Below are 134,862 nucleotides of genomic sequence, written 5' to 3' on the forward strand. Positions count from 1 at the left end.
TTTGGGTATGGGAGAATCAAATCTGCCAGGTGATAAGACGGTAGTCTTATCCAGGCTTTTTATTTTCTTATTCCTGCTCTTGAGGACCTTACAGGTACAAATCAATACTTCAAAAAAGAAATCTTACACTTCAGAGAATAGAATGAGAGGATGCAGGCTTGATGCTTTACAGAAAAATTTACCAGTATCTAGGTCTATTTCCATATATTGGGTCCAGCTATGACCTTTAGTCTGATCTGAGCTTAGAAATTTCTTCCAAAAGAAAAATGGCTGTTATCTGCCATCCTTAGCCTGAGCAGGGCCCTGGAAGATTGCTCTAACATAGCTCAATGCCCATCTCATCCCCAACTAGCATCTTAACTTCTGGGAAAGAGTTGGAGGTTTTCCATTGATCACTGCAATCCTTGGCTTTTGCCCGACTTAAGACAATGTCTCAAAGACAGAGAAATACTATGTGGCTGAGGATTCATTGATTACATCTCCCTCTTTTTTCTCCTATGGTGGGAAAGCTGAAAGGAATGCCATACTCATAGTCCAGAAGACTGCTGAACCAGAACTGGGAGACTAGTGAGGAGAGAAGGCTTCCCAACTTCTTGAATGGTGCTATTTCTACTATACTTTTATTCCATTATTTGGAGCTTCATTCATCCATTTAAACATCCTTGAGAATCCTCTAATTGCAAGGCAATGGGCTAGATATTGAGCCAGATGCCCCGGAGCTCTATGCAAAGCTGACTCTCTTCTGATGCTCATCCCTATATTTGCATTCACCATGGTATGATCTTTCTTAGTCTAGTCCAAAAAGTAGCGTCCTTTCTGGTAACATCTAGTTCAGAAGTCCAGGCGGTAATTTCCTTACAACCTCAATGAGCAAATAACTTTCAGAATATTCCCTTTCCCTTGGAGACTGGATGATAAAGTAGTATCTTATCATTCATTCATTTGAAACTATAGTGAGAAGGAGAGCATAGACTGGATTTCGCCTCCCCAGGGATCAATTCTTGTCTTTTTCTAAGGAGCACTTCAGATCATCCCTTCCCTTTCCCCCACATTTCATCCCTAATTGCACTGAAATAACTAACCATAAATTTCCTGCTGTGCATTGTATGCTGAAGGCCAAGGATCATGGCCCAGACTCAAAGCTTTCTAGTAGATATGATGGCTCCCATCCCCAGCTTGCAGCAGAGTTGAAGAAAGCTGGTTAGTTAAGCTTTGCATTTAGTTCTGCTGTCATATCCTCGTTCTGTCCCTCTCTGCTCTTACCAGAGTGATATCTGGTACACAACAGGCGCTGAGTAAACATCATTTGGCTGAGCTACTCTCCCTTTTTCAGACTGGATTTTAAACAGAAGTGCAGATAACTTGGGGGTAGATCTGAGCAACTTTCCCCAAGGGATCAGGGTCCATTCCTGTATCTCCAGGATAGAGGAGCTATTCAGCCTTTTCAGTCACATCCAATTCTCTGTTTTCTTGGGTTTTCTTGACAAAGATACTGGAATAATTTGCCATTCCCTTCTTCAGCTCATTTTACAGATAAGGAAACTGAGGCAGAAAGGGTTAAATGACTTGCTTAAAGTCACACAGATAGAAAGTATCTGGGATTAGATTTGAACCCAGGAAGAGGAATCATCCTGATTCCAAGCTTAGCACTCTATCTATCTTACCTTTAGTTGCCGTCCCCCCTCCCCTCCCTCCCACCCCAATATATATAAGGTAGAACATTTGGTGTTTCCACCATCTGAATCCTTAAGTTCCAACAGTCTCAATCTTCCAGGCTGATGGGTTGTTATGTCCTTGTTTTCAGAATGGGATGGAAACAAGGACAGGACTTGACCTTCTGTCTCTCCTAACGAAAACTGTAGGGATAGGGAATCGCTTCCCTCTTAATCTCCTAGGCTATTCCCAAGAGGGCAGGACAGTGGGGCAAGTATCCAGGGGCTGAGGTGAGGCTCTGGACCTGATCTCACACCCAGGAAAAGTTTGAAGGGAAGGATACCCTGCATGTTCCCCTCCTTCTCCCTAATAACTATTATCCTCCTAGACTATAGTATCTACCTTGATGCTATCTCAAATGACTGTGAGCAACCAGGACTGATTGATTTAAGTCCTGGGTCCCTGTATGTAAATTTCTTAGGGCTGTTGGGTCCAATAAACTTTGTAAAGCCTTTCCTGTGAGTCCAGTTCTGTGCTTAATTCTGAGAGACAGGAGGAGCAGGCAAAAGCAGGAGGAGGAGGAGGAAGAGGAGGAAGAAGAGGGGGAAGGGGAAAGGGAGATAAGAAGTGTGGGAGAAGAGAGGAGGAGAAGGAGGAAGGGTGGTAGAGGTGAAAGAAGAAGAGGAGGGAGAGGAGGAGAAAAAAAGAGGAGGGGAGGAAGGGAAAGAAGAAGAGAGGAAAGGGGAAATGGAGTGGAAGCAGAGGAGGAAGAAAAGAAGAGGGAGGAAGAAAGGGAGGGGCAGGAGGGGGGGAAACAGAAGAAAGGGGTAAAGGAAGAGGAAGGGAAAAAGAAAGGTATGGGGAAGAGGAGGAGAAGAAGGGGCAGGGGAGGAGAAGGGGAAGAAAAAAACACAATTTCTGGATCTGGGGAACTCTGGGTCTGGTAGAAGGAGTCAGGGCACATCCATGGGAAAATTGGGAGAGATAGAAGACAGTTCCAGTTCATTGGTTCCTTGCTTCAGAAGCACTGGGTTCCAACTTTCTATTCTTAATTTGCTATGAAACCTCCTCCAGATTTAGCCATCTTCCCAACGTTGCTGAGATCACAGGACCTCAGGATCCCTCCTGAGCACCCCTCCAGTTCCCCATTCCCAAGGTTACAGGTTTTTCTTCCTGCTTTTCTCTCAACAGCCAGTTTTCGCTCTCTGCCGAAGATGATAACAAGTGCACTTTCCACATTGGCATCCCTCAGCACCTTCTCAGTCACAGAGCTTCTTCTGGCCTCTGTTGTCTTCGCCCTGGCCTTCTGGATCATTAAATCTTACTCTGAAAAGATTCCAAAAGGCCTTAAGAGCCCACCCGGACCCTGGGCTTGGCCCCTGATTGGCAACATCCTGACGCTAGGGAAGAATCCCCACTTGGCCCTGGCCCAGTTGAGAGAGAAGTACGGTGATGTGATGCAGATTCAGATCGGTTCCACCCCAGTGCTGGTTCTAAGTGGCCTGGAAACTGTTCGCCAGGCCCTGATAAGACAAGGAGATGACTTCAAGGGCAGACCTAATCTCTACAGCTTTTCCTTAATTGAAGATGGTGACTCCATGTCTTTTGGCCCTGACGCGGGGGAGGCATGGGCGACTCGGAGGAAGCTGGCTCAGAATGCTCTGAAGACCTTCTCCATGTCCTCTTCCCCATCCTCTTCCTCCTGCTACCTGGAGGAACATGTGAAGAAAGAGGCTGAATGCTTGATCCAGAAGTTCCAGGAGGAGAAGGGTCAATTCGACCCTTTCAGATACGTGGTGTTGTCTGTGGCCAATGTCATCTATGCCATCTGCTTTGGAAAGCGCTACAATCATGAAGATCAAGAACTACTCAGTATTGTCACTATGAGTACTAAGTTTGGAGAAGTCACTGCCTCTGGAAATCCAGCTGATTTCATCCCTCTGCTCCAATACTTGCCCAGCAGCAATATGGCAGCTTTCCGGGGACCCTGAATGAGAAAATCACTAATTATATTCAAAAGTTGGTGAATGAACATTACAAGAGGTTTGAAAAGGTAACAACAAAAGGGACTCAGATGTAGGAATAAGGCATTTTGCAGAGAGAGAGAGAGAGAGAGAGAGAGAGAGAGAGAGAGAGAGAGAGAGAGAGAGAGAGAGAGAGAGATTGAAAAGCAAACAAACAAAACCCAGATGTTCTACAAAGGAAGAGTCATATGAGTGAAGAATTTAGAAAAGGACAAGCTCATTGAAAGCTCAGAGAGATCAGAGAAAGTTTCCTAGAAGAAGCAGGAGTTTCCTTGGACCTGGCAGGATGGGGAGGATTTAGCTTGGAAAGGAGCACCTATTCCAGGGAGAGGAGACAACTTAAGAAAAGGTGCAAAGTGGGGAAGGTATGGGGTTTGGAGCAGGTGGAGGAGAGCAGGCGGCTAACCAGAGCCGCACTTTGGTGCTTACCCTAACCCTCTAGCCTTGCCTCACCAGGGTTGCATTCGGGATATCACCGACAGCTTAATTGAACACTGCCAGGAAAGGAAGTTGGATGAGAATTCGAATGTTGTGCTGTCAGAAAAGAAAATAGTGAACACCGTCATAGACCTCTTTGGAGCTGGTAAAAGCCCCCTTCCCTGCTGCCCTCCAAATGCCCAGTCCCATACCTGCTTTGGGCCCAGCCATAAGGCTCCCCAGATTCCTCACTACCTCCAATGTGTTCCTCCCCTCACTCCAGGGCCAAACAACCTATCTCCTTTCAAGCCTGCTCCATCTGAATTCAGGGGAAAACCAGCCATCTTAATTTCAGATCCAGCTAGAACAGCTCTGTAGATGCCTATAGCTATCAAGACTCCATTGACTGGGGACAAGTTCTTCCTCAGGAAAGTTCTGGGGGAGTTTTGTTTTACATCTTTGGCCCACAGGAGCAAAATTTTCCCCACGAAGGCTTCTCGAGATTTCACCGGGGACATGTTAAGAGATCTAGGACACCAGACTCAAGAAATGGCTGGCTTCTCTTGGCTCGTGTCTGGGAGGCCCTTTCACACAACAAAAAAGTCACAGACTACGCAGGCTCGTCTCAGCTCTACCAGTGACATTCTGGAGGGAACCAAGGGAAATCCCTTAGGTTGTGTGGGCCTTGATTTTCTCATTGATAAAATGGGAATAATAATCACTACTCTTCTTATGTCACAGGAAGGTAATAATAATCTTTCACTTTGGTGAAAGCATTTGTCACCCAAATGCACGGAGCACTGTACTTAGGGTCAGGAGACATCTGAGTTCAGACCTTGTGTTAGACTAAATTTAATCATTTAATCTCTTGTTTCCTTGTCTGTAAAATGGAGATGATAATAGCGCCTCCCTCATGAGGTTGAAAGCCTACAAATGGTGGCTATAATTATTGTTTTTATTCTCCTTCTCTCTCCAGGCTTTGACACCATCACCACGGGCATTTCCTGGAGTCTCCTGTACCTTGTGGCAAAGCCTGAGGTCCAGAAGAAGGTCCAGGAAGAGCTGGGTAGGTGGATGGAGTGGCAAGACCCTCCCTGACTCTTTCTGGGGTGGCGGGGATGGGAAGGGACAAGGTGTGGAGGGAGAGGTGGCTTTCTTCTGCATGCTTTGACCCTCCTTTGTCCTGCAGACACAGTGATTGGCAGAGCGCGCTGGCCCAAGCTCTCAGACAAACCTCAGCTCCCCTACCTGGAGGCCTTCATCCTGGAAACCTTTAGGCACTCTTCCTTCCTCCCTTTTACCATCCCCCATAGGTGAGACCTTGTAAACAAGAGGATCAGCTGTCCACACCTGAGTTTCACCGTTCCCCTTAGTACCCAGAAGTCACCAGGAACAAGACAAGATGGGAAGAGGGAAATCAGGGAGGAGAATCATTCCCCATCCACAAGTCCAAATGTCTCTGGGACAGAATGAGGAAGGTCAGAGGAAGTAGATTCAGTCCCTCATGACTTCTTTCCCCCAGTCTCTACTGAGGGAAGAGAGCAGTGGTAGTAGAAGCCAGAGGTGTCTGCAAAGAGAGGGAGCAGGGAGCCATGGGGGACATACCCACCCCCTGTCCCCACTTCTTCCCGAGCCTGACAGAGGTTTTTTACCCTACTCAGCACAATCAGAGCCACCACCTTGAACAACTTCTACATTCCCAAGGGACGCTGTGTCTTTGTGAACCAATGGCAGATTAACCATGACCAGTAAGTCAAATCTGGGACCTGACAGGGGTCTTGGTGGGGAGAGCCTTGGATGTGTCTTATGATGATTGTCAGCCCAGCGGAAGGCTGGGGACCTCCTCCATGCAGAGCCTTCTGGGCCATACTTCAGAGGCTAGGCCTTGGCCTGCGGTCTGTGCCAATCTTACAGGGCAGGGTACCCACTCACATGCTACATTGCCCTTGTCCCTAATCCTCAGTTCTCAGTCTGGTTCTAGGGCTCTGACTCCTGTTGGGAGATCCTGACCGATCTCCCAAACTCCCATCTCATCTGTTGTTCCTCCTGTAACAGGAAAATATGGGGGGACCCATCAGAGTTCCGGCCAGAGCGATTTCTCAGTGCAGATGGCACTATCAACAAAGCCCTGAGTGAGAAGGTGATTATGTTTGGCCTGGGGAAAAGGAAGTGCATTGGGGAGATGATTGCCCGATGGGAAGTCTTCCTCTTCCTGGCCATCCTCCTGCATCAGATGGAGTTCAGTGTCCCCTCTGGAGTGAAAGTGGACTTGACCCCAATTTATGGACTGACCATGAAACATGCCAGCTGTGAGCACTTCCAGGCTAAGCTGCGCTCTTAGGAGAACTAAAGGCTCCAGGATAGGATGTTGTTATTTTCCCTGGCCTGCTCCAACAGTGTGGAGGGAGGCTTCAGACTGAAGCTGATGAACACTTGCCCACCTCTGGTGCTCTGACTTCTGACATCCTGTTGTTATCCCCTAAGAGGGACTTCTTTGTCCTCCAACCCCTGACCTTTCCTCTTGGCTCCCAGGAGCCTACCCCTTCTTAGCACAAGGGTTAAAGGGACAAGACTCCCCACTAAAAGAATGTTTGTATTCTGTTCTTGGGTTTAAGAGGCTTGGCTGGGGATGAGAGCTGAGAGCCCTGAGCCTCGGAAAACTTCAAGCAAAGTGTTTGAGAACTCTAAGAGAGAGGACATGGGACCAGCCGTTTATACTGGCCCTTTCCATTAGGGTATGAGGAGATTTGTTCTTCTTTGCAGAAAGGAAGGAAACTTTGAGCCCCTTTCCAGGCAAATCAAGGTGGGTTCAGGGAAGAGAGTTGTCAGGTGGGAAATCAGTAAATAAAGCTTGCCTACATGATTGACATTGGGCCAATCTCAGTTTCACAAAAATGCTCCAGATTCCAAGGGTGAGCAAGTCATGGACCAGCACCTTTAGTATAGTAACATGAGTCCAATAAGATCAATATAGGTCTAATTGGTCCTGTGAGCGCCATAGCAAGGACCAACTTTCTTCCACCTTCCCATGAGCCTTTGCATTCTGATGCCTCTTTTCAGTCATTTTTCTGACGAGCCAGTGACTGAGTGGTACCTAATAAGAGTTTGGAGGAGTAGGAATATAGAGTCCAGAGCCCCATGACCATAGAATAGAGAATGGAATAAATTATACGAGATGCTGCCCTACTTTCTTTGATCCATCCCTTAACCTTGTCTGCTTGGACCAAGCCTTTGTATTTAAGTCTTCAGCATATTAGTATTTTGCAATTGAAGGATTTGGCTTTTTTTTCTTGGCCCCAGAAGGAAAGTGAATTTCAGTTTAATATAAGGAAGAGCTTCCTAATGATCAGGAATATCCCCAAGGAGAATGTTCTGCCTCAGGAAATAAGGCTCACCCCATCTTCAATGGTCTTGCTTGATGGTCTTCAAGCAGAGGTTAGGTGACCAATTGTTAGAAATGTTGAGCTGGGGATTCTTGTTCGAGCATGAACGACTAGATGACCTCAATGTCTCTTCTAGCCCTGAGTGTCTATGGTGGAGAAAAAAAAGTAACTCAAGCATTGGAAACATTTATGTTTATGTTTCATTTATTCGTGAAATAATAAACATGTATCCCCCAAACTCTGTGGCTGATGTTTGTGAACTTCAACGTGTAGTCATTGTGTTTCAGTTGCTACACTACAGTATAGGGTTTGAAATAAGGAAGGAATTACCAGACCCTGTCCTCAGGGAACTTGCAGTCTTTACAATGAACAAAAGACACATGCATGTGAAACAGTAACGAGAACAGTCTGCTATTTGAATGCATGGTACACCAATCTGATAGACAGAACAATGCAAGACTATATATATATATATATATAAATATATATATACACAAGAAAGGCTCTGTTGGGGGAGAGGAGTTACTGAAAGTGATACTAACATTACCAAAAAAGAAAAAGTATTAGTAACATATATTTTTGAAAAAGGAAATGTGCAGAATTCCAACATGGGCTCCAGGGACCTCTCCACTCTGTTTCTGATGGTAATCCTGAGGGTCAGGAAAGCAAAGGAGGGGAAAAAGAGAGAAAGAAGAAGGAAATTGTGGAGGGAAGGACTGAACCACAAGGGAGAAGGGACTTGGGAAAGCAGAGAGAAAGTAATCTTCAACATTTCAAGCCCTTCTTCATTCTCTTCACCCCCGCTACTTTCCCAGTCTCGGAGCTGGTCTCATTGGCACCATTGGCACCAATCCCATCCTATCCCATCTCCTCATTGTCTTACCCTTCTCCCACAACTGTAGCTCCTAGAATGGAAAGCTCACATTAAACTGAATGTATTTTCCCTCTTGAATGCTGGTAAATAATATTTCCGTTCTTTGTCTACTTCTAGAGTCAGCATTAAATCCTATTTATAACTTCCCCTTTCCCTTTCCCTTGAGGGTTTGAGTGAAAAGGAAGAGGGCATAGGAGAAAACCCTTTAACATTGCTACTAGCATTGAAAACACTCAGGGAACCTCCAATGAACCACATAAGTTCTTCAAGGAGGAAAATGGATTTGGGGTTTGAAGGGAAGGACACTTCATTTCAACAAAGAGGAAATAAAGCAAAAATCATCAAAACTATTTAGAACTGGCTAAAAAAAAATCATACAAGTGAACCACTTAGTTCCCTTTTTGCTGCTACCACCAGGGACTTTTAAGCCCAATTTCCATCCTCCCTGTTTTACCACATAAATAGAATAAAACCACATATTTACAAATACCAAAAATCAAATTCTTCTATATTTAAGAATGTTTTAAATATAATATGTTATATTTCAGACGTTTTTCAGGATATCTTCAGCATTTCATCTTGGAAGTGGATAATGGGAATCTGGGGTTAATAATAAACAACAGGATGAGATTGGGGATGCTGTTGATGAAACCAGTATTGGGCTAGAGAACCAGCATCACTGGAAGTAGGGGTGAGAGTGGAAGAGTGGCAAATTCATGAGATTTAAAGATAGTAGGAATCTTGGGAATCATTTATTTCCAGCGGATTTGAACCAAGTTTGGGTCATAGACCTCTTTGGAAGTCTGATGAAGCAATTGGACACCTCAAAATAATGCTTGTTCGTGTGTAACCTAAAATACATAGAATTACAAAGAAAATTAGCTATATTGAAACAGTTATCAGTATATTTTAAAAATAAGCATAAGTTCCCACATTCACTGAAATCTACCCACAGATCCCATAGTGTCCATGGACTCCAGGTTAAGAATCTCCGAGTCATTCCCTTCACTTCATAGATTCAAGTATCACAGATTTAGAGATAGAAGGGACATCTAGTCCAATCGCTCCATTTTATAGGTGAAGAAACTAATGTTTAAATAAAGTAAGTGACTTGCCTGGTGTTACCCTAGCTAATAACTAACAGGATTGGAATTAAGGCTTTCTGAAAGCAGATCTAGTACTCTTTCTACTACAGATGGAATTTTCTTTCCTTCCTTCCTTTTCTTAATACTACTAGATCCCACCCTGGGGTAATGGGAGACACTGATTGGGTTAGAAGTGGAGGATCTTATTTTGGGCAAGAACTAAATGAAGCTTGAGAAGAGGATGTCCCCCTCTCCTAAGCCCCTTCTCCCTTCCAGTTCAGTCCTTCCCTCCAGAGTTCCCATTCCTCCTTCTCTCTCTTTGTCCCCTTTCTCTTTCCTCCTTCACTTTCCTGAACCACAGGGCTACCACCAGAGAGATAGTGAAGATGGCTTCAGTTCTACTGCAGTAAAAATAGGAAGAGTTCTGGGAGCCCTTGTTGGAGTTCTGGGAGCCCTTGTTGGAATTCTGCACAAATTTCCTTTTATACAATCACTTGGTCAACTGGATTGATTGCCCATTCTAGGAAGAAATTCATTGTAAGAAATGTTCTTAAATTAAAGACTATCTGATTATCATTTTTGACTGGGCTTCTGCAGCTAAGGGCTACCTTCTGTATATATATATATATATATATATATATATATATATATATATATATATATATATATATATATATATATATATATATATATATATATATATATAAACTATTCTTAGGATCCCAGGTTTCAGAGATTAAAATCAGAAGTGTTTTTTGAGGTCGTTGAATCCAATCCCTTCTTTATAAATGAAACCAGAGAGATCAAAACTTTTCTTTAAGATAGCCCAGTAGTAAACTGCTCTTCCTGAATTTAGTTCTAGGGGATTGACTGTATCCCACCTTTACATCTCACTTTATCCTACTGACTTTCCCCAAGGGATTCTACTAACTAGGATCCAACCTCTGAATGACAATATATGGCTTACCATTTTTAGAGCTGAAAGAGACCATGCATATTATCCAGTACTACTTCTCACCAGCACCACTGTAGAGATGAGGAGACCAGAAGGGCCTGAGAGCTTAAGGGATTGGCTTAGAGTGACACAATTAAGGGTGAAATAGAAAAGATTCCAACTGAACTCAAATCCAGGTCTTCTTACCCTACAACTTCTACCATGACAATGGTAGAGGTAAATAACAAGTTCCCCAGCATTTATAGAGAGTATATATGCTCTCCCCCCACCCAAACAATTGACTGAATTGGAAGGGGAAATAATTTGGCCCTATCCCCTGCCTTGGCAAGTAGGTGGCAAAATGGCTAGAGCCCCAGGCCTAAAGTCAGACTCAGACACCTGTGTGACCATGGAAGTCACTTAAATCTTATTTGCCTTGGTGTCAGTTGCCTCAGTCAAATGAGGACACACTGAAGAAGAAAATAGTAAGTCATTCCATTGTCTTTGCCAAGAAAGCATCATGGAAAAAAGTTCATGGGACACAAAGATTCAAACATGGAGCAATGACTGAACAGCTACAACTGAACATATCTATAGTGATATAAGAAAGATAATAGGAGCAAGTAGAGCTACTTAACAGCTATTTGGAGGCAATTAGGTAGCTTGGAGAGATCCCCAGGCCTGGAGTGAAGAGGATCTGATTCAAATCAAGCTTCAGATACTTATGAGCTGTGTGGTCCTAAGCAATTCACTTCACTTTGCCTCATCTGTAAAATGGGCTGAAAAAAGAAATGGAAAACCATACGAGTATCTCTGCCAAGAAAACTCCAAATGGGGTCAAGAAGAGTTGTACATGATAAACAAAAGGTCAAATGAGGTTGAATTTGATGACTTCCAATTCTAGCTCTATGATCCTTTTATGGAACCCTATAATTATTAGATTAAAACTTGTATCTCTGTGATGGTCTACAATGGTCCTGCATGAAGGCAGGAAGTTGGGCAAGATGACTCCTCCAGATACCTTCCAGCCCCTTTAACTGAGGTGAATTCTACTCTCAACTCATTGGAAAGATCAAAGTGACCTATTGTAATGGGTCACTTCTATCTGAACTTGAAAAAGTGCTGGAACTCTCTCTTCCCAGAAATCAGATGGAGTCAGGATCACTAAACTTCTTTATTCTTGATCTTTTAACGGTCAAGGTCAGGGGCTTAGGCCTAGCAACCTCACACACACCTTCCTCCCTCATAAGCCAGGAGACTCCGAGTCTGTATCTCAATTCCTCTTCCTCCTCCTACTCCTCCCATACATGTCACTTCCCCCTCTTTGTCCCACCAATCAAGTCAGCACAGAACAGCTGGGGAGGGTCAACCTTCAAACAAGTTAATGGGGAACTGTCTAATTGGCAATTAGTCTCACGTGCTTCATTATCGAGTGCATTGCTCAGTTCTAGCCCTTTACAAAAAAGTCCAGGGATCCATTCAATTCAGTCTTCCCCATGTCTAGGAAGCCTCAGGTTGGTGAACAGTTGCTGTCATTGCAGAGCAGGAACTACAAAACATGACTTTGATGTTGGCCCTACTCCAGGAACCAATCTGGAACAAGCTGCCCTTCCTATCAACACCTGGATTGTCTCTTGCAATCCAGGAACAATAAGCTGCCTATACAGCCACAGGCTCACTCAGCTGTGGACACTGGAGCATCATGCACAGGAGCCAGATTGGCCGGAGATAATTTTACATCAGGCATTGATCTACCCAGTTAAATATTAACCATGACTATAGAGGTGCAAATCCCCTCGGCCCCCCACTGCCTGTTTCCCATTATTTTACTTTGGACATCTCAATAATATTCCTTATCATATGGGTAAGAAACTAAGAAAGGATAATCTGAGAGTTCAAATTTTTATAGGACTTTTTACAAAATGGTTTCCATCTAACAAGCCCATGAAATAGGTAGTACAAGTATTGTCTTTGTTTCACAGGAAGGAAACAAACTTAAAGAGATTCATTCACAACCTGAGATAGCTAGTGGAGGCAGAACTCAAAATGAAGTGTTTTGACTCTGAGCCTAGTGTTTTAAACTGCCATCTCCAGCACTAACCACTGACCAACTACCACTAGTGATCACATAAGCCCCAAACCCCTGGAATGCCAATGCATTCCAGCCCACTGCTCTTAACCTCCAGCCCAGTGCTCAAAGCCTGACAGCGGCTTCATTGGAGCCACAATGTGCAACTTCAGCATCCATTTCTGCAGCAATGACAACTACTGAAGAACCTCCCAAACAAAGCTTTCACCATGAGAAGTCCTTGCCATGATCAGGAAAAGATGTGATTTTTATCACTGGAAGATAAAAAAGATAAACTTTTATCTGCTTTGTTATAGTACTCTAAGGACTCTGGGACTTTTCCACTAGACTTGCTGCTGAGACCTATTGATGTTTTCTCCCCATCAGAGGAAAGTCTTTGAGAATAGAGACCATCATGTATTCTGATGGAAGTGGATATCTTCAACATAGAGAAGAGCTAATCCAATTCCAATTGATCAATGATGGACAGAATCAGCTACAGCCAGAAAAGGAACTCTGGGAAATGAGTATAAACTGTGAGCATTGTTTTTTTTTTTTTTTTGGTTTTTTTTGTTTTGTTTTGTTTTTCTTCCCAGATTATTTTTACCTTTCGAATACAATCCTTGCTTTGCAACAACAACAACAACAACAACAACAACAACAACAAAATTTGGTTCTGCCCATATATATTGTACCTAGGATATACTATAAGATATTTAATATGTATGGGAATGCCTGCCATCTAGGGGAGGGGGTGGAGGGAAGGAGAGGAAAAATTCAGAACAGAAGGGAATACAAGGGATAATATTGTAAAAAAAAAATTACCTATGCATATGTACTGTCAAAGAAAATGTTATAATTATAAAAATTAATAAAAAAAATTAAAAAAGAATAGAGACCTTCTTTCATTTTTTAATACCCCCCTCATATAACCAGTGTTTAATTGAGTGCTTAATAAAAACTTTTCTCTCATTTATTCATTCACTGCCCCCAAAGAGCAGTTGTCCCATTTCATGCAACCTAGGGGAAAGCTCCCTCCTACAGACAACATGAAATGGACATATCCAATCTGAAAGATTCTGATAGGAGAGGGAAGGTTGCATGTCAGAACACTGGAATGAATAATCTGAAATTTAGTCTTCAGGAATCATGTTCTTATATGTCCTAGAACCCAGGTGGAAGTGTTGGGTATGAACTTCTGTCTCACTCTCTGCCCCTAGGCCAGGATAATATCTTATGGTTATATGGATATGAAGGGCTTTATCCATATTATGCCATACAATTCCTACAATAACATCATTACAACACTATAAAATATGGATTAAGACAAGATTGTTATCTCCATTTTACTAATTAAAAAACTGAAACTCAGAGAAGAAAGATTTGGCCACAATCACTTGGCTTATTAGCATCTCCTCTCAAGACCTCAATTTTCCTACCTCTAAAATGAGGGGGGAATGATTAAATGACCTTTAAAGTCCTTTTGAATGACAATACCGTTATCCCTTTCACACTGAGGGGGTTAGGGGCATCATCCCATAAATCTGGAAAATTCACATAAAATTGTTTGATCCTTTCATACCAGAGAAGAGATTTGAATTATTATAGTATTAAAACATAAAATATATTGATATTATACAAATACTATACATATATTTTATGCATTTTAGAGTTTCTAAACTTTTTCTGTCATCTGTTGCCCTTTGTGTGTCATTTTCAGCTTCCACAAAACTCCCCCCCATCCAATTTCCCATTTAATTTCTTATACTGACCTGGTATATTGAAATCATAGTGAAAAACTGCAATGTGAAAGGGATAACTTTTCTGATACCATATTTAGTGCCCTCTGTATTATATTATCTTAGAAAAACTATTGGACATGACATCAGAAACCTTGGTTCAAGCATGATGATACAAAGAGAAAAGAGAAGAAGGCTTAGGACAGAGTGTTGAGAACAATTCCATGTGTAGTGGGCATGATCTGGATGCAAAACCAGTAAAGGAAATCAGGGAGGAGCAGTTGGAAAGAAATAAGGAAAATCAGGAGAGAGAGAGAGAGAGAGAGAGTTGGGGTATAGAAGGAGGGAGGGAAAGAGAGAGAAAGACAGAGAACAATGATATGAAAACCTAGGGAAAAGAGAATATCTGAAGATTATAGTATTCAATAGTGTCAAAGATTGCAAACACGTCAAGAAGGATGGTTATTGAGAAAAGGCCATTAGATTTGGTTAGTCAATAGTAGTTTTGAGAGTACAGTTGAAATATTGAAATCAGAAGCCAGATTGCAATTCCAGAATTGTGTAAGAGAGCAAGTGGAGTCACTGAGTATAAATGGTTTTCTCAAGTACTTCAGCTGAGAAGAGAGCTGTAGGACAATATCACGATAGTAGATTAAGTGAGGGTTGTTTTTTTTTAAATGTTGGGGGGGGTACATGGGGATGCTTGTAAGCCACAGAGAAAGAGTCAATAGATAAGCAGAAATTAAAGATTAGAAGAGATAAGAGAGGTGATTTGTTGGAGAATTGTGGATGGGATAGGATCAAAGCTGCATTGTTGCAGGGGCTAACTTAGTCAAAGAGAATGGTCATCTCTTCATGGGAGTCACAGGAAAAGAAAACAATGTGGGAAGATGTCTGAGTGATGTGAGAAGATGAGGGGAACTTTTGGCAAGTGACCCCAAGTTTTTCAATGAAATATGAACTGAGACCCTAAGTGAGAGGATGGGGGAAAGGATATTATGGGAGGGTAGAGGAAGAATGAAAAGGCTTGGAATAATCCCTATAGTTCAGGTCCTAGCTTATTTTTCTCCTATATTTTTTATAAAAAACCAAACAGAATCAGGATTGAAGGAAGAGACAGACTAGTTTTGACTACTGGAAACCAAAGATTTCTTTTTAAAACTTAACCCAGGAGAAGGAGGAGAAAAGGAATGAGGAAGAAGCATGAAGAAAGCAAAAGAGGGAAGGAAGATTCAGGTCATTTTTTTCCCTATTCATTCTGCAATTTCTCAGTGGGGCCTGCCTGCCAAACTTATTGACTTCCCTGGACTTCATGCTCTTCATCCTATTGCATTCTCTACATATGGAAGGAATGCCAATCATATAAGCATTTAGGAGTACCAAAAGGTCAAATTGCTCTCCAGAATGGTTGGATCCATTCACAATTTTATCAACAACGCATCAGTGTCCCATTTTTCCCACATGTCCTCCAACACTCATCATCTTTTACTGTCATCTTAGCCTTATACATCTGACAGATGTGTAGTGGTATCTCAGAGTTGTCTTAATTTGCATTTCTCTGATCAATAGTAATTTGGAACACTCTTTCATATGAGAGGAAATAGTTTCAATTTCATCATCTGAAATTTGTCTGTTCATATCCTTTGACCATTATCAATTGGAGAATGGCTTGATTTCTTATAAATTAGAATCAATTCTCTGTATATTTTGGAAAGGAGGCCTTTATCAGAACCTTTGACTGTAAAAATGTTTTCCTAGTTTGTTGCTTCCCTTCTAATCTTTTTTGCATTAGTTTTGTTTGTACAAAGGCTTTTTAATTTGACATAATCAAAATTTTCTATTTTGTGATCAGTAATAACCTCTAGTTCTTCTTTGGCCACAAATTCCTTCCTTCTCCACAGCTCTGAGAGGTAAACTGTCCTTTGGTCTTCTAATAGCAATGAAAATCTCATGTCTTCCTGCCCTTGTCTTTGATGTATTCCCCTTAACAAACAGTTGCAAATATGCCAGGTAGGGAAGCAGGCTAACCTGTCTGCTGGTTTCTGTCAACCCTATAAAAACCCTACGTCCTTTCACAGAGGGCTTTGGATACTAATCCTGTGTGGTCAAGTCAACATAATAAATTCTCCGATTAAAAATTTTTCAACTCATCTCTATATCTCGGCACAACAGTCACTGTTCATGCCATATGATTTCAGTAAATCCCTGTTTGTTGAGTTTATTCTGTCAACTGAAGACATTTTTAAATATCCATTTTATTGATAACTTTAACTTTTACATCACTTTGATGTTCCAATGTATCATTTCCCCTGTTTTTTCCTACAGAAAAATTCTTTAGAAGTAGTTAGTATCATAGCGGCAGAGTACAGGGCCCACACTCAGGAAGACCAGTATACTTAGTAGCCACATGACCCCAAGCAAGTTAGTTAACCTTTATTTGCTACCTTCTTAACTGTGAAATGGGAATAATTACAGTATCAACCTCAAAGGATTGTGAAGATCATGTGAGAAATTTTTAAAGCATTTAATAGAAGACCTGGCTTATAGTAGGCACTAACATCAAAAGAGCAAAGAGCAGAGGGAGATAGTTTTTCTTATTTGCTTATGATAACATGTAAACTTGGTTTGTTGTCCTTGCATAGATTGTACACCCATTTTATTGTGTTTATGTGTACACACACATACATATATATTGTTTTATTGTTCTGTTTATTTTGTATCTGTTCAGATAAGGCTTCCTACACTCCTCAGGAGCAGCTGGGTGATACAAAGGATAGACTACTGGGCCTGGAGTTAAAAAGACTCAAGTTCAAATTTGACTCCAATACTTAACTAGTTTTCTGATCCTGGGCAACTTACTTAACCTCTGTTTGCCTCAGTTCCCTTATTTGTAAAATGGTGGTAACTACAATACCTATCTCCAAGGGTTGTTGTGAGGAACAAAGGAGATAATATTTGTAAAAAGTGTTCAGCACAGTCCTACACATAGTAGGCACTATATAAATGCTTATTCCTTTCTTTCACCTTCTCCATATTTATTATATTACTTCTTACAGCAGAATAAGAGTCCATGAGTTCATGTTTTTACAAGTTGTTGAGCCATTCCCTAATCATGGGTACCAACTTTGTTTTCCAATTGCTCAACTATTAAAAATGACCATACTGTTGAAGGCTCATGAACTATAGAAAAATGGACCTCCAAAAGGAATCAAACATGGTGGGTTATACTACTGTGGTTATTGAGAATATAAAGAATACACGTTTGTTGTCCTGCTATTTCAGTTCAATTTAATGAACGTTTATTAAGTAACTCCTATGAAAGACAGTGCTGTGCAGTGGGTAGAGAGCTGGCCAATTATAGCTAAGTTCAAATCAAATTTTTGACTCTGAGGTGTATGGGATATTCAGGGAAAATTCAGGGAATTCAGGGAAGACTAGCACCACTGATGAAAGGGCTGCTCATCCACCTTTATGGTCTTCCTAATTCACTGAACTCTCATCTGTGGCTTCAAGAAGCAAGCAATGGCCACAGCCTTATAAAATGTTTTGGTAGAAGGGCTGAACCAGATTGAGGGTAACCAACAGGTTACCTGAGGGTAATCAACAACGTTAATTGTCTAGTTGTTTTCCAGTGGCTCTGACTCTATGTCACTCCATTTGAGATTTTCTTGGCAAAAATACTTGAGTGGTTTGTCATTTCTTTCTCTAGTTCTTTTTACAGATCAGAGAACTGAGGCAAACAGGATTAAGTGACTTGCCAAGGGTCACCTAACTATGAAGTGCTTAAAGCCAGATTCGATCTCAGACGACAAGTCTTCCTAATTTCAGGCTTGGCACTCTACCCTATAGACATATAAGGGATAAAAATTCTCTGTCCTTAGAATTTCCATCTGTCCTGGTCTGATTCAAGTTCTTTTGCTACCCCTTAATGACCACATGATTATGCACAATATTTAAACTTTCTAAGTTTCCATTTAGGATTCTAGTATGACTAGAAGAGGCTTGGGACACTCTAGTCCAACCCCTTCATTATATAGATGCAGTCCATAAAGGTCAAACCACTTGCTCAAGGTTAAAGGCGATAAAGATTAGACGGGGTATTTGAACCCAGAGCCACTGACTCTAGAACCAGAGCTATTTCAACTATACCATACTACCTCCCCTACTACATGAAATGAGCATAAAACTAGCATATCTCATGGGCTTATTGTGAAGAAAACATTTTATAAACTTCAAAGTACTTTATCATTGACCTGATATTAATATCTATTTTAAGGACTTGTATGTTCTGTAGCCTGTGAAATGTTACAGTATTTTGAACTATTACAATTTTTTAAAATGTAGAAAAGTGACATGTAAAAGTATGGCTTTTAAAACCATAATTTTAACTTAGATATCAAGATAGCACAAAATTATGCCCAGGGAGTGTGGTAGAATAGCAAAGAGTTCTCCATTTGGAATCATGGGATATGGGTCCAAGCCTAGCCCTGTCCCTTACTTGCCTGAGTACACTTGGGCCAATCACATCTCACTTCTGGGCTTCACTTTTGTTATCTATAAAATGAAAGGTTGGAACAAATGACTTTGGAGTTATCCTCTAGCTTTATGTTCCCTAAATTAGTAGCTTTTAATTCTACCAACCCATCAGTGTGTTCAGAAGATGTCTGCCCCATGCATGTAAAGACATCCTCTGGAAGAATGGACAGATGAGAACTATTTGTTCAAAGGTCACGAAGGCACCTGAAGCCGGCTCTAAGGAGCACCTGAAGCTTCAGACGCTGAAGATGCTAAGGTCATCCACTGCATCCTTGGCCATCATCAGTTATCTTCACTTTTGTCCTGTCACTGGACTTCAGTGACTTAGGAAGAGAGAGGGAGACTTTTTGGAAGATTTGTGCAACTCTGTCTCATTTAAATCCAATTCACATGCAAGTTAAGACATCACTATGATGTCACTGGTTGTCTTCTAAATGAAGGACAAACAACAATACACAACAACCACAATCTCCGACACATACTGTCTGGCTGATCCTAGGCAAGATATTTTGGGCTCTTCTCAAACATTGTAATTTGTTGACCACTTGCACTGTTAGAGGGAATTTCCTCCCTAGGAATTTCCTACATTAATAAAACTAATAAAATTAAACACAGGTAAACATGTGCAGGGAGAGGCAAGTAGGACTTGTACAAAGGGATCTTATAATGTCAGGTGTGAACAACAGAAGGCAGGCTGGTGAGGCTTGATCACAGAGCTGTGGGAGTAATTCAAATAATTTAAGGTAGCTCTTGAAGGAAGTTATAGATTCTAAGAGGTAGAGATGAGGAGAAGGAAGATTTCAGGCACACAGGGCAGTCTTTGTAAAGGCAAGAGATACTGGGGGTGGAATGTTGAGTTCAAGGACCTGAATGAGCCAGTTTGGCAAGATAGAGAACATGAAGGGAAGTAATATGAAACAAATCTAGAAAGGTACATGGCCTTTCAAAGTCTATCATATTCAAAGACTTTGTATTTAATCCTAGGGATAATAGAGAGCTGCTGACAGTCTAAAGCAGGGGAGTGACATGGTTACTTCTGGAGAACAAGATTCATGGATCATGAGGCACATGGTCACTTGCACTGTTTCTCTTTTCAAGTGGATATGAGGAAAAGAGGAAGTATCTTAGAGAAGAGAATCCCACAATGACACCTCATTCCCATTCCCTTTCTTTTAACCTGGCCCCTATTTGGTTTTTTAATAGTATTTTATTTTTCCTAATTTCACAATTCTTTTTTTTTTTTAAATAAAATTTTGAATTCTAAATTTTCTCTTTACCTTTCTACTCTCCCCCCCCTCCCTAAGCAATCTGATATAGGTTATATATGCACAATCATGTAAAATCTATTTCCAAATTAGTTATACTGTGAAAGAAGAAACAATTTGCAAAACAAATACAGTTTATAATAGGGAAAAAAAAAACACAAAAAAAGGAAAAAGGTGAAAATAGCATGCTTCATTCAATCTGTATCCAACCTCCAGAGTCCTTTATCTGGAAGTGGATAGCATTCTTTTTGTCATGAGTCTTTTAGAATTGTCTTAGGTCATCGTATTGCCTAAAAAAGCTAAGTCACTCATAGCTAACCATAGCACAATGTTGCTATTACTATGTACAGTGTTCTCTTGGCTTTATCTCATTTCATTTTACATCAGTTCATGTTAAGTTTTTCCAGGTTTTTCTGGATTCCACTTTGTAATGTTCTGTTCTCTAAATTGTAATCGTTCTCTGGGAGCAGGATTCTTGGGGAGCTTCTGGAGGCAGTCTTCCTTTCAGTTCAGTTCAATAATCCCAAAATGCAGCCAGGAGTTAAAGTCCTTTACTGTCTCTTTCCAAATCTTATCTCCAGATCCTTTATTTTCTCCTACAAGTCTTATCTCCTTCACTTGGGGCTCGGCTAGCTTTCTGGAGGCCTTCCTCTCTCTTTGGTTCCCTAAAGCTCTGGTCCCAATGTCTCCAGCCAGTACCATCTTGGAATCTTGAATGACTCTTAACTCTAAATCTCCTAGAGTGTGGGAATCAGACTCCGCCTCCAAGAGTGGGCTTGTGGGTACTCCCTGGGCTTGAGGGAGCTCCTTAAAAGTATGCTCTCTTAAAGGTGTGAATCTCATGGAATTCTAGTAAATACATTACTAGAAAATTGTTAAGTATCATGCTAAATTAAATAATTATATCCATTCCAGTGACTTAGCACCTTGTAAGAATCCTAACACTACTTGCTCATCATTTCCAAAACCACAATGATATTCCTTTCACATATCAGTTTGTTCAGCCATTCCCCAATTGATGGGCATCCCTTTCATTTTCAACTTTTAGTCACCATAAAAAAAAGGCTGCTATAAACATTTATATATATATATATATATATATATATATATATATATATATATATATATATACACATATATATGATTATATCCTTTTTATGATCTCTTTAAGATGAGACTTAGTAGTGCTATTGCTGGATCAAAGAGTATGACTGATTGTTATTGGGCATAGTTCCAAATTACTCTCCAGAAAGGTTGAATTAGTTCATAACTCTACCAATGGTGCATTAGTGTCCTAATTTTCCTATGCCCCCTCTAACAGTTATAATTTTCCTTTTCTGTCATATTAGCCAATCTGATAGGTATGAATTAGCACCTCGAGAGATGTTTTAATTTTTATTTCTCTAATAGAGCATTTTTTCACATGACTATAGATAGCTTTGATTTTTTCATCTGAAAATTGTCTGTTCATATCCTTTGACCATTTATCAATTGAGGAATTACTTACATTTCTAAAAATTTGACTTGCTTCTCCATATATTTCAGAAATGTCTTTAGCAGGGATATTTGCTGTAAAAATTGTTTCCCAGCTTTTTCTTTTAAATTTGCTTGCATTGGCTTATGTAAAACTCTTTTAACAATCAATATTATCCATTTTATATCATGTAATGTCATTTCTTGTTTATTCATAAATGTTTCCCTTCTCCATAAATCTGACAGGTAAACTATTCCTTGCTCTTCTAATTTGCTTATGGTATCACCCTTTATGTTTGATTCATGTACCCATTTTGTTTTTCCTTGTTTTTAAAAAGTAAACCATAACTTCACAAGGAACCCATGTAAAGTTGCTCAGAGGTCAAGTCATCTGGAATGCTTAGATTATAGACAATCAGGCTATATTGCTTCATTTAGCTGAAGTGCTCAGTTAGGGTGAGATCACTGCTGGTACAGGTTTTAGTTTCTAGTTTACAGGTCAGAAGTATATAAATCAGCAGCAGCAGCATGGGAGATACTGGGTCTGCAGCTCTCTAGATCTGCCTGAGAACTAGGGACTCAGAATTCTTCAGGATTTATGGAAATGTTTAAGCCCCAGGACAGGGGCTTTCTGGGAATATTATCTGAAAAGGCCTGTTGTTGCCTAGTGGTTTAATCTGTGAGGGGAATGGAAATCCCAGATGGGAAAGGGAGTGGCAAACTGACCAAAACAGGAATATATTATCACTTGCAGGGCAGGCATCTAGAATCCCTGGAGATGGGAATCCCAGTCCTGGAAATTAGCCATCTCAGCTCCTTCCAACTCTCTTGGGAGGTGAATATGGATTGTAGTAACACATAGATGTTGTTTGAACTCTTCTTGTATGTCTTCAGGGATGGAAACTCCACACCTTTCTGATATTTGCTCAGTCGAGTGCTCTTTCTCCTGATGAAAACAATCTAACTTCCCCCAGTTTTAAGACACTTTTCTCTTGTTTAGGCTTTTCTGTATACAAAAAAAAAAAAATGTTCACAAAACTCCTGAAAGTATTAACCAACCAAGTCTTTATTAGGCTCCTACTGTGTGCCAAGAGAGGCAGTTTGGTTTAGTAGAACTATCCTCAAAGCTAGAAATAACTGGGTTCAAATTCTGCCTCTGATAAATATTGATGGTGTGAACCTGATCAAAGTAACTCTTAAGTAAGTCAGTGCTCTAAATGGATCAAACAGGAATATACTAACTATATCTAACAGTCCCTGTGGACTCCATAATTGACTTAATTTTAAATATCATCTACATTTTTATTTTTGTTAAATATTTCTAATTATTTTTTAATTTGCTTTGGACCTATTTAAGAGTGTGGTGGGCCCGAGTATCAAATAGCTCTAATCTAGGCAATTTTAAGGTCCAGAGAAGGTGCCTTTCTGTTTCACTAGAGGGAGTTTCTTCAAAGGATAAAATAGTGGACTTGGATTTAGGATAAACTGAGTTCAAATCCAACCTAAAACACTTATTAGCTTTTCAACTTTAGGCAAGTCATCTAACCTCTTTGCCTTATTTTTATCATCTGAAAAATGGGAACAACAGCACTGACCATCCAGGGCCATTGTGAGAATCAAAGGCAGTATTTGTAAAGAATGTTAAACATAGTGTCTGGCACAGCTATTATATAAATGTTTCTTCCTCACACTTCCCCTTACTTCCCCCCCATTCCCATTCCTATGTAGTAGGTGCTGTTAAGTGATGGAGATAAAAAGATAAAGGTCATACAGTCCTTGCCTTTAAGAAAATTACTTTCTCTTGTGAGGAAACACAACATATTACATAGATACGCATATATTTATACATGTAATATATGTTGGTACATGCAATATGTGTAGTAACATACTACACAGATATATGTGTAATATATGTATAAATATATATACACACACATACATGACACGTTTATCTGTGTAGTATGTTTGTTGTTCAGTCATTTTCAGTTGTGTCCAACTCCTGTGACCCCATTTTGGGATTATCTTGGTAAAGATAATTGAATGGTTTGCAATCTGAGGCAAACAGAATTAAATTACTCGTTCAGAGTCACACACCTAGTAAGCATCTGAGGTCAGATTTGAATCAGATAAATGAGTCTGCTTGACCCCAATCCATTGTGCCTCTTTCTTTCTCTCTATTCCCCTTCTCTCTCTCTTCCCCTTCCCTTTCTTCCTCTCCTTCTCCCTCTCTCTTATGTGTATATATATATTTGTATCCTGCTTTCTAGAGCTCCCAAGTTGGGGTGACAAAATGTACCATTACTTTCTAGAGCCCCCACACTGGGGTGATTAAAATATATCTTCCTAATGGAGAAGTGATGAGGTGGAACTCCTGAGGATAGTGGAAAAATGGAGTCTGTTTATTTCAGGGACCTTCCCCTTTATATAATGTAACAAAAATAACACTGTGCACATGGGACCACATAAACAACTTGTGGGACTACATAAACAACTTGCTATTACATAGTTTGACACCTGGGATCACTCTGCTTTAATCTCAACACAGGGTGTCACTGCACCTGACTTCTCAGGAAGGCCAAGAGCCCTCAGGGGAGATGAAGAACCAAACCAGACATTGTCATCAGATTCCCTCTGGGCTGAAGGGTCTTATACCCCACTCAGAATTTCTCCACTGTCTGTGACCTCTACATACATATACATATATTCAGATACTACAACACCTACACATATACAATTAACCTAAGAGTTTGTGGGGAAAGGGAGCACACAATGCTACCTGTAGAATGAGGTGATTAGTCTGAGTTTTGATAGAACTTAGAAATTATGGAAGGGCTAGATGTAAGTATATTTATGAAAATAGCTAGGAGATAGGAGATAGAATGTCCTGTGGGAGGAGCAGCAAGAAAGTAGTTTTTGTTGGACTATAGAGATTTTAAGGAGGAATAATGGGTGACAAGATTGGAAAAGTAGGTTGGAGCCACATTGTGGCTAGGAAGAGCTGTGGCTAAGGGGGAGTCATGGGAAAGACAAGAATCATGCACATGAATATATCACTTTAAGGTCTGTAAAGTGATTTACATGTTATCTCATCTGCTATAGATGAAAGGTGAAGGAGCCTTAAGTTGTAGGTGAAAGAGTGAATTGAGGCCTAAGGGAATACTTTGTTTTGTAATTCTTCGATGAACTTATGTAATGCAATGCATTTTGTATCTTCACTGTACTAAACTAAGTTGTATAAAAGTAGGTACTAAAAGTTATCTAAACTTTGTATCCCAATAAACTGGGAAATCATTTTTACATTTAAGAGTTCTGATAAAGGCCTCACTTCTAAAATATATATAGAATTGACCAAATTTATAAGAATTCAAGCCATTCTCAATTGATGAATGGTCAAAAGATATGAACAATTTTCAGATGAAATTAAAATCAGTTCTAATCATATGAGAAGGTGTTCTAAATCACTATTTGATCAGAAAAATGCAAATGAAGACAACTCTGAGATACCACTACATACCTCTCAGATTGGCTAAAATGACAGGAAAATGATGAGTGTTGGGAGGGGATGTGGGAAAACTGGGACACTGATACATTGTTGGTGGAACTGTGAATGGATCCAGCCTTTCTGGAGAGCAATTTGGAACTATGCTCAAAAAGTTATCAAACTGTGCATACTCTTTGATCCAGCAGTCTCTCTACTGGGCTTATATCCCAAAGAGATCTTAAAGAAGGGAAAGGAACCCACATGTGCAAAAATATTTGTGGCAGCCCTCTTTGTAGTGACTAAAAACTGGAAATGGAATGGATGCCCATCAGCTGGAGAATGGCTGAATGAGTTATGGCTTATGAATGTTATGGAATATTATTGTTCTATAAGAAATGATCAGGAGGATGATTTCAGAGAGGCCTGGAGAGACTTACAGAACTGATGCTGAGTGAAATGAGAAGAACCAGGAGATCATTATATACAGCAACAATATTATATGACAATCAATTCTGATAAATGTAACTCTCCAACAATGAGATGACTGATGCCAGTTCCAATGATCATGTGAAAAAGAGAACTATCTACATCCAGAAAGGGGACTGTGGGAACTGAATATAGATTACAACATAACATTTTCACTCTTTTTCTCATTGTTTGTTTGCATTTTGTTTTCTTACTCATTCTTTCTTTTTTTAATCTGATTTTTTCTTATGCATCAAGAGAATTATATAAATATGTTTATACATGCTGATTTAACATATATTGGATTGCTTGCCATCTAGGAGACGGGGTAGGGGAAGGAGGAGAAAATCTTTTTTTTTTTCTTCCTTTTTCTATTTTTTTAATTAATTTTATAATTATAACATTTTTTTTGACAGTACATATGCATAGGGAATTTTCCACAACATCACCCCTTGTACTCCCCTCCATTCCGAATTTTTCCCCTCCTTCCCTCCACCCCCTCCCCCAGATGGCAGGCACTCCCACACATATCAAATATGTTATAGTATATCTCAGGTACAATACATATGTGCAGAACCTAATTTTTTTGTTGTTGTTGTTGCAAAGGAAGAACTGGACTCAGAAGGCAAAAACAATCTGGGGAGAAAAAAAATGCCAACAGTCCACACTCATTTCCTGTAACATGCCCTCCTGGCAGTTACAATTACTAGTCTGTCCTAGGCCCAACAAGAGTACCTTTGACCACTGACCTTTGCAGTGTCAACTCTACCCAGCTCGCCTCCTCTGAGGCCTTCAAAAGTCTCTGACCACGATCTCTTGAATCTATAGCTTAATAACCGGTAGCGCACTCAAGAACAGCCACGTGTAATCTTAAAAGCCTTTATTATACCTACTCCCATAATGCCCTGACTTACTGCCCTGACTTGTTAACTCCTTAGTGAACACCTGGTCTGAAGACCCACATGTTCACTACCAAACTCCTTACCTCTCGGTTATCCATCAGCTTGGCTTGGCTTGGCTACCCCAGGCTAGGGAGCCAGGTTAAAGAAAGTGACTGCTGTCTGCAGTGGTCTTATAAAGGGCCTGTAAGGTCACACACACAGCCAACCAGCGAGAGAGTCGTCACCCATTATGAAGCTATCTCAATATGGCCAGGATCCCACCCACAGGGCAGTCCTATATCCGCAGAGATTACTTCTGGGCCACTCAATCTCCTGTTGCGCTGTGGCGTCACCCATTTAAAGGACCCTTACAATTCCCTTCTCTTGTTTTGCGGAACCGCATCCTTACAATTTCCCAGTATTCCTTTTCTGGGTGTAGCTGATTCTGTCCATCATTGATGAATTGGAATTAGATTAGCTCTTCTCTATGTTGAAGATATCCACTTCCATCAGAATACATCCTCATACAGTATCATTGTTGAAGTGTATACTGATCTCCTAGTTCTGCTCGTTTCACTCAGCATCAGTTGATGTAAATCTCTCCAAGCCTCTCTGTATTCATCCAGGTGGTCAATTCTTACAGAACAATAATATTCCATAACATTCATATACAATAATTTACCCAACCATTCTCCAGTTGATGGGCATCCATTCATTTTCCAGTTTCTAGCCACTATGTAAAGGGCTGCCACAAACATTTGGGCACATACAGGTCCTTTTCCCTTCTTTAGTATTTCCTTGGGATATAAGCCCAGTAGTAGCACTGCTGGATCAAAGGGTATGCACAGTTTGATAACGTTTTGGGCATAATTCCAGATTTCTCTACAGAATAGTTGGATTCTTTCATAACTCCACCAACAATGCATCAGTGTCCCAGTTTTTACACATCCCAGGAGAAGAAAATCTGAAACACAAGGCTATGCAAAGGTCAATGTTGTCAAATTATCCATGCATATGTTTTGAAAGTAAAAAGTTTTTAAAATTAAGAAAAAATAAACTTTGCATTCTTTCTGACTAGTTTTACTGACTAGCTTTGCCACTTCATAGAGATAGAATAAATGTATTCAAGATGTGATGGAAGAAAGGAGATTGCAGAATGATGAGGCTTCATGTCAAAGCACAAGAGATCAAATAATTTTCATCTCCCTTTCCCTCTTCTTTTCTTTTAAAAAGTTTTATTCTCTTTTTCCTTCTTAAAAATGTCATTGCCTCTTCCCAACAATTCCCCATCCATCTAGCCAATAACAAGTAAGTACAACCAAGCAAGGGCAGCTAGATGGCTCAATGGATAGTACACTGGGCCATTTGAGAAGACCTGAGTCCAAATTTGGCCTCACACACTTACTGTGTGGTTCTGGACAAGTCACTTAACCTGTTTATTTCAACTTTCCTTATCTGTAAAACAAGCTGAAGAAGGAATGGCAAATTACTCCATTATTTTTGCCAAGAAAACCCCATGGACAGTGGTGAGCTGCTATGATCTTCAGTGACAGACAATACTGAACAATAACCAACACACTGACCACCACTGAAAATGTAGGCCCTCTTCTGTACCTGTTGTTCACTAGCTCCTTCTGAAGAGTGGGAACATAGGTTTCACCCCTCAAGATCTGTCCCTGTATCTTTATCAGATCCCTTTTTTCTTTTTTTTTTTTTTGCTGAAGCAATTGGGATTAAGTAACTTGCCCAGGGTCACACAGCCAAGAAGTGTTGTGTTTGAAAGTGGATTTGAACTCAGGTCCTCCTAACTAAAGGGCTGGTACTCTATCCACTGTGCCACCTAGCTGCCCCATATCCATTATCTTTTAACATATTTTCCTTTACATTATTTTGATCCCAAAAGTAGTAGTTCTGGTTTGTTGTATGCACTGTTTCTGTTCACATCTCCTCTCTTTTACAACCTCTTGAATTTGCTGGCTTCTTTCCATGTTAGGATTACTAGGTGAGAACTCAGGTTGTCTGGACAGTGACAAGGTGAGAATTCAGGTTGTCTTGATAAAAGGAGCAAGCTCATTGGCTGAAGTGGTTCTTCCCAGAAGCCCTTGCATTATCCCACACCCATTCTCTGGGAGGATAAAAGAGGACACCACTCCAGAGATGAGAGGGGTCTCTGCATTACATCAGGCCTGACGGGGCTCTCTGCAGGAAAGGAAGTCACTTCTCTGGACAAGAGTTAACAGCAACTGCCTGGAGATAACGGTTCACTACAGGAAGAAGAATCTGTCTGAGAGATTTGAGTTGACACAGCAGATCTCTTCCCAGAGAGCGATCCGGCAGCTTCTGGAGACGACAGCTCGCTACATTTGGCGTCCACATGTGGGGCAAGGACTTTTGCTTATTCTGACAAGAGGAGCTAGACCAGACCTTCGCAATTTGGTGCCCGAACAGGGACAGACACGGTCCTGATTCCAGTGGAAAAGCCTCCCATCCAGATCTCAGTCTCTCTAACCCAGAACCGTGAGTAACGAGGAAACTTTGTTAAAGATTAAGTGAGCATGCTAATAGATAAATAAGGAACTTAACTTGTTAAGGACTAAACCAGGAATCTCTTATAGCTGAAATGGGGCAGATGTTAGCTATATTCAATCCCTGGACCTCAGCCGACTCAACCCCAGCCCCAGAAGCAACCTCAGCTCCACCCCCATTCAGGAGTGGTACTATAGAGAGTATAATCAAGATAATTGAGGAGCAGAGTTTACTTGTAACCTGGGTACAGATTGCTAAACTCTTGGCTGCATTAAGACGCACATCCCCTTGGTTCTTAGAGGAAGAAAAGATAGATGTAGATAAATGGAAGCTAGTGGGATTTGAAATGAAAAAATTTCATGCAAAAAATGGGCCTCATTCAATTTCTGCAGAGGTATTTTATATCTACAACATAGTTCAATTAGCCTTAAACTATCAAGCAAGTTGTAGGAGAAGGAAAAGTTTTAAAAATGAACAGAGGAGGAAGTGTGAGGCAAAAAGGAAAGATCAAGATCTTGCCCTAGAGCAAGAGGATTCAAATGAGGAATTATGGTATGATTCTCTTGAAGAAGCTTCAACCCTGCCTAGAGAACAGATTATTGGCAGGCCCACATCAACCCCACCTTCAGAGGTGGAGGAAGAAGGAGGGGAAGAGGCAGAAACACAAACAGAATTGCCTGTGAAGCAGCCTAAGCCTATGACAAGATTAGAAAAAGCATTGGTTAAAGCTAAGAGAGAAGGACAGGATATAAGTGATTTTATACATGCATATCCTATGATTGAAAATATTGACTCTGTAGGTAAAAAAAGGAGAAGATATGCACCTTTAGATTTGAATAAAATTAAGGATTTGAAAAAAGGTTGTACCCTTTATGGGGCTACATCAGCTTATGTCAAAATGTTACTAGATGGTTTGTCTTATGAAGTCCTAACCCCAAATGATTGGAAATCCATAGCAAGGACATGCCTGGAACCTGGAGAAAATTTATTATGGCTTGCGGAATTTCATGAATTATGTAAAATTCAAGTCAGATGCAATTTGGAAATAGGAGTTAACACACAATTCACTTTTGAGCACTTAGCTGGTGAAGGTCAGTATGGAGAGAATTCGGAACAGATTAATTATACCATGACAATATATGAACAAATTGCTAAGGCTGCAATAAAAGCTTGGGGTGTCCTTCCTGGACAGAAAGATCGTGGAGAGGCTTTCACTAAAATACAGCAAAGTCCCAATGAACCTTTTGCAGATTTTGTGGGACGTTTGCAAACTGCTGTCAAAAGAACTATTGGAGAAAATTCAGCTACAGAAATAATGACCAGACATCTGGCTAAGGAAAAATTGGACTTCCTCACACAAGATGAGACTAATGGACAATGGACTTATGGACATTTATAAATTTTCAATTTATGATTATTTGATTATGTTATTTGTTATATACTTCTAGCATGTGTTATGTTATTATGTTACTATGTGCTTATGTAATTTATGTAATTATGTGTAATACTTCCCATATTGATGGATTTATGTTTCAAGGTCATGACTGTCCTATGTTCTAAATCAAAAGAAAGGGGGAGATGTTAGGATTACTAGGTGAGAACTCAGGTTGTCTGGACAGTGACAAGGTGAGAATTCAGGTTGTCTTGATAAAAGGAGCAAGCTCATTGGCTGAAGTGGTTCTTCCCAGAAGCCCTTGCATTATCCCACACCCATTCTCTGGGAGGATAAAAGAGGACACCACTCCAGAGATGAGAGGGGTCTCTGCATTACATCAGGCCTGACGGGGCTCTCTGCAGGAAAGGAAGTCACTTCTCTGGACAAGAGTTAACAGCAACTGCCTGGAGACAACGGTTCACTACAGGAAGAAGAATCTGTCTGAGAGATTTGAGTTGACACAGCAGATCTCTTCCCAGAGAGTGATCCGGCAGCTTCTGGAGACGACAGCTCGCTACATTTCCAGGAGTTCAGTCCAACAACCAGGCACTACTACTGATAGCTGCCCAATTTCAGGCTTAATGGTGAGCTGATTTCTACCCCCTTATACTCATCCCATCCCAAGAATTCTGCATCTCTTCCTGGCCAAATACTGGAATGACAAACCCAGTTCCCCATCCTCTACTTGCTGTTCCTTTATGGTTATTCACTTCAACCTTGCTTCCCATGTTCTACTCAAGATTTGCTACCCTTCTTTAGAGTTTTCCTGAAATCTTGGCTTCAAAATCAATAAACTTCATTCTAAGCCCTTTTACCTTCTGCTTACCTTGCTGAAATAAAGTGCTCTTTTGATGACACCATTTTCTTCACCACCCTTACAATACTGGCTACACTTTCTCTCACACACCTTTCACTCATTGGCTTTGGGTGGGGGGAGTTTGTTGGACTACTTCTTGTTCCTCTTTATCATTTCCATATCTTCCCTTGAAAACTTTCACTAAGCAACCTCTTTTCCTTTCTACTTTATAATATCCAATTGTTACCCAAACCAATTTCTGGTGACTGTTAACTATAGGCCCTCAGGAACATTTTCCTTTCTTTGTGAATTCAAAACCTGATATCTTTCTCTGCTCTAATCTAGAGGATCTCAACATGTATTTTGACTCTCTAATTCCCTAACTTTCCAGTTCCTTAGTCTTTTCTATCACCATAATCTGCTCCTCTACTCCACCTCAGCTATTCATATAATCAACCCCTTGATGCTGCCATTCTCCACAAGTGTTCTACACAAACATGCTCACGAACATGCAAATTCCTTATCTGATTATATTATCATTCCATCTTTCCTCATACTTTACAGCTCTTAACATGTTCTCCATTCTTTCTGCCTTCCAGTTATTTCCAGATAATCAGCTTGAACTCCTCTTTCATATCTCATTTCCTTAAAGAATCACTGCAATATTACAAATCATCTCTATTTTCTTTCCTTGACTCCTTGTCCTAATGCTGACCATGCCTTGCCAGGCCTCAACCCAGGATTATTTTGATTATCTGCTTCCCCAGCTCCTATTTATTTTCTGCTGAATGGGCTGAAGGAAATCATTGAATCACATTGATTGGGTCTAATACCAATTTGGGTTATATAATTTTAAATGGACCTTCATTGCAATAAGATAAATATTCTGTTCCTTTGTGATTGATTGGATATTCCACTCTCCACAATGGTTGCTCCATACCTTCTGGTCTCATCCCCAGCCTCCTACAATCTCCCCTTCTTCTACATCTTCAGCTAAATATCTTGCTTCATAATTCAATGAAAAATCCAACACTGTTGCTGAAAGCTCCCTCTTTTCTCCCTCTCTTTATCTGATATCATTCAAACATTTTCCTCCAATATTTCACCCTTGTTTCAGATGAAATGGTGATCCTTTTTGCCAAGAAAAATCTTACAAATATACCTTTGATCCCATCCCTCCAGAATTTTCTAAAATGTCATCTATTGACTCCTTCCCTAGTACCTACAAATATCCTTCAAGTCTCCCACATCCTTTAAAAAATACTCTCATTTGATCCAATCATCCCTGTTAGCTGTTTTATATTATTTCTTCCTTTTTATCCAACCATAGCCGCTTTCCCTTTGAAATCTCTATTTCCACTTCAGCATTCACCGAAACTATTACCCATCTGCCTCTTCCCCTCCTCCTCCTTCCTCCACCTCTGAAGGTGGAGTTGATGTGGGCCTGTCAATAATCTGCTCTCTAGGCGGGGTTGAAGCTTCTTCAAGAGAATCAGAGTCATCACACCCTAATTCCTCATTTAAATTCCTTTGCTCTTGGGCAAGATCTTGATCTTTCCTTTTTTCCTCACACTTTCTCCTTTGTTCATTTTTAAAACTTTTTCTTCTCCTACAACTTGCTAGAGAGTTTAAGGCTAATTGAACTATGTTGTAGATATAAAATACTTCTGCAGAAATTGAACGAGGCCCAATTTTTTGTGTGAAATTCTTTCATTTCAAATCCTACTAGCTTCCAGTTATCTACATCTATTTTTTTCTTCCTCTAAGAACCAAGGGGACGTGCGTCTTAATGCAGCCAAGAGTTTAGCAATCTGTACCCAGGTTACAAGTAAACTCTGCTCCTGAATTATCTTAATTATACTCTCTATAGCACCACTCCTGAATGGGGCTGGAGCTGAGGCTGCCGCTGGGGCTGGGGTTGAGTTGGCTGAGGTCGAGAGATTGTCTTTAGCTAACATCTGCCCCATTTCAGCTATAAGAGATTGCTGGTTTAGCCCTTAACAAGTTAAGTTCCTTATTTATCTATTAGAACACAATAGTTTCCTTGTTACTCATGGTTATTTCTGCATCAGAAAGTCTTTTCCACTGGAATCTGAATCAGAGGTTTTTCCACTGGAATCAGGATCATGTCAGTTCCTATTCAGGCACCAAATTGAGATGGTCCAGTCTAGCTCCTCTGAAGAGCTCAGAATAAGTCCTTGTCAGGATAAGCAAAAGTCCTTGCCCCACCTTGGGCGCCAATTATGTAATGTGCTGTTGTCTCCAGAAACTGTCAAGAGCCGCTCCAACTCTGACCTAGAACAGAGACTCTTCTCCATCTCTCGAGTGCCGCCCTCTTTTATCCTCCCAGAGAAAGGGCACGGGATAACGCAAGGGCTTCTGGGAAAAATTACTTCAACCAATGAATTTGCTCCTCCTAAGCATGTAAGCTCCTCCCCAGGAGTTCACAGAAGTAAAACTCCCAGTAAAGGCCAGAACTAGAGAATTATTAAGTACTGACTTAGAACTTAATAAAAACCTAATATCTCATTATCTCATTAGCACTTAGTAAGAACCTAACATTTAGGCAACTCAAATTCAACATGTCCAAAACAAAACTCATTCTCTTAACTCTAGAAAAGTTCACACCTTTTCTCTACTGACACACCCATACATGTCATCACTTCTAGCTTGGACTACTTTGATAGCTTGCTAACTGGTCTCACTGATTCAAATCTCTCCCACTCCTAAGTAGCTTCCACCTGGCTGCGAGGATCACATCATCTTGTTCAATGAGCTCCATTTGCTTCCTGTTCCCTTCAGAATAAAAAAAAAAAAAAAAAAAAAAAAAAGCCCCTTGTTTGCCATTTAAAACTTTTTTATAAGCTGGCTGTTTCCTGCCTTCAGATTTCACATTTTCTATGATCCAGCTAAATTGGCCTATTTGCAGGTCTTCAAATTATCTGCTGCCCCTGTGAGTTTGCATTTGTAGCAGGTGAAAGATGAAATGAGGAAACAAAGGTTCAAGCTTTTGAACACAATTATGCAAGTGCATAACAAATCAGAACCAGTTGCATTAGATCCTGTGACAGGTGAAGACAGATTTTTATGCATTAAAAACAACCCATCAAATAAGACCAGCTAATCAAAACAATCAGAATTACAAAACTCAGTAATCTGATTTCTAACTGGAGGAAAGATTAGTGACTTTTCAAGTTGGGAGGGAAGAGTGAACAGGTGCATTTTCTGGATATCAGAAAAAGAAGAGTTCCATTCCCACCTTATCTCTGTGAACAATCCAGGGAACATGGAAACAATAACTTATTGAACATTACTGACCCAGTTTTCAGATAAGATATATGAGTTTCTTGAGATGTATCCCAGGATCTAATAGTGCCTAACATACTGCTTGCTGAATTGAATTGCAGGTTTCAAATCGCCATGTGAAATTTCAGCAACAGAGACATGTGCATGCAAACTACAAGAGAATCCCTGTAGCACAAAGGAGGATGGATGGTGTGCATCCAGTCTCTGAAGGGTTTGGGGAGCAGCTCTGCACAGGAACATGAGTAGTAAGGACCACAGAGGCTGTTACAGAAGCTGTAGACCAGGGGTTCTCAAACTATGGCCCTGGGCCAGATGCGGCCCTCTGAGGACGTTTATGCGCCCCACTGGGTTATGGCAAACGGGCTGAGGGTGGAGACAGAGAGAGAGCTTTTGTTGTTACTACAGTGGGGCCTCCCGCAGTCTGAGGGGCAGGGAACTGGCCCCTATTTAAAACGTTTGAGGACCCCTGCATGTTCCTTCCTATAGATCAAGATCATGCCCTAATGGCAGGCTTGAAAACTCACGAGAGTAAAGTCACTGCCCCATTACTGGGGAGCAATTGTTCATATTCCTCCCCAGCTCATTTAACAGATGAGAAAACTGGAGGAGACAAGGCTGCTTAACTTGCCGGGTCACTCTGAGGCCGAGGGCGTCCCCCGACTCCACCCCGTGCTCCACGCCCCTAAGGGCGCGATCTTGCTCATCCGAACTCTGTCAGGAGCAGGCCCGAGAGCGGGCCTAATATTAACAGCCGCCTTCCAGGATCTTCCTGAAGGACTGACATGGTTCCTGCGAACACAGCCGGGGCGATGTCTGTATATTCTAAGACAAGCGTGCACCCTCCATATTAACATATTTGCATAAATATACATAATACAGTAACTATGTTTCTGTCTAGGACCTAGAACAGATACAAGGAAGCGCCTGCGAGCGGACATTAGTGGCCCGGGCCGCCTTCCCCAGAGCAGCATCCAGCCCCTCCTCCCTCCCCGCCACATCTCGAAGCTGGGTTTGGGGCCTTTGTCACTGTGGGTTCCTCGCCGCTGTACGTTTCAGGTCCCGTGACCGTCTCGGGACCGGCGGCTCCGGCCCATCCCTTCTTCCTTCCCCGGAGACGCCCCCTCATCACCGGTTCCAAGGCTTCCCACAAGTCCCGCTTGTACGGGGGACACGGGAATTCCCTCACAAATCGTCTCCCACTTGATTCCCACGGTTATGCAGGGAAGTTATGGCGCCCTTTGAATGGATTAGGAAACTGAGGCAATGGAAGAGTGACTCGGAATAGAGTTTGAATCCACTGCGCCGGGCCCGCCCCCGGCCTCCCACGTGGCTGCCCACCTCGCCCACTCCCAGGCAGCCGTTGATCCCGGTTGCTCTGGCGACGCGGAGGATGTGACGACATGACGCCGGCGTGTGGACGCCGGGACACTTCCGGCCGGCGGCGGGCGGCGGCGGCGCTGGGGTCTGTAAGTGTGTGGGGCGGCGCGGAGGCAGCGGCCCCCTCCGCTCGCTCTCCCTCCAGCCCTCCCTCCCTCCCTGCCCTGCGGGCTCCCCCCGCCCGGGCCCCAGGCCCGGCCCAGCCCGGCGCCGCGGCCGGACCTTAGGCGCGGGCGGGCCGCGCGGGAACCACCGACTGTACCGACCCAAACCTGCCTCCCGCCGAGGCCTCGGGGGCGCGGGCCGGGCTGCGGGGGGAGGGGCGCGGGCCGGAGTTTTGGGCTCCGACTTGGGTCTAGCTGCGAGATGTGGGGGGCGGCCGCCCTTCCTGGACCGTCAGTGTTCACTTCTCCTTGTGAGGGAGGGGCTAGGGCTGCTAAGTTTCTTTCTCCCTACTTAGCAGGCCAAGCAGCCCGCGCCCCCGTGGCTGAGCAGGGATGCCTGGGGTAAGGGGCCTGGAGGCTGGGAAGGGAGCCAGAGACCCTCCAGGGCCCAGGGCCTCCTATCTTGAGCCACGCGGACTTCTCCGAACCCCCTTCCCTCCTACCCTGGAGGCCTCCCCATTGTGAGGATGGGCTGGTCACCGACCTGGGAGGAAAAGTTGTGAAATTAACACCTGTGGAGGGGGGAGGAGCCCCCTTCTCCCTTTCTCCCAGAGCTCTTAGAGTGAAACCTCTCCAAAGCGGGGCTCACATCTGGGGGGGGGGGTCTTGTGTTTTCTTTCGTGCCCTCTCCTCGCTAGTGAAATAAATCCCGAAAGACACGTTTCCGTTTTCTTAGAAAGCCCCTTCTGGGATTAAAGGCGGGACTAAGCTGGGCGCTGAATCTGGCCGGGGTCTGACACTCCTCAGACCTGGGTTTGGATTTGACAGGGGCCCGTTAAGATTCAGATTGGGTCCTTCCCCCAGCCCCGGACACCGCCCGCTGCATTGTATGCACTTACTCCTAAAGAGAATCAGTGGCGGACTATTCTGTTGTCATTCTCGTGATCTGGAAGGGCTGTAAGCCCTGTTAAAAGTTCCGTATTATAGGTTTTCTCAGTGAGAATGAGATTTCCTTTTTGGAGGAAAAAGTTAACTGGCCCTCAGAGGGGAGAACTGTGGGACTTACAATGATTTCTAAAGCATCTCAGTCAGATATCAGCCCATTGTAAGATATGGTTTTTACAGTTTGTGAATCTATGAAACCAGAACCAACGAAGTTCACCATATCATCCTTTTCTGAGCCAGAAAAACACATTCCCAGATGAGTGGAAAATTCATAACTTTTTCCAAAGAAGACCACTGTTATATATTATAAATACAGGAGCAAGTCTCTGGGTTCTAATCCTTGGTAATTCAAGATGATGCAGCTAATTATGTTCTGCTTGTTCGGTTCAATAAACCTGAAGAGCTAGTGTGTTCAAGAAAATGAAACAAGCCCTGTCCTCAGCAAATTACTTACTGGATGTGTACACAAATAAATACAGTGGCAAATTGAGGGAGCAAGGGAATTCTGGGAGTAGAAACAATGTGGAAGGCTTTGGGAGAAATGGCACATAAAGTCTTGGAGAAAGCCAGATACTGAGGCAGTAAATGCAGTGGAGAAGAAAGGGAGAGTCAAGTGAAGGAAACAACAATGGTCTCGCTAGAATGTAGATTTCTTTTTTTTTTTTTTTTTTTTTTTTTTTTTTGCTGAGGCAGTTGGGGTTAAGTGACTTGCCCAGAGTCTGTACACAGCCAAGAATTGTTAAGTGTATGTGATCAGATTTGAATTTAGGTCCTCCTGACGTCAGGATTGGTGCTGTATTCACTGGGCCACCCAGCTGCCCCAAGGATGTAGATTTCTTGTAGAAATAAAGCTGAGAAGGCAGGTAGAAGCAAGATTGGAAGGTGTAAATGCCTGGTGAGGAGATTATGCTTTTCCATTTGGATAGTGGGAGCCCCTGAAATTTTTTGAAAACAGAGGTCACATGGTCAAATATTTGTCCTAGTTTTGATGAAGAAATGAATTGTGACTTCCATGATCTTTGAATAGACTACACAAGTACTAGGGGCTTCCACCCTGAGGTTCGGTCTTTTTGGGTTTACAGTTTCTGTTACTGTTTGTAACATGTATCTTTTCTAAAATTACTCCTGCTAAAAAGTAGGGTTTGGACTTGAGTACTTTGTAGCCTTTGAAGTAGTGTCTTAGATTAGAAAAGAATGGGACTACTTTAAAATAAACAACAAAGTATTCCATATGCTTTGTTTCATTTCATCAGTGGATACAATAATGGAAGATTCGGGATGTGATTTCTTATATCTAATTTATACTCGGATCCCCTCTTATCAGTAGTGAGCTTGTCTAGAATTCATCTGTATCAGGACTAAGACCTTATTCTTTCCCATTCAAGGTTTATGTTAGATTATTGACCTCTGTCTCTCTACTTGTGTGTACAACAGGTGAATGCAACCAGCCTGTAGATCAAGTCCATGTAAGTGTAATAACACTTTTATCAAGTAACATGGGCCTACTTTTTCTAATTTCCACCTCCAGCTTTGCACATGTTTTCTCCCTACCTTGGAATTTGACCCTCCTTCCAAGTCAACTTAGTCTTCAAACTGAAATTCACCTACTTTCTCTGTTCAGCCTTTTATGACTCCTGAAGTTTACAGGAATCTTTCTTTTTGATTCCTGTAGTATTTACAAGTAATGCTATTCCTGTGATGCGTGTTCTTTAGCAAGTGTGTTAGTGATTTGGGTGTGTTCTTTCTACCCAATGAGAGTGTTTATATTAGGGTATCACCATCAGCTGAAACTGTACCTGGCAATAGGTGGTCACAGAAGAAGGCAGGTCTATCATTTGCTGAAACAATAAAGGTAGTTGCATGTTCTTTGTCCTCCCTGAGTTTCCTCCAGGTACTCCTCCAAAACTGCCTGTAGTGACGTGTAGATTCCTGTGGAGTCCTTGTGTTTAAGCATGGCAGGGGAAAGTTCAAAGCCCAACTGACACACTGGAATGGAGTTAGTGCTGATGACCTTGATAAGTGGTAGATTGCTGTCTGACTGACCACAGAGTCTGGTGGAAGCAATGCTAGCTGACTGTCAGGATCCAGGTTCAAATCCCAACCCTTCCACTTAGTAAGTGACTAGAGAAAGTCTCCATGGATCTCAGTTCTCATCTGTAGAGTGAGGGAGTTGGACTAATTGTGGTTCATCATATCTTTCCAAGTTCTGGGATCGAAACAGCTCCTCTTCTCCAAGAGCTCACAGTCTTTGTATCTTTAGTAGTTAGCATGGTGAGTGGTATATGAAAGGTGCTTCATAAATGCTTAGTGATGTGACTGAAGCACTGGAAACAGGCATTTGCAGAAAAGAGAATGCTTTAGTAGCGATCATAAAGTGGATATTTGAAAGTATAATTTTAAACAATTGGACTAAAATCTGCTTAGACTGATCATATTTTGAGGTGGTTTGCTTTTTCTTCGTTTTTTTTTTTTAAAGTAACTTTTTTACTTATTTCATTAAATACTTGCCAATTATAGCTTTAACATTCATTTGTTTAAAATTTGAGCTCCAAATGCTCTCCCATCTATTCCTTTTCCCCAGAAGGCAAATGATGATATCAGTTATTAAAAATGTGAAGTCATGTAAAATATATTTCACTATTGTAACAGAAAACACAAACAAGGCAAGAAAAAAAAAGTGAAAAAAAGTGTACTTCAATCTACTGTTAGGGTTCATCATAAATAGAGGTGGCTTTTTCTTAAAAGAAATTAGAGACAAGAAAAAAAAAACTGAATACCAGGATAAAATAAGGTATTGGTCTTCATATTTAGAGGAAAATAGGAAGGGAAGAAAAGCTTTTTCCTTCCCATAATAAAAATTTCTCAATGTTAGTGTTATTATCACTCACATAAAATAAGTTTTCATTGTGCAAATGATAAGAACATTTAATACTATAAAAGGCTATAAAAACAGATTTTCTTTTAAAAAAGAAATGATGGGTCTCAAACACTTAACACTTTCTAGCTGTGTGACCCTGGGCAAGTCACTTAACCCCAATTGCCTTAACAAAAAATAAAATAAATAAAAAAGAAATAAATACCTTATGTTTTTTAATTTCCCAATTATTATTCTTTATATTTTACTATGTTATGTCATAGTTTTGCCTGTGGAAGTGTCAAAATAAGCTTGTCAAGAAAGTGTTGTGGGGTAAGGGGGAAGAAGTATGATAGACCACAAATATCAACAGGAAATCTTAGTTTACCAAAATCTCTATTTTGGTAACTCCTTTTGTAGCATTTGCTGGCCTGTCCAAGAACTGCCATATGCTCAAGGTATATAATCAGGAGTGTTGAGAGTTTGGACTCCAGTGGAGAGATTGGCCACTTTCTCCTTTCTTCTAGAGCTATTTCCTCACCTTATTTTTTTTTTTTCTCCCTGAGGCTGGGGTTAAGTGACTTGCCCAGGGTCACACAGCTAGGAAGTGTTAAGTGTCTGAGACTAGGTTTGAACTCAGGTCCTCCTGAATTCAAGGCTGGTGCTCTATCCACTGCGCCACCTAGCTGCCCCCTATTTCCTCACCTTCAAACAAGGGGCTTGAATTAGATTATTTTTAAGATCCCTTTATTTTTCTTCCTTCCCTCCTAGTTCTTGGCACTTGCTTAGTCTGAATAACATTGTTCTCTTCATCTTTAGCGTTCTCTTCTATCTATGTGAAAAATTTTTATGCCCTTAAGCAAAGATTGAGAAGCTCTCTAGTGTTTTTGTTAACATTAAAATTTTCAAAAAGTTTTAATTATGTCTTTTGTTTTGCTATCATAGTCATTTCCTGATATGCTTTCATTTATAATAAAAATTGATAAACAAAATCAGTTGACAAAATGACCAACTTAGTCAACATCTTCCACTCCTGGTTTCCCACCCCAACTGAAAGAAAGAAGGTGCCTTCTTTTTCTCTTCTCCAAGGCCAAGAATGGAGGTTATAATTACTTAGTTTGTGACTAGTACAAGTTAGTGGATTGCTTGCTGGCTTTGGCTAGAGGCCTTTTCACTTGCTTTATGGTAGTTGTATCACAGGAGGTTTTTAGAGTTCTTGGATTCATTTTCTTACCACTTTTTCTATATTTTCTTTATATAGATGCCTCCAAAATAATGATTTAAACAGTGAGATTATCTTTCATCCCATTTGTGGTTCCATGTATTGCCCATTGTGTGGGAAATGCCAAACCAATCTTTAAGTTCCTGACATTTTTCTTGTTACCATTTAACAAACTTTGAATCTAAGATCTAAAAATATTTTTGGACTTGTGAAAATTTTATTATGTCCTGACAAAGGATGTGTTTCTTTATTGAAAAACCTTTTTGGGGAGATTTTAACTTTTTCTTTAAGAAAAACTTGATCCCAAGTTGATCATTCTCTTGGGAGTTGTAAAAGATAGATTTTTCTTTATGAATTGTCTTTGAGATAGACTTGTGACAGCTGTATTAGCTATATTAGAATTGCTTGGTTGTAAACTGGTACACAAATAAACTTTATCTAATGAACTTGTCCTGAATAATGTTATAATTTGTTTCCTATCCTGTTGATTTGATTTAAGATTATAGAGGAAGATTCTATTGCTTTCTGTAAGGTACATGAGCGATGATCTAGCCTAGTGGTTTAAAACTAAGTAGAAGTGGGGACTGCTAAGAATCTATGCAGCTAATATGAATTTATTTTTTAAATTGAATATTATCTCTGTTTTGTTATATTTTTGATAGATATTTTCCAGTTACAATGTAATATGGTTTGAACCTTACTTCTGAGTATAATAGACTACATGCGGCCCATAGGCCATGTGTTTTGACACCTCTGATCTAGTCCACTTCCTTTATTTTATAAATTAGAAAGTAAAGCCCCAAAAGATAAAATAACTTGCCTGGAGTTATTTATGAGGTTAGTTACAGAGAACCAAGCTCTCTTCCTGATTTTTAAGTTCAAGTTTCTTTCAACTATTTATAGGTGTCATTTGAAAAAAAAAAACAACCCAAATGTTTTTAGTGATGAGTTATCCATTAGCTCCCTTAAAAGGATGGAGGACCCATTTATTAAAAGTTAATATTTGCCCAGTGTCCAGCCTTCTGGAATACTTCTTGAATTTCTTTTAAAATTCTTTGTCTCTTCTTTGTTATAGTGATCCCATATCAGAAACATGGCTTCTGATTGGCTGGGCAGTATTGTATCTATCAACTGTGGGGACAGCTTGGGAGTCTATCAGGGAAGAGTATCAGCTGTGGACCAGGTCAGCCAGACCATTTCCTTGACCCGACCTTTCCACAATGGAGTGAAATGTTTAGTGCCAGAAGTCACCTTCAGGTAAGTATCTTTACAAGGCCACTCTTCTCCCTCCCTTTCTTGGTCACAACAGTGTACCACAGAACTTGAACCTAGATCTTATTTATATTTGGTGTTCTATAATATGATTAGTGCCTTTGGATTGCTTCTGTGCCAAAGGCCATTCAGTTCAACAAATACTTAAGGTCCTTCTAGGGACAAGAGCTTTCGGTGTGTTTTCTTCTTATACTGTATATAGGATTTGCCTCTTATTTGTTTTCCATACATGTGCTATAAAATTGAAATGTTTACTGGCAGTGTATTATTTGACTTTCGGCAATACAAGTAGAATAAGAAGTTATTCTAATATATTTGTTTCAAAATAATCTTTATTGTCTAGAATTTTTCTTTCCATCTCTTGTACATATTATATATATCTACCTTTCCTTTTCTTTCCCAGATGTGGTTCTTGTTGATTTTGGGGTGAAGTTTCTTCTTCTTTATGCACAGTTTAGTGTATTGTAAATATGTGGGCTATTGCTGCAGTTTATCCCCAAAGACCAGTGTGTTAAAACCGTGTATTGTCATTCTACCTGAAAATTATGTATCTTATACAAGGAACTACACTACTGCCTATTAACAAAAGACAAATGGCATAGTTAAAATATATTTACCCAGTAGACTGTTTTGATTAATATAGTTAAAATGAGTATATTTCAGAAGTTTTCTTTCCCATTTTCAATTTATCATTTTATTCTTATTTTTCAACTTTTTCAAGTTGAGTGAAATGTGGACAAAAGATTATTTAACTTGGATTTGTTCCTTAACTTCACCACTTGTTAGCTTTGTGACTGTGAGCAAATCTTTTAAGCTCTCTGAGCCTGTCCTCATCTATAAATTGTGGTATCTTACTCTCTGAGTATTGCAACTTAGCAAGTATTTATAAAATATCTGCTACATACCAGATACTATACTGTTTGAGGGATACCAAAATAGAAAGCTGTAAATAAAAGAAAATCTCAGAGACAATGCACTAGGGTAAGGAGTTCGCCTGGTAAGAAAAGTTGCTTGCAGAAGCTGAGATTTGAACTGAGTCTTTTTTTTTTTTTTTTTAAATAATAGGTTTTTATTTTTTTTCAAAATACACACAAATATGTGTAATATTCTCTCTAAAATGTAATGTTCTCTGTTGAAATTTTCTTGGGGTCTCTGGAGTTTCAGTTCAGTAATCACCACACAAGTAGCTAGGGGTTAAAGTCCAAATCCTTTATTGTTTCCTTCAAAGTCTTATCTCCTTCACTTGGGGCTTGGCTAGTTTTCTGGAGGCCTATCTCTCCTTGGTTCCGACAGCTTGAGCTCCTGCCTGCCTTCTCTGGCTTCTGAATCTCCCCAACTTCCAAGGGTTTGTGTTTCAGCCTCTAGCCACCACAAAAGTGGACGACAGAATGAATCTGTCTCAGCCTCTGAGAGCTTCTAGTGCGCTTGTCTCTTTTTTGGCCCTGAGAGCTTCTCCCTTATATGTTCCACACTGAGTGTACACCAATCATTATATCACTAGGAAACCGTTATTTGTTGTAGGATTAAATCAGTGCTAAACTACATTTAACAATTGTCTCCTCAATTCCACTTAGTACCTTGTTTCAAATTCTGGCCAATAACAAATATGGTTTTCAGCATTCATCTTTGCAAAACTTTGTGTTCTATATTTTTCTTCCTCCTTCCCCTTCTTCCTTCCCCACTTCCTCCTCCCCTGGATAGAAAGCAATCCAATATAGATTAAACATGTGCAATTCTTCTAAACATATTTCCACATTTATCACTGAGTTGAGTCTTAAAACAATCCAGGAAAGCCAGGAAGCAGAAGTGAGATGGAAGAGTCCTGTAGTAAAGACCTGGAGTTTGGAGAAAAGTGCTGTGTGTGAGGAACAAGCCAGAAAGCCATTGTGGCTGAATCACAGAATACTTACAAGGGAATAAATTGTAAAAAAGAGTGGAAAGGTAGAAAGGGGCCACATTGTGAAAGGCAGGCAGAATTTTATATTTGACAAGAGGTAATAAGAAGCTCTAGAGTTTGTTGAATTGGAGGCAGGAAGATATGATTGGCTTAGCACTTTAGGAAAATCACTTTGGTAGGTAAGCAGAGATTGGATTGGATTGGAATAGGGAAAGGCTTGAGTCAAAGAGACCAACCAGAAGGCTATTGAACAGTAGGCCAAATATGAAGTAGTAAAGGCTGTGCTATGATGGTGGCTGTTCTTGTAGAGAAGGGAAGTACATATGAGGATGTCATAAAGTTTGACAGGCCAAGATTTGACAATAAATTGGATATATGGGGTAATATGATTATTAAGACGATGCTAAGGTTGTGAGCCTCGGTTACTGAGGGAGTGTGATGCCCTCTGTAGAAAGAGGAAAATTGGAAAGAGTAGAATCTGAAAGGAAAAACACTGAGGCAGAGCTCTCAGATAATGGAACTTTATTTAAAGTTCCAATGAAATGAACCTCAGATCTTCCTCACAATTTGAGATATCCACTTCCTCCAGGGCCATGGTTTTATAGTGCTTGATGCCTGGACAATACATGTGGAACAAGCCAAAAATACAGAGTTCATCAGAGAAATGGAACTCTTGTGTATAGCAGAAGAGAGAGCAGCATTTTCATAGATGCTTTTAGTAAAAGGGCAGAAATTGGGAAGGAAAGGAAAATGGTATACCAGATGAAGAATTTCCTGAGGAAAGAGAGAAAACCACTTGGGATCTGGAATATAATTGCCACCATCATCTTAATTGAGTTCACAGTTTTGATAAAGGGCTATACCCCCTTATATACAATTTATTGTAATTTTTTATTTTTGAATCTTCTAAATTGGTCAGAAATTCTTATTCAGTTAATTGGCATTTGTTTTTCAGTATGTTGCTGAACTAGATGTTGCCACCCCATGTAACTCTTTGCCCAACCACAGCTGGCAACATGAACTGTGGTTGTGACCATTATCCCCTTTGAACTTCTCTTTGCTCTGATGAGTCATCTCAAGATGTTTGTTTTATTCAATTTGGATTGGTTGGAACTAACCTCCAGGCAAAGGGATAGAACTGTTTATTACATAAACATTTCAATTCCATATATTTTATTTTAAGAAGAAAAGGAATTTGAACCAGAATACAGAAGATATATCAGAACTCTGACATTCAGTCAAGTTACTGAGAACCTTTTTACAAATAAGGCAGCATCCTTGTACACTAGTTTTTTTTTTTTTTGTTGTTGTAACTGTTTTTAATAATTTGCATACATTTTTATGGTAGGGACCTCCCAAACTCACAATATACAGTTTTTATATTTATTTCAATCCATGGATATAGTTTTACTTTAAAAAAAAAAAAAGATACAGTAAACTCTTTGTCTTTATTAATATGTATTAAGATATGACCAATACACTAATAAGTTTTCTTTTTTATGTTGTCATCCTTAAAATGGTATATGGCATTGATGCCTAAACCAGGAAGAGCCAAAACAGAGAAAGAAAATTACAGAACAATCTCCCTAATGAATATTAATGCAAAAATTTAAAATAATATATTAGCAAAGAGACTACAGCAACTTCTCAATAGGGTAATACACTATGTCAAAGTGGGATTTTTACCAGGAATGCAGGACTGGTTCAATATCAGGAAAATCATTACCAAATCAACCATATCAATAATAAAATTAATAGAAATGATATGATAATTTTAATATATACAGAAAAAAACGTGACAAAATACAGCATCCATTCCTATTAAAAGCACTAGAGAGCATAGGGATAAAGGGACTTTTTCTCAAAATAATAAGCAGTATCTATCTAAAACCATTCTTTTTAATGGAGAGAAACTGGATGCATTTCCAGTAAAATCAGGAGTGAAACAAGGATGCCCATTATCATCACTGTTATTCAACACTATAAAGCCAGAAGTGCTGGCTTTCATGATAAGAAAAAAGAAATTAAAGGACTTAGACTAGGCAATGAGGAAATAAAACTATCACTTTATGGATGATGTAGTTAAGAGAATTCTAGAAAATCATTCAAAAACCTACTGGAAACAATTCACAGCTTTAGTAAAATTGCAGGACATAAAATAAATTCACACAAATCATCAACGTTTCTATATATTATTGACAAAGACCATCAACAGGAAATAGAGAAATTCCATTTAGAATTACGGTAGACAAAATAAATACTTGGGGGTCTACCTGCCAAGACAAACCCAAGGACTATATGAACACAATTACAAAACATTTCTCACACAAAGTCAGATCTAAACAGTTGGGAAAATATCAATTGTTCATGGCTAAGCTGAACTAATATAATAAAAATGACAATTTCACCTAAAAGATGATGGCTTAGCAATACCATACCTAAAACTGGTACTATAAAGCAACCATTTGGTACTGGTTAAGAAATAGAGTGATGGGTGAGTGGAGTGAATTAAATACAAACGACACAATAAGACCTGTAACAATCTAGTATTTGATAAACCCCCAAACTTAGCTTCTGAAATAAGAACTCAGTATCTGACAAAAATTGCTAAGAAAACTAGAAAATAATATGTCAGAAACTTGGCATAGACCTACGTCTCAAATACCAAATACCAAATAAGGTCAAAATGGATACGTGACTTGTGCATAAAGGATGATACCATAAACAAATTATGAGAACAAGGGATAATTTACCTATCAGATCTCTGGAGAAATTTATGAACAAAAATTGGTGAACATTATGAAAGATAAAATGAACTCAAAATTGTTTTGTACAAACAAAACAACAGAAACTGGATTAAAAGGGAAGTACAAAACTGGGAAAAATCTTTACAGCCAGTATTTCTGATAAAGGTCTCATTTCTGAAATTTAAAAGAATACAGGTCAAACCCCAATTGATAAATGGTCAAAAGGTAGGAACAATTTTCAGATGCTAAAATTGTTGTTCTTTATTATTATTGGTTTTTTTTTGGCTGAGGCAATTGAGGTTAAGTGACTTGCGTAGGGTCACACAGCTAGGAAGTGTAAAGTGTCCAAGACAAGATTTGAACTCAGATCCTCCTGACTTCAGGGCTGGTACTCTATCCACTCAGATGATGAATTGAAAGCCATCTGTTGTATGAAAAAATACTCTACGTCACTATTGATTAGAGAAAGGCAAATTAAAACAACTCAGAGACTCCACTTCATACCTCTCAGACTGGCTAAGATGACAGGAAAAGTTAATGATAAATTTTGGAGGGAATGTGGGAAAACTGAGACACTAATACTTTGTTGGTGGAATTGTGAAATGATCCAACCATTCTAGAGAGCAATATGGAGCTATACTCAAAAGGCTATCCAACTATGCATATTCTTTGACCCAGAAGTGCTATTTTACTGGGTCTGTAGCTCAAGGAAATCATAAAGGAGGGAAAAGGACCCACATGGGAAAAATATTTGTAGCAGCTCTTATTGTGGTAGCAAAGAATTGGAAAATGAGTAGATGCCCTTCAATTAGGGGATTGGTTGAACAAGTTGTGGTATATGAAAGTAATGGAATATTATTGTTCTACAAAAAAATGATGAACAAGCTGATTTTAGAAAGGCCTGGAAAGATTTACACGAACTGATGCTGAGTGAAATAAGCAGAACCAAGAATACATTGTACACAATTACAGCAAGAATGTATGATGATCTACTATGAAAGAATTGGTTCTTTTCTTTTTTTTTTTCTCTGAGGCTGGGGTTAAGTGACTTGCCCAGGGTCACACAGCTAGGAAGTGTTAAGTGTCTGAGACTAGATTTGAACTCCGGTCCTCCTGAATTCAAGGCTTGTGCTCTATCCACTGTGCCACCTAGCTGCCCCAAATTGGTTCTTTTCAATGATTCAGTGACCCAAAGCAATCCCAATAGAGTTTTGGGTGGAAAATGCTATCTGCAACCAGAAAAAGAATTAACAAGAATGAACATAAATCAATATGTTCTGTGTTCACTTATTTTTTTCTATTTTTTACTCTCTCCCATGGTTTTTCCTTTTTGCTTTAATTTTTCTCTCCCAACATGATTCATAAAGCAATGAGTGCCCCAAAATTAATCATTGTTTAAAAATGTTTATATTAACTTTTGAAAAGTCAGAATTGTTTTCATCTCCATTAACATAACCAGCCTTACCCTTCATCAGCCAGACTCTCCTAGGGTTTCAATATGTATCTTTTTCTCTGTGTGTATCCTTGGCCACTTAAAATTAGATTTTGTGTGATAGTAAAAATCCCTGTATATAATTAGAAGTATGCTAGAACCTCTACCAATTATGCCATTACAGAGTTATATCACAACAGCTATGCTCCTCTTGCTTCCAAGATTTATGTGTACAGGAAAAAATAGAACTCTGAAGGAAAAGTGGATGCAGTCTGTAGTTTCCAAATGAACTTGATATTTTTTTTCCTTTGGTCATTATGCCTGCCTTTCTTGTTGGCCCAAAGTTTCCAGATACCTTTTCAGTGTTCTGAAAGGAAAGACTTCACACCTTCTTCCCACCTACTCTGAGATGCTCACTACCCATTTTGTTCCCATGTTGTTAGCTTGTCCCCTTGAGCTCAAGACATGATTCTTTTGCTCTTCTCCTAGTAGAGACTGCCATGTGAAGAAAATGGAGAGCCAGAGAAGCTCTGAGCTAGCTCATGAGGTCCCTCTATATGCACTCCACTGGTCCTAGCACAAGGCTGTGCACATAGCAAATTTTCAGTAATTTTTTGTTTACTGAATCTGAGAATTTTAAAATGTGGCCTGTAGCATTTTACTTGTTTTTTTTTCCCCCCTACTCTGCTTTTAAAATAGCTGCAAATCAGCAAATGAGCTTTCTCCTTCCAACAGGGTACAGTATTCAGCTGAATATTATATTGTAGGGTGAGTCCTATTTCTTAAGGACACTAGTTCTTTTACTCCTGAGCTTCAGTGAGATCAGTGGATGCTTTTGTCTGATCCTAGCTTTTCATTGCTATTTGTCAGTTTTTTGTTTTGAGATTGGGATTCCTTTTTTCTGTTTCAGGGCAGGTGACATTACAGAGTTGAAAATTCTGGAGATACCAGGCTCTGGGGACAATCAGCAATGTGGAGACACACAACAGACAGAATTAGGCCTACCTGGTGTTGGCTGTCAGGTGGGAATCAGTCAAAATGGCACAGGAAAACTGCTCAAGAAGTCCACATCCTCCAGTGCCCCCCAGAATATCCCCAAGAGAGCAGAGATGAAGACTCAGGATGTTGCCATTTCACCACAGCAGCCATGCTCAAAGAGCTATGTGGACAGGCATATGGAGTCTTTGAGTCAGTCCAGAAGTTTTCGTCGGCGACACAATTCTTGTAAGTGTTATCCTGTTGGCATTTTCTTTTTAACCTGATGACCCTGGGCTGTGAAGTCTTAGCACCCCTTCCCTAAAAGAAGACTTTTATCACAGCTGACAGAAAGAACTTCACACAACTTAGAAGGATTCTTTTGTCTCGGCTCTCCTTCCTATTTCCTCACTTTCTTTCAAGATCTTAAGGGAAAAGGAATCAACTATTATATATACATCCTCATCCCTACATCATTTCATTTGTTCCCTCCAGTTCTCCCTGGAGTTTACCCAGTGTTAAAAGTTGGAAGACACCTTAGTGATAGTCTAGTTTTATTCACTTGTTTTTTAGATGAAGATGAGGACTCTTGGGCCCAAAGTAGCATGGCAGTGAGCTGGTCTGCAGCCCAAGACTTCAGATGTGTTCTATTACACACCTCCTCTGATCTTCCCATTTACCTATAGTCACACTTACCTTCTGCCCAAGAGGTCTGACTTTTCTGGAAATTTAAGTATTTTGTGTCTTGTATATTGAAGACCAGTTGGAAATAAATGGTCACAGATTTGCCATGACTTTTTGGATGTTGATTAATGGAGCTTCAGGGATTACTTTTGTTCCAGCAGCTATACTGATATATTCTTCAGCTAGTTTAGGGACAGGATGGGGATTGTGTGTAAAATATGATTTTATTACTGATTAAATCTCCTGGATGAGGAAAATTACTCCACCAACCAAGGCAGAGCATCACCTTGTGTGCAGTGGATAGTCTTTACAATATTGCCTGCAACCTTAGGAGATTGTGACTCACCCTGTGTCATCCAGCCAGTTGGGATCAGAGTCCATCCTGTGTCGACCTAGAATAACACAGCAGAGAAGAGACAGCACAATGAAATGGGAATGGGGATAATATTAACTACTACATGAAAAGTAAGACAAAGGTGGTATGGGTCAGTGGGTAGGGTGCTCGACTTGAAGCCAGAAAGACTCCTCTGATACTTTCTGTGTGATCTGTGGCAAATCAGTCACTTAAACCTCTCTGAGACTTAATTTCCTCATCTGAAAAATTATGATATTAGTTTATATTATATATGATAATAATAATAAGGTCACAGGGTTGTGAGGATCAAATGAAGTAATGTATGTAAAGTGTTTTGTAAACTTCAAAAATCTCTGTAAATGTCATCTGTGAAGTCCTGTTTAAATGTGAGTTATTAATAGATACAAGTAAATGCTTATTTGCTATGTTGTTAAACTTCCAATTTACTATAGCCCTGAAAGAATAGCAATAAATGTATTGGGAGGGTATATTTTAGGTATTCAGCTTGTTTGTTTGTCATGACTTACCCAATGTGATACATTTTGGGTTTTCTTGGAAAAGATACTGCAGTTTCCTTCTCCAGCTCATTTTACAGATGAAGAAATTGAGACAGACAATAAAGTGACTGACCCATGATTAGACAGCTAGTGTCTGAAGCCATATGCAACATTTATTGAAACTTTTTACCTGCTAGACACTGCTATGCACTGAAGCACCTCTTCATTCCAACATTTTCACAAGATGTCCTTGTTTCTAGTCCGTGCTTTCATTTTATCATTTCTCAAGCCTTTCCTTTACATCATCTCTTCAGTTAATGGTCATAACTCTTACCTCTTATATTATCTCTTAGTTAAGCACAATTTTTGACTTGTCCCACTAAGGAATTTAATCTATTTACTTTTTCTTCCTTTAAACTTATTTAGGCTTTTAAGCTTTAATCTTTCCTTTCTTTTTCCACATTTGACTTTATTCATTCATTTCCATACATGTTTATTGAATGTCTATAATATTCAAGGTACTACGAGGAACTCTAAAAGTATATGGTTTTTACTCAGTTTACATTGCAGTAGTAAAGATAAAGCATATATATGGAAAAACTACAGTATGAAGCAGTATATTAGTACCAGGTGAATGGTCTAAATGATGGGATCCTTCTCTACTTTCCTCTTCAGATTAACTGAAAACCTTCATTTCCAATTCTGTGTAGGATCAGCAGTATCATTCACAGGGTTGCTATGAGCATCACAACATATTTGTAAAGCACTTATCTCAGTGCCTGGTATATTGTAGGCAATTAATAAATAACTCATTTCCTTCTGCTAATCAGAGGCAGGATCTGAGAGCACATGATTTCAGGAGAAACTATTTGATTTCACAAACATTTATTAAGTATTTTCTATGTGCTGGGGGGGTATGTAGACTTTAGATGAGTCAAGGTTTCTAGAGAACTCAGCTCAATTTTGGGAACTGTGGGAATTTTTATTAGATTAGTTTTTTATCCATTACATTTTTTATCCATTGACTCTTAGTGAAGTCCAGTAATTATTGGTTTGTTGTTGTTTTTTTCTGTCATTGTGATCAGGCTTATTCTTTCCAGGAGCATAAACCTGATCTCTGCCTTTCTTTCCTGTACCATTTTTCCTTAAGAGCAAAACATCTTTGTATGTTGTTAATTTGTTCACTTTTTTCATATTTTGTGATTTATAAATCCCTTTCACTTGCATTATTCGATTTGCTTTCCTACAACCCTAAGGTTGACAGGCAGGCATGATTATCTCCTTTTACAAATACTGATGGAATATTACATTTGGTTTCTTGAAGAAAAGGGGGGAATAACTCTTTGTGGTTTTCTGGCCCTCTCATTCTTCCAGAAATTCCCAATGTCCTCTATTGTTGCTTATTACAGAAAAGCAAATTCTGAGCTTTCTGAAAGTTGGCTGAAGGTTAGTAACTTCCCCAGGATTGTTTTGTGCTGCAGTAATGGTGGGAAGTTCTCTCAGCTCTCAGTGTAAGGAGAGGTGTAGTCAATTCAGAAATGTATCAACAGGTTATGAAGTGAATAAGCTTGGGAAGCATTGGTATGTAAGACTTTGAAATACCTCAGGTTATTCTAAAACCTGTTTATTCTGCCTGGATCACAATGAGGAATTTCAGAATGGGAGGATAAGGAGATTGCTTTGAGTGACTTTCTCCTTTCTTGTCATTATGAGCTAAGTCAAATAGACTGATTTCAGGTGGTTAGATTTGTCAGGTGGCAGGTTTCATGTAGTAATGGGAACCCACCCACTCAAGTATGTCTTTGTAATAGAATGCTTTGGGAGGTGTGGGTTTTGCTTCCCAGAAATAAACTTTTAATACAATTGTTGTTGACTTGTTTTGGTCTTGTCCAACTCTTTATGACCCCATTTAGGATTTTCTTGGCAAAGATACTGGTTTGCCATTTCCTTCTCCAACTCATTTTACAGATGAGGAGACTGAGGAAAACAGGGTTAAGTGAGTTACTTAAGGTGATGGCACAAGTTTCTGAGGCCTATTTTGAATTTATGACTCCATGCTGGTGCATGCTGTGCCTAACTGCCCCATTTTTAACAGTATTATGTGTGTTATTTCTAAATTAACAATGACTTAATAAGATATTGCACCTTCTATGACAAATACATTGGGTAATTTAGGATAATGTACAGTACAGTTTGGTGATTACATAAGCATAAGTCAAGACTGACTGGTAAAAAAGGTCCAGAAAAGATGTAGCACTTGAATCAGAGATAGATCTCAAACTAAATATCCATGGGCTTTTTTGTTTTTTTTGTCCAAAAATGGATTCTACATATTTATTTTTATGAAGCTTTTTATTTTCAAAACACATGCAATAGATAGTTTTCAATATTCACTCTTGCAAGACCTTGTGTTCCAAAAAATTTTTCTCTCTCCTCTAGATGACAAGTAATCTGATGTGTTAAATATGTGTAATTCTGCTATACATATTTCCACATTTATCATGCTGCACAAAAAAAATCAGATCAAAAAGAAAAAGAAAACAAAAAGCAAGCAAACAACAACAACAAAAGTGAAAATACTTCGTTGTGGTCCACGCTCAGTCCCCACAATTCTCTCTCTGGGCACAGATGGCTCTCTCCATCAAAAGATCGTTGGAACTTGTCCCATTATCTTAAAGTTAGCACATTCTAAACTAAGCTTTTATCTTCTCTTCTAAGCTCTTTTCCCTCTTCCTATTCTTTTTATTATTGAGGACATTGCCATTTCCAAGTCACTTATGTGTTATCTGCAAATCCCCACTCCATTGTCAAATTCTGTCATTCTGCATAGATTTATAACAATTCTGTGTGCCCTACTTCTCTGCTCTGACAGGGACATCCCCTGGTGCAGGCCCACTTCTCTTCACACTTGGATTGTTATAGTAGCTGTTGGGAGACAGTGTATGTGTGGCAAGTATCTGCCTGCCTCAGGTGCTTTCTTTGTTCCAGTCAGTCTCTACCTCTATCCAGTTGTCATATCGATCTTCCTAAAGGGAAGGTCTGACTTTATGACACCCCACATTCAGTCAGCTCCAGTGGCTCTATTGTTTGTTAACATTCTTTATAACCGGACTCTCTCCCTCCCCCTGTACCCATGCACTACAACCCAGTGACACTGACCACCTTGCTATTTCATACACGGGACACTCAGTGTCCTAGCTCCCAGGCATTTGTACTGGCTTATATTCCAAATCTAGAATTCTCTTATTTCCTCATCTTTACTTTGTGGGCTAGCCAAAATTCTGCCTTCTATAGGAAGCCTTTCCTGTTTCCCCTAATGCACTTAATGCACTATTTTTTGTTGATTATCTTCAGTTTCTTCTGTTTATATTTTGTTTTCATGTTGTTTCCATAGACTGTTAACTCTGAGAGAGCAGGCACTGTTTTAGTGTAGTGACTGACACATAATGTGCTTAATCAATGCTTATGGACTTGACTTGCTATAAGACAAAAAAAGATGAGGATTTTGCTATTTTAGCTTGTGATTCCATTGAACTTTCTATACAATGAACCTGTGATCTGATAGGATTGTCCTGGAGAGTTCATTAAATCCCCAAGAGGTTAAATGGCAGAAGTGGGAGGGAACCTTGCATATTTCCCAAGTCCATGGTCTTCCCTCCTCTCTCTTCCCTTCTCCCATCTCTTTCCCTCTCTCTCTCTCTCTCTCTCCTTTCTCTGTCTCTCTCTCTCTCCCTTCCATCCTCTCTCTCCCTTTTCATTTCCCTCCTATTTTAAAGTAGGAAGGGATTCTCAAAGTATCTAACCTGACATCCCACCTGATCTAGGTTTCACATTTATGATACCCCGGCAAGTCACCATTTCTGTTATGGAACCTTTTTATTTCATAAGATTTACATTTCCATTGTCTATTAGTCCTAATAGAAAGTACCTCCTTATAGTAAGCTAAAATCAAACTCTTATTTCTAGTCATTGTTCCTATTTGGACTTTGGTAGGGGCAGAGTAGAGAGTAAGGAAGAGTTGGTTACTACATAGGATAAATCTATTCTTTCTTCCACATAGCAGCTCTTCAGATGATGGTTCACTTAGGTCTTCTTTTTTGGTCAGACATTCCCAGTTTCTCCAATTATTCCAAATAAACATAGGTTAATCCTCCATCAGCAGCCTCAGTCACTGTTCTCTGGACATATTTTGATAAAATTTTCTTTAAATGTGGCACACGTGACTAAAGGCCATATTCTGAACATGCGATGTAACAAGCATAATACAGCGAAATTACCTTGCTATTTCTATATGCTATAATTTCTTTGAATTCAACCCCAAATTGTTACCATATCTCCTTAAGAACATACTGACCAGACCAGTTATCCCTTAGGTTAGGAAGTGCCTTAATGAAATTATTTTTCTGGCCCTGTTGGCTTATCACCAGTTTTGTACTGTTATTTATGATAGGGTTCTAAATGTAGGCAGTCTTTACCTTACTACCAATGTGTTTTAAAACAGTCTTTATAAATTGACGGATATAGTTTCCCATAAAAACTGCATTACAAATAGTATTTAGGACTCAGATCAGTACAAAAACCCATTTAACACATTGTGTATAAGTAGAACAGTACTTACAGTTTTGTTTAGTAAAACATTATAGTCCATTTATACTACATTTGCTGAATAAAATATTTTCTCAGTTATATCAAAGCACTGGTCTTTCTCCTCTACCTTTTCCAGTGGTAAGTAAGATAGGAGAAGTGGGTCTTCTGAGTCATAGAGAGGAGTTTTGGCAGAAAGAAGTAGATACTTAGATTCTTCTATTCAGATCTGGGATATCTCTCAGAGATCACCTAGTCCAGTATTCTCATTTTACAGAGAAAAAATTGAGACCTAGGAAGAAGAGACTTGTGCACAATCATCAGGATGGCAAATAAGCTGGGCAAGTCTTAGAACCCAGCACTACTGACTCCAATGAAGCACATTTACTTACCGTACTGAGAGAATATACTACTGTCAATCATTTGTCAAGTATATTGGATTCAGGAACAGATGACCTTTGGTTTCATTTATACGTAGAGGAATATTGGATGTTAGTAAGTTGGGAATGTTGTGCATGATCGTATTTTATAATTTCTGATGTATCTCAAACATTTACATAGATAATGATTAGAAAAAAATAAGCTAAGTAGGCTTAAATTAAGCTAAGGAGAGGGATAAGAGGGGCACGTGTCCATCAGTTGGAGAAACAGAGGATGTTTTTATCCTGAAAGGAGAACACTTAGGGGGAAGAATAGAATGGGATAGTTGCCTTTAAGTTTTTGAAGGACAATCATCAGGTAGCTGAACTGCTTGGCTCCCAAGGGCAGACCCCAGAGCAGTAACAATGAAAAAAGGTTCCTCTTGTTTTACATTTTGTTACTCAGTTACTGTTGTCCTAGCCTCTTCTTCTGCTCCATGCTCCATACAGGTTCTCTGATAAATAGAAACCCTCATTGGAAAGTTAACATAGTACTTGGCTATCCAGATAATTCTTATTTTTAAGTAAGTGCACCATTCTGCAGACTCCTACTTAAAAGGAATTTTTATGTAATGTGAATTATCCCACATTCATGAGGAAGAGAATCCCCTGTGCCCCATGGAGGGGATTCCAAGGACTCAGAGAGAGAATTGAGAGCAGGCGGAGGAATACAAGGGGACAGGGCTGGGGCTAGCCATATGGGGTTTTGTCCAGACCTAAGAGGAAGAACATATCAGAACAGACATGTTGGGGTGTAACAGATAAGAGAGGATAGGTGACGTGGGAGAGAGGGACAGACTTCCAATACCCAATCTCTGAAACATGTTGGGGGAGCAAAGCAAAGGTCTTTTAGCACAAGGTCTCAAGCCAAGTTGGGAGGTGGGGAGTCCATCAGCCATGCTAGTCTCTCCCATGTTCATTCTTTTGCTTTTACTGGAAGGTTGTGGTTTGTTTTTTTGGTGGTGTTGATGGTGGTGGCAGTACTGAGAGGCCACGAACTGCTGAACTGAGAAACAGGACTTGGGAAAGAAAGTGCAATGCTATATAGTAAAGATAACATAAGTAGTTTTGTTTTGTTTGGGGTTTTTTTTATGTAGATTTCCTTCCGAATTCCTTAAGTAAGATCAAGTTTGCATAATATGAATTTTATGTAAAGTAAGAATTGTTTGTTCTGATTAGTTGTTTCTTGGATTCTATTTATGCAAAGTGTGTCAAAGTTTAAGGGCTAGGCCAGAAGACTATTTGGCCAGTTAACCAACTACATGGATTTGATGGTTTTTTGTTTTTTTTTTTTTTACTCTAGGGTCATCTAGCAGTCGACATCCAAATCAAGCAACTCCAAAGAAAAGTGGCATAAAGAATGGCCAGATGAAGAATAAAGATGATGAATGTTTTGGGGATGATATTGAAGAGATCCCAGACACAGATTTTGACTTTGAAGGGAACCTGGCCCTTTTTGACAAAGCAGCTGTATTTGAAGAGATTGATACTTATGAGAGAAGGAGTGGTACCCGTTCCCGAGGCACCCCAAATGAAAGACCTGCTCGATACCGTCATGATGAAAACATATTAGAATCTGAACCAATCGTCTACCGACGGATTATGGTGCCCCAGAATACAAGCAAAGAATTCTGTACTGGTGAGTCAATCACTTCCTCTACTATTCAGTTCTGGTTCTCTAATTTCCTGGGTTTTGTTGAGTAACTTTCCTTCCTTGCTATATATGAAATAGTAAACTATTTATTTGAAATTCTTTACGTGAAAGCTATAGGATTGACCAGATCCTTCAAAAGTAGCTTGTTCCTGCAAGGTAGTTTATTTAGGAAGAGATTTTGTGGTATATTTATTCTTTCCAAATAATCAGAGTATTGTTGCATTATATAAAAATTAAAATGACTGATGTTTTTATTTTACACATACTTTACTTTTATATAGGATCTTAGCATTTAGAATTAGAAAAAGAACCATAGAGGCCTTTTAATGTCTGTATTTTACAGGTGAGGAAATTAATCTTTTATAATTTCATCTGGTCATCAGAACAACCCTATGTAATATTTTATGCAAACGTTATTATTTTTCTGTTGTGTATGGGGAGATGGAACTTCTTCATAATAGCTCCCTGAGGTGTTTATTACAAATTGATTTCCTCAGGATCACTCAGGTAATCAGTAGTAGAGCTAAGACTCTAATCTAGACCCTCTAATTGAATCCATTGCTCTTTCCACTATTCCATGTCTGCCATGTGCTGATTTCAAGGAGTTAATTCCTTTTAGACACCTGGAATAGGTTGCCTAACAGCCCTTGGCTCCTTCTTTATTGTAGTCATTATAAATTCCCTTCACTAAAGTCAGACTCCACTGCCATGTCACAGAATGCAGGCTTCTCTGGGTTCTTGAAAGGGAAGTCATGTGAGTGACAGCTCGGGGCTGCTCTAAGAGTGGCCAGTGCTGGAAAGATTTGTGCTAAGGCTCCAGGGCTGCATTAGTTGTCTGGCTCTAGGCTTTCCTTGCTCAGTGAGGAGGTGCTTACCCTCGGACTACTTGCACACAGATAAATTTTTAGGCCATTTGCAACTCTGGACCATTGTGTAATGGAAAGTTCATCTATTTTATTTGAGGGAGAACTTATATGATGAGATCACATCCTTTAAGTATTGGGAGTAACCTGAATTTAGAATCAGCACTGGAAGGAATTAAACAAGCTTTTATTAAGCATCTGTTATCTGCCAGGCTTTGTGTTAAAAACTTTACAAACATTGCAGTAACTTGGGGGGGGGGGGGGATAGGTGCTATAAATATCTGCGTTTTACAATTGAGGAATCTGACGCAAACAGATTAAGTCATTTGCCCACGGTCACCTAGCTAATAAATGTCTGAGTGGCTAGATTTGAATTCAGGACTTCCTAACTCTAGGTCCAGTGCTGTGTCTTCTGTGCTGCCTCACTATTTCTGAATTTAAGCAAGTCATGCAGAGACATTTATCCAGACCTGTTTTTCTCATTTCTCCTTCTTCTAATATCAGATCACCATTGTGTATTCACAGAGCATGTTGATATTCTGATTTGCTTTGTATTCTGTATTCTACCTACATATGATTATACACTGGAGCCTTAAAGGAATACAAGGGTTTTATGAGGCAAAGATGAGGAAGGCGGTGCATTCCATCCATAGGGATCAGTCTGGGCAAAGGAGTGGAGATGGGAGATGGAACATAGTGAATGGAACAATAAGTGGGCCAGTTTGGCTGAGATGTAGAATAAGAGAGAGTAATAACTAATTAAGCCTGGAAAGATAGACTGTGACCAAATTGTGAAGGGTTTTAAATGTCAAGCCAGAGGCAGCTACCGAAGCTTCTTGAGCTTATTATTATGATTATGCCTGTGCTTTCAGAGTATCAATATGGCAGCTTTGTGGAAGGTGGCCCGGGGAGGGAGAGACTGGATGCTGGGAGACCAGGTTCTTATGGTCATCTGGAGAAGAGGTGGGGAGGGTGGTGGTCCTGTGAGGAAGGAGATGGAAGCAAGTGTGAAAAAGATGATGTAATAGCTCATTGGAAATGGGCTGCATAAAAATGATAAGAGTGAGATTTTGAGCTTGCAGAGCTGAATGCCTGAAAGGATGGTGAGCCCTCAACTGAAAATGGGAAACTGAGCAGAAGAGTTGGGTTTGGGGGAAGGATTATGAGTTCTTTTGAATTTGAGATGCCTGTGGGATTATCAGCATGAAAAGTGCAGCATCTGGCAGTCCTCAGTTATAAATACTTGTTGCAATGAATGAGTAATTGCCTGACCTTTGTTTTATCAAAAGAGGGACCTAGGATGTCAGACTCATCATTCTGTTTTGTTAGTTATTCAGTAGCTCAGGCAAAAACATTTTGCCTAGGATTACAGTTTGGGATTGTTAATACATTGTTTATTTTTGTTCATGTGCATTTTACTAGTGTTAATAAATATAATACAAATTAACACAATAGAGATATTTATGATAAATTATGCTTCAAGAGCTACTTAATTGTTGTCATCTGTGGAGTTAGCCTGGGTTATTTTTGTGCTAGAAGAAGAAAGAATGCAATTATTTCTTTAAGGGGCTCAACATATGGCTTGCTATGTGTCCCCCTGAAGTCTTTGATCCTGAATAAAATCCTATACCACAGCTTAAAGTTATAGATGAGAAACAGGAAAAGGAACAAGCATTTATATGGCATTAGCTATGTGTGAGGCCCTGGTGCTGGGCACTTCACAAATATCTCATTTGATGCCACAACAATTCCGCAAGGGAAATGCTCCTGTTGTCCCCGTTTTATAGTCTGGGGCAGACAGAGATTAAGTGACTTGGCCAGAGTCACTCAGCTTGTCAGGGTCTGCACTGGATTTGAGCTCCTGACTCTGGGCCCGGTTTTCTGTGCCATGAGCCACCAACTGTACCTTTGTTTTTCTCAGACTTTAGTTTTAACATCTCAGAAGTCCTCTCTCCTCTAGTCATAGACTCCCAGAACTTCCAAGTATTTGAGAATTTATTTGACTGGGCCTCCTTTGGTAATTCCAGTCGCCTTTGCTGAGAACCTCTGGAGCCCATGGCAGAGCCCCTGGTTCTCGACTTTGTGCTTCCCTTATGTTGGTGGGGCAGCTTTGTTGCCCTTTTTCACTCATTGAAATTGTGGCCCATTAAAAACATCTATATCTTTCCTTGCATAAACTATTTTCTGTTTTTCTCTACTCTGTACTTTTGAAGTTGATTCTCCCTCTCTATTTCAAGATAAAGTGCTTTGAGCAGTAACTAAAAATTCATGTTTGTGGGATGGTACAGGATATAGTTTTTCAAGAAAGTGTCAGGAATATTTTCTGTATGTGAAGAAGACAGCCTTGACATGGAATGAGTGGTTTAGTGATGAGAACTGTTGTGAGGAGGTAGGGGAGGCATTTTGCCATCCAATAGCATGTGCTTTCTTCCTGAAAAGAGGAGAGGTGGGCTAGTTGTCTCTCTATTTTCCTACCCTTTTCATTTGCCTAATTAAAAAAAAAAAACAAAAAAAAAACTGTTGACAGGGTTTTCAGTCCTCTCCTCTCCCATGAAGCTCATTAGCCAGAGTTGCTATCAACAAACATATTAAAATACAGATATATTGGACACCCTCCAGGATCTATCTGAAGAGCTGGGGGAAAGGGGGAGGAGAGTGTTGGTGTTTGCATTGAGCCAACTATGAGTATGCATCATGAGAATAATATCCATAGTCTTGAGTTAGCTTCCCATGAATACTTGTGTCTAGTAGGCATAAGACAATGCAAATAATATATTTACTTACTTGGCTACTATGGTTTTCTGTTTGATTATCAACAGAGCTGGAAGGAAATACTGTTTGATAGTCGGAACCTCTGGTAGCAGTGTTTGATGTCAGGAAGCAAATATCTTGCTTGAATGCTGCTTCTAAGAAAAATGTCTTCTCTGCTCAAAGCCCAAAGATATATTTGGTTTTTATTATTGAGTCATCTGATGGCACAATGAAGTCCTGCCCATTCTGAGGGGAAAATGAGCAAAGGTCAGAGCCTGGGGAGAAAAACTTCCTGATAGGATTTCATATCCAACCTGATTCAAAGCTGTTGGAATGGTTGAAAATCAGCCTGTCAAATGGAATGTTTAAAGAACCAATTTAGACTCAGAAAATGTCTAAACTGGAGAGGGCCTCTTTTAAGAATCCCAGAAAGAAAGAGCATGTCTAAATCAATACTGTTCCTTTGTACCTTTGCTCTAAATGAGTTATTTGGAATTAGCTTCTTTGTAAAAAGACAAGTTAGACTGAATGAATTCTAAACTCCATAGTTCAGAATGAATTCAGTCTAAATCCAGCAAACTTTAAACATTAATGACATTAAAATAATAATAAACATTAAACATGGAAAGCTGTTTGCATTTAAAAGTAATTAAACTTTTACTTTAAAAAAAAAAAACAAACAACTCCATCTGTATGAATGAATGAATGAGAAATGAGTGGAAAAGCACATCCTCTGATTATTATCCAGACTGGGGGGATGAGACACAAAAACAATAATCTGTAGTGATGGTCTGTCTTTATTTAGGACTTACCCGAGTTAGGTGATACAAATACTATTATTTCCATTTTATAGATGAGTTAACTGAAAGTTAAATAGCTTGCCTAAAGCCACATAATGGTAAACACTAGAGCCAGGATTTGAACCCAGATCCTTTGACCAAATCTAGCACTTTTCCCACTGCTTCAGCAATAAAATAGAAGATAGTCAAGGATGAGTGCTATGTGAGAGGTAAAGAGAGGACAATCAGAGAAAGGAATTGTTTCTAGTTGGGATGGTCAGCTAATGAAAGATGTGGGATTTGAGTTGGGCCTTGAAGGGTTTCAGTAGTCAAAGAGTTATAATTTCTAAGGCTAGGGAAGAAGTAGGAGAAAGAAGTCAGGTTTCATGAACAAAAGCAAGAAAGTGAGAATATACAAAATTGTCTTCAATAGACACTGAATAGATTAGTTTGAATGGAGCAAAATGGCCTTGTCAGAGAATAGCAAGATAACTGAAAAATTAAAACCAGATTGTAGAAAACCTTAGGAATTCAGACTTTCTTCATTAGGCAGTGAGGAACAATTGGAGATTTTCTAATTTTTTTTTTAACCTAAATGATATGTGCAGAGTATTTTAGGACCTGGAATTAATCTGGCAGAGTTATAAAGAATGAATTGGAGGTAGAGAGAAACTGGAAACCAAGTTGCAGGAGTTATAGAAACCTATAGAAATGGATCTCAGATAGCATCTAATCTACTTTCCTCATTTTATCTATGAAAGAAACTGAGACTCAAGAAGGAATTCAATACATAGGAGTGAGCTTCAGAGATGAGATTTGAACCAGATCCTCTGTCTCTGGAGCCTGGTTAAAGAATCAGGAAATAGAAGCAATTGATATAAATTAATTGTTAGGATGGTTTGGCAGTGGAAGAAAGGAAAGGGAAAAACAAGAGAGTCATTAGAGGGGACAATAGTCTCCATAAAGATTTTGGAGGGGGAATGTAGGGGGGGAATTGGAGTTAATTGACTTGCCCAGGGTCACATATCTGGAAAGTGTTAAATGTCTGAGGCTGGATTTGAACTCAGGTCTTTCCAACTCCAGGACTGGTGCTCTATTCACTGCACCATCAAGCTAGCCCAAGATTTTTTCAAAAGAGGGGATACTGACTTCCTACCAAGATGGCTAATCTTCACTGACTGTAGTAAAACCCAGAAGTTTGCTTTGGATCAAACAATAAATAAAAAGCCCAGTGAGAAACTACAGTGACAGCTTCTTCCCAGAACTGTAGGGGAAGAAGGGGGCAGGGAACTCAAGCAAAGTGAGTCAACATAATCAGAGACAAGGCCTGTTATTGCACAATAAACCAAGTGGGAAGATTTTTGTGAACTGATGACAGTGAAGGGAGCAGAACCAGAACAATTTATGTACTAACAACATTATAAAGAAAAAACAGGCAGGCAGTCTTATACATGTTAAATATATTACAATATATTCTAGATACAATATATGTGTGTAGAACCGAATTTCTTGTTGCACAGGAAGAATTGGATTCAGAAGATAAAAATAACAGTTTACACTCATTTCCCAGTGTTCCTTTTCTGGATATAGCTGATTCTGTCCATCATTGATCAATTGGAATTGGATTAGCTCTTCTCTATGTTGAAGAAATCCACTTCCATCAGCATACATCCTCGTACAGTATCATTGTTGAAGTGTATAATGATCTTCTGATTCTGCTTGTTTCACTTAGCATCAGTTGATGTAAGTCTCTCCATGCCTCTCTGTATTTCTCCTGTTGGTCATTTCTTACAGAACAATAATATTCCATAACATTCATATACCATAATTTACTCAACCATTCTCCAATTGATGGACATCCATTCATCTTCCAGCTTCTAGCCACTATGAAAAGGGCTGCCACAAACATTTTGGCACATACAGGTCCCTTTCCCTTCTTTAGGATTTACTTGGGGTATAAGCCCAGTAGTAGTATGGCTGGGTCAAAGGGTATGCACGTTTTGATAACTTTTTGGGCATAATTCCAGATTGCTCTCCAGAATGGTTGGATTTTTTCACAACTCCACCAACAATGCATCAGTGTCCCAGTTTTCCCACAGCTCCTCCAACATTCATCATTATTTGTTCCTGTCATCTTAGCCAATCTGACAGGTGTGTAATGATATCTCAGAGTTGTCTTAATTTGCATTTCTCTGATCAATAGTGATTTGGAACACTCTTTCATATGAGTGGAAATAGTTTCAATTTCATCATCTGATAATTGTCTGTTCATATCCTTTGACCATTTATCAATTGGAGAATGGCTTGATTTCTTATAAATTAAAGTCAATTCTCTGTATATTTTGGAGATGAGGCCTTTATCAGAACCTTTAACTGTAAAAATGTTTTCCCAATTTGTTACTTCCCTTCTAATCTTGTTTGCATTAGTTTTGTTTGTGCAGAATTTTTAATTTGGTGTAATCAAAATTTTCTATTTTGTGATCAATAATGGTCTCTAGTTCTCCCTTGGACACAAACTCCTTCCTCCTCCACAAGTCTGAGAGGTAAACCATCCCATGTTCCTCCAATTTATTTATGATTTCGTTCTTTATGCCTAAATCTTGGACCCATTTTGATCTAATCTTAGTATGTGGTGTTAAATGTGGGTCCATGTCTAGTTTCTGCCATACTAATTTCCAGTTTTCCCAGCAGTTTTTGTCAAATAATGAATTCTTATCCCAAAATTTGGGATCTTTGGGTTTGTCAAACACTAGATTGCTATTTTTATTCACTATCTTGCCCTGTGAACCTAACCTATGCCACTGATCAACTAGTCTATTCTTAGCCAATACCAAATGGTTTTGGTGACTGTTGCTTTATAATACAGTTCTAGATCAGGTACAGCTAGACCACCTTCACTTAATTTTTTAGAAAATTGACTTTTAAAGGAGCAGAAATTTTCATGTATTTTGAAAGAAACAACGAAAAGTGAGTAGAAATTTTTTTAAGATTTTGATACTTTTTTATCTTCAAAATACATGTAAAGATAGTTTTCAACATTCACCTTTGCAAAACTTTGTAGTCCAAATTTTTCTCCCTGCCTTTCCCCATCTCCTTCCCCAAATAGCAAGTAATCCAATATGGGTTAAACATATGCAATTCTTGACTCTATAATTTATAAGAAATCAAGGCTTTCTCCAATTGATAAATGGTCAAAGGATATGAACAGACAATTTTCAGACTAAGAAATTGAAACTATTTCTAGCCATATGAAAAGATGCTCCAAGTCATTAATCAGAGAAATGCAAATTAAGAAAACTCTGAGATATCACTACACACCTGTCAAATTGGCTAAGATGATAGGAAAAGATAATGATGAATGTTGGAGAGGATGTGGGAAAACTGGGACACTGACACATTGTTGGTGGAATTGTGATACATCCAGCCATTCTGGAGAGCAGTTTGGAACTATGCTCAAAAAGTTATCAAACTGTGCATACCCTTTGATCCATCCATCTCTGTTACTACTGGGCTTATATCCCAAAGAGATTTTAAAGAAGGGAAAGGGACCCATATGTGCAAGAATGTTTGTGGCAAAAACTGGAAACTATGTGGATGCCCATCAATTGGAGAATGGCTGAATAAATTGTGGTATATGAATATTATGGAGTATTATTGTTCTGTAAGAAATGACCAACAGGAGAATTTCAGAAAGGCCTGGAGAGACTTACATGAACTAATGCTGAGTGAAATGAGCAGGACCAAGAGATCATTATGCACTTAAACAACAACACTATATGATGATCAATTCTGATGGACATGGCCCTCTTCAACAATGAGATGAACCAAATCAGTTCCAATGAAGCAATAATGACTTGAACCAATTACACCCAGTGAAAAAACTCTGGGAGACAACTATGAACCACCACATAGAATTTCCAATCCCTCTATTTTGTCCACCTGCATTGGATTTCCTTCACAGGCTAATTGTACACTATTTCAAGTCTGATTCTTTTTGTACAGCAAAATAACTGTTTGGACATGTATACATATATTGTATTTAATTTATACTTTAACATATTTAACATGTATTGGTCAACCTGCCATCTGAGGAAAAGGGTGGGGGGAAAGAGGGGAAAAATTGAAATAAAAGGTTTGGCATTTGTCAATGCTGTAAAATTATCCATGCATATATCTGGTAAATTAAAAAGCCATAATAAAAAAATATGCAATTCTTCTAAGCATATTTTCACATTTGTCATGCTGCACAAGAAAAATCAGATCAAAAAGGGGAGGTGTGGGGGAGAGCAAGCAAACAATAACAAAAAAGGTGAAAATACTATGTTGTGATCCACATTCAGTTCCCATAGTCCTTCTGGATGCAGATGGCTCTCTCCATTACAAGTCTATTGAAATTGGCCTGAGTCATCCCATTTTTTGAAAAGAGTCAAGTCCATCATAGTTGATTACCACATAATTTGGTTGTTGCTATGTATAATCTTCTGTTGGTTCTGTTCACTTTATTTAGCATCACTTCATGTAAGTCTCTCCAGGTCTTTCTGAAATCATCCTGATGATCGTTTCTTATAGAACAGTAATATTCTATAACATTTATATACCATAACTTGTTCAGTGATTCCCCAATTGGTGGGCATCTGGTGAGTGAAATTTTGAAATAAACACGGGAGTCCAGAGAAACTTAGAAAGATAAATTTATTTGTATTTGGTAATTAGAGGAGCTGGATAATGGTGTAGTGATGTCATTTTTTTTGAGCTATTAGCATCTTCATTTTATTTATAATACAGAAGAAAAGAAAGGGGGGTATGATACTGTCTCATTTCAGACAGATCAGACTCCAGTTTAGTCATGTAAACTGAATTTTTTAAAAGGAAAGAAAACAAACTGTACAATAGGAACATCACGATAGACTTAATAAATGTGGATAAATATTTGTGCTAGGCTGCAATTGGTATACTACATCAAAATCCAAAACCATTGGCCCTCAGTTAACAAAAGGACTATCATGGAAAAGAAGCATTTGTTTTGTTCTTCTTGGACCCAGGAGGAATTTTTAAGGAGAAATGGAGAAAAGTTATTGGAGGGCAAATTTGAATTTAAAATAAGACTTTCTAGCATTCAGAATTGACTAACGGTGAAATGGGTTACTTTGGGTGATGGTAAGTTTCCTTTCAGCAGAGGTGCTCATATGGAAAGGGGATGACCACTTATAGAAGATGCTAAGAAAGAGTTTATTCTTCAGGTAAAAAACTAGATTAAATCGTTTCTTTGGTTCCTTCCTTCCTTGAGATTCTAGGATTCAGTCTGCCTTCTATGGTTCTCAAGGCTATAGTTCTGTAAGGTCAACTGCCATCATCGTAGTAATGTTATAATAGGGTATTTCTTAAAACAAGTGTCTTTTTAGAACTCTAATCTTCAAAGAGTATTCAGGGAGTCAAATAAAAACAGAGGGTAGAGTATCTGAAATGGTTCTATTCTGAAGATTTGAAGAGAGGAAAGAGAAGAGAAAATAAAAGCTGGAATATGCTAAGGTGGAAAGGAAGAAGAAGCAGGATGGAACTTGATACTTCTCATTGTTGAAATGCTACAATCTTAAGAGGAAAAGATGGAAGGAATGGGCTTCTGATAAACCCCAACTCTTATCTGAAAGATGCAAAGGAAGGTTGAGTACATACACATAAATACACATAGTTTGGTATATAAATGCATTAAATTCAAAAGAGAAATCTGTAGGGATGGGGAAGAGGTGGGAGGTAATGGTGTAAGAGAGAGGATAACTAGGAAGGGAATAGTTCCCAGCAAAATAAGCTTCCTAATCCTAAAGTGGATGTAAGAAAAGAACTAGAATCTAAGCTAATGCAAAATTTTTTGTGTGCTTTTTTTAAAAGCTATTTTTTTTTTGTTGTTGTTCTGTGGTTTTGGAAATGTTCTTTTTTCAGTGTTTAAATTAAAATAAAAACAAAAGAGGGGAAATTAGTGCTTTAACATTTTTTTTCCAAATACATTTTAATATGGCTTTTTTTTTTTTTTTTTAACATCCTCCATATTCCCTAATATATCCCTCCCTTCCAGGGAGTCATATCCTATAACAAAGAATTTAAAAAGAAGGGGAAAAGTGTTTAGCAAAGGAAGGGGAAAGGTGCTTTCCCATATCTCTTTAGAATCTTGATGTAATGTTACATCATTCAGTTTTGATTGTTTTATTATTGTTCCTTCCATTTGAAATTTATTTAGATATTTTCTTGGTTTTGCTTATTTCAATTTTGCATTAATTTATATAAGACTTCATGTGCTTCTTTATATCAATCATATTTTTCTTTACAGAACAATTGTATCCCACTAATAATAGTGATAATAATGTTCATATTTAGTTTGAAGATTTGCAAAGTGCTTGACTTCTTTTATATTATTTGATTACATTCATGTGACACACCTTGATTAACCATTCCCTAGATGATGAGCATCTACTTTGTTCTTTGCTACTATAAGAAGTGATGCTGTAGATCTTTTAATGAATATAAAGGAACTTTTCTATCACTGACCTCCTTGGAGTGGGTTTAACCAAATATTCCAATGGAATATTTGAGTGAAAGGGCATGGGTACTTTAAGTGCTTTGTATAATCCAAATGGTTAGCATAATTCACAGCTCTTCTACAAGTGTATTAATGTGCTCTTCTTTCTGTAGTACCTCCAACATTTTTTTTGTTATCTTTGCCAGTTTAATGAATGTTAGATGAAACCTCTGCATTATCTGTGATTTGTAATGATTACTAATAATTTACAATTCCGAGTTTTATTTGTTTATATCCTTTGAATTATTCATTCTTGATCTGTTGTGTACTGTGCATTTTTGCTGTAAGGGAAATTGAAGATATTGGGAACAGAAGGGGGATGTGGCTTGCTATAGAATAGGGCAGGGCTTCTTAAACTTTTTCCACTCAAAAACCCTTTTTCACCTGAGTATATAAAATAAGCATGCAAATCAAATATTTACTGATAAATCATATTTTCACAACCTCCACATTCAGTTTGTGACCCCATATGGAGGTCATGATCCATAGATTAAGAAGCTGGAGAGTAGCTACTTTTTCCTTCTAGTGGCTGATCTTTCCACCTTTACCTATGATTCTTCCCCTCTCACCTAACTCCATGTCCTTATAACTTAATAGTATATCAGTTCATCTAGTTGAGCTTCCTCAGTTTATAGCTGAGAAAAACAAGTTGTGATTTATTTCAAAACCAGTGGATACTTCATGGTAGAATGGAGTTTGACCTCAGGTTCTGGATTTCACCATTGAATTAGCTGCTGTAGTTTAGGGTAAAATTCTTTTTTTTTTTTTTTTTTTTTTCTGAGACAATTGGGGTTAAGTGACTTGTCCAGTGTCACACCATTGGAAGTATCAAGTGTGAGGCCACATTTGAATTCAGGTCCTCCTGGGGCAGCTAGGTGGCACAGTGGATAGAGCACCAGCCAGGAGGACCCGAGTTCAAATCTGGTCTCAGACACTTAACACTTCCTAGCTGTGTGACCCTGGGCAAGTCACTTAACCCAGCCCTGGGGGGGGGGGAAGGAGGGGGGGGAGAATTCAGGTCCTCCTGATTTCAGGGCTGGTACTCTATCCACTGTGCCACCTAGCTGCCCTCTGATCCTTTTTTTTTTTTTAATAGCTTTTTATTTACAAAACATATGCATGGGTGATTTTTTCAACATTGACCCTTGCCAAACCTTCTGTTCCAATTTTGCCCCTCCTTCCTCTCCACCCCCTCCCCTAGATGGCAAGGTAGTCCAATACATGTTAAATATGTTAAAGTATATGTTAAATACAATCTATATACATATTTATACAGTTATCTTGCTGCTCAAGAAAAACCTGAGAAGGAAGACAAAAATGCAAGCAAACAATAACAGAAAGAGTGGAAATGCTATGTTGTGGTCCGTACTCATTTCCCATAGTTCTCTCTCTGGGTGTAGCCAATTCTCTTCATCACTGAACAGTTGGAACTGGCCTGAATCATGTCATTGTTGAGGTAAGCCACGTCCATCAGAATTGATCATCGTATAATCTTCTTGTTGCTGTGTACAATGATCTCCTGGTTCTGCTCATTTCACTCAGCATCAGCTCCTGTAAGTTCTCCAGACCTTTCTGAAATCATCCTGCTGGTCATTTCCTACAGAACAATAACAGAATAATAATTATTATTATACAGAATAATAATTCCCTAACATTCATATACCACAATTTATTCAGCCATTCTCCATTTGATGGGCATCCATTTAGTTTCCACTTTCTAGCCACTACAAAAAGGGCTGCCACAAACATTTTTGCACATGTGAGTCCCTTTCCCTCTGTTAACATCTCTTTGGTATATAATCTCACTAGAAACACTGCTGTATCAAAGGATATGCAAGTTTGATAACTTTTTGAGCATAATTCCAAATTGCTCTCCAGAATGGTATCTCAGAGTTGTTTTAATTTGCATTTCTCTGATAAGTAATGATTTGGAGCACCTTTTCATATGATTAGCAATAGTTTCAATTTCTTCACCCGAAAATCATTTGTTTAATCCTTTGACCATTTCCATTGATCCGTTTTCTAACTAAATTGCCAAGTATTCTAACTTTACTACAGAGAGCACAATTCCATTGTTCAAATGCCAAATGTATGCTAGCCAAAAAGATTATTTCATGGAGCATACAGACAGGTAAAGATCTCACAAGGTGGTCAAAAAAAAGCAACACAAGGATACCCTCAAGGTCTCTCTTAAGAATTTTAGAATTAGGAGCAGCTAGGTGGTACAGTGGATAGAGCACCAGCCCTGAATTCAGGAAGACCTGAGTTTAAATGTGATCTCAGACACTTAACACCTCCTAGCTGTGTGACCCTGGGCAAGTCACTTAACCCCCCAGCCTCAGGGGGAAAAAAAAAAGAATTTTAGAATTGATGAGAGACACCGATACAGGACCCGCCCCCCCCCCCCCCCCAGCATGGCATGTCCTCATTACGAAGATGCTGTGCTGTACTGAGCAATACTGAATTGATTTAGCCCAAAAGAAACTTGAGATGTGAAAAGTTAGAGAAGCCTCCCTGCCAAATGTTCATATCATAGAGTCTCTTTCTGTCTGACCTATGATAGCGCATCCCCAGCTCATATTGATCTGATCAGCCATAGCTGAACTCACTGTAACTTGATTCTAACATAGTGATATTATTCCCTGAATAGACTAGGGAAGAGACACTTCTTTCTGAGCTTCAGTTTTCTTACCCAAATGGAAGTTGGGAAGAAGTGGGGATTCTGTAATTTCTCTGAAGTCCTGGTTCTAAATTCTTTTATTTCATTAAGAAGTGAAACATCAGATGTCTGAGGAGCTTTTTTGGTAATTGGTGGTAATTTATACTTGGCCCTGGACGTCTTTATAAAGAAATGAGGAATTTGTTTCAAGGGAATAACAGTGTTGTAGTTGCAAAATAGCCATGAGGGTACCCTTAGAAGATTGGAGCAAAGGTTAGTACTTCCAGTGGGGGTAAAGCTGGAAAAGCTGTGAGTTTGGAGCTGTTCCAAAGTGAAAAGAAGGCTAAAGCTGTTGATCTTGAGGTACTTGAAAGTTATTTGAATTTCCTAACCAGATTTTTCATGTGAATTGTTTCATGACTATGTAATTATTCTTCTCCTTTTGGCAGGCTTCTGTTTAACTTCCTCCTTTTGTTCTCTACTGTATAATATAGGATACTTGTCTTTTAATAGTGTAGGTGGCCAAGTTTACAAAATCATTGTGTCCCTATACTCTGACTTTTGACAGCTCTTTCCTCTTTGTGCCAAGATGGGAGGGAATCAGCAATTTTTCCTTCCCTATTCTTACCTTCCTGCTCTAGTCTCCTGGCAGGATCTAGAGTGAACTCTCCCAAGCAGCCCTTTAGTTATGTTTAAGACCAGTAGGTACTTTATTTCTAGAACAGGTATTCAGAGAATTAGTAGTGCCTTTAAATCCTTTTTTTTTCTTATATTTATATTCATTTGCACAGGGTCATTTTTGGAAGAAATAAAGCTTGAAAATGACTATTGAAGAATTTTACTTTTTTGTCAGCAAGGTTTTATTCAGTAAGAACTTATTAGATGCTTCTCAATTAGATTCTTGCCATTCAGAAAAACCATCTGCTAATACAATGGGATTTTTTAGGATCAAGATTATTTTTTAAAGCTTAGGACAATCACTTTTTATTCTCATATCTTGAATAATTTCAGGAAGTATGTCACTTTTTCTTTTGAATTGTTTCTCCTCCCACAAGCATGACTAAAGTATTGCTTCTGAAAGGAATAGATTGTCTGTTATTCTCTATCAGTTACATTATTTGGGAGAAGATGAGAAAACTCAATTATTTGAGACTTGGAAGTCAGGGGGAATTGAACAAAATGTATGTGACAGAAGTTGGGGTTTGGCCAGAACATCTGTGTTAATCTACACCCTTCTCTTGCATGAAGTGTCATGCAAATTTTAATGCTGCCAATTTTGAAAGTTTGCCTTTATGGACAACTTCATTGGGAGATCATATTGTGCATCTGACCAGCAGAAGAGTAGTTTTCTGGATACAGAGTCTTGTGAGGAAGAGAAGTTGAGAAGGGGTACAGCAAAAAAATAAATAACTTAAAGTTGTAAAGAAAACCAACTTTGGAATACTTGAGAAACTATCAATTCAGTGACCAACCAAAGAGGCCTGAAGACAGTACAAGCTGACCACCATCTCTTAACAGAGAAGTGATGCAGAGTGAGACACACATTTTTGGACACAGCTGATGTTAAGGTTTGCTTTGCTTTCTTTAAAATAGTGGGGACGTGGGCAGAATAGGATAGCAAAATAAAACGGGAAGAGGGCTCATTGAAGAGTATTTTAAATACAAAAAACAGAATGAAGGTAAGAAAGAAAGACAATCAAATTGGTATATATGGATTTTGAAGGTGAGACAGCTACAACAGCTCTCAGAGTGTTTAGAAAAAACGCTCAGTTACTTGCTCATGTTGGAGGAATTCTTGCTCCTGACTAACAAATACCATCTGAAGATTCTTCTTCAACTTCATTAACAAAATCTCCTTCAGATTCTGTTACTTCTAGAGCCTCATCAGATGAAAATAAGGAAACAGAGGTGTTCTTCTAAAGCATGGATTATCTTGACTGAATTCTAGAAGATAAAGCACTGCTTATTGCTGAATGCTTATCCTATTTAGAGAATATAAAATTAACAAATCAGGAAAAGTAGATGACAGATTGAACTAAGTCCTTTAATGTTGTACTTATGAATTCTATCAGTGCTTCATTCTTTTTTTTTTTTTTTTTTTTCTTGCTCCCTATTGCTTACTTTAACTACTTGAATAATCATTCCCAGGCTAGGGGACAGAAAGATAAAGCATTATAAAGGAAGGGACCAAGGAAGCTTCTGAAATGTTTAGTAGGTGGAGGTTGGGGGAAGAGGACTGATTTGTCTTCTTGCTGTTTCCTGTCTTCATTCAAGTTTGGCTTCCTGGCCTTCTTTTCCTCATAGGCGAAATTGGGCAAGATGGCCACCATGATGGAGAGGGTACTTTAGAATAAAAAGAAAAAGAAACAGGGTTTCCCCATGCTTTAGTACAGTCTCTGGCTTTGAAGTTTGGAGTTTGACCCTTCTTCCTATAAAATTGAGCTCTGGATTCTTTTTCTTCACATAGTGCCTGTCCTTGCTTCCTAGTACTTATAACTTCCTGTATCAACTTGATTGCTACTGTCACTAAAATTGTTTTTTAATATCTCTATTCCATGTTTGAAAAAAGCAGGTGAGTGAGCTGTATGTACAGAATAAAATAATGGTGAATTCCTGGAGCTTTTAAATACCTTGATTATATAATAAAATGTGCATTTGAAATTCAGGTCAGTACTTTTTACACATTCAGCAATTTTCCCCCCACCAATTTTATTCACCTATTAAATGGAAAGCAAAGTAACTTTATTTTTAATCATATTTTATGATGGATTTTTTGTATACTTATATTTCAAAGAGTTTATTTCTAAGGACATATAGTTAATTATATTTAGTGGAATGAATACATCATTTCCGTAACCAAAAAAAGGGACAGCTAGGTGGTACAGTGGATGGCGTACCACTCCTGGAGTCAGGAGGACCTGATTTCAAATTAATTGTTGTCTATCACTAAACTCAATTGAGCCTCATTCTCATCTTAGTTTTCCATATAACAGCCCTAAATTCTTTTCCTTCTCAACTATTCTTTTTTCTCAATGGTTCCAATAAGTAGTAACTATGCTTAAGACACACTTCTTAGTCATGATACTGCTACTGTGCCTCTGGCTTACAGTCTTAAAACTTTTAATACTTTTCGTTTATCTTATGTAATTGGCTTACCAAATCCTTTTCTGTTTCTTCCTTCAAAAGTCATCATGGGTTCTTTATTCTTTTTTCCTCTCTATACCTATTACCTGTCTGACCCTGATTACTTCTGGGTAATTTCAGTATTGTATTAGATGCTTTTTCTTCCTTGATAATTTTCTTTCCAATCCATCCTTTTTACCATTTTGAAACTTTTCTGTCTCACATTCAAGCCTCCTAATGTACCCCAATCCTATCTGTAGCACACTACCTGTTTAAATAGATCTCTCATCTCTGAATTTGGTAGAGGTTTAGTTTAGTCAGTATAATTAGGGAAAGGAGAATGTCATAGCTATACTTTTGATACTTCAATTTTGTTAATTCCATTGTTGAATGAGTGAATGAAAAAAACATTTATAAATTGGTTACTATGTGCCAAGCACTGGGGGATACAAATAGCAAAATAAGACCATTCCTGCTCCTATTCTAATGGAGAAGACAGCACATCTGGAAGCTTTTCAGCTACATGTCAGATGAGGGCCAGTGACCCTTATGGTGTAGTAGCAAAGCAAATGTTAATTCTATGATAAGATCACAAAAATTTCCTAATGTTGAACCTATTTGACAGTGCAGAGGGATTTGGTGGCAAGAACTTTCCTTTCTGGCTCTTCAGGAACTGTGGCTATTGCCAGGCTACATGTTCATAAGGTTGTCTCCCAGCATGATGGCTAAGGGAGCTGGCCAGAAGAACTGCTGTTCCCAGTCTTGGGCTCAGGTTCCTAGGCTGTTCCCCTTCGGATCTGAGGGGAGATAGTAATCAAAGTGGTGGTTAGACTGGTCTGGCACATGCTGCCTCCTATCTGCCTGTCAGGGAGCTACAGCTTCAGCTAGGTTGATTGTTGGTACACTGACTCTTAATCTCATTGAAGAATAGAAAACTAGGGCCTTGATATGTTGTCTACAGGACTCGGCATTTTAGCCATGCCCTTTTGTGGTTTTTTTGGAGTTAAATATCCTCAAATGCAACTTAGGATTGACCCGCCTTCTATTACTGTACTATGGGGATAGTGGGCTGAGCTGACTTGGTGATTGTGGAATCTGATCAGGCACTTTGTGATGGGCAGCTTGATGAATGATACTAGGTGGGATGGAGAGGACATTGTAGTAACTCGTGTTCCAAAGGAGCAGGAGAAGAAGCTGAAGGGTGTGAGAAGGTGCAGGCTCCTTCTGGGATGGAGGAAAAGGAGTGGGAAAAATTTCATGAAGAATTGTATGTGGCAGGAAATGATGTTTGGACACATGGTGGCAGAGGTGGTGGTTTGTCATGAATCAGTAAGGTCCTTGATTCACACTATGGGAATGATCTGCAAGATAGAACTATTTATAAATTCTATTCGTGTTGAAGTGCTTTTAGGAAATTTTTGTGATATCTATGGGTTAATCAGATCTCCAAAAATGCTGTGCGAGTCTGAAATGATTGTAATTGTTGCCTTTGTTTCTCAGGCAGCTGCAAAATATGTTAATATTAACAAAAGCCATGGAACCTACTCTGATTTCCAGACAATAAAATGAAGATCCACCAGAATTCCAGCCCAAACATAATTAGGCTTGGTTAGTCTTAAGCTCTTTGTTGTTTTGGTGGCATTATTGTTAGCCCTTGATTGCTGGCAGTGTTGGGAGTAAATCTCACTCCCTTGGCCTGTTTGGGATAAGCCCGTCTGACTGGTTGGGCCTTGCGAGTGGGATCGGAAGAGAAGCATTTTGGGTGCTTGTACATTCCTGGCATAGAACACTTAGAGTTAGGTCAGTATGGGCCTGGAGTTTGCATGCTATGAGACTGGGGGAGGGGGGGTGTTTGCCTTATCTTTCTCTAGGCTATAAAAACAAGCCCTGTGTGTTAGCACCCTCTCCCTGAGTTCATTGATATTAGGAGCCTTTTAAGCAAACACAGAAGAATAAGTTGGTGACAAGTGTGCAACTTGTATCTGTAGGATCCCACAATGGGCAGTGCCATCTTCTTCCCTGGGTCAGAGGAAGGAGCTGTGACACACCAACTACACCTAATAGCAAGTCTTAGGTCAGCCTTGAATTCTTCCTCTTTGAGATCTTGGGGAGTGAAAAGAGTACTTGAGTTTTGGTCACCAGAAGGGGCAGGGAGTCTTATGGGAATGGTGCAAATTCCAGAGCTGTGGAACTCTAGACTGCCTCATCAGAGAGCTTGGACCCCCACCCACTTCCCACTAAAAGAGGGAAAAAAAATAAATGGAACAGAGTGAAAGCTGAACCTTGTATGACTTCCCAGGAAGAGACCAGCAGGTGCGTGACTTGTCTGGCAGGTTTAGAGGTCGCCTTGTGACTGGAAGCATTCATTGAGCTTTTTTACACAGTATTCAACAGTTACTAATTAGTCCTGATAATGTGTTACATGTGTGCACATATAGGGCCTGCTATAAAAAGGTGATTTTAATCAGCTATTAACATGCAAGATTGGGCTACACCTGCTGCACCATTAGCAGAGAGGCTAGAATATTTGGCCTATCCTGGAAATTTAAGGTGAAAATTATAATCTAGGTCTTCTCAGAATCATCTTTTTTTGTGTGTTTTGTGTGTAGGGTTTTGTGTCAATCTTCCATGGAGGAGCTACCTAATAGATTTTTTTTTTAAATTCATTTTTCCAAATTATCCCCTCCCTCCCTCCACTCCCTCCTCCCGATGGCAGGCAATCCCATACATTTTACATGTGTTACAATATAACCTAGATACAATATATGTGTTGCACATTTTCTTGTTGCACATTAATTATTAGCTTCCGAAGGTATAAGTAACCTGGGTAGATAGACAGTAGTGCTAACAATTTACATCCGCTTCCCAGTGTTCCTTCTCTGGGTATAGTTATTTCTGTCTATCATTGATCAACTGGAAGTGAGTTGGATCTTCTTTATGTTGAAGATTTCCACTTCCATCAGAATACATCCTCATACAGTATTGTTGTTGAAGTGTATAGTGATCTTCTGGTTCTGCTCATTTCACTCAGCAACAGTTGATTTAAGTCTATCCAAGCCTCTCTGTATTCCTCCTGCTGGTCATTTCTTACAGAGCAATAATATTCCATAACCTTCATATACCATAATTTACCCAACCATTCTCCAATTGATGGACATCCATTCAACTTCCAGTTTCTAGCTACAACAAAAAGAGCTGCCACAAACATTTTGGCACATACAGGTCCCTTTCCACTCTTTAGTATTTCTTTGGGATATAATCCCAATAACAGCAATGCTGGGTCAAAGGGTATGCACAGTTTGACAACTTTTTGGGCATAGTTCCAAATTGCTCTCCAGAATGGCTGGATTCTTTCACAACTCCACCAACAATGTATCAGTGTCCCAGTTTTCCCACATCCCCTCCAACATTCATCATTATTTGTTCCTGTCATTTTAGCCAATCTGACAGGTGTATAGTGGAGCTACCTAATAGATTGAAGACATTCTTTGTTTCATCTAATAGTCAGTCTATAACAGTACTCTATTCCAAATCTTTTTACACTGTCGCCACCCCCATGGGTAACTGAATCTGGTAGTCACAAAATATTTGATTTGTATACCTGTTTTACATACCAATATACCTGAGGTCACATAAAAATTTCTTGGGCAAAAAAGGGTTCTGAGTGGAAAAAAATTTAAGAACTCTGTTCTATTCAAACTGTCCATGTGTTCTTTCTCATTTGCACTATCATTTGACTAGATCACCTCCTTTTTTTTAATTAAAGTTTTTTATTTACAAAACATTTACATGGGTAATTTTTCAACATTGACTCTTGCAAAACTTTCTGTTCCAAATTATCCCCTCCATCTCCTCACCCCCTCTCCTAGATGGCAGGAAGTCCAATACACATAAAATATGTTAAAATATATGTTAAATCCAAGATATGTATGCATATTATTTCTAGTTATCTTGCTACACAAGAAAAATCAGATTGAAAAAGAAAACAAAATGCAAGCAAACAACAGAAAGAATGCTATGTTGGGTTCCCCCCTTTTCCAGTCATATACATTTGATGATGTCTTATATTACAACAGGTTTTTAGCTGTATTTTATTTTGAACTTAACTCCACACCAAATCCAAACATTTCCATTTACAAAATAAAACAGAAAAGAAGATATATGTGAAGCTCTAGATCTCCTACTGCATACAGCTTTTTTTTTTTTTTTAAATAAAAGTATCCTAAATTAAACATGTTATTCTCAAAGCAAAAGCTGTCTTGTCTGATTCCTTCTGAACTTCTCTTCAGCATTTTTTTTTCCCTCAGGCAGTGGGGCTTCAGTAACTTGACCAAGATCACACAGCAAGGAAGTGTTAAGTATCTGAGATCAAATTTGAACTCGGGTCCTCCTGACTTCAGGGTGCTCCATCTCCTGTGCCACCTAGCTGCCCCCTTCAGTAATTTTTTTTAAAAAGATGTTTCATGTTACTTAACCCCAATTGCCTCAAAAACAACAAAAAAGATATTTTATGACTTTTTAAAAAATTCTCATCCCTTCCCTTTTTTGGGTAACATTATGACTAGGTTTCCTTTTCTCCTCAAATATTCTCATCCACTGACTAAAAGAAAAATAGTCCTTGTAAACAAATAAACATTCATGCCTTAGTTATGCCTAAAAATGTATGTCTTGTTCTGCCTCTCAAATCCATCACTTTTCTGTCACGAGGTGGCTTCATTATTAGCCCTCTGAAGTGAGGAATTCTGTAGCTCTCCTTGAAGATTGAGGGCTGCAACTGACTGCAGTCAATAGAGTGCTGAACTTGGAGTCAAGGAGGAACTGAGTTTGAATTCTGCTTCAGGGTTTTACTAGTTGAGTGACTTGGATAAGTCACTTAACCTCTTTTTGCCTCAATTTCCTCATTTGTAAAATGGGAATAATAATGGTACCTACTTCCCAGTGTTGTTCTGAATTGCTTTGCTAACTTCAAATTGCTGTATCAATTTTGTTATTTCAAAGTTGTTTTTTCTTAAATTTTTGTTTTTACCATATAAATTGTTCTCCTGGTTCTGCTGATTTCATTCTACAGGAGTTAATACAATTTTTTAAAAACTTTCTTTGAAATCCACTTCCTTTGTCATTTCTCACATAGTCTGTTACATACCATAATTTGTTCAGCTATTTTCTAATTGATGGGTATCCCCCTTTGTTTCCAGTTCTTCAACACTACCAAAAAAAAAAAAAAAAAAAAAAAAAAAAGAATGGCTATATGTATGTAGACATGTATTCCCTTTCCTTTGATCTCTTTGGAGTATTATCTAATAATGATATCACTAGGTCAAAGTGATATGATAGTTTACTAACTTTTTTGGGATGTAGTTGTAGATTGCTTTCCAGAATGGCTGGACCAATCATAGCTCCACCAACAATGTACCAATTTGCCTTTCTTCCCACAACTCTTTTAACAATTGTCATTTTCCTTTTTATATTATCTTTGCTAGTCTGAGAAATATTAAATAAAACCTCAGAGTTATCTTAATTTGTGTTTCTCTAATTATTATTTGGAGCACTTTTATATGCCTATTGATAGCGAATTGCTTTTGAGGACAACCTATTTCCTGTGCTTATTTATCTTTTAGGGAATGGCTGTCATTTTTTATAAATGTATGTATGAGAGGTGTGTGTGTGTGTGTGTGTGTGTGTGTGTGTGTGTGTGTGTGTGTGTGTGTGAGAGAGAGAGAGAGAGAGAGAGAGAGAGAGAGAGAGAGAGAGAGAGAGAGAATCAGATCTTTATCAGACAAACTTGCTGCAAAGAATTCTGCTAGTTAATTGTTTCACTTCCAATTTTAGCTATTTTAATTTTATTGGTACAGAAACTTTTCAGTCTTGCATAATCACAGTTGTCCTTGGCAATGTCTTCCTTTGTGCTCTTTTGCACACACACATTGCTCCTGGTGAGAAGATGCATTTGGTTCTCTGATGCCTCAGAGAAGATGGTAACCATGCTTCCATTGCTTTTTGCATCACCTGCATTGTAACACTTCTGCAGTCATGGTGTTCTATTGTTGCAGTCATATTAAATCACAGGGATAATATTGGTGTTAAAAATTCAGCTACTTAAAATACAGAAAATTATGTATAATTTTCTTAATACAATACAACTTCCTATTCAGTTGTGGGCCCAAAAATATATCTTTATTGATGGATTCCCAATAGGTTGTCTGTTCAACTCATTTACATAATTGTCATGTGTTCTCATTCACTTGTTTCTTTTGTGGATTTCTTTTGAATTTCCAGTGTCATTGGAATGTTTCCCACACCCAATATAGTCAGCAAAATGCCTGCTACAAATAAGAACACCTGTACCACTTTTTTTCTAAATAGAGATTCTTCTATATGAACTTGGGGCAGGGCATCTTTGTTATATTGTTGAAGATTTCTGATGATCATTGCTGGATGTCAAGATTGAGCCATTGAACAAGGTTTTTCTCTATAGGTTTGTCATGAAATAGTGTATGATAATGTATGCTAGGAGGTGGCTTATTCTAGCAGAGCCTTGCATTTTGTTTTGTAGCCTCAATTGCTTCTTTGTAATCAGCAAAGGAGCTATAGAGATGGTGGACTGTGTGGTGGAAGATGTGATACACTGTAAAAAATTGTATTTTCATCAAGAATGTGCCATATATTCATAGACTATCCTTAAGAGAATTTTATCCAGATGAGCAAAGACAGATGATTTGTTTGATTGTTGTTTGATATCTTCTCAGTCTGCTTTTTGGGGGTAATAGTACCATCTGTGATTTTTTTTGAATCTGCTTCTCTTTAAGATTGCTTGAAAATTGATTCCTGAGAAGTCTTACATTTTACATTAATACACTTTTGGTTAGTCCACTACTTTGTAAACAATTTGTAAATATGCAAGAAAAGAAACCAGTGCTTCTTCTGTTGAACATGTATTTTTCTCTTAAGGAGATTAAAGACAGAAACAAAGTAGCAAAGAATTGGAAACAAAATGAACGTTGATTGCCTGGAACATGATGTAGATAAGTATTAGGGAATATATGGAATTCAGAGAAGCATGGGAAGATTTCTAGAAAAAAATGTGAGATAAATTGAATAAGAAAAACAATTAGGGAATCATACACAACAACCAAAACAATTTTAATGGAAAAAAAAGTCCCTAAAAAGTAAGTTGAACTTAGAATAATTTAACAAAGAGAGAATGAAATGCCTCTCTCTAGGAAATCAGGGACTGTAAGGACAGAATATTGCATACATTGTTAAACATATTCACTGTAGTGATTATTTTCCTTTGTTATAAAGGAAGGTTCAGTGTAGACGTTGGGGGCTAAAATATATCTAAAAATGACAGTTATATAAATAATAAAATTTAATTTTGTAAATCATGTTGCTTTGAGCTTAGATTTCTCTGTATCTGTTTATGTCCAGCTCCTTTTGCCAACTTCATCCTAAGGGCTAATGCAACTGATAAGTAAGTGATGTCTAAATATGGAGGTTCCCTTGTCACCGTTGATGAGAATAGATCCTCATAAAAATTCCCATTGATCTGGTCTGTTTCATGTTTGTTGTCCTTCTAGTTCCATTTGCAAATGAGTGTCCTACCAATGTGATCCTTGCTTTTTATTAGTCTATATTATATTGATTTTTTTTGACTCTGCTGACCACCAGGCGTGCTCTAACATTTTTAAAGTGGTATTGGCCTCTAGTGGGGTGTAGCAATTAAAGTTACTTACAGAACCTGACATACATCTGCTAGTTTCTTTCTTCTCTTGATCGCTCAGGATCTAGTTCTAATAATTGGAAACTAGTGTATGACACATCTAGAATTCAGACCACATACTTTTAATATTATCATTCTTACCTTTAGTATCTAGGAAAGTCTGAGTCTTCAATTTTTTTGATGGCTATTTTTTGATGTTTCAAAATAAAAGGAAATAAAGGGATGTTAAATTTCCTACCATCTTTCTCATTATTCTTCCCTTTTATTCTGTATTCCAGCCATATAGAAAGTGATGATTTATTTTCCCTTCAGTGTTCCCCCACATTGTTTCAGTTCCATGGCTTTGTTTAAGGTATTCATTTGCTCACCTCTCAATCCCAATATTACTTTCCAATTCTACCCCTAAAATCAGGAAGACAAGTTCAAATTCTGCCTCAGACACATCCTACTTGTGTAATTGTGGGCAAGTCATTTAACTTCTTTGCGTCTCAGTTTCCTCATCTGTAAAACAGAAATAATAATAGTACCTGCCTCTCAGAGTTTATTGTGAGGATCATATAAAATAATATTTAAGTGCTTATTATGTATCAAATTCTGGGAATAAATAGAAAGGCAAAGATGTCATTCTTGCTCTCAAGAAACTCATTCAAGTAAGGAATACAAAATGCAGGTATCTAAGTACATACAAGATAATAGTGTAAATGAGACAATCTGAGATGGAAGATACTGAGTGGAGGTGGGACAGACTAGCAAAGACTTAGAGAAGGTAAGACTTGAGAGAACTTTTTTAAAGTAATTTTTCTAAATTAATTTTTTCCCCTCTTCACATTGCCTCCTTCTGTCTCTGAAAGAAAGAAAATCTTTGTAGCAAATATGTATAATAAAATTAAATAATTACCATCTTGACCATGTCCAGACGTTTATATATTCATCCTTTAAAAGCCAATTCTCCTTTAGAAATCTTTCCTAATTTTCATGGCTAGAAATTTTTTTCATCCTCATCATTCACCATTTTAAAGTCTTACAGATTTATTATATTTTACTCTTATGTATTTGTGTGTATGGAGTAAGGACTGTCCCCCACCCAAAGGAATGGAAGATATTTAAGTATAGCAATTGGGGGTTAAGTGACTTGCTCAGGGTCACATAGCTAGGACATGTTAAGAGTCTGAGGTCAGATTTGAACTCAGGTCCTTCTGACTTCAGGTATGGTTCTTAAGATAAGGTTTCTAGAAAAGGAGGCCTCTGAGAAGGACCAATGTTTAGAAAAATAACACTGATAAGGTAGATTTACCTTAATTTCTCAGTGGAAAAGTCTCTCTACTTCTGACTGTCAGACTTATAACCCTGGAAGTTGTTAGTTGTGAGGAGTTGACAACCTCAACAGTGAATTTGAGTATGAAGTGGACCTCCACATTCATTGACATCTTGACTTCCTCAAGGCTTATTATGTCTTTTAATCTTTGGTTTGTGCATTATGGAAAAGTATTTGGCTTGGAGTCCTTGTGTCTCCACTTATCTATAAAATGAGATTGAAACAGAAGTGAGTACAAGGGATAATGTAAAAAATTACCCATGCATATGTACTATCAAAAAAAAATTATAATTATAAAATTAATTTTAAAATAAAATAAAATGAGGTTGATTGTACTTGTACCAACACAAAGTTACTGAGAAAAAAACCTTGTAAACCATCAGTCACCGTGCCAATATGTATTGTTATTCCTCATCATCCTCTTTGGGTAAAAGTAGACTAGGCTTGTTTAAAACTTATATGTTTACACTTGTTATTGAAGTGCTATAGCAATGAGCAAAATGAGCACAAATGATGAAAGTGAAAAAATATCCATGGTAAGTTGGAGTAAATGTTAAAAAGAGAGTCTTTCACACATGTATATTTATATAGCACTTTGGTATAATTTTTCAGAAGATATCTCTGTGTATAATTATAACTATCTCAACTTTCTATGAGATCTTAATTGGGGGAGGGGAGTATGTATTTTGGACCTCTAAATTTATCATTCCCAATTATATTCACTTTAGCAGCCAAAGATGAAAGTCAATTCTACTTTAGTTTCTTGAGCTTTCAGAAAATATGAAAACATAACTTATTCTAAGGTTCAGAAGAGGAGAAGATTGTACCTGAATATTCAAGGCCTATTTTGGACCCTTTGCCCTTATTCATTTCTTTCTCCTTCCTCTCCACTTCTTTTCTGAGTCACAGACTCTGGGCTGGTTGTCCCGAGTGTCTCCTATGAGCTGCACAAGAAACTATTATCAGTAGCCGAGAAGCATGGTCTCACACTGGAACGGAGGCTGGAGATGACTGGAGTTTGTGCCAGCCAAATGGCCCTGACCCTGCTGGGAGGCCCTAACAGGTGAGTCACTAGGTGTTGAACCTGGGGGGCTAGGGTAAGGCTGGGACTTGAGGTTTGGAAGCAAATCAGCCTCTTTAATGTTAGTGCCTTACACAGGAGACACACTCCTGCTTAATAACAGCCTGTTGAATGACTAGAATAAATAGCTTATCCACTTTGCAGCTGATGAATTAGTTTTTTTCCTCCTTGTGTCCCATGTTCAGAGTCATGTTTCCTTTACAGCATTGCCTAAGCCCTTCCTCTCGTCTGCTCTCATCTTGCCTCTCCATGACCCAGTTGTCATTCCTTCAACTTGTCCTTTCATGACTGAAATCTGCAGCCCCAAGGTCGCTCTTTAAAACATATCGAAGTTCTGTTTGTGATCTTGTCCCAAGTTAGTCACTCAGGATGCCCTAAAATCATGCCCACCAGACTTGGGTACCTCCGCCCTCCCTGTTCTAAGCAAAAGATGATATCAGGTGGCTGTAAACTGCTTTCTTTTCCTTGTCCTGTCATAAACAACACACCATTTCTGAGGATTCATGAAGGATATCACTGATTTTAAGGGAGAAGGATGCCCACTTCCTCAGAGAAAGCCCATAAGCTCAGAGACTTAACATAAAAATGGTTCCATTCCCTCAGAGTCCAAGAGGCACCTGCTGAGCCACTTGGAAAGGCCTCACCCAGGGTACCCTCTTTCACTGAGAAACAGAAGGCAGGCTCTAGATGGGCCTGGAAGCCTGCCTTCCTTGATCCCAGGAGGTCTCCTTTACTGGTGTCTCCTAGTGTTTCCAGGTCTTCCTACCGTTATCAAGGACCTAATGAGACTTGATTTAATCAAAAGAAGCATCAGCATCCTGAAGAAGTAAAGAATGAGGGCTGGGTGACTCAAGGTCTCTTTTGAGTATGATTGTATAGGACATGAGAGTTAGAAGAGCACTTAAAGGGATCTCAGAGATTAAGACTCAGAGAACTGAGGTCTGGCAACTCTTTCTCATAGAATGTGTATGGCCATGCCCAGTAATTCCTCTGTTTAAATGTGGCAACCCTGATATGGTACAATCACCACTTCAGGTCTGTCAGGCCACCAGGGAGCAGAGTTCACCCTTGAACCTGTGGTGATGTTCTGGGGTCAGTAAGCTCCCAAAAAAGGGGGTAGGGCCATCCAAGAAACCTCTGTCCTCCTGCTAACCACGAATTCCTCTCCCAGTCCCACTAGGAGAGCATCCCTGGAGAGGTTTTGAGGTTTAAGTATCTTCTTAGAACCCACGTAGAATTCTTTACCTAGAGTGGCCTCCTGGGGAGAGTCTAACTCATTATTCCTGAGGGGCACTCATCTACCTCTATCTCTGGTGCCCCCTTCTTGTTTGTCCCTCCCTAAGCTCCCTCACTTCCTATCTTTTCTTCATCCTCACCATCTCTCTGCTGTGGTCTCTGCTGTGGTCTCTGTCTTTGTTGTCCTCATTCCTGCATCTCCCAAGAACCACTGCCCTCAGCCTGCTGAGGAGCTAGCTTTAGTCTAGTTTGGATTAGGAAACCCTTCTAGTGCTGGGTCTTGGGAAAAACATTGGATGTGGAGCTAGAAAACATGGCTGGAATCTCAGCTTTGACACTCGGTGGTCTCAGACAGGCTCTTCCTCTCTTTTTTTTTCCTCTTCATCTGGGAAATGAAGGGATTGAACTGCATTGTCTCTTGAGGTTCCTTCCAGCTCTTAAGGCTGGGATCCCATGACAACATGAATGTTTTGTGCTCCAAAGGCCTAAAGAGGCATTTGTTGAATAATAAGCCTTAGGCGCTTCTCAATTTTAAAATAAATTGTAGAAATGTCTAGGTTGTCTCCTCCTCCCTCTCAAGGTTATGCTTTTTATTGAAGTGAGAAAATACACATGAAACAAATGCTAAATGGAATGACATTGACTGCAAAAGACACTGGCTGGAAAGAGCTCTTGAAAAAGGCAGGGCTTGAGCTGGGCCTTACCGAAAGGGCAGATCTTAGATAGGGGGTGTGCCACAAGGAGCATGGCAAGAATGAGGTCAGGATTCAGTGGGGCATGGGCAGGGATAATGAGGAGGTGACCTCGCTGGAGCCCTGTTGTATGCCGAGGAGGGGGGAGGCCGAGAAGTAAGTGGGGACCAGGAATGGGAAGCAAGGCAGAGCCTTTGGATTGGCTACCATAAGCAATTAGATAATAATCATGGAGGGTTCTTGGGTTATACGAGGTATTATTATGACTAATACCTTGAGCATCAAGGCGGGGGTCAATGGGAATGTAGTCTTTTGGTCTAGGTGTGTTTTGTAGCATAAATGTGGCCAGCTGCCGCTACGTGGAAGAGCAGCCTAAGGAGAAGTGGGTGGAAAATCATTCTTTCTTCAGGATGCTTGATTCGTGCTGGGTGGCTTGATTTGAGGAAGTAGGAGCTTATGTGTTACTCTCTTCCTCCTTTGCAGGTTGAATCCCAAGAATGTCCACCAAAGGCCCACGGTAGCCCTACTTTGTGGTCCCCATGTGAAGGGGGCTCAGGGTATAAGTTGTGGGCGACACCTTGCCAATCACGATGTCCACGTCATCCTCTTCCTGCCTAACTTTGTCAAGATGTTAGAGTCTATCACCAATGAACTGTCCCTTTTTAGCAAGACACAGGGCCAGCAGGTGTCCAGTCTCAAAGGTGAGTGAGATCATAGGGCAGCACGAAGGTGGGTGAGGTTCCCATTCCCCTCCCCGTCCCTTATCATGTTATTCTGCTGCAGATTGAGCCTGGAGACCTGGGCCCTGGTCCCAGCTCTGCTTCTTGCTCCCTCTGTGAACTCACAAGGGCCATTCCCGGCCAGGAGAAGGAGCCTTTGCCAGAGAGGGAATTTCAGGGTATTTGGTCTTCTTTGAGCTGACTGCTGCAGTTGATTTCCGCCATCTAGTGGCAGTGAGTAGGAACAGTGGTTCTGGAAAGCAAGCATCATAGGATGGCCACTTCTATATAGATGTACCCTTTTCCTCTCGCTCCCCCCCTTCTCTCCCCACCCACCCACACATACATACGTATATATATATAGGGACTGTCATCAACAACCACATATATATATATATATATATATATATATATATATATATATATGCCCAGGTGGAAGGGCAGGCTCATGTTCTAACAAGAGAATGCTTGCCCCCATACAGAGGGGTAAGGGGTGCGACATAAGAGGCTGGGCTTCCTCCCAAGGCCAGCACATCCCTGACATCTGGGAAGGCGAGGGCATTCGGAAGGTATCTCCCTGAGCCCTGTTGCCTGAAGCAGTACAACTGAGAACAGACACCCCCTGCCAGGAGATGGTAGCAGGCAATGCCAAGAACAGGGAGCTTGCAGTCAGGAGACAGGCTGGGTTATTGTTTGATAAATGCTCACCTCTCAGCCTCAGTTTTCTGTTTCTTCTGGAATCTGAAGGGGCTGGTCTAGGGGTCCATGAACTCAATCTGGGGTCTGTAAACTTATAAAAAAATATTTTGATAACTTTATTTCAATAGAATTGATTTCTTGTGTAATGCTGTATATTTTGGTTTATGCCTTTAAAAACACTATTCTAAGAAAGAGTCTGAAGGCTTCACCAATCACTGCCAGCAGTGTCCATGACACAAAAATCAGTAAAAAGCCTCAATTAAGAGGATTACTCAGGTTCTTTCAAGTCCTTTCAATGCACCAGCATTTGCTAAAAAACATTCACTGAGCCTTCTTGAGCCTGTTTTCTCAATTGCAAAAAGGGAATAATGACCTGCTTCACCAGGTGATTATGAGGAAAATGCTTTCTAAACCTGTAGCCTTTTTATCAGTCCGGCTTGGGTTGCTATTAGATAGTGGGTAGAGGAATAAAATTAGGAACTTTAGCAAAGAACAGAGCCAAAAGATCAACTCTGACCTCAGACACAACCGTCTGTGTGGCCCTGGGCAGGGCACTGCTTCTGTGTCTGTAAAATGGGGAGAATGATAACATCTGTTCCCAAAATTGTTATGACAAAATGAGGTGTTTGTGAAAAACTTTGGAAACCTCAAAACACTGTAAAATTGTAATGACAGTGATGCTGCTGGTGATGAAGATGATGGTGGTGCTGGTAATAGTGTCATTGGCCAAGCCACCTCTCGCTCTGTGTATTCCACTGGTTAGTGGCGTGGGCACTGCTGGGCGGAGATTCAATCTGAACAACTGTGCTGGGGGAAAATCCAGCCTCCCTTTGTGTTCAGAATGGTGACTTAGAGGGCAGAATGAGCTCAGCTTAAAGCGTGGATTGTGGTACCCAGAATGCCAGCTCACATTTAGAGAGTCTCTTCACCCAGAGCTTTTACAGCAGAAGAAAGTCTACTTTAGTGAGGAGGGTGGGGGAAAAGTGTGTTTGGATTGTAAGACTTAAAATCTAAAATATGGAAATGTGTTTAGAAGGGTTGTACGTGTTTAATCTCTATCAGATTGCCATCTTGGGGAGAGGGAGGGAGAAAATATTTGGAGTACAAAGTCTTACAGAAATGAATGTTGAAAACTATCTTTACATGTGTTTGGGAAGCATAAAATACTGTTGAGAAAAAAAAGACTTAGGGTCTAGCCCATTGAGTTAATGCTAGCCCATATCACATTATGTCATCAATCCTCATCACTCTACAAGAGCTCAGAGCTCAGCTCTCGCACCCCCTCTCCCACAGACCAAGACCCGGTGCTGCCCGGCTCTGGGGCCCACAGCTGCTCTCAGCAGAGCCTCTTTCACAGGGTGGAGGGGGCTCCCCAAAGGTTACCTTCCAGAGGCAGAGCCCTAGGCTGTTGCTCATTTTGGGTGAATGCAGCTCTCCACAATGGAAGTAGGGATGGTGAGGTGGGAAGCCCCTGGCTGGGGAGGGCACACACAGAGGCTGGTGCAAGAAAGCCTGAGGACAGGGGATGGCAAGGGTCCCGCTCAAGGTGGTCTTTGCAGCCAGAATGAGACTTGCTTGTTTTCACTTGCAGATCTCCCCACCAGCCCTGTGGACCTGGTGATCAATTGCCTGGATTGTCACGAGAACGCCTTCCTCCGCGACCAGCCCTGGTACAAAGCGGCTGTGGACTGGGCCAACCAGAACCGGGCACCCGTCCTCAGCATTGACCCGCCCATGGGCGAGGCTGAGCTGGGCATCGATGCCAAGTGGTCCCTGGCCCTGGGCCTGCCCCTGCCCCTCGGTGAGCGTGCAGGACGCGTTTACCTATGCGACATTGGCATCCCTCAGCAGGTGTTCCAGGAGGTGGGCATCAACTACCGCTCGCCCTTTGGCTGCAAATTTGTCATCCCGCTGCACTCCACGTAGAGGCCCCGAGGCTGACACGTGACTTAAGAGAACGCCTTAAGGATGTGAAGCTCCACGGACAGTGTCTGTTGTGTTTTGTTTCTTTTGTTTCCTTTGAGTTTTGTTTCTTCTGTGAGAAACAACGTATTTAAAACTGAAAAGTAACTGCCCTTTGAAGGGGAGAAGCCCCTCTATTATAGGCTGTCCTTCGGGCCTAGGGGGGGCAGGGGCAGCGTGGAGGGCCCGGCCACCCGCTCTGGCCAGCTGGCCCGCCTCTCAGTGCAGGGTTTTTGTTTACAAACACAGGCAGCTGTTGGACTGGGTTTGAGGTTTACAGCCACGGCCCTGAGGGGAGCAGGGGGGTTTCCCTTTCCTTTCTCGGCTTTCCTCTTTGTCCTCAGACTCTCCCTTTGCCCCCCTCCCCACCCAGCCCTTTCTTCTTTTTAAATAAGTGGTCCCCCCCCTTTAATCATGTCATACGCTGGGACCCAGTTGTTCTGGTTGGGGGCCGGTCTCGTTTCCTGTTGCTTGGATGTTCATGATGGTGACCAGAGTTGATTTTTCTTTCCTGCCTCCCTCATCCTGAGCCACGCGGCCCGTGCAGAAAGTGGGCGTGCAGGAGGAGCCCTGTCAGCTCCTGTCTGTCTGCTGGAGCGGCGGGTGGCACCTGCCTGTGGGCTTTGGGCTTGTTCTTTTGCTGTAACGTTTTAATTTTCTCTTGATGTGACCCGGGTACCCAAAAGACTTTCTTTTCTCAAGGGATTGGCCCCAACTTTCATTTTCCCCTTCCCAAACCACCTCTTGGGGAAGGGGCTGTTGTGTGTCCCTGTCAGGCCCATGTTTCTTATTTGGTTTGACCCTTTGCTTCTCAGCCTGAGTAGCTTTGGGATGTTCCACTGTAGAGCCACAGCGCCCCCCTGCCTGCAGTAACCCCTCTCGCCCCCAAGTGCCCACGGGTTCCATCGACAGTGCCATCGTCATTGCCCCGGGACAAAAGGCTGAAGCGAGCTGGTCCTCCGCTGCCGTGTTGCTGGGGTCCCTTCTCCCCCCACCATGTGGCTATAGTGCTATGGTGGTGGGTGGATGAGGTCTTCACACACCCCTCCCCCAAGCCCCCAGTTCTTGCTCAGTATTGGGACTTGTCCCTTGAGAAATGCAGGGCTGAGCCTCTGACAAGGTTCCCATCTTGACTGCAGTATAGGAAGGTATGTTCAGAGGGGCCTGAGGACAGTCAAGGCTTTGGGTGAAAGCCCCCATTCCTGATCCCAATTTTGGGGGTTTCTCCACCCTACATTTCCCAGTTGCCCACCCTTCAGCACGTGCCTCTCTGAGGCCTCTCCTGGGGTGAAGCCAGCAGCTGTTTTATTTGGGAGAAGGGGGGAGCCCCAACAAGTTGAGGGAGCTTCCGAGGCCAGCCTGGAGCCAGCCCAACTTTCACCTTTGCCAAGTGGCCTGGCTGTCTGGCAGACTGCGATACTTGGTGTGAGAGGATGCCCTCGGTGTCCCTGGCCCTTTCAGGACCACCGGTTGCCTCAGAGGTGTCAAAGGGAAGAAGTATTGGTCCAGCCAGAGGAAGTCTGCAGGGACCTCTCGCCTGGCAGGGCTTACCAAGGATTCCATGGCCTATTCTAGCAAGAGCTCTCCCAGCTTTGTTGCTTGCCTCTGAGGGAGCCTTGAGGCACCAGGTCCGTCTTAATCTCTTCTAATGGGAGCCTGTGAGCTCTTCCAGCCCCGTGTGTCCCGTCCCAGCAGCTGGGGGGAAAGTCCCAAAGAGCTTGATCCTTGGTGCCTTTGGAGGAGAGCGAGACGTCACAGAGCCAGACACTCGGTTGTCGTTTTTGGTCTAAACTCCACTTTTCGGTCTTCAGGGTAGGCGGTGCCCCTCTGGCTCTTGGTTTTGGTTTTGTTTTTTCCAGTCCCTGGCCCATACTGTGGGCAGAGTAGGGGCCTTAGTTTAGATTCTGGAGAAATGCTTATCTCTTTCCTGGAAGACCCAAGAGAAATGATACTCTGACAGGGAGAGAGGCTCTCTCCCTGGCAAACGGCACTAATGGAGACAGGACTGCGCCATCAGCCTGGTCTCTCCCTTCCCTTCCTGCTCAGGGTTCCAGAGTTCCTCCCCCTGCCCTAAGCTCCTCCTTTATGGAATAGCAAACCTAGCTTCCACATGGCCTGTTCCCACCCTGTGTGGAGAAGGGGGCCTGCGCAGAAGCTTCAGGACTGATGCAGACCCCTTAGGAGACAGTCCCTCCCAGGAAATGCTTTTAACTGTTCTGTGCAAGAGAAGTGAAAGCCTGGGTTTCTTTTGCATTTTTCTAGGATGGTGTCGAAATCTGAGGATGGGCAGCCCTTTGAAGCATCTAGAACAGACAGTAAAATAAAGGGTTGGGAAGGAACCCAGGCAAGGAAGCGTTGAGTCTGAGGAGAAGGATGGGGGAGCATCTCCTGACTGCCTGCTCTTCCACTTGAGGAAAAGTGGGGGGTCTGGCCCCCTATTGGTGCTCAGTCAGAAAGCTAAGGTAGAGATCCACAGGACCAGCATGGCTTCTTGGGGGTGGGGGTGGGGGGTGGGGGGGGACAGCCTTGTTTTCTTAGCATTTTTTACTTCATTCTTGGCAGCTTGAGGAATATAATCCTTTCCTGTTCTTCCTCAGTCCTGCTTAGGTTGTCGCCTGTCATAACTTGTTCAAAGGCAAGTGGCCCTTGATTTCTCCTTTTGCCCCAAGGGATTTTGACTATTAAAAACAGTCGCTCTTCAGAGGCCTTTCTTCCTCTCCCTTGGCAGCTGAAGGCTCGCTTCTGCCACCCGGCCCCGGCTGTGTCGTTGGCCCCTCACTATGGAGCTCCTGGGAGAGGAGACCTTGTAAAACTGTTGAGACTATCACTAGTGCAGCTGTTGAGATGGGGCAGGGGATGACGGAAAACCAGCACTAAAATAAAGCGGAATTGACTGAGCCTGGGGGCTGGTGTGTGTGGTGTACTGCTGGGAGCCAGGCCCCGGGGAGCTTCACAGAAGCCCGACCGCCGGCCAGAGCCCCCCTGACCTCGACCAGACATTTCCCGGGTCTGTTGGACACAGATGGGAATGAGAAAGCGAACCCTGCTGCACTCAGTGGGCCTCGAGACAAGTGGTTAAGCAAACTCTGGGGAATATTTAGATGATACATAGATGGATAGATTAGATAGAACTAAATATACAGATTTCTTCAAGGCCTGATCCATTCTCAAGAGCCTCCAGTCCAGCCCCGCGTATGTAACATGAACAGCCTTTACCTGCTGCAGATCCATCTGACGCATCTCTCAGTACCTCCCCCTTCCTCGTACCTCCTGCATGGAGAAGAATCCCCCCTCTTATATATAGTCCGTTGCCCACCACTATGGGAGCTCTCATCACTAGGAGTTTTTCCTAATTTCAAGCTGAAATTTGTACCCATTTCTTCATTCTGCCCCCCCTCCCCGGGGTCAAAGCAGGGCCACATAGGGCAGCCAAAAATACCCCAAGCAAACAGGGGCTTCCCATTAGGAACCCCAGATATGCCTTCCTGACTCTGAGATGGAAGGAATCTTAGGAGAGGGAAGATTCCAGTTCTCTCCCCTAAATGCTGCTTTGTTTGCTAGGAAACTACAAAGATCTGAAAGCTGACCTGATTTTTAGATTAGAAAGTGGTAGAACTACCATGACTACATTGGTACCAACAACTACCCCAAAAGAATTTTGGCTAGCATAGACACAGGACAGGAGGCGACCCTTTGTGGCACAAAGAACTCGGGGTGCCAGCGTGCCCTCAGCCTCCATGACTTGGGGCGAGCCGGCTGGCCTGTGAAAAGGAAGGGATGGGGAGTGGAGTTTCTGAGGCTCCGTCCCAAGCCCCAGAAAACAGACACATGCACCAGGAAGTTATCAAACAGTAAGAAACACTTTATTTAACTTTACAACATATAAATATCTTGGGTCAAATCTGTGCTTTCTGGTAAGCTCTGCTCTTCCTCCCCTCTGGGGCTCTGCAAGCACAAGGAAGCCCTGATGACAAAGGATGGAGGGGAGGTACAGACATCCCCATGGGCCCCGGGCCCCCTCCCTTCGTTGCCCTCCCCCCCATCCCTAGGCCGAGGGGCCGGACACCTGTCATCTGCTCAGGTTTCGGCTACATCGAAAGGTCCTCTCCTCGGGTGTCAGGCCAGCGAAGAACGGGTGGAGCAGGGCTTCAGCCAATGTGATCCTCTGGGCGGGATCAAACTCTAGCATCCTCCTCATCAAGTCAAACAGCTGGACGTGCTCCAGGGAGTCATGGAGCATGTAACTCTGAGGGGAGAGGACCAGCCCCTGGTCAGCACCCCCAGCCAGCTGTCTTCCCTGCCAGCCCCTCGGAGAGGGGAGAGGAGGTATCCTTCCAGAAACTTGGCTCTTTTAAGTAAATAAATTCCTTTCCGACTATCAGCCTCCCGGCCAAACCCACCCATCAAACAAATGAGGACACAGACCAGAGGAGGGCTTGCCCTCAATCACCTGGTCAGCCAGCAAAAGAACTGGCTCTAACTCGGAGGCTGCTGTCCCTGCCTGCTGCTGGCCCACAACCTCTGCCCCAACTCCTCTGGGCCTTGACAGGGACAAGGGTACTCACCCTCAGAGGTTTGCAATTCTCTTTCACATATCTGCCATCAGAGGTGTTTTCATCCCAAACCAAGCCTCCCTTGTAGAAGTACTTTTGTTTCCTGGAACAAGATGATAACGTGTCACCCCTGCCCTCTTACTGATAAAGGACGTGAGTGTGTGTGTGTGTGTGTGTGTGTGTGTGTGTGTGTGTGTGTGTGTGTGTGTGTGTGTGTGTATACACAAATTCACATGAAAGATTCAGTCCAAGTCTCCCCGATTCTCAGCATGGTTCCCCACTGCGCCAACTTGCTCTCCTGGGAAAAGGCAGGCAAGAGGCCGGGAGCTCCCCTGAGAAGCCTGGCCCAAGGTGGCTGGTTGAAAACCTTACTGCCCCCTATCAGGATCAGCAGCACCTCGCATTGTCAGGCCCTGGCATTGAAGGGAAAATGGAGTGGGCCGAGGGGGGCGTGCCCCTGAGCATCAGTTCAGATAGACACTATGAACCATGTATGACTCAAGGGAGCTGGGGCGGGAGGAGAGGGCCCAGAGGGTCCATTTGGGAGCCTACTCTGGAAGCGCAGAGGATTAGGATGCTCTCTGCTGTCCACCTCCCATCCTCCAACCACTGGTAGAGAGCACCATGGCTCTGCCCAGTAGTGTCCAAGTCTACAGGGGTCAGTATCTTTAAATGTCTTTGCCCATGGATACATCACTCTGAACTTCACAAGACAGCAGGGGAAGTCAGTGTGCAGGGGCAGCCCTGTGTTGGGGTGGGCTGCACCTTCCAGGAAGGAGGAAGGTGGGGGAGAGGGGGAGTCTGCCCTAGTCGCATCACTACAGGTGCATTTCTGGGCATCCCACTTGAAAAAGGCCATCAGCTGGAAAGTGTCAGAGGAAGGCACTCTGTACGGGCAAGAGCCTTATAGAAGGCCTTACTTGGCCTGGCAAAGACTCTGGGGGGTAGGGGGGCATCTTGGGAAAGAGACGAGGCTTGTTCTGGGGGGACCTGACACCAGGCATTACGTTTAGCTCTCAGCCAAATGTCAGCGACACTGAGGGACGACCAGTGAAGTTTCCCACTAATAATTTTGTGGACAAGAGGACTAAAGGCTGCTGAGGTCTCTTCCAACCCTCAGCAAAAATTCTCATTCCAGCTTCAATCAAAGAGCCCCAAGCCAAACCACTATCCTCACCCCTGGCTCCCAGGGGAGGGGGGAGTGAAGGCTGAAGAAGCCTGGGTTGGGGTCCCCTGGTCATGCAGACCGTATCCAAACTGGGATTCAAACCTCAATCTCTCCATTCACTCAGTGCGCTCCCTTCCTGCGGACTAGCAATGCCTCAGGCCTCTGCCAGGGAATTCTCACCTGGTCCGATGGATCATGTGAGAGGGGATGGGCCCCAGAATCTTCTCCATCATCACAAGGTGCTCCCGGTTTTCGTGGGTCTGGAAGGAGAGGGGGCGTCAGAGCAGAAGGGTGAGGTTAGCTTCTTCCCCTCCAATTAGTGGAAGACAGGAGGGCTGACAGCCCCTCTCCCTTTAGGAAGGGCATCCCACCAGACAGATGGCGCGAGGGCTTTCTGCGTTTCTTGGCCTCTAAGGAGAGCGGTACACAAATCCAGACAAGACACCCTGACGGTCTATTAATGACCCAAGAGGAGGGACAGCAGGAAGATCTGCTCAATGGGGGCATTGTCAGCACTGCTAGTTGGCAGCAAGATGGCCTCAAACCTGAGTCAAATCCTTTTCCTAAGCTTCCCCCTTTCTGTCCCAGTATCCTCCAGCAGCCAACCAAGTCCAACATATCCCAAACTCCTCCTCCCCAGTGCTCCTAGTGCTCCCAGCAGCCAATCTGGTGGCAGGTGCTGACATTCTTCAGGGTGTCTCGGCTCTGAAATACCAGCGCCGCTCCAATCCCGCCACCACTTCTCCTTTGCTAACAGGGTCACTTAACTGACAAATGAGGAAATGCCACGACATTACGCTCAGCTCTCAACCAAATGTCTGGCATTCTCCTGACAGACCAAACGCCTGCGCCCAAAGAACACCCGGGGGCTTTGATGGGCACACAGAAGGCCCCGTCCCGTACAGCGTTTCTGTCACCATCTTGGATGACAAAAGGGCTTTTCAAAACCATCTAATCCAAGCTTCTGTTTTGCACTTAAGGATAATGAAGTCTAGAGGTTAGATGGCTAAAACTGGATCCCAAGACCCCAAACTCAGCGCTCCCCGCTGTACCACCCGGCCTCCTCCCTTGGCTTGGCTACAATAATGAATGGCAGTCAGGATTCACAAAGATCCCGAGAGATGGGGCTGATGAGCCAAAAACCAACCAGATGAAATCCAAAAAAGATCAAATATAAAAATCCTGCACTTTGGTTAAAAATAAACAAAGCGTAGGCATTCATATGAATGTGGGGGATTTCTGAAGCCAACAGTGTGAGAGCTGCTCAGAAAACTGACGGCACCCCACCCAGCATCGAGAGCAGGAGGTGCCAGGACAATGGGACTATTCTGTAACCCTCAGGCCACTTCTGGGCACCTCACCTCTCGAAAGAGGGCTCTCAATGTCATAGGAATGATGAGCAAAGGAACTGGTGATCTTTAGCCAAGAGACAGGACTGTCAGCAGCAGAAAAAGGGGGAAGCCTTGGGACTTAACCCTAACCCACTGAACCCAGCGTGCCTTCTGCACCAGTGCTCACCTGGACAAGCCCTTCCTTCCCCAGCTGCGGCCAGCCCCTCCCTTTTCTTTCTCCAAGCTCTCCCTGCACACACGGCCCCAATAGATTAATCTTCCATAAGTACCACTTTCATCAAAGTGCTCATTTCCTTGAAAAGCTTCAAAAGATCCTCCCCCACCTCAAAACCAAGTTCAAACTACTCAGATACTTTGGCACTCAAGACCCCTACCAGCCGGCCCTCAGACCTTCTAGTTTGGTCAGGACCCTCTGTGGCCCCCAGAGCCGAGTTCACCCTTGGGCAGGGCCACGTTTTTTTTATCCCCACAAAAGCACCAATGGAGCACGTGCTCTGCTCCTGAATGTTTCAAACCCTTTGCTGACTCCACCTGTGACTTCCTTAAAACTCCCTGAGACTCAGCAGGGCTTGGGGGCTTTGTGAGAACAGGCCCGAGTTTTCTCCCTCCTCCCCTATCAAAACGATGCTCCTCCATGGCCTTGGAGGAAGGAGGGCATCCGCACTCGGCCCAACAGTCCTACCCTCTCTGTGCTGCCTGATTCCAGGAAGCCCCCCCACCCAGACCACTGTCCCCACCTTGGTCCCCCTCCTATCTGTCCTTGGCCATGAGAGTCTCTTCTGATTTCCTACAGCCCTTTGCAGTCCGAATCAGTCTAATCTCCTCGACCAGATCTGGAGTTTCTTTGGGAGGGACAATGTTCTCCTCCTCTGGTTCGCCACTCAGCCCCTGGAGACGGCCTGGGTCTAGTGGCTGACAGGGCCAGATGGGCAAGGGGAGGTCGGCAGGGGCGGGGAATACCTGGAAGAGGGTGAAGCCCCGATAGTACTCGAAGAGGATGCAGCCGATGCTCCAGACATCACACGGCTGTGCCCAGCCCAGCTCTGAAATGACAAAGGCAGAGAGGCCATGAGACCCTCTATGGCTCCCCAGCGGCTGTCCCACGTGGTCCACATGGAGTCTCAAACTGCCACCTCGGAGGTCAGAGGAATCAGCCTCCTGTGTGACAAAGCGGCAGAGGGGGCCGAGGGATCGGGCCTTGCCCCAGGTCCCACGTGGTGGAGCCTCTGGCTCCAGGGCCAGGCTCTCCGCACCTGTCCTATCCCCCAGGAGCCGAGACACTGTCTCTGCCTCTTCCTCGGTGCCCAGCAGGAGCCTCGACCCCCAGGCAGTGCTCAGTAATAAGTGGTGGCGCAACGCTCCCACATCTCCAGCCCACCCTCTCCCTGCCCAGCCCCCCCCAAGAAGCCCACAATCCTGTCTGGAGCATCTGGGAACTCTGCAGTCCTAGAACACCACAAGAAATTTGCCCAAGAAATGTCCCTATAGTGGCCCCTGATGACCAAACTGGGAGGGGTCTGGAGTGCCCCTAGAAGCTCCTGCCTGGCCCGATAGCCGCTCCCTGCGGTACCGGAGCCTCGGGCCTAAGTCCTTTGTGACATGCTGCTGTTGGGGTCAGGGGCCTTTGGGCCCATGCTGCTGGGCACTCCACTGTCCCAGCCATCTTCTTAACAAAAGGCGCGCCCGGGCAGGTACTTGCTTTTCAGAAACGAGCCCGCTCAGTGGCAGCAGGCCGGCACTAAGCGCCTGGCTGGGTTCCGTTTTGGCTTTTGCACGACAGTCCACAAACCCACTGCCGGAACAACCTAAGTGAACCGCCTTCCAGGGCCGGGGACAAGGGCGGCTCTCCGAAGGCTGCTCATGGGGTCAGCGCTAAGTTGAGCGCCTCTTGCTGGGGCATCCACCCTGATGCTGGGCGGCCCAAGTGACCCAAGGCGCACACGCACGCCGCCTGCCAGTCTCCACCCCCCCTCATCTCCCATAACACCAGGGTGGCCAGGGAAGTGGGAATCCTAGGGCCACTCACCCAGGATCACCTCGGGCGGGCGATAATGGCGGGTGGCCACGATGGTGGTGTGGTGTTCGTGGTCAAAGGTGGCGCTACCAAAGTCAGCGACGCGGATGCTGGTATTCTTCACCGACTTCTCCTCACAGCTCTGGGAGGCATAGACCCCACCGTCAGGGGCCTCCTTCGGCCCCTGGAGCACGTCACCCGTCCTCGCCACCCTGCCCTGCTCCCTGAGGGTTTCTTGTTCCCCTACTGTACCTTGTTCTCGTTGTACAGGGTATCAAAGTCAGAATTCACAAACAAGATGTTCTCGGGCTTGAGGTCAGTGTGGGTCAGCTGGTTCTCATGCAGAACTGAGGAGGGGAAGCGTGGAGAGGGCGCGATGAGGAAAGGGGAGAGGCGGGGGGTGGAGAGGAGGCGCCCGGTGCCCGATTCTGACTCCAGCCCTGCGCCCTCCCCGGGGGAGAAACCCCACCCTAGCGCATCCCCCACCACGGGCTGCTTGGGACAAGCCGCCATCAAGGGACCCGTGGCCACACGCTTCTGAATCCATAGGAGTCAAACCTCCCAGGGACTCTGAAGTCAGGGTTTTGGGGATGTGCCTCCATCTCTCGACAGGGAAGAGGCTTGGAGGCGGCCCAATCCACGTTCTGCCTCCAAGGCCTTCCAGACTAACCCCAAGTCTGCAGCCTGGCTCTCTCCCTGAGGGTTCTGCCCCTCGGACACCGATGATGCTTAATGGCCAGGAGCAAGGACGGCAAGAAGAGCGTTAGGTAAGCCGCATCTAACTGCTTTCTGGGCAGCTTCTGGGGCTCCCAATACTTGGGAAACACCGGCTTCTTCTCACCATTATTAGTAAGAAATGCTAAAACACCTTAAAAAGCCCCTTCCGGCCCACCGACTCAACAACAGACGGCCGAGGTTGGGCCATTCCTGGGGATTCCAAAGCTGGACACAGGGTCCTTGAGGCAGGCACCAACTTACATCGTAAGGCATGACAGAGCTGGTACGCCATGTGCCGCACGTGAGGCAGAGGGTAGGGCTGGAAGTTGTTCTCCTTCAGGAACTCAAAAGTATTCTTGCCCAGGAGCTCAAAGGCAATGCACATGTGGCCATGGAAGTTGAACCAGTCGGACATCAGAACACACAGGCTGGGGAGAGAGGGGAGAGAACATTCGTCAGGGGCCCTCCCTGGCCCAACCTCCTTCCCTTATGGATCCAGCTTCCTCCCAGCCCATGGAACACAGAAGAGAGATGGGACCTCCATTTGTGACACCAAAATCCACCAACTCAACGACTCCCAAACAAGCTAAATGACCATTCCCCAACCACAGGGGTTTCCCAATACCCAGAGCTTCAAAGCATTTTCACATTTGGCATTTGGTCTCCTCTCTATGGCCAGTGAGTGGATGGAGGGCTGATGGGGATTCTCCCCTCCTTGGGGCCAAGAAGGCCAGGGGGGCAATGGTGAAGTCTGGAGGAGAATCCCAAGACAGAACGCATTATACGCGACCTCCGACCCAATGCTTAGGTCACACCCCTTGGGTCAGTATGTGCATGGAGATCTTCAGTGAGCCCTCAGACTTCATTTCTACCAAAGTTTCCCACAGAGAGAATTCTCTAGCACCAAGTAGAAAGAGGGGAACACTCAACTCTTGGGGTTCCCGTTTCGGTTAAGGCTCTATGGGGATGGGGAAAGGGCATTTTGGCCCCATGTGCACGTCTGTGAAATCTGGCATGGGCCCCAGAGATCAGCCCGAAGAGGGCTGCCCATCGCTGCCTCTCCTTCCCTGGGCTTTGGGGGACACTTACAATTTGTTCTCTTTGTCCTTCTCCTTGATTTTCTTGAGCACGTTGATTTCTAGCCGGGCCGCCTCCCGGTACTTGCCCACATTTCGGATGATCTTCAGGGCGACCTGTGACTTGCCTCTGTGGGCACAGGGAAAGGTCAGGCTTTAGGGCGTGCCCTGCCCTCCCTTCCCCCCACCCCCTCCCAGCTCCAGGGTGACTTGACCCTCTCTAGGTTCTTGGGAGATGCCAATCTGACAGCTATGAGTTTCTACAACACCCCCACTCCAGCCAGGGCCACACCCTGCTCTTTATGGGCAGGGATGCCCTAAAGCGTTTGATCTTTCTTCACCTGCCCAGCCTAAAGCTGAATTATTAGGAAATGACAATCAGAAGGGGCGGCTAAACCAGCTTCTCCTTTAGAAGGCTCATCTATGGCTCTTGGGCACTGGCTAAGCCAGCCTTGCAAACAATTATCCCGGCTGTCCCGGCCAAGAGCCTGCTCCTCCACCCTTAGGCCCAAGTCCAAGAGCATTAGCAGAGACCTAATCTTTGCTGGAAAGGCTCAGTTCCAGCTGAGAATCACTGGTGCAGCATTTATCACTGAACACTTTCTTTTCTATCTTTCCCAAGCCAGAGAGCCAACACTAAGCGATTTGGGGGAGCCCAGGGTTTGAGTCCCGGCTTCAGCCCTTCAAAGCCCCTCTCTGCGGGTCTCAGTTCCCTCCATAATAAGGCCCTGTGATTCTCCCTCCCCACCAGCCCACTCAGCTCAGATAAGGCACTGCATAGTGCAGGTGCGAGACCTCTTCCGGCTCTGGTTTGGGGCCCGGAAAAGTGAACTAACCCAACTTTGCAAAAATAAATAATATAATAATAACAACAAAGGTCACAGAGTTAAATGGAAATCAGACTGTCATTCAAGCTATACTTGGTGAATAAAGAGATAAGGCCTGAGCTGAGGCGTGCCCACAGAGCACCCTGACCACCCTTTCCACCCTATTGGAAAGAAAAGAAAGATCTGGGTCTGGAGTCAGAGCCCGAGTTCCATCTTGGCATCCCCTTTTAAATGGGACATTTGACCTCCATTTCATTGCCTGTCACATGAGCTGACGTGGAAGAGATGGGTCATTGGTGGCTGGGGAGTCAGGACACCCGGGTCAGGGGAGACTTTGGCCACCACAGGCACTCCCATGCACCCCCAAAAGAAGGGCACTCACTCTAATGAGGTCGAGGACAGGCCCTTCCGGCTCTAGACTGAGCATCCTCTCTCACAAGGCTGCATCAGGAACATGATGCTCTACCCATGGCTGGGGGTTCTTGTCCAACAAGCCACTAAGTCCCTGCTGGGTGCCATGAGCCATGGCAGAAAGCTTAGGGCCTTCAAGCAACCATGGTCAGCGCCAAAGGAGGGTGGGAATCACCAAAGGGAGCCAGGCCCTGGGCTTGGAGCCTCCATAGGAGCAGAGGCCCTGAGGCTGGGCTGTGAACCAGGGGATGAAGCCCCTGGAGGGGACGAGTGAAGGTCTGACATACCCACAGCCATTTAGCCGGGGTCCTCCTGCTCATCCTTGCCCTTCTCCAAGCTGGAAGGAGACAGGGCCTGGGTTGGAGGCCAGGCTCCACCATACAAAATCCGTGTGCTTTAAGGCACATCACGTAAGCTCCTGGGGCCAGGCTCCCTCGTCTGGAGAACAAGGCAGATGGGCTGGACCAGATGGCCTCCAAGGCCACCATCAGCTCTAAACTGATGATTTTAATAGGCTCCTCTAGACAACGCCTCCCTCCCGGTGCAGAGATGCCTTCCACTGGATTCCAACCAGTGATCATGTGTCTGCTCACCTCTGGTACCTGATGTACACTAGAACCTGGTCTAACATACAGAGCTCTGAGTCAGGACCTGGAGGCGGCCAGGCATGTGCCTGGACAAGCAGTAACTGGCCTGGACCTCAGTTTCCTCCCCTGGGACACTGGATGCCCTACAGAACTAAGTCAAAGGACAGTCATTATCGCTGGTGCCCAGGATTCAGGAGATGCTGAGGCCGGCTTCCCTGACTTGAGGGCTGCGCCCATCCCCAAATTCTCTCACTCTGGGCCTTTCTCAGGGAATGGAGCAGAGGCTTCCACCTCACAGTCACTACTGGCTTGTCTGTATTAAGACCTTGGCTCCAGAAATCCACATTCCTCTGGATGCTCCTTCTCTGTGAGCCTGTGCCTCAGTTTCCCAAAGGGAAGCTTCCCTGAAAGCCATTCAGGAGCAAGAAGGAAGAGGCAGGGGCCTGATGGAGGGGCAGGGAAGGTAAGGAGGAGCTCGGAGAGCCAGGGGCAGAAGACAGCCTCGTCTTTACTCTCCAACATCATGAGGTTCACTAGCAGCATGTGGAGAAGGCATCCCCACCATCAGGGAGGACACAGCCAGTCCGAGGCTGCCAGTGATTAATGAGACATAACAACTTGCAGGGTTTATGTCTAGCCTTGCATACTGGTGTTTCCTTATCCAGAGTGGAAGAAGTAATTTGCCTTTTGTGGCCCTGGTTCCTGGGAAACCAAGAGTAAGTGAAAACACGTGGCACTAATAGCAGACAGGTAAGCCTTAAAGAATCCAGCCACAGGCAAAGAGATGCTTTCAGGAAGAAGCCCCAGGGCCCCAGCTGCGCATTTCTTCTGGCTCTGGGCAGGAGCTTTCCCCCTCTGACTTCTCCAAAGCTTGCATACTGTGAAGTAAGGGGGGTCCGTGGCAGCAGCAGCGCCCCAGGGACAACTAAGCTCTCCTGGCTCCAACCCATAGCAGGGTCGGAAGCGTTCTGTGCCCCGGCCTGGCAGGTTGTAGCCTGTGGGCAGAGCCGTCAGTCTATAGGCCCGTCTCTGAGCGCCTCCCCACCGGGGCCAGCCCCAAGGTCCGGCCCTCCCCACTCGCTCACCTGGCATGGTCCAGACACTCCACCACCTTGCCAAAGGTGCCTTCCCCGAGGCTTCCCACGATCTCATCTAGGAGAGAAAAGAAGCCGAGCATGAGGACCCTGAGTGCGAGGGGCTGGCAGCTCCTGCAAGATCACAGCATTCAATTCTCAAAAACAAAAAAGGTTTCTCTCTCACTGCTACACTCTTTAAAAACAGAAGTTGCTAGTGTCTGCTTCATTCAGGCAATTACTGGTCGGCCCGCTAGCGAGCCACAAGCACTAGCGGCCCCTCCGGGACAACAAGAGAGGCCTCGTCTAACGGGGGGGTAAGAAAGTAGAGAGGTAAAGTTTTACGAAAGGTGGCTGTACATCGCTCTTGGAGCCAATCGCCGATCCGGCACACCAGGTGGCCCTCCTTGTCATCTTCCACACTCCTGCTGCTGCGCTTACTGCTCTGTTGGCTTCTCTGTGAGCACCGCCCCCCGAAACGAAACGCCATCCGACCAATTGCATGGCGGGCGGTTCCGAGTGGCAGTTGGAGGCGTCGGTCAGAGGCAGAGGCGGGCCGAGGCGATGAGGAGACGGCGGCCGGTGGTTGGTTGGTTGGTTGGATTTTCCAGATCCCAGCATTTCATAAGGCACACAGCATATATAACGATAGGGATATTGCAAGGGACACGTCAAGACACAAACTGACTTCAAAAACAGAAAAGTAAAAAACAGCTACAGGTATGTAAAGAAAACTGGCATTATCTATAAGTGGGACGTCGCAGCCGAACGGAAGGAAAAACCGGCCTCTGCTCCTGACGGGGCCAGAGTGTGGAAGGTCCACGGCCCCAGGGTTCCCACCACCACGCTTCCTCCCACTGTGCCCCACCATCTTTGCCCTTGGGGGGCCAGGCGGCAGCTTAGCCTCCTCCAGACCATCACCCCGGGGTGATGGCACACCTGGAGAGCGACGCAGGAAAGGAGCTCGGCCTCGCTGGCTGCCCCGGGCATGGAGCCCCGTCCGGCTCCTCAGAAGCAGAGGACCTGCCCGCCGCGAGGGGCGGGAGAGGGGGAGTCTTCGCTACTGATGTGCTCCCCGGGGTTCCCGTCCTGCCCCTCACCTGCTTTGGCTCTGCCCTTCCTGCCTTGCTTGCTCCCGATCGAGAGCTCTTCAAGCCCAGACTACCAACCACGGCCGGCACAGGCCTTTCCTCCCTGAGCTGCTCTCTGAGCCTGAGTGTCCAAAACTACAGCAGGATGATTTCCAACACAGGTGCTCCTTCTGCCACGCTCTACCTCTGCTATCAAGAGACCACGGTTCAAAAGCAACCCTAATCCTCCTGGTATATCCAGTGGGCCCTCCGAGCTAACCAGAGGGCCTTCCAATGCCAAGCTGACCCACACTGGTCCTGCTCCGGCTGCTGCCCTACCCAAGGACAAAAGAAGCCACAGGACTCACGTGAGGTCCAAGAAACAGTCACGGGGCACTCACTTCCCATGCTGGCTGTGGGCCAGAAGGTACAGGGGTGCCATCCCTGATCCCCTCCCCCCACAACGCAAGGAAGGGAGAGGGAGGCATGTGTGCCATGGGAACGTCAGAAATGAAGTCGCAGACCCTAGAAACTGTCCTACAGAAGAATACCAGACAGGTTGCAAGACCACACTTTGGATTTCACGATCCTCATTAAATGTTTTACACACACATGCACACATACAACACACACACACACACATACACACACACGTGCACACATATAGTTATTCAATATTTCTTACATTTACACATGAGGCAGACAAGGGACTTCATCCCTTCCACTAAAACAATCACTTCTCAAGGTACTTAAAGACTGAGATAGGGAGAGGTGGATTAGCAAGGAGAGGGGGAGGAGGAAGAAGAGGAGGAAAGGAGCCAACCCTGAAGCCATTTCACTCATGATTCTTGACTTGTTGGGGTTATGTGTTGCCACAGCAGAGGTAACGAAAAAAATCTATTCTGGTAATTCCTGATAGTCTTTGCTATCAAATCATTCATTTTTGCAAATTAGTTCCAAACTGTGTGATTTGCCCCCCTTCCCTGTCATTTCCACTTAAAAACCCCAGCATGATACAAATAACTCCTACCTCTTGCTCATTTAAAAGAAGCAAGAGCAGAAAAAAATCTCCTGGGGTTTAAGGTCGGAGGGAATGATTTCCAATTGGGATGGCTGCAAATACAGCCAAATCCTTGTCCACACATGGAGAAAGTCCCTGTCTCTCAGGTACCAACATTCTCCATCTTCAAGGATTGGGGCTTAGGAAAAGGAAGTGATTTTGTGGAGCGGAGGCAAAAATCAGACCCAAGGACACATGAGGTATAAACCAAACAGATCCCATTCAACACCTGGGAGCAAAGGAAAAGAGAAACCAACTCCAGATACTCTGTCTGGTGATGCCGACCCAGATTGCAAAAAGCCTCCCTGATTTGATTTCACTGGGCACCCCCAATGCCCAGATCAGAACTCAGATACAGACACAGGCCCAGGTGCCAAACCAGGTGCCGGAGCCAGAGGTCGCGACAGGTGCTGCTGCTGCCCCTCAAGAAGGCTGGAGTATCAGGCTGACGCCTGCTATGTCGGCGAAGGATCGAACAAACAAGACACACAGGAGGGTTCAGAGGTACTCACCCAGGTCAAATACACCTGAAAGGAGGCTAAAGAAAGGTGAGGGCACCAAACAATGGCCAGCTCGCTCTGGCCACTACTCACCGAGGAGGCGCTGCTACAAGACCTGGTGCGGCGTTTGCGGCAGTGATGGGGGTGCTTGCGGGTACGATGCTGGTCCCTCTCCCGTGATCTCCTGCGATGGTGTGAGCGGGCTGAGTAATAATCCTCTCCAAAGGAAGGGCTTCGCTCCTCAAACCTGTAGTTGTCGCTGTCCCGACGCTCCCGGTATCTCCTTTGGTAGGGCAGGCGGTCATGGCTACGTGATGGGGAAAGGTCAGGGTGAGCAAAGGAGGACCACTGCTGAGTTCCCCTCTATGCCAAGGGCCTAGGAAAAGTCTGAAATCTGGCTAGCCTGACGCAGCCCTTGCTGTCCACTGCCGTGAAATGGGGTCACTGCTAAATCAAAGGCAAGCCAATCAGGAAGCATAAATCCTCCTTAGCAGGGAGGCAGCTACATCAGCTTCCTCGAGGGCCTTCCAAAGGGAGGGAAGTCTCCCTGCTTAGCCATAAGTATGTCCTGCCCACTGCAGAGGCTGAAGGTTCTAGTATTAAGAGGAGAAAGGTTTCCAGGCTTTCCTCTTTAACTCAAAGCTACTGCCTAGGGAGGACAGCAAGATGTATCCTTGGGACAAAGGACAAACAGAGACCTGGAGGGATGACTCCATCATCATCCATCTCTCAGAAAATGGGTGACCAGGTTGTTCTAGCTAAAACTGGCTGGACAGCACCGGGCCTAGAGAGAAAGAAAGGACCTGAGTGTTCTCCCAGGTTGGATGGCTAATAAGAACCACAGAGAGGGAAGAGAGCCAAAAGATGGGAGAAACAATCTGGCAAGTGAGGAAGGACATGTTACCTGAGAAGAGAAAGAAGACAGAGATGGCCAAAGAATAAGAAAAGAGTTTATGAAAGAAACATGAACTATCAGCAACCATGTGAAAGACAGCTCAGATCACTCACAACAACAACTTCAGCCCCAAACAGGAAGCATCAAACGGTAAAAGGAAAGATTAGATAGGTGACAGGAGTCTGAATGTGGTAAGATGAGCGTACTGAAATATTGTGATGCTTGTGGGCTGCTCTGACCATTCTAGAAAATGATCTGGAAACACATAAAAAAAAAACTGCTGGCCAAGATGGCAGAGTAGCTAGAAGCTATGAGCTCCCCTCATGACTCCTCCAAAGAGATCCAGACCAGGCCAAAATCCAGATTGGAAAACCTAAGACAAAATTGAAAGAGGGTCCTTTGTCCAGCACAGGGATCCAAAAAGAGAGGCCTGTGGATACAGGGAAGGCTGGGCCCCAGAGCCAGCACAGAGAGGCCTGAATCAGGATGGGCTGAAGCAATCCTACAGTTCATTGCTCAGCTTGAAGTCACAGATCACAGTGCAATGCAGGGGGGCTGTAAGGAGTGGTCACAAACTCTGCTCAAAAAGTTATCAAACTGTGCACACCCTTTAACCCAGCAGTGTTACTGGGCCAGTATCCCAAAGAGATCTTAAAGGAGGGAAAGGGACCCACGTGTGCAGAAATGTTTGTGGCAGCCCTTTTTGTAGTGGCAAGAAACTGAAAACTGAGTGGATTCTCAATTGGAGAATGGCTGAAAAAATTATGGTATATGAATGTTATGGAATATTATTTTTCTGTAAGAAATGACCAATAGGAGGAATACAGAGAGGCCTGGAGAGACTTACAGGAACTGATGCTGAGTGAAATGAGCAAGACCAGGAGATAATTGTACATGGCAACAACAAGACTATACAATGATCAATTCTGATGAATGTGACTCTTTCCAACAATTAGATGATTCAGATCAGTTCCAATGATCTTGTGACATCTACACCCAGTGAAAGGACTGTGGGGACTAAGGGTGGATCATAGCATGGCATTCTTATTCTTTTTGTTGTTGTTTCCTTGCGTTTTGTTTTCTTACTCATTTACTTTTCTTTTTTATCTGATTTTTCTTGTGCAAAAGAATTGTATAAATGTGTTTATACATAAAAAAAAAAAAAATCTACCTACTGAATTAAAAAAAAAAAAAAAAAAGAGTGGCCACAGACCCTGGGAGAGTGAGGACAAAGTAAAAAGAGACTCAGAAGCAAATGGAAGCTGTGAGTCTGGGAACTCATAAGCAGAGTGGGCAGCCCAATCTGAAAAGCACAAGAATGTGAGACCAGAAGGGGACCTCTAGTTCTGTACCTCAGAACAAGTAGAGCTCTCCAGCTCTCTGATACAGGGGACTCCAGCAGCAGTCTAGTAAGCCTCCAGATGTGGTAAGTCCAAATACAGGGAAAGAGGTCAGAAATCAGGCTTTGCCCTGGATCAGACCACTCCAAGCTTACTGAAATCTTAGAGGTCTCCAGCATGAGATGTTTCTGTACTATAATAATACAACATTCAATACCCCCAAGAAAGCAGTAGCAGGACTGACCCAGATAGTTCTTCTAAAAAAGCACCAAGTATAATCCTAGAGTCCAAAATCAAGAAAATGGAAGAATGAACAAAGAAACAGACAAAAGAAAAAGAAAGAATTCCACCATAAAAAGCTATTATAGTGTTAGAGACACTCAAAACACAGACCCAGAAGAAAAGCATGACTCCCAATATATCTAAAAGCAAAACCTCAAAACAAACAAATAAAAAATCTAAACCATAGCTTGTACAAGGTTCAATTAACCTTAGGAGAGAAACAGCAAGGGGTTTGTTTTGTTTTGTTTTGTTTTTTAAGAGTTAAAGTTGTTTCTATAGATGAATCTGGAGGAAAAAAAATTAGAAAAGAAATGAGGTACAAAACTTTGTCCAAGCAATAAACTCCCAGAAAATCAGAATGAACTAAACAGACGCTAATACCTCCACCAAACAGCAAGAAACAAACAAACAAAAAAAAAAAGTCAAAAGATTGAAAATATAGAAGAAAACATAAGAAAAATTAATGAACTGAAAAAAGATCAAGGAGGGAGCAATGAAAGAATTATTGGTGTACCTGAAAGTCATGACCAAAAAAAAAAACAAAGCTAGACATATTTTTAAAATCATCGACTACTGCCACATCTCTTAGAACCAGAAGGCAATGCAGAAAAGGAAAGGATCCATCAGAAACCTCCTAAAAGTCTTCCTGAAATTCAGTTTCCATATTAAAGAAAAAATACTGCAAGTAGCCAGAAAGAAAGAATTAAAGGATCAAGGAGCCACAGTCAGGACCACACAAGATTCAGCAGCTGTCACTATAAAGAAGTAGAGGGCTTAGAATACAAGGCAAAGCAAATGATCAAGAACAATAGCAAAACAATCTAATGCTCACAGGGAAAAGAGAGAATTTTAATGAAAGAGGATTTCTAAACATTCCTAGTGAAAAGGGCAGAGCTGCATCGAAGTACAAGTACAGAAGTCAAGTATACTCCAAGAGTAGACAAAAGTGAACAATTCAAAAGAACAAAGGTAAACTGTTTACATTCTAATATGCACAGATGATACATGCATCCCCTCCAAACCCTATCATTATCAGAAGTCATAATAGGAAGTCTAATTAGAGAGCCTGGGAGTAGTTCTGTTGTTTTGAAGATCTTCAAAGAAGCATGGAAAGGGAGAAGAGGAACACCTTAGGGAGGGAAAGGGAGAGGAAAGACGGAAAATTATTTCATGGGGTACACAACTAAAAGTCAAATAAAGAGGAAGAAGTAGGGGAGAATGATACTTGAACTTCATTATCTTCGGAATTGTTCAAAGGAATGATGAATACACATGCACAGAATTGAGTGTAGAAATACATTTCACTAAACAGAAAAAGAAAAATTGTAGAGAAAAAAGGGAAAGAAGGTGAGGGAATAAAAGGAATGATACATTAAGTGAGGGATTAGCCCTAAGCAAAATAAACTCTAACTGGGGATGTGAAAACTTCAGATGCTCTTTTTGTGTTGGCAAAGAACTAGAAACTGAGAGGCTTTGCATCCAATCTGGAATGGTTAAGCAAGCTCTGGTATGTGAATGTGATAAGAGTGCTATTGTTATAAGGAATGACAAAGGAGAAGATTATCAAAACTTCTCCTTTGTCATTCCTTATAACAATAGCACTCTGCTAAGACTTGTAGGAACTGACACAGAATGAAATGAGAGCGATTTATGACAAGCAACTGTGAAAGACTTATGACTGTGATCAGCATAATGACCCAATGTGATTTCTGGGTGGGGAGGATTCAAGAGTGTAGAGTAAGGTTTATTTTGGGGGGTATGTTTCATGCAGGAATTTACTTATTTGCTTATTTATATTATACATATATTTGTAAGAAGAGGTTTGGTTTTTTTTCCCTCTCCGGTTGGGGGGGGGAGGAGTTGGAGAGAGAGAACATAGATTTTTTGCTAACTAAAAAAATATTAAATTACATTTTTTTTTAACTCAAGAAGGGAGATAGAAGGAAAGTAAAATAGATTTCTATTAATTTAAAAAAAAGTTCAATTAACTTTTGATCTACTTTTGCTGGCAATATACCCCAAGGATGTTAAAAACATATAAAAAAGGCCCCAAAACATAGGAATATATTCATGGCAGCATTTGTGTGTATGTGTGGCAGCAAAAACAAACAAAAACAACAACAAACCATCCATAGATTGAGAAATGGCTGAACAAATTATGGGAACACAACAGAATACACATTAACATATTACTAGATTGGAGCATCACACAGTAAAATCACGTAAGAGCACAGAATTCAGAGAAGACCTGTCTGGACTGATACAAAATAAAGCAAGCAAGCAAGCCAGGAACCAATATTGACAAGGCCTACCAAGACCAGTAAAACAAAAATGCTAATCATTCTTGGATCACTAAGGGAGAAATGAAAAAATGCACCTCCCCTTTTGTTTGGAGGTAAGGGACGAGTGCAGAATTCAACATGTTAGCAGTTGATTGTGTTTAATAGTTTCTATTATAAAGGCAGTCAAAGATAGGGTGAGGATAATCCTAAAACAACTATGATGCAAAAACAAAAGGTATCAGTAACACTTGAAAAAATGTACACAACAAGTAACCATGACTTGTAGTAAGGAGCATGTAACAGAAAGAGATGAATTTTTAAATATTGCTATCTTGTTTTTGTATCTTGCTCATTTCCAAATGTATCCCTGCTTCCTCAGCCTGACAGACCACTTCTTACAGCACAACTGAAAGAGAGGCGCACAAAGGGCCGTACAACAGCCCTCCACCATGTCCTGCAGGGCCTGAACCCCCTGGGGCTCTGGCCCTCCCCGCTCTGGGGCTGAGCTTCACACTAACCATGACCACAGCGTTCCAGCTCTCTAGCTTGTTCTTTCCACTTACGTGGTCACACTCGGCGTGTCCCCTACTTTCCTGGCTCTGCTCATCTCTCTATGTCAGTCCGAATTCTCTACTTGCTTCTCTGAACTCTCTGCATTCACCATTCCTAAGGCAGAGTAATGCTCCAGTCTATTAATGCATTATAGTGTGTCCAAAGGAGCTATGGCCCTTTTGACTCTATTCCCAGTTCTCCTAGAACAAAAGGAGCTGGTAGGACTACTTGGGTGAATAGAGATTCCCTCTTTCTGTTTTTTGGGGTTTTTACCTCCTTGGGGTATGGGCCTAGCAGAGGAATCTCTGAACCAAAGGACCAGGGTTTTCTCACTTCCAGAACAGCTGCACCCACTGACAGCTGCACCCAGAGTGTATTGGTGCTCCTGTGTTCTGAAGTTCCTCCAACAGAGATTATTTCAATCCTTTGTCATCTTGGTCAATTTGTTGAGTGTGAGATGTAAGTGGTTTTGATTTGCATTTCCCCTATCAGTAAAACAAAGAAATCTTTCACTTCTTTTCATAATGTGCAATTCTTCTTTTGGCAATTAGGAATGGCTCTTGGGTCTTATATATTTTTGTTAATTCCCACATAAATATGTGAGGATATCAAATATTAGTAAGAACTGATACAAAATGTTTTCCCAATCAACAATTTACCTTCTCATCTAACTACACTGCACTGATTTGCACAAATTTTTTTTTTTCAAATTCAAGTAATCAGAATTTTATTCTTTTTATTTTATCTTTTGTGATTTTCTCTATTCTTTACCTAGTTAAGACCTCTCCTCTAGTCCTAATGGGTAGACAGAGATATGGCATAAAATAATTTAGCAAAGGAAAAGAAGGAACAATGGTAACAGAATGGAGTCATGGCAATAAGCCTGGCCCTTCAAGGAAAGTAAGACAAGGTCTGGAAACTAAGGATGAGGCACTTAAATTCTCCACAGAAAGAAAGGAAGGGCCAGTGGAGGAGCTGAACAAGAGTGGACATAACAGGGCCATCCTCCTGGGACCATCTTCTACTTCACTGTTAAGAGTCATAATAAAATGCTGCCCATTACTCAACCTACCCTTCTTATTCCTAATTAGCTCTCACCTTCTGGATCGAGATCTTCTAGGGGGAAGTGGTTCCCTTCGAGACGGGTATCGAAGTCTCCCCTCGTGTTCCCGGCTGTAAGACCTCCTCCTCTTCCATCTGTGACTTAGGTAAGAGTCCTGCTCGGGGGAGCGGTATCTTTTGCAGTGGTGCATCTAGGACACAACAGAAAGACTTGATAGAAATGCCAGCAGGTTCCATCTGGGACACAGGCAGCTGGCTCCAGGGACCGGGTTCCCAATCTATCCAATGTGGAGCCTGGGAAACTTGTCATGTCAGGGGGAATACTAAAGAGGGGCCCATTGTTCTAGCTTTGAAAACAAGTTCTCTTCTCCCCAAGCATAGCTATTAATCAAGAAAAAAACTGAGGTTGTTCCAGACAAACAGGATAAACCTCCTGTGTGCTGCAGCTAATGAGTAACACTTTCCTAATAAAGAACAACAGACTTCTTCCATTAAAAGATTGGTTGCAGATACCAACAACCTAGGCCTGAAGACCTCCTGGCCTGACTTGGAAAAGACTTTAGCAGGGTAAACAGGTTCTGCAGCTCTGGTTCTATTTCAGGAATAGGGGGCATATCGTAAGTAGCCCAGTCTGAAGAGTTATGAAAGATGCAAGATGGGTATCATCTAAGTATGATCCAAAGAGAGCAGGGATATGGGGGTATATCAGCATTATTGATGATGGTGAGGAAACAAAAAGTCATTCATTTCCCTGCATTAATTCTCTGCTGTCCCAAAACTGGACTCCATTATTTCTTCTAAAGCAAAAGTTTGCTTATAGAAAAAGGACAAGGAGAAGCAATGAATGGTGACAACCTTGAATTAATTATGAAGAAAGATGAAGGCAAACACTACCTAGTCTGGGCACTCAGTACACAAAAGGTTAACTTAGCCAGTCAGGTTAGACATTGGATAAGAATCTGGCTAGGAATCCAGAAAACTGGTCCTACTGACCTTTGCTTGGTCCTGATCCTAAAGACCTTTGCCAGTGTCCTTTCTGCATTAGGTATCTGCAGACATTGCTCTGGAAAGCCAATTTAGCCTGGCCTGGCCATAGCAAGTGCCTCTAGCACCTCACTCTGCCTTTACAGCTTGGAAACACCGGTGCCCCAAAGTGTGCCAACCAGAAGGGCTCTTTAGGCCCAAACTAGTCTTCAAAGCTCTGGTCCCATCCACCTTCAAACCTTGTCTAAGAGAGGAAGTCCCCAATCTCTCTCTCCTAGGTGAAGGAGCAGCAGGATGGGATAATCCTCCCTGAGATTTCTACTATTCTGATGACATCACCACAGGATTCCCCTGATCCTCCCAAACAAGATGGACTCCAGGTTCCCTATTCCACCAATTCCAAAGTATCGGATGTGGAGGCCCCGCCACAGAACATGCCTTTTTGTTAGCTTGATTCCACACCCGTCCCTTAACTCTCACTCCCTCACGTCACCACTTAGGTAGAATGATTCTCCACTTGGCTGGTCAATTCTGGACTTACTGCATTGCTTACTAAATAGGGCAGTGAATAAATGAAATTCTGGCCTGGGTGACTACTCAGACTTCCCATATGACTGGCAATTTACCATCCCCTTCACAACTCCTACCTTATAAGGCTGAAGAGGTACCTACAAAGTAAAGCTCCAGAGGGATAAATATTCCATAGCATAGAGGCATTGCTAACCATTTCAGATTGAATTTGGATTAATGCTTTATGTTGAAAAAAGCTTTTTAAGATCAGCTGACTAATGTTACATTAGTTTCCTGTAATTATCCTGAAGGCTAAGCACCCAAGCTGGGGAATAAAAATAAGTATCTAATAGCCACCAAAAATGTTTCACTGTGGCTGAAATAGAGGCCAGGCCTGATTCATCTTGACATTTCAATGCAGATTCCCATCCTCAATCACATGAAGTGATTCAGGATCTTTAAGACAAAGATTACTTTCTGAATCCCTAACATCATCTACACGTAATCATCCAGGTAGGTTTTACAGTATTTCTTCAGTGCTTTAAAAAATCTGGTTTCACTAGGGACAGCTAGGTGGCACAATGGATAGAGCACCAGCCCTGAAGTCAGGAAGATCTGAGTTCAAATCCAACCTCAGACACTTAACCCTTCCTAGCTGTGTGACCTGGGCACTTAATTCAGCAACTGCCTCAGCCAAAAAAGAAAAAATCTGACTTTATTGATGTGAGTGATCCCAATTATCATACTGATCATAACCTCTCTTAGCAAGGTGCTATGGCCTCCCTCTCACCCATTGCCAAAGAACATTTTTCACCCTATGGCAACCCTGATGACAAGTCTCTTCACATTCAACCAGGCTAATCTTCAAACATAAATCCTGTGTCTGGCCTTGTCCTTGAAGGCCCTCCCAACTTAGGAAGACCTTGCCAGAGTTTGGATTTCATGTGCACAGCTTTGAAGGACCTGAATCAGCTCCAGGCCACAGCAAGATACCAGTGGAGTTCTTAAATAATGATGATGACATAATTTGCATTTTATAGCACTTTAAGGCTTGTAAGGTGCTTTACAAATTTTATCTCATTTTATCCTCAACCCAGAGAAGTGAGCACTGTTATCACTATCTTACAGATGAGGGAACTGAGGATGGAGTGAACTGTCTTGCCCAGAATGCCACATATAGTGACTGAAGCAGAGTTTGAATTCTAGTCTTGACTCTTAAGTGCAGCATTCTATCAACTGAGCTACCTAGCTGTGTCCAAGATGGCACTTTCACAGAAGAATGTCTCACCGATTCCAAGATGACACTCTATGCAGTCTATCAGAACAACGGCCAGCTCTATGCCTAAGTAATGATGATTTTCAATAATACTGCTGGGTTATGTTAAACTAATCAAGGGTATCATATTGCTTCAAATCTAAACCATATTCCCCCCCAAAATCTAGTTTATATCAAACTTATGTGGCTTGTAATAATATTCTTTGTTCCGTACAGATAGTTTAAACCTTTCCAGATGCATTAAGAGCTAAAGGAATCTCAATGGATGTTCCTGAAACTGGAAGGGCAGCAGAATCCCTAGAAAGTTTTCATTAGCAGACCAGCCCTGACCCCTTAGAAAGAGAGAATCTCACTGCAAAGTCCAATGACTTTCTTGTCTTTCTTCCCACTGCCCGGGCTGGACAGGACCAGTGAGAGGGAAGGTGAGTTAGGTGGGAGAGGAGATTCCACCTCCCCAAAAGTACATCCATTTGAAGTGGAAATCTTCAACATAAAGAAGATCCAACTCACTTCCAGCTGACCAATGATGGACAGAAATAACTATACCCAGAGAAGGAACACTGGGAAGTGAATGTAAATTGTTAGCACTACTGTCTATCTACCCAGGTTACTTATACCTTCGGAAGCTAATAATTAATGTGCAACAAGAAAAAGGTATTTACACACATATATTGTATCTAGGTTATATTGTAACACATGTAAAATGTATGGGATTACCTGTCATCGGGGGGAGGGAATGGAGGGAGGGAGGGGATAATTTGGAAAAATGAATAAAAAATTAAAAAAAAATTAAAAAAAAAAAAAAGTACATCCATTTGTCCCACAACTGCCCACCTGTAGGTAACTAAAACCCTTTCTGCTGCTTTTAACTCAAAGTGGCTCCATGGAAGGTCACAGAACTGAGAAGCGGACAGAGCAGAAACCATATGGCCAGTATGTAAAGCCTGTTGGCTTCCCGTTGGCAGCACATACACAGAAGCCTGCTGAAATCTTAGGGTCCAACTACTGTTTCCAAAAGAGAATAATGGAAAATAATTACACATACACAATACATAATTCTCCACACATATGTGTGCATGTATACACATAAAATATGTATACATAAAATACACAAGAGCATGTGTTTTTCCACGTGTGTATATTCCTCTCAAGAAGATTTCGTTTTAGAGATGAAATCCACATTTAGGGGCTGCCTCATTCACACCAATATAGAATTTTAAAACGCACTTGGGTGAAAAGCTGCCCATGCCCAACTTAACATCAAATACCACTTCCAGGTTCTCCTCCTTCCAAGTCCTAAGGGCCATTTCCCAGACTCACTGAGGGCCAGGAGGGCCCAACACATTCAGACACCAAATTTGAGGTGAGCCACAGAACAGAATAGTTTTTAAAAAGTCTTCCAAACCTGCTCTTAGTTTTCCTACCGCACGCTGAGCAATGGGAAAAATCAGACCAAGTCCAGATGCCACACTCCGAAGCTGCCAGCTGCCTGCCCAGAGGTACTAAGGGCACAGCCTCCTTGTCAGCTTTTCACATGTTGCTGGCATGAGGAAAACTGGGCTAACGAGAACATCAAGCCCAGCCACGGCTGGCACCTGCTCTCTCCCTGGACCCTGACCAACTGAGTCCCCCACAGTTATTGCGGACTGCTGCCTCCGCTGCGCAGCCTCATCCCCTGCCACCTCTCAATCGACACCACAGAGGTTGAAAATTTTTCTTTTCAAGGGCACTGGAATTGGGGCCAGAGGAAGGAAGGTGGAAGGCAGCCAAGTGTGCCTTGCCAGAGGGGTTGTCTCTGCAAAGTCCTACCCAGGCAGAACGAGGGGGAGGTCAAACCACACCGCCAAAGGTGAGGAAAGCCACAAAGGAAAAGATCTGGGGTGTTCACAAATCAACTAAGAAAACACAGGCCCCACTGCAGCAGCTCAAGTATCTCTTTCATTTTCAGGACTGGAATTATCACAACAAAAACACTGCTCTTTTCCTCAGCCCAGGGCACAGCTGGGGCACAGCTGTGAATACTTATCGCACTTTGGGGACTCCCCACCCTTGCTTTCCTGGAATAGCCGGTACCTTCACTGGGGTTCTGCAGCTCATCCTCCTGTCCTTCACCCCTCCCTCCAACCACAGTCTCAGTTTCCAAAGGGTGCCATATGGTGTCCAGCCAGAGCAAGTGGGGGGGGTAGTAAGGTGGGACCAACCCAAACATCTGACCGAGTCCTAGCCACACCTGCCGATGGGCTGGGCAGCGCTGACTACTTTTGGGGGGGTAGGAGGGGGAGAAAGGCATTTGTGGAGCGCTAATCTTTCCAACATGGAGATTTCAGGAGTGCAAAGAAAAGGTCTATTTCAAGGGTGAAATCTACCAGTGGATGGATTTCAGGATACTGATACTGGCAAAGGGGGGAAGGGCAGGTGAAAGATGCTAAAGTCTGAGTCAGTGAGGATTTTATGGACAGTAACATCTTAGCAAGAGTCGCCTGGGAGGGGTTTTCAGGGAGTGGGGGGATTATGGAGGCCAGGAATCCGACCCTTTGGGAAGACACAACTCATTAGGCCCAGTTTCGGAGATGAGGGGCTTGTTAAACGGGGAGGGAAGGAAGGGGCCAGGGAGAATCTGGGGATGGGAGGCTTTAAGAGGAGGCAGAGACTTGGAGGGGAGAAGACTTTCAGGGCGGGGAGAGGATGGAAATTTTAGGGGGAAATGGAGATTTTAAAGAAAAGTGGATGGGGATTTTAAGGGCATCCATCATGGGGGAGGAGAACTGTACAGCCAGGAACGCCGTGGGCATGTCATCTTGGGGGCTGGGAGGTTTGGGGAGAATTTTTAGGGTTTGGGGAGGAGTAACTTAAAGGAGAATTTGGGCTTTAGAGGCAAGCAGGCTTTTAAAAGCATGGGGTGATTGAAGGGGGAGGAAGAAATGAGGGTTAACGGCAGAGTTGGGAGGGGAAGGATTTGGGGGGGGTTAAGAACATGGGGGGGGAACTGGAGGGAGAAGCCCGAAGGGTTATGGTCAGGGGGCGATTTTAAGAGCAGGGTGGATCTCGGGGGAGAAGGGAATGGGGGGTAAGAGCAGCGCGGGGAGGATTTTAAGAGTTGGGGGCTATTTTAAGGAGGTGGGACTTCCGAGGAGGGGAGGGGGGAGCGCCTTAGGGACAGCCGAGGGCCGAGACCTCCCATAGCCCTCAGGCCCGAGCCAAGGATCCCGGGAGGGTCGGGTCGGGGTGGGGCTGAAGGGCCCAATGGGGGTTGGCGGGGTCAGGGGTGAGAGGTCAGCGCGGAGTGAGGGAGGGCACCCGGAGGGGGAGGAGCAGCCTCCGCGGCCATCCGCAGTCACAGCCCGCACCTCACGCACCCGGCCTGAGGGAAGGGCAGGGCAGGGGAGGGGGCTGACAATGACGGCGGGGGGTCTCACCGTCTCCCGGGCGCTCCAGCTCCAGCTAGGCCCCGCTCCCAGCTCCTGGCGCCTCTTCCGCTTCCGGCTCCGGGCTGCGGCCTCCGCCCGCGGCGGCCCCGCCCCTCCCCTGCCCTGGGCTCCCCTCCCCCCTCCGCAGCTGCGGCCCCGCCCCGCCTGGCCCTACGTGCCGCCGCCGCGGCCCCGCCCCCTCCGTCCCTTCGTACGGCCCCCGCGGCCCCGCCCCCTCCCTTTCCTGCCCCGCCCTGCGTGCCGACGCCGCGGCCCGGTACACACCCCTTCTCGGTTTCTCCCCGCCCCCGACCCTAGAGCGGCTCTCCAGCACTTCCTCGGTGCCGCTCTATCCTGGCACTCTGTGTCCCTGGAGGACTGGCCGGTCCTCGGCGGGCAGGCTACTCTACCCAAACGTCCGCTGCCGGACCCGCCTCCGTGGCCCTCCCCCTCTCGGCGCCACGTGGCGACATACCTGGACGGGGCCGTGCGACTTCCGCTCGGCAGCAGCTCAGTCGTGACATGCCCCGCCTCAGACCGCATAGGAATCCCCTACGCGGGCTCAGTCGCGACCGGCCCTCCTTGGGTGGGGTTATGCGCGGCTCTAGTCGCGATCGGAGCCCTTCCCCGTTCGGCCAGATCGCCAAATCTCAGAATATGAAGACCCCCGGGAGAATTCCTAGCCAGTCCCTTCGCCCTGCGAGTGGTCATCCATCTAGTGGTTGAATACTTGCAGAGATGGGGAGCTCATTACCTGTCAGGGGAGACACCCACCGAGACAATTCTGGGGGTTGAGACTTGGGAGCCCTGCACACCCGTCTCTGGCAAGCGCGGTGGCGAGTGCTCGGTCCGAGCCGGCCAGCTGAGACTGCGGGGCAGCCTTCAGTGCCCCTCCTGCGTGCCAGAGCGGCGGCGGCAGCCGGCCGTGCTCAGTGCCCCACGGACGCTGCAGACGGGGGGCCCAAGCAGGAGGCGGAAACCGCGCGGCCCTGCCCCAGCCCCCTCCCCCGCACCGCCTCTCGGCGAAGCGGAGGCTCGGGAGGGGACCTGGGTCTGCGGTCAGTGATTTCTGGCTGACTGACCCCTCCCGCAGGCCGGCCCGGCCCTCTCCGCCCTCTGCTTCCCCCCGGCACTTCCCGCTCACCGGCGGCTGTCAGCCCCTCTCCTCCGAGGCCGAGCAGCACCTGGGGCACACTGGGGAATGCTCGGGCATAAGCCGAGCTCCTCAGACTTTTTAAATGGGGGCCGGCTCACTGTCCCTCAGGCTGTGGGACGGCCTCACCTCTGTCTCCGCCCCTCAGCCATTTGCCGAAACCCGGCGGGCGGCCCACGAGAACCCCTGGGCATAAGAAGGGACGGGAAACACCGACTTTGTCAGGGGCCCCCATCAGGAGCTGAGGGGGGTGGGGGGAGGAGGAAGTGAAGGGAGAAAAATGTAAACAACAACTCACTCAGCGCCTCCGAGAAGCCAAGCCCCTTCCCTCTCCCACCAATGCCCTCTCACCACTGCCCGAGCCAGTCACGCCCCCCTGGGGCCTCTGCTGCGGTCGGAGAAATGGGCTCTCCCGTCCGGCTGAGTCTTCAATGGGCTTCGGAAACACCACGTGCAGCCCGAGTCTGCCCGCTGAGTCACCGCCCCAGGCCCGTGGCTGAGTGCGGGGAGCATCTCCCCCTCCGGCCCGGGCGGCCGCGCCCTCGCGCGTCTCTCAGAACCCCTCCGGCGCCGGGGGCCCCGCGCCGTGCCACCTCCTTTCCCGGTCCCTGCCGTGGGGACTGGGGGGGGGGGGGAAGCTTGCTCCGCTCTCCCTCAGAGGCGAGGGCTCCTCTGGGCTGAGACTACTCCCGTGGCTTCTTCCTGTGTCCCGGTGACTGGGGTATCACGGAGCCCCTTCTCCACTAACTACAAGTCAAAGAAAGCCTTCCGCCCCCTTGTCACCCGGACGTGTCCCGTGCTCAGACCCCCGGACACGCTGCTGGAGCCCAGCCCTTCCCAGGACGGAATTTCTTCTGGGTGATTTAGTAGAGGAGAAAATCATCGCAAAATCCTGCTTAGGGATCAGGAGGCCGAGATGTGGACTTTTATTCCAGCGTTTACGAGTCCGTGCCCTGGGTCAAACCAATTTCCCCATTTATAAATGGGTGTGATAAAATGAGGTTGATCTGATTTAAAATTTGAAATCCTCCCTTTGTTTTTTTCGTATTAATCAGGATATAGCTTCTCTCCCTCCCATCCCCACCCATTGAACGATCTTTATTGTACATTCATGACACATATGCGTGCTTAAACAAAACAAATTCCCACACTGGAACCCAAAATCAGTCTGCATGTCAGTCCATCCCCTTCTCTGGCAAGGGTGCTGCACTATCACAGTTCTTCAAGTTCAAGGGGCTGTTTTCTAAGGAGAAAAGATGCGAAAGTTTCTGAGTTGTAAGTTCCTATGCCAAATAGCCAAGACAAGCATCCCATTCATCAGCAATAGCAGTATTTTTACTGTCGTGTAAAAATTCGTGTTTGGTTTTTGTTTGTCAGAGACCCTGAGCTAGGGGTTATAAATAGACCTGGTCCATTCCCTTGGGGGACTTAACAAGGCTGAAATAATGGCTAGCACCCCTTTTTTTTCCTTTTTTAAAATTTTCTTTTTTAAATTTTTATTAAAGCTTTTTATTTACAAAACATATGCGTGGGTAATCTTTCAACATTGACCCTTGCAAAACCTTGAGTTCCAAATTTTCCCCTCCTCCCCACCCTCTCCCCTAGATGGCAGGTAGTCCAATACATGTTAAATATGTTAAATCCAATATCTGTATACATATTTATAGTTATCCTGCTGCACCAAAAAAAAAAAAAATGGATCAAGTAAGAAAAAAACTGGGAAATAAAACAAAATGCGAGCAAACAACAACAGAAATGAGAATGCTATGTTGTGGTCCACACTCAGTTTCCACCTTCCTCTCTCTGGATGTTAATGGCTCTCTTCATCACTGAACAATTGGAGCTGATTTGGTTCATCTCATTGTTGGAAAGGGCCACGTCCATCAGAATTGATCATCATACAGTATTGTTGTTGAAATATACAACGATCTCCTGGTCCTGCTCATTTCACTCAGCATCAGTTGATTTAAGTCTCTCCAAGCCTCTTTGTATTCATCCTGCTGGTCATTTCTTACAGAACAATAATATTCCATAATATTCACATACCACAATTTATTCAGTCATTCTCCAATTGATGGGCATCCACTCAGTTTCCAGTTTCTGGCCACCACAAAGAGGCTGCCACAAATATTCTTGCATATACAGGTCCCTTTCCCTTCTTAAGATCTCTTTGGGGTGTAGGCCCAGGAGAAACACTTCGGCCAGCACCCTTTTAGGGATGACCCACCAAGTTTTAATTTACTCACACTTTTTCACTCAGAGTATATTTTGAGGTTGGGAGCAAGCTGGGAAGTCTGGTAGAGTATGCATCCCTTGCCCAGAGCTTTCTCTGCAATATGAAGCACGATGCCAAGAGGGACAGCCAGGGGGCACTCTAGGAGAGCATTCAACAGTGTTTATTAAGAGATTAACACTTGTCAATCACTGGATTTGGGTTGGGGAATACAGAAATATGACAGGATGCTTGGATAGTTGATGGTGTCCTTAGCAGAAACAGGAAAGTTTAGAGGAAGGACAGTTTGGGAGTAATCTACAATGAGCTCCATTTGGGACATATGGAATTTGAAATGGTGATGGGTGGTCTAGCTGTGGTCAGCTTACAATTCATAAACATACAGTTGCAAGGAACCTTAGACATCATTTAGTCCAATTCCTATTGTATAGATGAAAGAAACTGAGGCCTATGGAGTTAAAATGATAGACCCAAGTAAATAGTAAATAAGAGAGGTAAGATTTGAACCCAGGTCTTTTGAATCTGGAGTTGATGCACTCTCCACTGTGCCATTCTTCCTCCCCACTCTAGTTGGCAATGTGGGACTGAGGCTCAGGAGACAGATGAGAGCTGAACAAAGAGATCTGAGAGTTATCTGCATGGAGATAATAATTGAACCCCTGGGAGTTGATGAGGTCATCAAGAGAAAGAGAAAGTGTATGTAAAGAGAGAAGAGAAAAGGGCAAAGGCAGAATCCTCAGGGACACTGGAGCTTATCATCGGAGGATGGATGATGGTACAACAAAGGCGATTAAGAAGGAACCCTCAGACAGGTAGGAGAAAATAAATACAGAGCAGTCTCTCAAAAGCCAGGAAAGGAAAGGATTCAGGAGGAGGAGGGGGGGATTGATTAGGTCAGAAGCTGCAGAAGTCAAATAAAATGAGAACTAGAGTTAAGACTTAAGAGATCATCGGTACTGACTGTAACAGTGTAGATGCAAAGGACAACACCCCCCCCCAAAAAAAAAAAACAAACAAACAAAAAGATGGAATACTGTGACCAACAGATTTTCAAAAAAATGATGAGAAAATATATCACCCTTTGAAAAGGTGAAGGATTGTGGCTGGAACATGTTTACTATCGATGTAGCTTCCTGTATTGGTTAATTTTGGTGAATTTTTTTTTCTTTTGTACTTTATTATAAAACACAGTTCTGTGGAGTAGGGATGAAAGGGAGGGACATCTTTGAAAATGAAGATGATGCTTTAAAAAAGATGGCAACAAAAATAAAACCTTAAAGAGACAATTTTTGTTGAAGAATGGGATCTGAAGCCAGATTATAAGGCATTTGATAAGTCACTGGGGGGTGGAAAATAATAATTGCAGCAAAGAGTTTAACTATGAAAGGGAGAAGAGACAGATGAATAAAGCTTGAGAGGAGTACAAGGTCAAGTGACAAAATTTTAAGGATGGCATGGAGGTGAGAGAGAGAGAGAGAGAGAGAGAGAGAGAGAGAGAGAGAGAGAGAGAGAGAGAGAGAGAGAGAGAGAGAGAGAGAGAGAGAGAGATGAGAATGATCAAGGTGGCAAGCTGCTCCCAGTGGAGATGCAAGGGATAGAACCAAGAGCAAAAAGTAAGGGAACTCTCCCCTTCTCAAATGATAATGGAGAATGGGTTAAAAAGATTTTAAGGCATGATTAGGGAGAAATTTGGAAGTCTTGTTAGAGGTTGGGTCCTTTGCAGAGAGGAAAAGGAGTCGTTATTGGGGATTTGGGGAAGGAAAAGAAAATGGAATAGTTGCTGTGATGCACTTTAGAAGGAGATAATCATAAAAGAACAAAATAATTGCATTACAAAGAGTGGGAGGCAGTAAAGAATACATAACATATATTTGTAATGAACCTGGTAGACACTATAGCATGGCATTTTCCAACAGCATGCAAGTATGAGTAGAAAAGATGGATGATGGCAATGGTGACCTAGAGGCAAAATTTCTCAAGATGTGATTGGCACTAGAACAAACAGAAGAGGGGATTTTAGATTTAGTGCTAGAAGGAGCGTTAGAAGTCTTCTGGTCTGGATGTACTTAGGCGCAGATCAATTAAATGACTTACCTAAGATCATTCAGAATTAAGATTTGAACCCAGACCTCTGGCTCCAAAATCAGGATTCTTGTTTCTATTTTATATATGTGAGAGACAGCAAGTTATAGATGACTCACCAGCCTCAGATGAGAAAGACCTGAGTTCAAGTCACACAAACTGGGCAAGTCACTTAACTTCCGACATTCTAGACCTGAGTGTCAATTATGGGTTGCTGGCCTTATATGACCAAAATACTTGTGACTGTGGTGAGAGCCTGATTAAAATGTAATTTTTCATTTTAATTAGAAAATATTTAACAAAATAAGTAAAAACACAATAAAGCATTGATAATATTGGATTTTAAAATTAAGTCAAAATGTGGCCTGCAGGGATAGTTCTACTTAACACCATTGGTCTAGGCAGCTCTAAAACTATAAGCTCCAGTTGACAAATGGACAAGGTAAAGAGATGACAGACATTCATTAAGCATTCACTATGTGCCAGGTACTGTGCTTAGCTCTGGGATGCAAATAAATAGAAAGAAAGTCCTAAGACTCAAGGAGGTTACATTCTAATGGGAGAAAACACATACAAGAAGGCTCTGAAAAGCTGAGCTGAAGCAGCCAAAAAGGAAACCTGGTGGGGATGTTCAGATTAGAGTCAGAAGCACAGCCAGAAGGGAATGAAACATGGCAGACCTGAGCCGTTTCTCCAGAATGGAAGCCTTAGAAGGAACTCACCGTGGTGGAGAGAACTTCCAGGATGAGAACGCAACTGTTTTAGGGCAGCAACATTCGGAGAGTCAGAATCAGAGTAAGGGAAGGAATGAAGGAGTGAAAAATTATGAAGAGCTTGCTACGTGCCAGGTGGTAAGTATTAGAAACATAAATAAAGAAGCAAGATAGTTCTTTCCTTCAAAAGGTTCATCTCTCCAAGGAGACTTCATATAGGAAATCTTCAGATGTAAGGGTCTAATGCGTCTTGGGGCATGGCAACAAAATCAAATGATGATGCATTTACCTTTATTTCCACTGATAAAAAATTACTCCAGATCTTGAATCATGTAACAACTTATGTTATGAAAACAAAAAATTGGGAGGGGAGTAAGAACTTCATTAGTTGTGACTACAGAGGAGACAAGATCTCAGCTCTCAGCTTTTCAGCTCCTTCTCTCTTTACAATGTTAACTCCTTGAGGCTAAGGACTATCTATTTATTTGCATCCCCAGAGCAAAGCACATAGTGAACACTTTATAAATGTTTGTTACCTCTTGTTACCATTCATTTGTCAATTGTAGCTTATAGTTTTGAAGAATTGCCTAGACCAATGGTGTTAAATAAATAGCCAGAAGAGACAGTAAGTTCATGGGAGGTAAAATGGATAATTTTGATCATATGAGATTAAAATATTCTCCATAAACAAAACCAATGCAATTAAACTTATTTTTTCAATAGTATTTTATTTTTCCAACTACATGTAAAGATATTTTTCAGTATTTATTTATTTATCTTTGCTGAGGCTTAGATTTGAATTCAGGTCCTCCTGACTTCAGGGCTGCTATCCACTGTGCCACCTAGCTGCCCCTCGATATTTATTTTTGTAAAACTTTGTGTTCCAAATTTTTCTTCTTCCTTCTCTTCCCTCCTCTACTTCCCAACACGGCAAGCAATCTAATATAGGTTAAATATATGCAATTCTTTTAAACATATTTCCATATTTGTCATGTTGTACAAGAAAAATCAAATCAAGAGGGAAAAAATATTAAAAAAAAAAAAAACCCAAGCAAATAGCAACAAAAAAGATGAAAAATACTATGCTTCTATCTACATTGAGTTGCTGTGGGTCTCTCTCTGAATGTGTATGACATTTTCCATCCCAAAACTATAGGAATTACCTTGAATCACCATCTCTTTGTTAGAAGAACCAAGTCCATCACAGTTGATTGTCACATAATCTTATTAGTGTATACAATGTTCTCTTGTTCTGCACATTTCACACAGCATCAATTCATTGTAAGTCTTTCAAGGCATTTCTAAAATCAGCCTGTTCATAATTTCTCACAGAATAATAATATACCATTACATTCATATCCCATAACCTATTCAGCCATTCCCCAATTGATGAGCATCTACTCAATTTTCAGTTCCTTGTCACTACAAAAAAGAATTGTTACAAACATTTTTTGCACATGTTAGTCCTTTTCCCACTTTTATGATCTCTTTGGGATACAGATCCATTAGAAATTGGGCTGGCTCAAAGAGAATGCTAGAAGGAATAAAATTTTCAACAAATTTCTTTAATAACAGTCTCATATCTAAAATATACAGGGAATTAAGCCAAATTTATAAGAATTATAGCTATTTCTCAATTGACAAAATGGTTACGGGATATAAGCAAGTAGGTTTCAGAGGAGGACAGTAAAGCTATCAATAATTATATGAAAATGCAATAATTGCTAATAATTAGAGAAATACAAATCAAAACAACCCTGAGTTACCACCTCATATGCATCAGATTGACTGAGATGACTAAGATGACAAGAAAGGAAAATGGCAAATCATGGAGAGGCATTATTATACTCATACACAGTGGATATATTTGTGAACTAGTCTAGTTATTCTGGAAAACTATTTGGAACTCAAAAGACTACTAACTTTGACCCAGAAATATCTACTATGGCTATATGCTAAAGAGACAAAGAAATAGGAAAAGAACACATGTACAAAAATATTAATAGCTGCTCTTTTTTGTGGTGGCAACAAATTAGAAACTGAGGGGATGCCCATCATTTGGGGAATGACTGAACAAGTTTTGGTAAATACTTGTATGAAATACACTTGTATTAGAAGAAATAATGGTGATTAGAGAAAAACTTGGGAAGACTTGTTTGAACTGATACAGAATTAAGTGAGCAGAACCAGAACAATTTATATAGTAATATGTAATGTTCTCTTCTCTAAATTATAATCATTCTTTCAGGGCAGGTATCTTGTGGAGCTTCTGGAGGCAGCCTTAGTTTCAGTTCAGTTCAATCACCCCAAATGCAGCCAGGATTTAAGATCCAGATCCTTTATTGTGTCCTTCAAATTCTAAGTGGTAGTACTAAGTATATAAGCATTAGCACCTTGTTTCAAGTTCTAGCCCATAACATTTTCCGTTTTCTTTTGATTTAGAACATAAGTGGTCATGACCTCCCTGACTTGTCAAGGAGGTAAGAATCCCAAAAAAGAAGGTGATCACACCTTCCCTGACTGCTCAAAAAAGAAGTGAAAACACCATAAAAAGGAAGTGGTCACACCCTCCCTGACTTCTCAGGAAGAGAGATGAAATCACCAAAGGAAATGGGAAATCAAATCACATTAGCGGGTTTCTGAAGGGGCTCACTTGAAACAGGTATACATAAATTCACCAATATGGGAGGTATTACATAAGCACATAGTAACATAACACAGGCTCGAAGTGATTCCTCAACATGAGGAATTATACATGTCCATAACTCCTAAAAATAGTCCAAAAGGAATCTATTGTCCATTAGTTCATATGCCAGAAATCTAATGATTCCTTCTGGTTTTCAAATCCTGCAACAGTCTTTATCAACAATTTTTCATCTCAAGGAATCCAATGATTCCTGCTGGTTTTCTAGTCTTGCAACAGTCTTATCTTGTGTTAAGGAATCCAATGATTTCTGCAAGTTTTGAAGTCCTTCAATAGTCTCATCTTGTGTTAGGGAATCCAATGATTCCTGATGATTTTCAAGTCCTGCAACAGTCTCATTATCAGCCATGCTCTTTCAGTGTCAGATGTTTCTTAGATCTTCTCCTTTGTTTTGAAGTTTTTCTCCTTTTCTATCTGTCTTCAGATGCTCATTGCCACCCATCTGTTTCCTTCTCCATCTGTAAAAATACAAGCAAACCCTCTCTTCCAGGCAGCTAATCTGCCCCTTCTAGTTACCATTTTCTAAATCTCTCTCATCATCTGGCAATTACATTGGAGCTGTTTGCACTGGACACTGCCCTATTGGTTAAAAAGTCCTGTATTCCCCCAAGTGTAATCCCTTTCTGCCATGTGATTGCTTTTTGCCTGATAGATCATATCAGTGTCCTGACCTTCTAAAGATTCTCTGGATGTAACCTCAGCTGCCATCATGCCCTGCTTGTTTTTTTGATTGATATCTTGAAGCTGGGCTCCTCTTTCATTTCCCTGGGTCAATCTACATTTTGAGGCCCATTGGAAGCCCTTGTGGCATTTTGGACATGGGGTTTTAGGTCTTCTCTCAGCCTGTCTTCTCTATCTCTGTATCTACACTGAGCTCTAAGATGTCCTATTTTTTCACACTAAAAACATCAATAACTCTCTCTAGAAATCCCTTGCCAGGAGGGACCTTATCTTTCCATGTTCATCATTGTCTGGGTATAATAAGCATTTGTGCTCACTGTGGCAGAGAGTCTTATGATCTCCTCTAAAGGAGCATCTTTGTGTAGTCCCCATATAATTCTCTTGCAAACCTCATTGGCATTTTCCTTAGCCAGATGTCTGGTCATTATTTTTGTAGCTACATTTTCTCCAATAGTGCTTATGACAGCAGTTTGCAGACATCCCACAAAATCTGCAAAAGGTTCATTGGGACCTTGCTCTATTTTTGTGAAGGCTTCCCCTCAATCTTTTTGTCCCGGGTGGGAACCCCAAGCTTTTATTGCAGCCTTAGAAATTTGCTCATAAACTGTTATGAGATAATTAATCTGTGCTGAATTCTCTCCATACTGACCTTCCCCTGCTAGTTGGTCAAATGTCACTTGTGTGTTAACTCATGTTTGCCTATTACATCTGACTTGAATCCTACATAATTCATGATACTCTGAAAGCCACAACAAGTTTTGTCCAGGTTCTAAACATGTCCTTGCTATGGATTTCCAGTCATTAGGAGTTAGGATTTCATAAGGCAAATTATCTAGTAACATCTTAACATAAGATGATGTAGTCCCATAAAGAGTACAACCTTTTTTCAAATCCTTAATTTTTTCCAGATCAAAAGGAGTGTATCTTCTCCTTTTTTGACCTGAAGAGCCAAGCTCTTCAATCACAGGGTATACATGTATTAAATCAGATACATCCTGTCCTTCATTTTTTGCCTTAACCAATGCTTTTTTAAATCTTGTCATAGGCTGCTTAATAGGTGGGTTCTGATTGCATTGCTGCCTCTCCCCCTCCTCCTTCTCCCTCCACCCATGAAGGGTTAATTGAGGGAGGAGGAAATGGGGAAATGCTCCTGTTGTGAAGTGACACATTCAGAATTATACTCAATTCCATTCTTATCTAATTCTTCATCCTTTTCATCTAGTTTAGTTGACACCTCCCCCTCTTGCTCTTTCTTCTTTTTCCTTATTCTATAACTTATATAATTTCTTAAAGCCTGTTGTATTAAATTATATATATTAAGTGTGTCTTTGGAAATTGAGTCAGGTCCATTTTTTATTGTAGTATTGACAAAGTTGCTCTCCTACTAATTTCCACTCCTCTAGATCCAATTCTTTTTCCATAGAAAATCAAGGAGATAATTACTGTACAGTTTCTAAAAGTTCAATGATCTGCTCCCAAATTATAATCAAACCTTGGCTTTTCATAACCCTGACAATGTTCTCTACACATTTTCCTCGAAGAGAAACAGAAGGCTGTTTTCTAAGCGTCTGTCCTATTTCAGCTAAAATTCTACTTTAGCTCTTTAACAAAGTTTTCTTATTGTATTCACCCTAATTTCTGGGTTGAGGAGACTTTTCCACTGAATCAGGATCCTGTCTGTCCCACATTCAGGCACCAAAATGTAATGTTCTTCTCTAGATAATAATGTTCTCTGGAAGCGGGTTTCTTGGAGGGCTTCTGACAGCAGTCTTCCTTTCAGTTCAGTTCAATCACCTCAAATGCAGCCAGGAGTTAAAATCCAGATCCTTTATTGTATCCTTCAAAGTCTTGTCTCTTTTCTTGGAGCCTGGTTAGCTTTAATAGAGACCTATCTCTCTCCTTAGTTCCAAGAGCTCCCTCCGAATGTCTCCGAATCCAAAGGTTTGTCCTTTTGCCTCCATCCAGCACAAAGGTGGAAGTTGGAATGAATTTTGACTCCTCCTCCAAGAGAGTGGGCTTGTGGGTTTCTGACTTGTGAATCTCCCAGAAGTTCCAAGAGTGGGCTGGTCCTTTTGTAGGCTTGTGAACTTCTCCTTATATATGCTCTCTAAAGGTGTGAAGTCTAATGTGTGAACTAAGAACATAAGCATTAATACCTTGTTTCAAGTTCTGGCCCATAACAGTAATAACATTGGAAAGAGGAGCAATTAGGAAGAACTTAGGAATCTGATTAACATAATGACCAACCACTAAGTGTCATGATAAAATGTGCTATCTATCTCCAGATAGAATGCTCATCAGCTCAGAGTGCAGATGAAGCATATATTCTTCTTTTTCTTCTCTCCCTCCCTCCCTTCCTCTTTCTTTCTTTCAGTGGATAATGAGGAAATTTATTTTGCATGAGTATACATACTTGTGTTTTGTTTTGTTTCCCTTTTTGTTGGGTAAGGGAAGGAGAGAATTTGGAACAAAAAGAAGGAAGGAAGGAAGGAAGGAAGGAAGGAAGGAAGGAAGGAAGGAAGGAAGGAAGGAAGGAAGGAAGGAAGGAAGGAAGGAAGGAAGGAAGGAAGGGAGGGAGGGAGGGAGGGAGGGAGGGAGGGAGGGAGGGAGGGAGGGAGGGAGGGAGGGAAGGAAAGAAGGGAAGAGGTAGGAAAGAAAAGGGGAAAGAAGAAGGAGGAGGAGGAGAGGAAAGTTGTATTTTATTAATTGTTTGTTCCTGGGATGAGACCTATGCACAAGCTAGATTGCTGCTATTCTTGGGTTCTTGGGCAGTTATTGTCAGTGTCTGAGGGAAGATGGGAGACAAGTGTGTGTGTGGGTCTTCCATGCTATTTACTGCATCTGGTCTCTCCCTCAGAGTGACTTCGACTAAACTGGCTTGCCACTTGGTGGGGAAGAAAATTACAACCCATATCAGTATAGGCAGTTTCTGAACCTGGGAGTTTCCCACCAGTCAGTCACTCAATAAGCATTTATTAAAGGCTTACTATATGCCAGAAACTGTTAGTCCTAGAGATTAAAAGAAAAGCAAAAACCAGTCTTTACCCTACTGGGGGACCAAACACGCAAACAACTAGAGACAAAAAGGTGTAGTGCAATAGAAAGGTAATCTCAGAGGGAAGGCCCAGTAACTGTTAGGGGAGGTGGGAAAGGACTCTCTTAGAATCATAGAAATAAGTGTAGTAGTACATGACAAGGTACTTGTAGAAGGCTGGCCTTAGCAAAGAAAAAGGCCATTATTTTACATGATAGGCAAAGGAGGGAGATAGCGAGGAAGATGTTTGAGTGATATCAGATCCGAGGAGGCAGGGACAAGAAGGAGCTCTATATAAGTGGCCTCCATTTTTGTTTTTTCAAATCCTGTGCTTGTGGAATGTATTGAAAAACTAAAATGTGCAACTTAATATGTTTTGCGATACGAAACACCTCAAGGCTTACTAAGTACTTGTCTCATAGAGATAGGTACAGTAATACCTGTGTGATCATCTCATTTTCCATTGGGAAAAAAAACAGGCTTAAGTATGATTTGCTTAGAATCACACATTTGCTGAGTGTTAAAGATGAGACAGGAATCCAGGTTTCCTGAGACTGCTCTTTTTCCATTATAAGATTATCCCTCACTTCCTATAGTAGGGGAGATACAACTAAAAAACTGGTTATGTAAAAAATAGACCAGTTTCAGGGGAACTAAAGCACCAGGAGAGCCAACATGGCAGCTCCTCCAAAAAACTAATAATGTATTTTCAGCAACATGGTACCATAAGCATGGTATCCCGAATGAAAAAGTGTAGAGCCTCTATACTTCATCCCCCCATACCCTGGTCAGAATTCACATGGAGACTGTTTAATTTGGGTCACCATATTTTAGAAAAGACATTGGTAAACTGGAGAGATCATCCCCACAGTCACAAGAAAGAAGGTAAAGACATTGGAAATCATGCCATGTGAAGATCCGATGAAAGAACTAGGAATGTTTAACTCAGAGAACAGCTTTGAGAAGGGCATCATAATTGTTTTCAATTATTTAAGACGCTGTCATGTGGAAGATGGATTGGACTCATTCTGCTTGGCTAAGTGCATAATTAGAAGCTTCAGAAAGAGAGATTTAAGTTCAATGAAAGGAAAACTTTCTAATAATTAGAGTTGTTTCAAAACAGATAGGAAGGTAGAGAATTTTCTCCTGATGAAAACTTAAAGTCATTGAGTCAGTCATTAAACTTTACTAAGTGCCTACTATGTGCCAGAAGCTGTCTGAAGAATAGTCAGAGATACAGAAATGATCTCTGCTTGAGAAGGTTGATGGCCCCTGAGGTTCTTTCCCCCAGATCTGAAGACTCTCTCCTTTTGGACACTTTTCTGGGTTTTTTATCACACTGAACTCACTTGATTGTTCCCCTCCCTCTCTGATCATTGCTTCTTAGTCTCCTCTGTCAATCATTATCCATGCAGTAGGTTCAACTCTGTGTCCTGTGTCTCTTCTGTCTCTTTATGACCTCATCAGCTTCCACAGACTCAATTATCTTCTCTCTGAAGATGAGTCCCTACGTACCCAGTCCCTGACACTCCGTTGGCCTTCCGTTCCCCCATCACCAACCATCCAATAGATTTCTCAAACAGAATGTCCCATAGGCAACTCAAACTTACCACATCCCAAACAAAATGCATTATCTCTCACCCCCAGACCTACCCCCTCTTCTAAACTCCCTTCTTTCTGTGAAGGATGCCCCAGCTTAGTGTCATTGATCCTCCTTGGGAATGAAGGACCAACATTGATAACAGGAGCCACGCAGGGCAGGGTGCTGAGCTTGGAGTTAGAAAAACTCAAATTCTGTCTTAGATACGGGCTAGCTGTGGGACCCTGGGCAAGCCCCTTCACTCTTCCTGACCTCAGCTTGAGAGGATGTGAATGAGACAATGGCCACAGAGGGATTTTCAAACTAGAATGTGCTGAATAAGTATTAGCTGTTATTGTCATTTGTCCAGATTCACAAGCTTCTCCATCCTTCCCTCAACTCAACTTTTGTAATCAATTAATTGCTAAATCTCTCATTTTTAGGAAGTTGGGGAGGGGGACGCGCTTCCAGCATCAAACCTAAGTTTAAGCTTTTCTAAGTTCTATCCCATCTCCCCGAGCTTTGTTCTGTGGACTCAAGGGGAACACATCCAATCCCTCTTCAGTGACAGCTCCCGCAGACACATATCACATCTCCTTGAACCTTTTTTCTCCAGATTAAACGGGGAAGGTGTACATAGTTGAATATAACTCTGCTAGAAGGATGTAGAAAAGCATGGAAAGCCTTACATGAACCGACACAAAGTGAAGCAGAATTCAGGAAAGAAGGAATACAAGGACTGCAAGAGAGAAACAGAAGGAACAGCTGGGGCTAAGTTTGCGGATCAAGTGCCGCAAACTCACAAAGAACAAGCTTGGCCCCAAAGGAAAAATATTACAGACCCCCCCTCATCCCCAACTCCACGGGGGTCAGGAATCATGGATACAGAGCATGGCCTACACTGTCGGGGCTTTTCCCCTGAGGCAAATGGGGTTAAGTGACTTGCCCAGGATCACACAGCTAGTAAGTGTCTGAGACCAGATTTGAACTCAGGCCCTCCTGACTTCAGAGCTGGTGTTCTATCCATTGCACCGCCTAGCTGCCCCCTTGATTGGCTTTTCTAAGATTTCTTTCTTCCCTCTTTTCTTCCCTCCCTCCCTTCTTCCTTTCTTCTTTCCTTCCTTCTTCCTTCTATCTTTCCTTCTTTCTTTCTCTTTCTCTCTCTTCCTTCCTATCTCTTTCCCTCCCTCTCTCCTCCTCTCTCCCCTTTCTCTCTCTCTGTCTCTCTCTCTTCCTTCTATCATCTCTACATAGAGAAATGACCCTCTGGGAAGGGGAAGGGGGCAAGGACACAGAAGGAAATCTAATTGAAAGATATTAAAAAATATTTCTTTAAAGCATTACTCTCTCATTACTCCCTAGGCAGGGGGAAAGAATTCAACAGAAGGGCTGAGCAGAGGTAAATACTGTTCAGCCCATTCGTGTGGCAGTTTGGAAGGAGACATGATGCATAACCTTAGTTGTGGCTGCTGCTCTCGCTCCCAGTCCCCGGGGTCTCCTTCCCCAGAGTCCTTTCCTTGCACCGTGGCCTCCTGTCTCCCGACTGGAACGCATGCCTCCAGTTTAAGGGGATTTGTTACTCTAACTTAGTCTGCAGAGAGAACACAGATTCTCTTGTCTCTTCCTTAAGTTGGAAGCCTCTCGGTGAAATTATTTCTTAGAACATGAGATTGTAGGCCATAGAGAGTGTATAATCCATCCCCCAAAGTTCTGTTTTTACCACGAGCACACTCCGAGACCGGCCCTGTGCTAGGCACTGAGGATGGAAAGCTCCCTTCTTTTCAGGAAGAGCAGGGGAATGAAATCCAGGGAGAAGATTTCCAGGGGTGAGGGCTGGAGGCGGGGAAGGCTCGCCCAGCAACTTGGGGCATCAGAGTAAGCTTCTGGAGGAGATGGCCCTTAAGCTGAGACTAAGGAGAGAGGGAAGAACGTTTCCCTAGCACAGGGTGACAAAAGCACCCAGGTGGGTGGGGATAGGATGGTTGGTCTGAGGAAATGAGGTCAGTTCTCCTGGAAGAACAAATATATGCAGCAAAGCACTGGGCACTAAGCCTGCCAAGGCAGGCCGGAGCCAGGTTGTGAAAGGCTTCTCGGTACTCCAGAGACCTGATTTCTACTTCTGGCTCTGCCACAATATCCCCATGTGACCGTCAGAT

At 42.3% G+C, this 134,862-nt stretch overlaps 3 protein-coding genes across 13 annotated transcripts in view; 2 read left to right on the forward strand and 1 right to left on the reverse strand.

Moving 5' to 3' along the window:
- LOC141558996 (cytochrome P450 1A1-like) overlaps positions 1–7,715 on the forward strand; it is an 8,615-nt gene extending 900 nt beyond the window's left edge. The window contains 7 exon segments of the mRNA XM_074296979.1: positions 2,845–3,635; positions 3,638–3,706; positions 4,134–4,260; positions 5,071–5,160; positions 5,284–5,407; positions 5,756–5,842; positions 6,150–7,715. Coding sequence (XP_074153080.1) covers positions 2,868–3,635; positions 3,638–3,706; positions 4,134–4,260; positions 5,071–5,160; positions 5,284–5,407; positions 5,756–5,842; positions 6,150–6,435 — 1,551 coding nt within the window. The 5' untranslated portion in view covers positions 2,845–2,867 and the 3' untranslated portion in view covers positions 6,436–7,715.
- A 27,671-nt stretch (positions 7,716–35,386) lies between these two features.
- Positions 35,387–89,548, forward strand: EDC3 (enhancer of mRNA decapping 3). 4 transcript variants are annotated; one of them, XM_074296980.1, is made up of 7 exons: positions 35,387–35,807; positions 41,919–42,100; positions 49,102–49,415; positions 57,009–57,344; positions 84,050–84,203; positions 86,633–86,850; positions 89,159–89,548. In XM_074296980.1, exons 2-7 carry the CDS (start codon positions 41,937–41,939, stop codon positions 89,491–89,493), a joined length of 1,521 nt encoding a protein of 506 aa, XP_074153081.1. In that variant the 5' UTR covers positions 35,387–35,807; positions 41,919–41,936; the 3' UTR covers positions 89,494–89,548. The 4 variants fall into 4 exon arrangements, with proteins under 4 accessions (XP_074153081.1, XP_074153083.1, XP_074153084.1 ...); XM_074296982.1 differs by having other exon boundaries at positions 35,387–35,803; XM_074296983.1 differs by lacking the exon at positions 35,387–35,807 and adding an exon at positions 36,206–36,224.
- Positions 89,549–93,370: 3,822 nt separating this feature from the next.
- Positions 93,371–119,695, reverse strand: CLK3 (CDC like kinase 3). 8 transcript variants are annotated; one of them, XM_074296985.1, is made up of 14 exons: positions 118,537–118,643; positions 112,387–112,541; positions 106,031–106,244; positions 103,668–103,764; positions 103,320–103,386; positions 100,423–100,539; positions 99,595–99,761; positions 98,869–98,963; positions 98,629–98,758; positions 97,563–97,645; positions 95,431–95,510; positions 94,095–94,185; positions 93,596–93,775; positions 93,371–93,474 (listed from the first exon to the last, which is right to left on the reverse strand). In XM_074296985.1, exons 2-13 carry the CDS (start codon positions 112,539–112,541, stop codon positions 93,599–93,601), a joined length of 1,473 nt encoding a protein of 490 aa, XP_074153086.1. In that variant the 5' UTR covers positions 118,537–118,643; the 3' UTR covers positions 93,371–93,474; positions 93,596–93,598. The 8 variants fall into 8 exon arrangements, with proteins under 8 accessions (XP_074153086.1, XP_074153090.1, XP_074153087.1 ...); XM_074296989.1 differs by lacking the exon at positions 118,537–118,643 and adding an exon at positions 119,672–119,695 and having other exon boundaries at positions 93,371–93,775; XM_074296986.1 differs by lacking the exon at positions 118,537–118,643 and adding an exon at positions 119,302–119,481 and having other exon boundaries at positions 93,371–93,775.
- Between the last annotated feature and the right edge of the window lie 15,167 nt (positions 119,696–134,862).

This window comes from Sminthopsis crassicaudata, chromosome 2, assembly GCF_048593235.1.
Source record: "Sminthopsis crassicaudata isolate SCR6 chromosome 2, ASM4859323v1, whole genome shotgun sequence".
NCBI classification, from domain to species: Eukaryota; Metazoa; Chordata; class Mammalia; order Dasyuromorphia; family Dasyuridae; genus Sminthopsis; species Sminthopsis crassicaudata.

Coding starts and splice junctions, on each gene's coding strand:
- EDC3 (XM_074296980.1), top strand. CDS start 41,937: ATGGCTTCTGATTGGCTGGGCAGTATTGTATCTATCAACTGTGGGGAC. Junction 57,345..84,049: donor AAGCAAAGAATTCTGTACTG/GTGAGTCAATCA, acceptor TCTGAGTCACAG/ACTCTGGGCTGGTTGTCCCG. Junction 84,204..86,632: donor CTGCTGGGAGGCCCTAACAG/GTGAGTCACTAG, acceptor CCTCCTTTGCAG/GTTGAATCCCAAGAATGTCC.
- CLK3 (XM_074296989.1), bottom strand. CDS start 112,541: ATGCACCACTGCAAAAGATACCGCTCCCCCGAGCAGGACTCTTACCTA. Junction 100,540..103,319: donor GAGTGTCTGGACCATGCCAG/GTGAGCGAGTGG, acceptor CTGTGCCCACAG/AGGCAAGTCACAGGTCGCCC. Junction 98,964..99,594: donor GCTCTGTCATGCCTTACGAT/GTAAGTTGGTGC, acceptor TCCCCTCCTCAG/TTCTGCATGAGAACCAGCTG.